At 43.3% G+C, this 111623-nt stretch overlaps 6 protein-coding genes across 13 annotated transcripts; 3 read left to right on the plus strand and 3 right to left on the minus strand.

The window, feature by feature from the left end:
- Window positions 1–5848: 5848 nt before the first annotated feature.
- On the plus strand, window positions 5849–10690 carry s1pr3a (sphingosine-1-phosphate receptor 3a). Its single transcript, XM_049588539.1, has 2 exons — window positions 5849–6148; window positions 6905–10690. The coding sequence occupies exon 2, from the start codon at window positions 7027–7029 to the stop codon at window positions 8218–8220; it is 1194 nt and encodes a 397-aa protein (XP_049444496.1). The 5' UTR covers window positions 5849–6148; window positions 6905–7026; the 3' UTR covers window positions 8221–10690.
- A 12575-nt stretch (window positions 10691–23265) lies between these two features.
- On the minus strand, window positions 23266–50579 carry shdb (Src homology 2 domain containing transforming protein D, b). 2 transcript variants are annotated; one of them, XM_049588707.1, is made up of 8 exons: window positions 50353–50579; window positions 49346–49729; window positions 47323–47473; window positions 43691–43912; window positions 32700–32777; window positions 31729–31903; window positions 28363–28482; window positions 23266–25224 (listed from the first exon to the last, which is right to left on the minus strand). In XM_049588707.1, exons 2-8 carry the CDS (start codon window positions 49676–49678, stop codon window positions 25038–25040), a joined length of 1266 nt encoding a protein of 421 aa, XP_049444664.1. In that variant the 5' UTR covers window positions 49679–49729; window positions 50353–50579; the 3' UTR covers window positions 23266–25037. The 2 variants fall into 2 exon arrangements, with proteins under 2 accessions (XP_049444664.1, XP_049444665.1); XM_049588708.1 differs by lacking the exon at window positions 32700–32777 and having other exon boundaries at window positions 23268–25224.
- Window positions 50580–54659: 4080 nt separating this feature from the next.
- On the plus strand, window positions 54660–73648 carry ankrd24 (ankyrin repeat domain 24). Of its 4 annotated transcripts, XM_049587809.1 has the most exons (22): window positions 54660–54778; window positions 54987–55055; window positions 56917–57047; window positions 57502–57590; window positions 57699–57763; window positions 57881–57938; window positions 58067–58137; window positions 59756–59862; window positions 60476–60648; window positions 62331–62353; window positions 62953–63069; window positions 63167–63286; window positions 63424–63553; window positions 63703–63881; window positions 66123–66286; window positions 66676–67454; window positions 67552–67868; window positions 69409–69642; window positions 70717–70893; window positions 70972–71136; window positions 71229–71294; window positions 73183–73646. In XM_049587809.1, exons 2-22 carry the CDS (start codon window positions 55020–55022, stop codon window positions 73249–73251), a joined length of 3270 nt encoding a protein of 1089 aa, XP_049443766.1. In that variant the 5' UTR covers window positions 54660–54778; window positions 54987–55019; the 3' UTR covers window positions 73252–73646. The 4 variants fall into 4 exon arrangements, with proteins under 4 accessions (XP_049443766.1, XP_049443767.1, XP_049443765.1 ...); XM_049587810.1 differs by lacking the exons at window positions 54660–54778; window positions 54987–55055 and adding an exon at window positions 56572–56631 and having other exon boundaries at window positions 70726–70893; window positions 73183–73648; XM_049587808.1 differs by lacking the exons at window positions 54660–54778; window positions 54987–55055 and adding an exon at window positions 56572–56631 and having other exon boundaries at window positions 73183–73647.
- Window positions 73649–73810: 162 nt separating this feature from the next.
- shc2 (SHC (Src homology 2 domain containing) transforming protein 2) lies at window positions 73811–99792 on the minus strand. Of its 4 annotated transcripts, XM_049587815.1 has the most exons (15): window positions 99775–99792; window positions 99258–99373; window positions 95059–95319; window positions 89442–89512; window positions 86956–87016; window positions 86563–86682; window positions 84763–84816; window positions 84525–84576; window positions 83058–83184; window positions 80465–80645; window positions 79839–79932; window positions 77582–77761; window positions 77174–77487; window positions 76916–77067; window positions 73811–75455 (listed from the first exon to the last, which is right to left on the minus strand). In XM_049587815.1, the coding sequence occupies exons 3-14, from the start codon at window positions 95239–95241 to the stop codon at window positions 76939–76941; spliced, it is 1566 nt and encodes a 521-aa protein (XP_049443772.1). In that variant the 5' UTR covers window positions 95242–95319; window positions 99258–99373; window positions 99775–99792; the 3' UTR covers window positions 73811–75455; window positions 76916–76938. The 4 variants fall into 4 exon arrangements, with proteins under 4 accessions (XP_049443772.1, XP_049443771.1, XP_049443769.1 ...); XM_049587814.1 differs by lacking the exon at window positions 99775–99792 and having other exon boundaries at window positions 99258–99466; XM_049587812.1 differs by lacking the exon at window positions 99775–99792 and having other exon boundaries at window positions 95059–95881; window positions 99258–99466.
- A 5938-nt stretch (window positions 99793–105730) lies between these two features.
- Window positions 105731–108142, plus strand: cks2 (CDC28 protein kinase regulatory subunit 2). Its single transcript, XM_049587689.1, has 3 exons — window positions 105731–105938; window positions 106455–106582; window positions 107598–108142. The coding sequence occupies exons 1-3, from the start codon at window positions 105880–105882 to the stop codon at window positions 107639–107641; spliced, it is 231 nt and encodes a 76-aa protein (XP_049443646.1). The 5' UTR covers window positions 105731–105879; the 3' UTR covers window positions 107642–108142.
- A 58-nt stretch (window positions 108143–108200) lies between these two features.
- Window positions 108201–110727, minus strand: odf3l2b (outer dense fiber of sperm tails 3-like 2b). Its single transcript, XM_049587687.1, has 4 exons — window positions 110184–110727; window positions 109418–109528; window positions 108936–109049; window positions 108201–108693 (listed from the first exon to the last, which is right to left on the minus strand). Exons 1-4 carry the CDS (start codon window positions 110221–110223, stop codon window positions 108206–108208), a joined length of 753 nt encoding a protein of 250 aa, XP_049443644.1. The 5' UTR covers window positions 110224–110727; the 3' UTR covers window positions 108201–108205.
- Between the last annotated feature and the right edge of the window lie 896 nt (window positions 110728–111623).

Raw genomic sequence — 111623 nt, forward strand, 5'->3', positions numbered from 1 at the left:
AAAGCAGACTTCAGCAAAGAGAAAGAAGGAAATACAGTAGCCCTTTCATGATCACAGTTGGTTCTGCGCTGTTTTAGAGACACTTTCCTACCATGCCTTCAGACATGGATGGTCACCTTACCTTAGCATCACCTTTTTATTGAGCTACACTGGGCCTAAACAAGATATACATCCTATGTCTGTAGACAAAGGTCCTGTTCTCTTCTCTAAAATCTTACAATATGCATGTTTTTTGTCCTTTATGTCCTCAAGCAATAACCAACTAGGTACAAATCAAATACAACAGATAAAGTAGATACTGAATGCTCTTTTTTTTTACCTTGGAAACAATAGCTGTCAAAAGGCAACTTCCATGACAACTGGCCTGGGCAACTGCATCTGGCAAGTGAGCCTGTTCTCACTCCAAAGTTGTCGAAATCCAGTGCTTGGGCAGTGGCTTGCGGCGTCAGACACTGATGAAAAAAGGCGTCCTTTAACTCCAGACACCAGTATAGTTTCAGCGTCAGGGGGAAACGCAGCGGGACAAGAACAAATGTTGAGGCAGCAAAAGTCCCAGTAGGGCAGTGCAGGGTGGGATGGGTTGTGGATGGTCCAACAAACACTGACTTTCACCCGGGAGAGTTGTGTTTGCGTCCCGTAAGATCTAAAGCCAAACCCTGTTCTTTTTTACTAAAAACATACCCAACCACATGCGATAGTTGGAGGAGAAAAAAAAATGTCAGTTGGAGTTGTTGTACGGATGCAAGAGACGAAAGAGACTGTATGTAAACGGTAAATTTCCTGTGAAAACGGAAGTGTATTTTGAACGAAGACAATGCATGTAATAGTCACAACTTGACATGGTGTCCCAGTAGGTCAACAAACTGTGTAACTGTAAGTCAAAGAATAAGCAAGAGAGTCGGGGTGCTTGGAGACAGCTGAGGGAAGAGGTGGAATAGAAAGTGGGGTAGAGACTGTCAGCATGCAGGCAGACTGGTACACGCAAACAGGAATCCTTGAGCGAAGGGAACAAACCAACAGTAACTCTGGATGCAAGAACACGAGGACAACACCTCTCAAGGATACCAAAGCTAGAGGTCATAGCATAGCTGGCTGGGACATTTTGGCAACAGGTGGGGGAAAGGCCAGGGTTGATATACTGATATACTGGTGATGGGATGATTGCTGGCAGGTGTGTTGTAGGCAGGGTCCAAGGCTGCGTTCACCCTCGACATAACATAGCAAAACATTTATTCAAATGAAAAGGTAGTGCGTTGAACATCCTGTTGTGTTACGGAAGTGCACTGGCTTTTAGTAAGGTGGGGTTTAATAGGCCTTATTAGCCCTGGAAACATATGTTTACATTGCCAATCGATGTAAGCAAAAACTGTCAGTACAGTAAGTAAAGATCTACTAGACATGTATTTATATATATGTTGCTGCTGACTGGATAATACCTCTGACACACCCACCAAATGAGAGAAACGTACCTCAAAACCCGTTGTACACTGTTTCAGAGAATCATGTCGTTCAACCCTGATAACATAGCAAAACGGTGCACAAAATTTTGAGATTAAATGTTCCCCAATTCCAAGGCAACTCTAAATTGGCTGTAGGTGTGAATGTGAGCGTGAATGGTTGTCTGTCTCTATATGTCACCCTGTGATAGTCTGGCGACCTGTCCAGGGTGTACCCCTGTCAGCTAGGATAGGCTCCAGCCCCCCATTACCCCTAACAGGATAAGCAGTTACAGGAAATGAATGAATATATCATATCATATTATATAGAATTTTAATGTTGGAGCTGGTGGGCTCTGTAACCTTTGTTTTATTAGACAGATGACAATAGAGAGATGACAGGAAATGAAGGGAGATAGAGATCGGGAATGACATGCAACAAATGTCGGTATTAATGGTCTTTTAAATCCCTAGACCACCACTGTATTCCTTTTGTATTATACATGAAATTGATCATAGGATTTGCATGTGAAATGTACTGGTATGTAAAATAGATGTAGTTGATGATGTAAATGTAGCCAAGTACAAATTAGCATATAAAGTACCCAAGTTAAGTACAAGTACCTCAAAATTTCCCTTGAGAGATTATGTACTTAGTTATATGTACATTCCACAGTTGGTTGTAGATAAAGAAAATAAACCTATATCAAAGAATGTAGGGACAAAGGACCCTGTCGTCCACTCTGAATCCTAATCCAAGCCTCAGTTTTCCCCTGTTCTTATTCCTATTCTCTGAACCTTTCTCTCAGTCTTCCTGTTGCTGTTTTTGCTCTGCTCCTGGTCAGTTTTTCTTACCTCCCTCCCACCGTCTGTCTCTCTTTCTTTCTCACTCTTCTCACAGGCTGAATGTGAAACCTCGGTACCCAAAGTCAGTGGCCGTCATGTGGGAAAACAGCAATAAATTGCATAGCATAAACAATGAGGAGTAACAGCCCATACCCCTCTGTTTCCATGCATTGCACCATCCGGCGGTTGGAATAATGACTTTAGGGAATTCGATGGGAACGTGCACTCTGTTTTTTAAACACAATGCAGAGCCAGCTCAGAGAGGGTCAGGGGGCTTTTGGAGCGGGCGGGATTAACAGAGTTGAAGAGGAGGTGTTAGAGGGTCAGTCACAGTCCGTTAGCCTTTCCCATACCAGCCACATCCAGCTGTGGTTTCCGCATTGTGTCATCACCTGTCAGTTGGTTCCTCAAGTTACACAACACCAGGATGTTGCAGCAGGAACCAGCGGCAACCTCTGAGACCGAAGCCAATGCGAAGTGCCCAAAAACTGCAGTTCCTCTAAATGTCCACTTGAGGCTGGCTCCAAAAGAAAATCAATCACTATAGACTCCCATGTTAAAATGCCTTTACAACTTTTACCTCTGCTTCAAATAAGGGTTTCTAAATCCTGTGTACACTACTGTTTCTGCTTATCTAGATCTTTCTACAATAACTGATCATCACACTTTTTGCCTCTGACCTAACGATGCAACCCACTCTTTGTAACTGGACATGCAACCCTGTAAATTGCAGATGGAACTAGGGGTGGGTGATATGGCCCTAAAATAATATCACAATATTTCAGGGTATTTGTGCAATGATGATACACGATTTTACGATATAACAAATATTTTATTATTAATTTAAGAACACTTCTAATATTTAGTAAAAACTAAACAAAAATGATCTCTCATTTCTTTAACAGTAACTCAGAGTGAGATTCAGATTCTGTATACAATATTAGTAGTTCAACAAAACAAAATCTACCACAAATTACACATTTTAGCTCCCAAATACAAAAAGGTGCCCTGGGGTCTATACTGTATATATAAATCAACAGGTGATTTCCTTCTTTTAGTAAAATCCTAAATGACTGAGTTGTTTTTTTCCACCTGGACCTTTATGCTCTGCCATTCCTCCTCTAATCACAATATGAATTTTTCATATCATATTAAAAATGATACTGGTATTATCATGAGCAATATGATATAGCACACCTCTAGATGAAACCACAAGTAATACCCCACAGCTTCATTCAGCACCACATACTCTGTTTTATCAGTGACATATTTCTTTAGAATAACACTAAGAAAGTCCCTAAAGTTGGAGGACAGTGTGACTCTTCTCTTCCCGTCCATTCCAGTTGGCTCCAACAGGAGAGGTCTGACCTATCTCACACTCTGAAGGAGCAAAGGGACTCAGTCATCCTTTATTTCAACATGAAAAACAATGAGTCACCAAATCGCATACATAAAATGGGTTGCAACTTCTTGGCCCGTCAGTGGAGGAGGTGAATTCCCAGAAACAAAGCAAATAAACACGTCAGTCTGTGGCCAACTTTTAGATAACACTGAATCTAGATTTGGCTTTCTGTGCTCTAATAAAATGAAACGAGGGGGACAGTAATAATAATGGTAATAACATTAATCAGGTGACTTTTTTCAAATACCTAGGCATTCATATTGATAGTGACCTGAGCTGGCAGACACAGGTAGCCACTGTCTGTACCAGAATTCATCAGCGCCTCTATTTTCTGCGTAGACTATGGTTGTTTGGTGTCTGCAAAAACATAATGCTAATCTTCTATAGAGCAACAATAGAGTCCATTGTACGGTACGGTATCACCAGCTGGTTTGGGAACCTAAATGTCAAATCAAAAACTCAGATTTTCAACCTGGTCAGAGTAGCGGGTAAGATTATGGGTCACCCCCCTCCATTTAGCACCTTACCAATTTCTGTGTATGGTGTATTAGCACCCTTATGTGTACTAGCACCTTGTTGTGAACCAGCACTTTAATATGTACCAGCACTTTAATATGTACCAGCATTTTAATATGTACCAGCACCTTAACTGAACGTGAAGGCATGGCAAATTGCACAGCTCAGATGAGCAAATATCTTTTGCACATTGGTCCCTATCTGGTTACGTTGTATGTTTTGTGTTGTTTAAAGCAGTAGTACCCTGTCTCCAATCCAAATTTCTCCCAAGGGAGACAAATAAATGGACTTTGACTTGACTTTGACTTTGACTTTGAGTTTGCTGTGAGTCCCTTCAGTACTGTCAACCTTGAAAATATGCAACCAACGCAGAGCAGTAGATGAACAAGGTGTGGCGGTCTATCTATCAGAGGATGATGACACAACTACAGGGTGCACATAAGGCCTCAGGGCTAAACACTGTCACATGTGTTGGTACATGTAGTGAAAGTGTAGCAATTTAATGACACATCAAAAAAAATTAGGTGTGCTTGTCTGAAACAGTCAGCAGATCTCAAACACAAAAAACTCTTTAAACCAAGGCAGTGCTTGTATCAGGGGTACACATGAACACATTCTCACTACAACCTCGGCACATATCATGGACCGTTTGCATTTGCATATGACGTGAAAGGTACCCTGTGTACGTTGGCTGTTGACATTCTGGGACGCATTGTCTTCTCCAAAATACATGCACTACATCAGTACAACAATGCGCATTGCCGTTTTTTTCCTCCAACATCTAACACACATGGTCGAGTTTAGGCAACAAAAGCATGTAAGGTAAGGTTCAGGAAAAAAGAACAGGGTTTGGCTTTGTAATCTTACGGGATGAACACCGCTCTCTCAGTTGAAAGTCCATGTTTGTTTGACCCATCCACCACCCCCACTACCCACCCTACGTGGACTTTTGCCGCCTTAACTTTCGCTCTTGTCCCACCATGTTTCCCACTGACACTACCGAGCACAGTTAAACTAAAACAGCGACCAGTTGTGTATCATGCCGACATTAAAGGACAGCTTTTTTCATCAGTGTCTGGTGCCTCAAGTCACTGCCCAAGCGTCGGATTTCGATGACTTCGGACTGAGACTGGGTTCTACACATCGCCCTCGGTATTCTGATAAGCTAAAAAATATCCCCCTCCAATATATTTATAAAAACATATAAACATAATTTGCTCTGGTACAACAGGCAGCAGCACGGCCATCCAAAAATATCATTTGCAAATGTTATCATATTAAATAACAAGCTTAACAAAGTCACCAGTTGTAGCATTAGAGTGACGTTGTGTGTGTGGTATGTCCAAGTGGTGTTTCCATACCCCAGCAGAAAGCCCCTGGAAGATTTGGCCCCCCTAATGTCACCTCCATGGATACGGCCCTGCTTTGAACCAACTTTAAAAAAAAAAAACAAAAAAAAAAACCACATCAATCAAGCTCACCCTGGCAGCGTGTTTGAAAATGCAAAGCAAAGCAGCTTTAGAAACACAGAGTGACACATCTGTGTAGTAATTTCAGCGTCAGACGGTGGCTGTGACTTCCCTCCTGACTCATAATTAATGGTAAAAGTTAATGGAGAAGTGAGGGAAGAGCCCGCCCCGCAGGCTGGGAGGGGTGAGAGTGGGACGGTCACAGCTGGAGAGCAGTGTGGAGAGGACGGGACACTGATGAAGTTCAGGATACAAAGCAAAGTGGATGTTTGGGAGCAAATACTTCCGTGGTTGGAAATTTTTATACGCGCGAAGACACAATCTGGACTTTTGACTTTATATAGAAATTAATCTCGTTTTGGCAATCGCGTATTTTGCACGACCACACCATTACGGAGGAGAATAAAAAACTTAGACATAACTGCAGATCTCCACACATCGCCTCCGGGATGTTTAGATGATACCAGTGACTCCAAAAGGTAAGTTACTGTAGCTGTGGCTGTGGTGAAGAATATTAGACTTTTTATTTTGGCAGACACTTTATTTTCGCATGTTGTTTCCCAAATGATCACTAAATTCAACTTGGAGCAACTTCTTCAAAACAGGAGAGTTATTAAGAGCAGGAATCCTATTTCAAACATGTATTTAAAACGTTGTCAACAAACTTATTTTGGACAAGTTACACCTTTTAAAGTGCTTATTAATTTGGGATACACACGATTCAGTTTAATTATGATGGGGGAAAAAACTACTTATCCAACTTTAGGATAACATGTTACCTTTTACATCAACGTTTACATTTATGGCTCATAATTTATGAACAGCAGTAACTACCACAGCTGTTTGTTCAGTATCAGCAGGACAATAAATTTAAAAAAAAAAGAGAAGTTCTTCTTTTTCTTGTGTTTTCATTATTTGATGGAGTTCTTTGTGAGTTTTATGGTGTGTTATATATGTGTCATTTGCTATCTTGACCAGTACCCCCATGTGAGAGATTTTAAATCTCAGTAATGCACTTTCCTGCTTAGATTAAGAAATATTAAGCAGGCTTTTTGTGTTTATTTGCTATTTTAAGTGCTATTTTTGATGTTTTTACAGTTGCTTTAATTTCTTAGAGTCCTCATAGAAGTTTTTGTCTTACAGAAATTATTCAAAGTGTTGTTGGATGTGACTTTAAAGTGATTAACATAACTTTTAGAAATGAATTTGACCTCTTAACTTGCATTCATTGGCAGATCCTTCAGGCTCTAAGATGCCAGTAATGACCCTGCCTGGTTAAGGAGCCTCACCTCCCTCTGCTGTGTCCAGTGCTGTGGCGCCCTCTGCTGTGTGACTGAGGAAGGCCAGGAAGAGCAGTATGGGGAACATACTAGAGGAGGGGATGAACGCTGTCATCGTCAACCACTACAACCACTCAGGGAAGTGGGACCGGCCTCGCAGCGGCGGGGCCTGTAAGATGGCTGTGCTGCTCTTCATCTGCGTGCTGATTGTCCTGGAGAACGTGACGGTCCTGCTCGCTCTGTGGAGGAACAAGCGCTTCCACAGCCGCATGTACTTCCTCATAGGAAACCTGGCACTGTCAGACCTACTGGCTGGTGTGGCCTATGTGGTCAACATCTTTACCTCAGGACGCAACACCTTCTTCCTGACTCCAGTGCAGTGGCTGGCCAGAGAAGGGAGCATGTTCGTGGCCCTCAGCGCGTCCACGTTTAGCCTTCTGGCCATTGGGATTGAGAGGCACATGACTATGGTGCGCCTGCGTCCGTGTGAGACAGCAGGCCGGGGGAGACTTCTGGGACTGCTGGCTGCCTGCTGGCTTGTGTCAGTGCTGCTTAGTGCTCTGCCCAGCCTGGGCTGGAACTGCCTGGACAATCTGGCCTCCTGCTCCACAGTGCTGCCGCTCTATGCCAAGAGTTATGTGGCCTTCTGCATCAGTGTGTTCAGCGCCCTGTTGGTGGCCATCATCATCCTCTATATCAGGATCTACCGCCTGGTGACATCTAGCGGCCGCAGGGTGAGCAGCCGGCCTTCAGAGCGCTCACTGGCCCTGCTGCGGACAGTGGTTATTGTTCTTGGAGTGTTTGTCATGTGCTGGACCCCCCTCTTCCTGCTGCTGCTGCTGGATGTTGGCTGTAGCCCAGATAATTGCCCTGTGCTCTACCAGGTGGACTGGTTTATAGCCCTGGCTGTGCTCAACTCTGCCCTCAACCCTCTGATATACACTCTGTCCAGCAGGGAGATGAGGGCAGCTTTCTTCAGGCTGCTGTGCTGCTGTCAGACCAGCATGGAGCACACAGGGACTCCAGTGGTGGGCAACCCACACCTGGGCACAGTCATCCCCACAGGGGAGAATAGCAAGACCAGTGGAGGAGGGGGCAGCGGGGCTTGCAAGACCACGCTGAACAGAGGGAAGGTTCCCACACCTATGAACTCTGAAAACAAGCATGGAGATCCCTCAACCACTCCTCTTCCCCATCCCTCTGGGCCTGCAGACCTGCTCTCAGCTGTGCTAGTGAAGGCGGGGGCGCTGCCGCCCCTCAGCAAGTTCTGAGTGGAAGCACCTTAATGAGGCCTCACAGTCACAAAGACATAGACATAGAACTGACATAATCCTGCTATCAGCCACTTTTTCTTCATGCACTAAGGCCCATGTAGCAGTGAATAGGATGAAGGAATGATATTCAGTTGGAACCACATGAATGCAGATTAGAGTACAATCAGAATCATTTAAAGCCACTATTTACAACAACTCAATATTATTCACAACACTAGAGTGACTGATATGTGTTTGTCTTACACAATAATTTATGTTCAGTGTTTCACATTTCAAAACTATGAAATATAACAGGATTATTTCAGGGACGTGGATTACACCAAGCCCCAAATTAAATCTTTATGTTACAGTCGGTACCTTTGATGAAAATAACCTTTTGTCATATTTGCTGAAACTGTCACAACAAACACACAGTATTATATGAGACAAATAGTCTGAAAAAAATCATGTCCCTTCTCCTCCAATTACATCTCATGGCATTAGCCAGAATCTACCCCAGTGCACTGAAGACAACCAGTCAGAGCTGATGAGTCTAATGCAGCTGTCAGTCATGCCTATCACAGCTCATGTGCAGCCGAACTGTCAAACTAGGCAGCGTTGATCAAATACAAATCAGGATTCTGTTACTGCGTTACCTAGTGCAGTGGTTCCCACCTGGTCCAGCCGCAAGGTCCAGACTTCATCCGCACAGTTTAATACATTCACCGTCATACTGGCCATGTCATCAAGCTAGTTTGCTGTCTCTGTCAAGTGGCTGTCCATTAGTCACTCACTCTACAGCAGGAAACCGCACTTCACAATAAAAGCTCTGTGCCAGAAATTCACTGTACCTCAAAATAAAGTTGTTGTTTTTTTTTACAATCCTGACATGTTTGTGAGTCACTTGCGGCCTATTCAGAATGGGCCTGTGACCCACTTTTGGACCACGACCCACCTGTTGGGCACCACTGTTTTAGTGTACTGTTTATCTGTAAAATGAGAACATCTGTGCCCTGGCTGCCATGTTGGATACAATTACACGGATGAACAAGCACCCTTCAGCAGCCTGACAAAGGTCCTCACTTTACAGCTAAACAGTACACTAAAATGTGTTTCTGAAAATATCTGAGGTGAGAAATAGGCAATGCAGTAACAGAATCTTGATTTGTATTTGATCAGCGCTGCCTAGTTTGACAGTTTGACCACAGTTTACGTGACTGACGTGATTGACAGCTGCTTTATGAACTCCTCAGCTTTGATTGTTGTTTTCATTCACGTGAGGTAAGGAAGTGTGGTGGCAGAGGTGAACAAATAAGGAGTGAAATGATCAAGTTGTCATTTGTGTGATAACAGAGTCAGTCTATTTCAGCTGAAAGGTCAGAGCTCTGACACCTGGCGTGTCCTCTCTTGGTCTGACAAAGAATCACAGATTCACTCACATAATTAAAACTTAAAGTGCACAGCAAAAAGGAGGCAAAGGGAGGCCTCCGGTTACCTGATAACTGTCATGAGAACAGCTACAAAGCAAGCTTCTCATACAGCAATGAAAACTCTCCAAGGACACAGTTCACTTCAGGTACAAGGGAGCCTTATACACAGAAGGAAGCAGAATGCAAATATGATAAAAGGTTATTTTTAGAAAAATTACCAACTGTAGCTTTAATTTATGTCTGTTAAACTAGACTTGGTAATTGTTCAAGCAGCAACAGAGTACAGATAATTTTATTAGTGTTGTGTCTGTCAGTGTGTTTATTTCATTGTGTCACATCAAACTGGGGCACTTTTTTTTGCATGTGCAAGTACTCTTAAAAACACCTGCATTTTCCATCACAACTTGACTTGGTAAACTATTTATTTTCTGTGAAAACATTTGCCATCTTAATACTGTTGGTATACTTGTGTAGTATAGTTTGTGTGCTTTAAAAAACCATCATGGTACTAGGACTTTATTATTGATTTTGTCATGATTTGAGATGCACTGTGAGAGAAAACAAGACCAAGCGTTTGCTGGTCAGACTAGCGGCCTGGTGAGGCTGTGATGCTCATTACACACCAGAAAATATTTGTTCAAATGAATGAAAAATGAGACGTTGCTATTATTAGAGCGTAGAGGTTGTCTTGATAGTGGTGCTGCAGGAAAATCTCCAACGAGTGGGGTTCACTTTCTGTACGGTGGCCAATGTTGGACATTTCAGCTCCACACTACAAAAACTGTCTCATCTTTCATTGGTCTTTAAGCTCTACTCTGTCAGCATCTGTGCACCGCACCGGGAGCTGAATTAGCGTGGCTAATAACTACACTCGTGGACATTTTTGCTTCTCATCAGCACATCTAGAAACCACTCACACGTCAACTAACCACTAGTGAATAGGAGTGTTGGATGTGAATTATTTAATGGTGGTAGACTGTAAATGACATTTCTGCCTAGGGTGGTGTAGTGCCTGATACCATTATATAGCAAATACAATAAAATCCTATTCCCTTTTATGAGTTTTTCACGTGTCATGTTTTGATATTAAATCGATGACTTGCCTGCTGTCAAACCTTCCTTCCAGCTTCCATGCTCGGTCTGTGTTGGTCCTGTGACATTGTCAAGGTACAGGAAAACCTGAGCTATGGGTTTTGTCTGTATCTTTTGCATCATATGAATGGCAGATAGTTGCGCCTGAAAGCTTAAGCCATACATATATTAATGTGCAAATGCTCTGATTTGGCAGTTTATCATTTGCTATTCAGACAGGAGAAGAGAAATGTCATGTGATTTAACCTGCTGCACTCATTTAATATCCTAATGGGAAGCTGATTGAAGCTCTCGTATTCCCATTCATGGGTAGACCTGGGTCAGCCAGTGATGAATAATGCAGGGAAACTCTTGATATGTATTTTAACTAGGAGCCCACAGCTCAACGAGGTCAGGTAGCGATTAGTCATGAAAGGAATACTGCATGAATCTTACTTTGAAGAGCTTCCTGTTGTGAAAGATCTCACGTCATTATATAAATTCTCTGGAAGTGAGGGTACTTTCAGACTGCAGGCAAAAGACTCAGACCGTTTTTTTTTTTCCACAGTACAGTGAACAGCACAAATTACATGGAATATGATCTTTTGAATTCTGATTTGAGCTACATTCATATGCCAGCTGTAAGTCTGATTTATTTTGCAACATGACCTCAGTCTAAACAGTCTTTGGAAGTCATGCAACTTTAACGCCACTCCCCTGAGCTTAGTGTCTTGCCCTGAGTGTCTTGTGGAGCAGCACTGACAGATGTACTTAAAAGTCCCCTGACAGCCTGAAATTTTGTATGAAATCTGTTTCAGTGAAGCCATTTATGTCACTCCTGGCTCTGGCTCTGCATCCACACATACCTCCATACAGACAAATCAGCCATTGCTCCACAAAAAGCCAATAACTAAATATTTGGCTCTCTGCACCTGCTAGAGCATGCTACCCATTTGGGCTGAGTGATAGCAGGCTGGGTTCCAGTCCAACGCGTGGCCCTTCGCTACATGTTGTCCCCTCTGTCTCTCCTGTCTAATAAAAGCTGGTCTGGTGTAGGCAGACCTCTCTCCACAGTGCTGTGTCAGGGCTAGAGAGAGGTCTCAAATCACTGATTATCTTTCTGCTATAGGGGAAAAAACATGCTGGCTTTTTTTTTTTGTTTCTTTAAACCAATCAGTGTTGTCTCTGATGGTGCTAAGCCCTGGATGCAGCAGAGGTGCTTTTACAAAATAGTGTCAGGGGTGAACGTGTTTTGGTGGAACATTTGCGTGTGGGATGGTGAGCTTTTTCATTCAAATGGCCCCGCGAAAGAAAATGCACAGTGCACATTAACAGTCACATGTCACAGTGTGATTCAATTTGTAGTGATTAAAAAGACAAGCATAATTTCATAATGTTTAATGAAGTTGAATAACTAAGTTCAGGAACAAAGATCATGCCTCAGTGTAATCCATTTCCCTCTCCTCTGATCCTGTTCTCACATCCGTCCCCTCAAATCCTATTTTCTTTGTTGTTTTTCTTTTTGCTGTCATGTCTGCCTTTTCTTTTTCAAGAGAATACAGGGATCACTAGGAGGCTCTATCCAATGAGATGACTTCCACACGCTGTCTCAACTTTCCTGGTTCTGTTGCACTCTCCCTCCTTCACCTGACACCAGACTGCCATCAGATTCCACCCTTCACCTGTATGCAACTCTGATTTCTCCCATCATTCCCCCCACCATCCTTCCTTCCCTGACCCTACATCCCCTCATCCCTCCATCCCCTCGACCCTCATCCCACATGCCGTGATCCTCTTCCCTACTTCCCTCCGTCCCTTCGACCCTCGTCCCTTCATCCCACATCCCTCTATCCTCTTCCTTACTTCACTCAACCCTTATCCCTCCATCTCTCAACCCTCATCCCCATCATCCATTATACGTGATAAACTAATTGCAATCTGTAACTCTGTTGGCACGGTCTTTGTTAGTGAAATAATAATATGTGCCCTGGATGTGAAGCCTGGCTATACTATGGCAGGCTAATGGTCACAGTCTACGTCTGGTGAGACAGACTAAATAAAAGCAAACATGCCCCCATACAAAAATCTTTAAAAACATGAAAAAACAATTGTGTCTCTTTCTCCTCATCCTCACTATCATCTGGTGCACAAACAGTTCACACTGGAATTTGATTTTAGCCACATTTGAAAAATGTTGTTAAGAAAGATCGGATATGAGCAATAAGGCTGAGGTTTGTTTCATGTTTTCTTCAGATACTGTTAAATTTATCAGATGTGTTTGAACAAGAAGAGTTTCTAAAAAGGGTTCAGCTGTCAGTGTTACGAACTCCTCATGACCCTGAAGACGAGGTTTGTTTTCTAGATGCTGATATTCGATTCATGCGTTTGTTTTGTTCCAACAAACCTGTCACAGCGAAGGCTACTTTGACCTGATCAGATAGATGAGCTTAAAGCAACACAGTTTGTTGTTCATACCGTATTGCACAGCAAAGAGCAGACAGCAGCTGACAGACTGGCATTTCATACTCACCTGAGCTAAAGGATGTGTCTCTGCTCCGCACCTTCAGATCTGATGAAAAAAGACAGCGAGGGCGCAATACCAGCCGAGCCTTTCCAGCTTAAAGGTCACTTGCTGCTTCCTGTCAGAGATGTTTGAACACCCTCCTTCCTGAATTAGCCGGGGATGATGGTGGCCTTGTGCCATCTGGAACATTAGAAAATGCTAAAATGTTGAGCTGTAGCATCAGTTGTAGCCAGTGAATCACTTTGTGCTTCTGCTTTTTTTCAAGACTCTCACTCTTCCTGTCCAACTTGTTCCCATCTTTTATTTTAACACCACCACATCCTGATTCAAATCCTCACAAGATTTAGTTTGATTTAAACATCTTTGTTGTCAGAAAATTGGTTTGCAACGAGAGAAGGAACTTTCCATTGTCAGTAACGTAGCTAACTAGGTGAAAATAAAAGAGAACTTACTCCACAAAGGGTAGAGGTGTTGTTTCCAGTTCAGCATCGACAGGAGAAGTAGCAGGTCACTGGAAACAATCGCTAATGAATATCAGGTGTGCCAGCTGATTGCTCAGCACATCAGTTAACTATGCCCTACACCTTGGACATATTGTGACAGTCTCCTGACCTGTTTATTCACTCTGTGTTCTGTTTCTTCAATGCAGCAGGTAGGCTACCTGGTGGGTGGAGTGATTGACCTTGTTAAAGCACCACACTTCCAACACCCCACACTACGCGCAGCATTCATGCAAACACACACCTTCACCACTGATTCTACTGATAAACACATCTCATCATTGCTTGAGTTTGTTTTTGTGTTTGTTGCATTCAAAATGATTCTTTCCATGTAAATAAATGATCTATTATTTTGCCTTCACACTGTGTGTCCCGCTTTTTTGTCATGGCTTTAGCGCCAGGTCATAATAACATGTATAAATCAGAAATTCTGTCTTCAGCCAAAAAAACTCTGTACTCATTTTAGTCAAGAACCTCTTATCTTTAACACTCTCTTTAGACGTATAAGACATTATAGTTTCACAGAGACATTGCAGTATTTCCTGCTGGGGTAGTGCCACAAAAGCAGTTGTTCTTTTTTACCAAGACATCTATGCATTTTTAGCATCATCAAAAGAGGATATTTTAAGCCCAAACCTCTCCTAACCCTAACCAACTGTTGTTGTTTTTTTGCCTAACCCTAACCACAAGTTAACCACAGTACAAAGTTTCAATATATCCACTAGATAGTAATGTACAGGAGGGTGTGTGTGCTGGAGCCTATCTCAGCTGACATTGGGCGAGAGGCAGGGTTCACCCTGGACAGGTCACCAGACTATCACAGGGCTGACACATAGAGACAGACAACCATTCACCCTCACATTCACACCTACGGGCAATTTATAGTCACCAGTTAACCTGCATGTTTTTGGACTGTGGGAGGAAGCTGGAGTACCTGGAGAAAACACACTGACACAGGGAGAACATGCAGACTCCGCACAGAGGGGCACCCCCACTCTGGGGTTTAAACCCTTCACCCTGGGTTTGAACCCCCTGGGTTTCTTTCAAACTCTTGCTGTGAGGCATCAATGCTAACCACTGCACCACCTAGCCGCCTAGAAAGAAATGTCAAGTGCCAACATTTGTTATGGTGATTGGGTTTGGCATGGATTGGATTCCCCAGATAAATTACAGAGAAGGTCATGATGAAATTGCACTAGGAAAACCCTCAGTAACACCAACAGTGTTGAACTGTTGGTCTAAAGTATGGATCCAACAACCTTTTACTAGAAAACTGAAGAGCAAATCCTACAAAGATCGAGTGCAAGAAGACCTGAGGTTGCGTATCTAAACTTAGTTGTGTATCACCTCAGATTTCTTAGAGGTAATGGTGATTACACAAGCAAAAAAACAATGTAAAGGCTCAAACAGAAGATAAGATAACTTTAATCGCCATTTGTACACCTGCATGCTGTCTGGGTACATAGGAGTTCTTGTGCCAAAACACTCAGAATCAGTCAGAAATAGACAAGTAATAAATAGTAAAAGATAAAGTGCACACAGCAAGACACATAAAAGCAAGAGAAACCAATGGAATGCGCAAAAGTTAGATTTTAAGAGCCCTGCGATGTCACACACAGGGGAGTGCCATCTTGAATAAGTAGAAGTAATCCCTCAAATCAGTGCGTGGCAGAGTATTTTTCTGCAGAAACTCTGCCCTTTGCCTGTAGTTTTTTTCATTTCTTCCTGTTTTTCTGTGTTCAGGATGTGTATGGCTGTGTACCCTGACAGCACTCAGGTGAGGTTGGGCTTTGTAGAAAAGTAGTGACCAGGTGTCAGACTGTAAACAGCAGGCAGCCAAGAGACACAGCACCAAAAAATGCAAATGTAGTGAGGCGAAATGCCAAATGAGAGTGAATCTAGGGCTGGCCTTTACATTTTACAAACAGTGACAATCCTGCACAGTTTACCTTTAAATACCAAATTAAGTGAACGCAGGAGGATCCAACAGTACTAAGCATCATGTGATGAATTCAGTCAGACTCTACAAGTGGAACAAACTCATGAAAAAGACATTTTCATCTATGGAAAACACAGGACAACTAACCAAGACAAAACTAATAGTTGTTGTAAAATGGTGGAAGATGAGGCTGAAAGACAGAATATTGCACACCTAAACTGTCCCCATCCTCAGACTCCTTACTTTCATCATCCCTCCTTCAGTCTTTCTCAGACATGTTCAGTGAACATAATAAACTCCTCGTTATTTTAATTGTCTTCATGTCCTCAAATTCCAGCAATGACAGATTCCATTTGTCCAAACACCTGAAACAAACCCCATTTAATGGCTGCACGCGCTAACTGGGTCAAACACCTTAATAAATCATGTTAACTAAATAACCGTCACCAGTCTTCTTTGAGGATTTAGGCATGGTGGATTTGTGTCATTCTCTGTGCACAATGCCTATTTGCATATGACTAATGTGAACACGGCAGAGGACAAGAGAATCACACCACCCCCTGTCATCACGATCCTGGCTTTATACTGCTGTGTGGTGAGGAAGTGTGCATGCATGTGTGTGCGTGCACATTTGCATGTGCCAGACAGGCATGTATATGTGTGTGTGTGTGTGTGTGTGTGTGTGTGTGTGTGTGTGTGTGTGTGCATCAGTGTGTTTTCGCGAGGAAAGAACAAAGCCTCCATCTGGTCTGAGCTACTGAATGTGCCAGTATGAAACACTTCTGTCATTCTCAAGTCCCTTTTTGAAGCAGCTCGGAGGTGGAGTGGGGCCAGGCGGAGAGCAGCGAGGGGTCCCATTTGAGGCGCGAAATATGCCCATCTCAAGCAGGGAGCCCCCCCAGCTGAAGCCATTCTCTCCTCCACAGCTGACTTGTACCACTCTCATCAGAGGAGACACACACTGATGTGGTGTGTGATGGTCCTCCTCCTTCTACCTTCACCTCCACAGCTCTCTGACACAGTGTAATTACTTGTGCAACAAAGAGAGTGAGGACCCAGGCAGACTTTGGTGATAAGCTCCCCAGGATCAGAGGGCTTTATCCAGGGAGCAGCTGGGAAGAAGCTGGGGGGAGCGGAGGCAAAGGTCACTTGGTAGAAGGATATCAGAAGGAGCTGGCTGCGATTTGGATTGGTGGGCAGTCCTCCCAGCATCCCCTTAACACCCCACTGCCATTAATTCTCCTGTCTAGTGCTGATCTAGTAGACTCCAGTTGGGTTTCAGAAGGAATACTAAAGCAAAAAAAAAAGGAATAATTTGATCTGACAGTTTCTTTGACTTCATTTTCTTTCTCCTGAAGCAACAACGAAAACATCCTTTCTCTGACATGTTATTATATGGGAGGCCTGAGCCTAATGTCTGCCTTTTATGGCTGCAAAAAACATTAGTTTTCATTTCCAATTATATTCTCAATTATTTTTTCAATTAATTGATTAATTGTTTTGCCACTAAAATGTCAGGTAGTGAATAAAATGTGACGTCTCAATTTCACAAGGTGATGATTTCAAATTACTTTTTTTTTTTGTCAAAGAGAATTGAGAAACATTTCAGAAGCTGGAAGCAGCAATCTCAATTGCAAGTTTTACCGAACTGAGTGATTATTTAATCAGCTAAATGTTCACAACTAATCTGCTTAAAAGCAAAATCATCACAGATCTCTACATTTAGATAAATATAGGATTTTTAAATTTCAGAATAAGTATGTTTTTTCTCGTGAGGACAAGAAAACCATTGTGCAATCAACCATCATGTCTGTGCTGGACTAACTCATGCTGCCTTTTCCACCCTACAATAACCTGATGCATAGAAAATGACAGATGCAGAAGAAAGCATGCATCTACTCATGGACAAGAGGCTCGTGCCTATAGCCCCGTTTCCACCAAGCACTACAGTTCAGTTCAGTTCGGTACGTTTTTTTTTCCGTTTCCACTGTGAAAAGTTGTGGATGGTACCAGTGGAACTGTTCTGTACCGTCCCCATTTTTGGTCCCCCCTCTGTTGGGGTACCTAGCACACAGATCTGGTACTAAAAGGTGGAGCTGTGAACACTGAAGTCTGTTGATTGGTCAATAGAGGACAGTCACTCTGCTCAGGGCTGAGTTGTGGCTGGTTTTGGTTCTTGTGTAACATATATTGGTAAACTGTAATTATAAGATAAATTAGCAGCTGAAGTCTGAGAAAAAACATAACTCAATTCACTGGTCCGACTTCTGGAGACTTTTAAGGTGGACCGTTAACTTGTAATGTTATTCAATGCATGAGTTGAAGACGTGAATCCATCAACACACCTTAAATTTCTCTGTGACAACTTTGACCATTCTATTAGTTTTTATATGACATACACTTTTAGTGTGAGTGGATCTTCAAGCTTTTAACTGGATATGCGAAAGTCTCTCGTTTCTGCTCATGTCTGTGCATGACCTACAACAGCAAATGAGACCATCGGTGTGAAGATAAGCTATTTCTATATAGTGTATATCCATACCTTTAGGAAACTGTGTACGGGTCCGTCCCAGGTCGCTTCCAGCACGAAGCGATTTACAGCACTCAGACGGCACACGTCATCTTACCTAGCTGCTTACATTTGACTAGTAATGAAATGAAACAGTGACTCTTATAAATAGTCACTATTCCTCCTCCTCAACCTGACGTCCGTGGGGAGTTAAAATAGCAGCAATCATCGGGTAAAAGTTCTGTGAAAGCACTGGACTCAGCACTGGACTCAGCCACGTCTCAGTCACACAGAGAAAATCCAATCCTCGGGAAGTCAGGAAATCCTTCAGGATAAACGTTTTGATCTAGCGTTTACCAGCCCAATCCTGGCAGGAGCCGGCGGGTCCACGGCGTTAGCTGTCCGGGGAGCCACACACACAGAGGCCACAGGTTGCGCAGATTCACCCCGCGCCAGCGGGGACGAGGAGAGCAGGGGCCGCGGGGCTGAACACCTCATCCAGGCCGATGACAGGTACCAGCCAGGCGTCGACAGGGTCCAGCGAGTGCTGAGAACTCAAGAGGCGAGGCACCGCTACATACTCAGTCCAAGAAGCCGTGGAAGTGCTTGCCAAACAGGCCTTCAGCCTTACCAGCCGACCGCTGTGTTTACCCCGGCGGCGATGGCGCTTACGCTGGAGAGGTGGAGCTGGGGCGCGGCAGAGGTGAGCTGGGATCCCCGATAGGAGCGGGGGCAAAGTTTTCCCGTCCTGTTGTTTCATTCATCCCCAAAACAAACACATGCGCGAGCCAGGTAAGCGTCTTTACGACAATATGCGCTAGAGCTCATGGGAAATGTAGGCTTCGTTCCGGCAAAACACTAATGTTTTTGTCCACAGGGTCGCCAAAATCAACTCAAAATGAAAGTTCCTTGTAGGGGCTTTAATTTCGACTGGGTTATGTGAGCTGCATATATTTTAAACCTCACTTGGAGAAAAAAAAAACAGCATTGCGGAGCGTCATTCCTATGGGCTACAGCAACACTAAACCCCTGAGCTTGCCGTAGAAGGATTAAATGCATAAACCCGCTATTTTTAAATATCCCATGGAGAGAGACTCTCACTGCAGCCTGTTTTATTTTGTTCTGAAAATGTTGGCGTGCAGCCTCGTTCTGTGGACGATGAACGAGGTGCAGACTCCCATCCGTGTCACCGATAATAAGGAAATACATTGAGTGCTGGACGGAGCAGTGAGTGACAACAACCCCGCCCACATTCAAGAGTAGTGTTTGCAGTGGAAACGCTAGGATCTAGGTACCATGTCTGAAGGGTTACTGTTGGTTCCAAAGGTACCATACTGAAAGTGTTTGGTGGAAACAGGGTTGATGACAGCATGAGATGTAAACATTATTGAAACTGCTCACAACAAGGTCTGTGGATTATCTTGAGTAACCGGGTCATGATTTCTGGAAAGAGACATTGCTGTTGAGTTTTTCAGATGTGTATATATACTTTTGTTGTCACTTTGAGCACCACAAGCAGAGTGCCACCTAAGTCTATTATATTTGAGAGAACAGACATCTCTACGGCTGATTTTTCCAGCATTTGGCAACTCACACTAAAGTAATCTAGATTAAAAGATCGCACTGCAGGTAAGAGGAAAAATAGACATTTTTTATTTTATTTTAGGGTGAACTGTCCCTTTAAATAAAGGACCCATACTGTAGTTATCGATCTCTTCAACCAGCCTCTCAATGCCATCCTATGATAACAGATAGGTGGCAGGAGTGGATAAGCAATCTCTTCCAAATTCCTCCCTTCCATATCCCCCTCTCCCCAAATCCCCCAAAACAGCAGCTGCTTTGTCTCCACTCCCTCTCTGATTGCAGTCTTCTGGCAAGGCCTGACGGCATGCACACACCTGCTCACACTGACCTCCAATCTATCGCCTCCACGCCTGCCCGCCACAACTGCTGGGATTAGTGTGTCTGGGATAGGGGATAAGTGAGAAGGGCGGTGGCGGCCTTTTAGTCTGACATGCGTGTCCCGTCACTCACTTGTGACACTGAGCGTGTGTGCACAGCTGGCTGATTCTGCCTGCCTCTGTGCATGCGAGCGGCCTGGAGGATTGCGTGTTGTGAGAAAGAGCAACTGGAGGTGGAGACAACCATGATAAGACTTTAAGTGTGCATCCCATGTAAGAGCCTCTGGGTACTTGGTTTCAAATCTTACATCATCTTACAACAACAAATAGATAAGCAACAAATCTGTCACATACAAGTCCCCCAACTAACTGCACCTCTTTTAAAGGAAAAATTCAACCTCCACATGATCATTTGTATATCAATTACTCACCCTGTGTTACACTGACTTTATGAGGAAAACTGTATTTTTCTCGCATGCCTGCTGTGAACAAAGAATCCAAAGACTCTTGATGAATTGAAGCCATAGGGGTCCATGTTTAATGACAGCAAAACTATATCAAAACATCTGTTTACAAACTCTCACTCAGCTCACGCAGTATAAACAAATAAGTCTCACTTATCCAGTCCCATGCTCAGTACTTCCCAAACAGACAGACTTTTCAAAAGGAGAACTGGCAACACATTCTCACTCCGACCTCATCACATATGAACGTTTGGTCGTGGACCTTCCACGTCCAGATACAATGTGAAAGGTACCCTGGGTGTGTTGGTTGTTGATGCTCTGGGAAATTTACCATTTGCATACACTCTCGCCGCTCTCCCGGGTGAAAGTCGCTGTTTCTTGGACCCATCCACCACCCATCCCGTCCGCCCTACTGGGACTTTCGTCGCCTTAACTTTTGTTCTTGTCCCGCTGTGTTTCCCACTGCCACTGCCGAGCGCCGTTAAACTTTAATGCCGACTGGCTGTGTATCATGCCGATGTTAAGGGACAGCTTTTTTCTTCGGTGTCTGACGCTGCAAGTCACTGTCCAAGTGTCGGATTTCGACAACTTCCCAGTGAGACCGGATTGGAACTGAACTGAAAGGAAAACTCATCAATGCTCTCTTCAAAGCCAGACTCCATTGACAAAAACAGTAATTTTACCTCACTGAACACGGAAGCTGCTGGTTGGTAGTTTGTGTCATTGCGTGACATTGGGTGCTTTAAAGTGTTAGTTCAGTTCCCCATAAACAGATGTTTTGATGTAGTTTTCTTTTCAAATTCAACATTACACGAAGCAAATAACTGATGTACAAATGGCCATTTTTGGGGTGAAGTATTCCTTTAACGTGGAGTCAAAATGTCTTTTTTAGTTAAGGATTCAAGATTCTCACCTCCCTTTAATGTTTTACATCAGCTGATCTAAAACCTCTGATGGTCCCTTGAGATCAAAAAAGCAGAAGATTTGTTTTCATAGTAACCATTTAATATCAATAAGTGTCCCTTTCTGATCTGAAATGCTTAATTATTTGCTATGTGTAGTTGTAAACATACAGAGAGGTTTTGCTGGTAGTGCGTACAGCTCTTGTTGGGACTGTAATGAATGCAGGAGGGTGAATGTGGTGATGGTGCAGCCAAAGGAAATATTTATATGGATACAATTACATGGACAGTATTTTGACACTTAATTTTTATGGACTGTGAGTGGACATTTGGTTGGAATCTGACAAGGTTACTTACAAGTCATGTTAATACTGTTATTTTGATTCACCTCAGTTTATGTTTTTTATTATCATGGTTTATTTGCATCTATTCTATCTATTAGTATGAGTCCTGTCTGGTGTTGTTTTTTTGTCTTTTGAGGTGGTTTTGAGGTCATTGAAAAAATTGAAATTGAATAAACTTTAAGTCACAAAAAGTGTCTTCTATGGTTTTGCATCTTTCATTTGCTGATTTATTTATTTATTTTTTACTTGCAGCAGTAGGAAAAGAATAGGAGTTACTAACAGAATAATCAATGACTCTATTCTATTCTTTCTATTCAAGTGTTCCAGTAAGCCATGACAGTGACAGTGAGTCAGCACACACAATACCAGGACCCTGACACTGAGGCAGCTCAGTGGACGTCAGCTATCATCCATGTTATTATTTACATCTGTGCTTTTAATACCAAAACATGCCAACAAAACATATCTACTTATTGAACTCTTCTAGGCCATGTATGTGTGTGTGTGTGTGTGTGTGTGTGTGTGTGTGTGCATGTTCTGTGGTTTTCTAACATGTTCTCTGGCTGTGCAGCGATCACAGGTGTTCATTCCTGCAAGCCTGTCTGATGGATTAACAGCTGCCGCCACCGCGTAATCGTTGACACCCCCCAGATCTGACATTACACACATTCTTATTCTGATATGACAGCTGCACACACACACACACACACACACACACACACACACACACATGCACTGCACAATTTACACACACCAAAATCATAAGGCTGCGAGGACAGTGCCATTTGTTCCCACCTACACAAATGTGCTCATGAAAATAGAGCTTTATATTAGGTACCCTTCAGTCTGAGAGAAATACTCTGACAGAAATGCTGAAATAAAGAAAAAAGCAGAGACAAGGTAAGAGCTATACAAAAGCCAGAGAAACGAGAGTGTGATATTTGTTTGATTTTTACATGCTGCACAGCTACTGTCGTTATTATTCATATCCCTCCCCAGGGAGCCTTGTTTGAAAAATGGGACTATAGCAGCCCCCCCCCCCCCCCCCCTCCATGTCACCGTCTCTTTCTCTCTTACACTCACAAACACCCACGCTCACGCACACACTTGTTTGGAGTCTCATCGGGGAAGTACAGCCAGGCAGCGTCTCTCTTTCTCCCCCCCTTCTCCTTCCCCCTTCCCCTCATCTCCCTCCTTCCCCGTTTTTTTTCTTCCTTCACTCTTTCTCCCCAATAGAGAGTGATCCAGCTCGTCTCCTCTCTCCGTCACGCGGGTAATCAGCCTCTGCTATTTCATTTGGCTCAGTAATGAAAGCAATCCCAGTGCTTTTCACTGCGGCGCAGCCCAAATAATGAGGGCTGCCTCACCCCTCCTCAGCCACACCTCACCCCCCCCAAGCCCTCACCCAACTCCCTCCCAACCCTGCTGTCAGTGGATGAGGGAAAGCAAATGTGCGTGCGTCTGAGTGTGTGGAGCACGCAATCTTGCCAAGTCCTTTGTGCCTCTTTTTCCCCGTTTCTGTGTGAGTCTGATGAGTCTGTTGTGTAAAATGCGATCACCTATACTCTCAGTCAGAAAAGCCGTATTTTGGTTTTGAATCAAGAGGATTTTCCCTTCCTCTGATTGTTTTCAGAGGCCTAAAGAAGAGTAAAAAAATACACAGTTCTTCACAAGAAATAAACAAAAGCTAGACACCAGTCTGAAAATAAACATGATTGTGTGTAGCAGAATTTAGTTTTTCATTATTTCCCAACACGATTCATCTCTAAACCCCATGTGGGGGTCCCAGCCTCCGGGTTGGAAACCACTGATCTACATAAAGATCTACATGTAGAATAAACACTCCATAAAACCACTTTGAAGATCAATGAAACGCTTCAACACAGCAGGTAAATTATACATCCTGTCATCTTTTATTGGTGACAGAAAATGGCCACAATAATAATTAATACAACCCAGTCAATTTTGGATTCAGAAGTAATGATTTAAATAATTTTTTTCCATTTGTCATTTCCAATGTGTTCGGTAGAAGTTGGCACTCCTCTAAAATCAGTTGTTCCCACACAACGCTGCAACCAGGCAGCAGATATGGAAACCCATTCCAGATGGCAAGCATCTAACTCTAATACAACTCACCAACCAGCATGTAATGACTTGGCTGGCTGGAAAATCTTCGCTCAAATATGTAGGAAGTGTGAGGACGTGGCCAACAGTTCCACAGTTTGAGAGTTTGCTTGTTTCCTGATTAGTGTCTCTTTGCGTCAGATGTAGCCTACAGCTCGTCAGTGAGGAGACAATGACAGCAGTGACAGGTTGCTTGGCCTTTTTCTTTTTCTTTTTCCAAACCCAGCATTGTCTACCAAATGCAATGTAAGCAACAAACAAGAGATACAGGTCAGCGAGGTCAACACAAGTACCAACAACAACACAGCTTGTCTGTTACTCACAATCAACAATCAACAAGCAACATGGAGATGTGTCAAGCAAATCTTTCAGCAGCATGACAGTGCAGGACAGACTGGGTGAGAATGAGCAGGTGTGTCTTTGTGTAGAAAAGCATCTGGAATATAACTGCTGTTGGTAAAAACCTTAAATCTTTGAAAATAGCTTTCATCTTTTTGAGTGGAAAATAGGAGTTTTCCACAGTTTACAAAAGGGTCTTCCGAACCCGAGGATGAAAAAGGTTTCTCATCTTGTACAATAAAATTTATTGATTCATATAAACATGAAAAATCAGCAACCAGTGAGGTTTTCACCGAACAACAGCAATATTTTTAACCAGTGTCAATGAGGTGTTTATTGTGGAACAGCAGTAATTAAAGCTCCTGTAAACTGGGGCATCAGTACATTCAGGTGATACAGGCTGTCTCCCAGCTACAGCTCGGCTAACGTACTTTACATTTCAGTCAGCTGTGAAAGACATGTAATAAGGAGAAGGAGAATTTCACATGTCCTGAAGTCAGCCCCCTCAGTTCAGCACGGAGATGAGAGAGGGAGAGGAGTTACAGCAAAGGTGGCCTAAAGTTCAGGTATTGCATTTCATGTGAATCGATCCCCTGGATGTTAGAGACACTTGGCACAGGTACAACAGCAGTGGTGGGTGAGGGCATTAGCCCCTGGTGTGTTGAATCATCAAAAGCAGTCCAGTCCAACAAGAAGAGAGCACTGATTCTCCACTGGGAAGATCCCATCAAACATTCAAGTTTTATGTGTCCGGTCACAATGAAAATCCTGCAGGTCCAGGAGGAGCGTCAGAGCGTCTGCACCAGCACGGGGAACAGCAGGGACAGATGCTCGGCGCCTCGGATTGGGAGTTTGTGTGTGGTGTAGAAGTGGATGACTTCTGGGATGGTGTCAAAGGGAGGGCTGTTCTGCCCCAGCACGTACTTGCCGTCTTTGTACTGGGTGAACTTCATGTGCATGAAACCCTGGCAGCTCCTGTGAGAAAAAGAAACAGGATGCATGAATGGACTGAGAGAAGAGGGAGACAAAAGAAGAAAGAGAGTGTGAGAGATTCAATATGAAAGTGAGAAAGGAGTGGGGGGAAAGGAAATGTGGGGCACATAAAACATCGTGCCCACCACACATTTTGTCATATAATGACACAGTGGAAATGACAGCCTGGATTTATGTTCACGTCTTTTTCCTGCACTTTGAGGACATGATTCTAACCAAGATTTAACACCATGTCACAAATTGGGAAGGACGGGACATTATGATGGATGAATGAGTGGCGTAATAGTTCTCGGAGGGAAAGATGAAGCCAGAGGGAGAGAGTGAGAACACTGGACTATGAAAGTGGCTCAGCCGAGGGAACCACACTGGCCTCCTCCCTTTAAGTGCCAGGCAGCCACGACAGGACTTCCCCTTTAAGAGCCAGCCAGTCATGATGTACGTCTAATTATAGAAGCTGAGGGAAAGACAAGGGTTAAGACTTGTCATTGTTCTAGTAAATCAAATTAAATTTTGAAGAGCAGTGAAACCAAGAGAAACACTCACTGGGACTACAAACAGCCAAACAACAGGCAGTTTATGATCGTCCCACTGGCCTCCGGAGCACTGCGAGCCAGATGCTTCATCACGTCAGCGCTCAGAGTTGACAGCGTGCTTTCATCCAGTCCTGTTTGTTTTGGGGACTCTTTGTATCTCACGGTACATTACCAGCACTCTTCCATAAATATTCATGTTGGTTTAAATCTGGCTGTTTCAGCGCTGACTCACTTCGGAGAGCTTCTTCGTTTTGTCTCCGTTAAACAGCCTTCATCATTCCTCCCATTGTCCACGGCACTGTGTAATCTTACAGCAGGTGTGGCTCACTTTTTCCAAGGAGCAGCACGATGACAAAAGCGCACAGTGCCACTTTATTTCATGTAATTTTGCTCACATTGGTTGTTATTACACAGGCTGTCTTTACTGCAGGGTGTAGACATCACAAAGGTGGTGTGAGTATCCAACAACAACCTGATAAAGACTGTTTCTTCCCAGTCTAGACACAGACATGATGGAAAATTATATTTTCTGTCAAACTGCAGACATGAAAGGAAAATTCCAGTTTATGTGGGTCTTATTTTTGTACATTTGCCATTTCTGTCATATTGATGCTGTACCCTCAGAAGTAATTACAGATATCCAACAATCAAACAAACAAGCAGTGGTTTACAACCTTATTATCTAAAGCCAAAGGAATAAAGTGTCCAGCCGTCACCTGGCTGAAAGGCTTTGCCAAGTGTTTGAAGAACAATAACAAGTGCTACAAAAACAACTTCCTCTCTCTCTATTTAATTACACACATAAGCTTTCAGTCATAAACCCTGTCCAGGCACAAGACAAACAGAAGGCGAGAGCACTTAGGTTTACTTTCCAGTAAATGGCCCTGATGCAAAACACCTGACACACGACTACCCTCGAGATTATTGTAGTCCGTTGTGGTCAACAAAAATGGAGGTCGGGGGAAGAATGTGTGACTCGCAGAAAGGGGCTTCCCACATTTAAAACATGCAGACAATTTCATACGCGCCAAAACAATAAGTGAGCACACCAAAGACACTGGTAAAAATCCCTTACTGCACAGGGAAACTGTGTGCGTGTACAGGGAAGATGAAAGTAGGTCAAAGTCTTTAAACTGTGATTGATGTTTATGAGTTTGAGTAATATTTATCTGTTCTCCTGCGTCTCCTTCTCTTACGTCAAGCTAATCAGGAGCTTTGTTTAAACCCGTTTGATCATCAGATGGCTCCTGTTTCTTGCTCTGTCCGACTTCTTTTTAGGGATGTTGCGTCCCTGGAATCCAGCAATTAAGTTAAGTTTATTATTACTGATTACAGTGATGGTCAAAACTAAGAAAATAAAGGCTGTATGAGTTTCCCTTAAGCTAATTTAAGATCTAAGTAGCTTCAACTCTTTTCAGATTGTGTCATCAGCACTTATGACCCACTAGAAATGTGTGAGACTCTGCCCTCTGCCTGCATTTTTTTATTTTCTTCCTACATTCTGTGTTCGGGACATTTATGGGCATGTACCTCCACTGCGCTCAGGTGAGGTTGAGGCTTTGTATAAAGGTAGCAACCAGGTGCTAGACTGTGAGCAGCAGGCATCCAAGAGACACAGTGCCAAAAAAACATGAATATAGCGAGGCAAGACGCCAAATTAGAGTGAATCTGGCGTTGGCTTTCACTTCCATTTTCACTGGTGAGCGTGTTTACAAACTGTAACCGACGATTCTGCATAGGTCTACTTCAATGAAGGACAACTCCACTGTCTAACCAAGTAAAATTTTGGAGTCTGTGAGAGATATAACATGTTCCAAACCTCACATGTGCCAGCTGGGGAACAAGCACCAGAAATGACCTTGTTGCTTGAGCAAATGTGCATGTGAGCGTGTGCGTGTCAGACCCACTTTGGTCATGTAAATGAGTAATGCATTAGCTTGTTTGTATGTCAGCCCAACACAGTGTCACTCTGTGCCTCATCCCCCTCCCTTCCCTCCCTTCTCTCCCTTCCCTCCCTCATTCCCTTCTTGTGTGGCCCACAGAAGGTAATTCATATTCATTAGTGATTACGGGGAGGATGATGTGTGCACTGAAGTGTGCTCTACCTGCCTGATTACCACTTAGAGGGCCCACTGGGGCCACAGAGGATGGCCACAGAGAGGGGCCAAGGATGGGGTGAGGACAGAGGGACGATGGGAGGGCGCTGTGAGTCCGGGGACGATGGATCATGGTAGTAATTACAAGGGAGAGATTTGACCAGATAAGCAGTATTGTGCCCTGCAAATGAGTATCGGGAGAGGGATCAGTGCGGCAGTGATCTTGAGTGGGGGTGACGGTGGAGGGGAGGGAGGGAGACGGAGGAGGGAGAGACAGATGGAGAGGTGTGGAGACTGCGATATGAGATTGGTGGCTCAGGTGGCTTCACACACACTTCACACACTTCACAGTCGCACGGCAGAAGAAATGATAAGTGTGCAATTAAATTGTAACACTGTTTTTTGGGGAACGATACTGAAGGCGCTCAGGTGTTTGCTTCACTCGTTATGGTGGGTCAGTGTGTGTGTGTGTGTGTGTCTCTATGTCTTACCGTAGGGACAGAGAGTAGTCAGAGCGGTTGGTCTGGCTGTTCCTCACCAGGTAGCTACACTCTTTACACAGCGTTAGCAGCGACTCTGCCTCCGACCGCGACAGTGAGCCGTGGTACCACCTGATAGACAGAACACACACACACTCAATAAGACAAAGTAAAAGTGAGTACGTTAAGTGTGATTCACACATATTTTTACACCTTCTGTTGCTGGATGTCGACACTCTGTCATGTTTTTTTATTGATTAGGTCCCACTAATCACGGGCACATTGATGATACGAATGGTAATTATAAGTCGTATGAATGTTTCTAAAGAATAAGATTTAAGATGAATAGAAAAAAAATAATACAACATGTATTTCCAAATAAGAAATGGCTTCTCTGGTCTCTAATTCAACAGCAGTTAATTCTAATTAACAGTTGTAACACCATGGCGGAGTGTGTTCGCGCTGCCACACACTACTGCCTGTCTTTCAATTAGCACGTAGTCTTAACATTATATTTGAGCAACAGCTCTATCAAAGCACAGCATCACCAGCCATGCTAGCATCACTGTGCCGCACTTACACAAAGTGGTGCTTTGAGCTAAATGCTCACGACAGTATGCTAACATACTCACATGCTAACATGCCTATGCTAACAGTGTTGCCAACTCTTTCCAATGAAACTAGTTCCAAAAGACACTACAGGTCGCCAGACAACATCATGTGCTTGTTTGCATATTGGTGATGTCATCACATATTTATTTGGGATAATATAAGTGTTTTACAACTTTGCTGAATGAGAATTCAATAGAAAAATCATCAACAAAACATTTGATTGCAATAAGAGCTTTCTCGCGCCTCCAATCCCGAGACAAAGAGTGTCAACGTAACCATAAAAAACAACTTTTTTTTTTTAAGATATTTTTTGGGCATTTTTAGCCTTTATTTGATAGGACAGACAAGCATGAAAGGGGGAGAGAGAGAGGGAGTGACATGCAGCAAAGGGCCACGAGCTGGATTCGAACCCGGGCCGCTGCGGCAACAGCCTTGTACATGGGGCGCCTGCTCTACCACTAAGACACTGACGCCCTGATAAAAAACAACTTTAATCGAACTCAGTGCGATGAGCAGTGTCTCCTCTCCTGCTGCCAGCCCAACAACCACTGACTGCCTGTTCAGTGTTGCAACGCAGGAAAGAGCAAGAAAGACGTGGCGCTGTTGGCAGAGGAGTCGAGGACTGTGAATACTCTGAGCAGCATGCAATAATGTATATGAATATATTCCTCGCTCTTTCTCTGATGGTCTGAAGAAGTTGCTAAATTTGTTGCTAGCTGCTAGGAGGGCCCAAAAAGTCATTAAATCTAGGGTGAATGTCGCCAAGCGGCAACACCAGATGCTAAGCAGGTAATGTTCGGGGCCTGCCCATTGGTCCGACAATCCATTGGTCTGACATCCCGTTGTTCCGACCATATTTAACCCATTGTTCCGAAGTCCCATTGTTCCGAAATCATCATGATGCCCTGTGGTTAAGGTCTGGTTAGGTTTACGCACAAAAACCACTTGGTTAGGGTTAGGGTTAGGAAAAGATCATGGTGTTGGTTAACATGAAAAAGAAAGTGGCAAACACATAAGCCGTGAGCCTGCTTCGCCTCAAGCCTTTCCCAGGTGACCCAGAGCTGGTTGTGGCGCACCATCAAGGCAGAAATACTCCGGGAGCCGTTCAGCACTGCAGAGAGCTCCCCACACAACCTCGACCCCAGAGTTAATAACAGGAGGTTATGTTGTTTCATTCTCTCCTCTCTATGACACTTGACCAGTAGCCTACTTTTGTTGCGTTGCTGATCCTCTATGATACACAAATACAGTATAGCCTAGTATAATCACATATCGGAACAACGGGCGTTGGACTAATGGGATGTCGGACCAATGGGCTGTCGGACCAATGACATGGCGCCGTAATGTTCACCATCTTAGTTTAGCATGTTAGCATGCTAACAGTTGCCAATTAACACTAAAAACAAAGTACAGCTAAAGTTGAAATATCACTAGTTGCAGGTGTTTACTCATGAACAAATTAAACAAAGTAGTAATTTAGCCAATTTTGATGCCGCTAGTTGAAATGATAACGGATCACCAACGTTATTAAAATTCATAGACAACATGAATATCTGACCCAGATTTTATGACAATCTATTCCTAGAAAATGTCAACCTCATGGTGGTGCTGCAGGGGGAAAGATCACGTCATCACCAAAGACATTAGGATTCATCCTCTGGGAACCATGACTGTCTCTACAAAATTTCATGGTAATCCATCCAGAACGTTAAACGGCCCCACACACAGACCAACACTGCCATCCACAATAATAAGATTTTCTTGGACCTGACTTGGGGAGGTGTGCTGAACGCTACAGGTTGACAGTGATGCTGTTTCTCTGTTTAAAGCAGAGCTGAAGGAAAACACAAAGCTCATAACAGCACTTAAGAGATCATCAGGGAGTAATGGGGCATAATAATCAACCGCCATCCTCAAGTGAATGTGTGCGCATGTGCATGTGTGCTTAAGGGGTGTCATGTGCTTGGATTTCATTAGTAAAACGGCCCTTTATGTGCGCACAAACAGCACATAAATTACACCAATGATGTCTGAAATTACAAGACCAAAGTAAATGTGTGTTTTTAATGTTCCAACTTAATTAGTTCTCATTCTAACCTTTCGCACTTCTGTGAGCTCTGATGATCGCTGCTTAGCCGAAACACATAACCGTTTCGTTTTAATGTGTCCACGCCCTAAATAGACCAAAGCGGCGCAATAAAATGGATTTTTTGGCTTTATTTGTGGGATGTCAACGTAATTCTACCTCAAATATTAAAAAGTGCTTTTACAGCAGTGTATGACAAATCAATGTGCATTACAGCCACAGAGACATTAACAACCCACAGAGATTAATAGTTTATGCTAATTAAATTTACATGCACAAATAATTGCATAATTTAGGTTTGTTTGATGCATTTAATCATTACAATTCAGAATTATGCTACAGAAGAAATGCCTTGTTTAATGCGATATTTCTGTGATATGTAAACATCTTACAATCTGCATTATTTCATGTGTAATTTTTCAGCCACTTTTATTAGTGGATGTAAACCACATAACCACTATTATTACTGCTATTTTTCTTCTGTGACAGAGCAATTAATTTTCCTGTATTATATTCAAGGTAATAAAATTAATGGCAACAAAGACACTCAATCATTAACTATCAAAGTCACGGACGTGTGAGCCTCTTAATCTGATTAAACCTTAACTGACCTATGCTCTGACACAACTGGCATGCATTAATGTTGCTCCTGTGTGTTGAACAGAACACTGCATACATACACCTGCTTCTCCAGAGGCAGAGTTGGGTCTACTCTCTCCCCAACCATGGCGTGGCTTTCCTGGGGCATCCTAAACTTCATCCCCCCTCCTGCCAGCGGGCTGGACCGGGCCCCCGGAGGACGCAACCGCTCTGTGGGCGACGAGGAGCGGTCCCACTCTGCGCCATCAAACTGCACTGTTGGCAAATGGGGACAGAAAAAGTGAGTCAGAGTATTTACACAGCACTATGATCGGAAGGGATTAAACCTCACAGCCAGACTCGGGTAAACATCAGACATCCGGCTATTGCAAAACCACGCATGCTGTAGAGAGACCCTCTCGTGGATGGGTCGAACTAGAGGTCCCGCTTGGGGTCCCGGACTGACAGACTGCAAAACTATCAGCATCATCACAGTTACCATCATCAACGTTTTTATGAGTCACTAAGGGCAGATAGAGACAGGGAGTTGGCGTCTTCCTGCTTGGCTCTGGTGCAAGTCTTTGTCTTCCAATAGACTACACGGCAGATTACTTGATGTTGATTCTATTCTGGAGCAAATTACGTGCACACACTGAAGTGTTATTTACCCCTTCTGTGCCTGATTTTGCCGCAATTCAATCTACAGAACTTGTAATTAAACATTAAATGTACCATAGTCCTAAAATGAACAAGGCAGACATGTTAATTTACAGGGCACTGTTCATGCGTGGTTGATGCAAGAGGGGAATCAGAAGGGAGAGCTTCAACCCCCCCCCCCCCCCCCCAAAAAAAAACAAAAAACAAAACAAAACTGACAACACAACAATTGCAACAGGCAGGAACAAATGCAGGTGGTGCAGATGCAGGCCGCGGGGGGTTTAGGACAGAGGTAGAGCAGATGTAAGACAACAGCTTGGGTCATGAAGGTCAGGGTGAGTGCATATGCGTGTGCTTGGGGTGATAAAGGGAGGTAGGGATGGGGGGAAGGGTTGTGTTCAGGGTGGGAGGTCACCTTGCTCTCTGACGGGGGGCTCCTCCTCCAGCTGACCCACTGGGGCAGGCCAGGGCAACTCCGACAACTCCCTCATTTCTAATGGAGGGGAGGGGAGCGGGGAGGAGGCGAGAGAGAGAGAGAAAAAAAGGGAGCGACAGAGTGAGAAAACAGCAGATGGGCTTGAACAAAGTTAACTCAAGTAAGATATGCGAGAGAAGTGGTGATGATTAAAACGTGAGACTGAAATCAGGTGCAAGATTTTAACACGAGGAGGAGAGAGTGAGCGAGAAGTGAGATGTGGAAGAAAGGGAAGTCCTGTTGAGAGTGGGTGAGGCTGTGCGTGCAGATGACAGAGATGTGGTGTCATGAGATGTAATTAACCATACCTCCTGTCATGAAGAGATGTAATATACGCTACCTCCTGTCTCTTTGCTTCATGCTTGTGGAAAAACATAGTCTTCAGACCCTATATTTACAGTAATTTATCATGTGTGATAAGACCGAGGAAAGCGAAGAAGATGAAACAGAGAGGACAGGTGAAGTCAGAGGCTGCATTATTTATAGTCGTTTGAATGAATCCACTTTAAGCAACTGTCTAGTAGCAGCAGATGTGATGAAAACAAAACGTGACTTTATGTGCACTGCAACCCACAGAGCAGTGTGGCAGATGAACTGAGGAGCATGGGGGCAGAATAATGCTCCATTCACTGTCCTACCTACAGTAGGAGAGCAGAGAGCAGAAGGTGCACAGAACTGAAAATAGCTCATTATCTACCATGGCAGGCAACCGTCTATTTTAACAGTCATTACTGCAGCCTTACACACACACTGACACACACGAATTATGCGATTTGCCCGTTTCACACCGTACATTCTGCTCCTGCTCACAGCGAAAACGGATTACAAAACAAATAAAAGGAAAAGAGGGGTGACGTCTTAATGAGCCGACAAATCCAAAGACCCCCCAGGCCCCGCGACATCAAAGGCCATTTGAATGGGCGTTTGGAGAGAGACCCAGGCTGTACATACATGCCGCTCTCCCTCCCTGGTTAATTATTGAGCAGGCAGACACACTCCGCCACTTTCTCTGGCTCTCCGTGAATTATTGATGCATGGCGCAGTACAATGGCCCCATCTGGAGCGGGCCGCACCTCCGCCGAAGCCAGGATTAAAGTGTGGCCTGGCACCCCTCAATGGGAAACATGCACGCAAACATCCAGGTCTGCACACACACACACACGCAACACACCGAAACACCACCACTGCCACACTCTGCTGCCTGTCCGCTCGCCACCACATCACATTTCACACCTCTAATTCTCAAGCAAAACCGAGACAGACGCATTAGAAAGAGAGAAGGGTGTAAATGAGAAGCGAAAAAAAAGCAAGTCAAGGGTAACAAGAAAGCGAGAGAAAAAGGAGACAGCCAAAACAATTTATTACAGATCAGAAATGTGCACAGCTATCTGATTGAGAGATAAGCTGAGGTAGTGGTGATACACACTCAGAGGGGAAAGTTCCATCAAGATTCCACTCCCTCGGGTTTTGGGAGACTGTTGTCCGTCTTAACAACTCATTTTGTCTGGTGTTCCTCTCGCCAAAAAGTAAAACATCTGTCCTGAGATGATTTTGATTGTTTCCACTGTCAGTTTTGCTTTGGACATGAACACTTTAAACAATGCACCTGTTTCTGGCATCCATTTAATTTATCTTGGTGGACTCATTATAGCTTGAAATGAGGCAGATCAATTAAGTATCTGAGTTAAACTCTGTTTAAAAGCATTCTTCTTGTATCTAATCTCCCTGATTAGACGTAGGGGGGGCAATCAGAGTGGAACTCAACATATTATCACAGTACATTCCCCATATAAGAATGGTATCACGATATGGGAATTCTGCGATACTTGATAAGTTGCAAGACAATCATCTATGTTACATTATGATGTTTGTGGAAGTGAAGACAAAATATACCCCAAAAAGTCAAGTATCGGGAATTGTGAGTCTTAACTTAATGTTGCTTTAGCAAACACATTGTAGGCTGATTCACAGTTTTCTCCAAAATGAGATCAGGATGATGACTTAGCAGGTGGCTATGCATGTTTAATTGGGGTTGCTAAAGTACTTAACTTTTACAAAACAGTTCTTGCATGTTGCACAGTCTTTGTTGATCTTGTTTGGCTCGGTTGTAAGAACTGAAGTGAGCTCAGGCTTTCGACTTGAAAGACGTCCTGAGGCTCACCTCTTCTAACAGCACAAGGCGTCAGGACAACCCTCACGCATTCCAGCCCAACCAAATTATAGCTTGAGAAAAAGAAAACTACATCAACTATTGGACACACTACCACAAAAAAACCCCCAAAAAACTTCAATGCCATTTGGCCCTAAACAGACAGGACATGATGGCAAACTATCTGACCACTGTGACAGATCAGAAACTGAGAAAGACTTTGACTGTGTACAGACTCAGTGATCACAGCCTGGACATAGAGACTGGCAGGCACAGGCAGACCTGGCTGCCTAGAGAAGACAGGCTGTGTCAACTCTGTCCACAGAGACAGGTGGAGACAGAGGAACATTTCCTGCTACAATGTGGCACATATGAAGACATCAGGACAAAGTTCATAACAAATAAATAACAAAAAAAATCTTCTACTTGGAGAAAAATAGTGTCAGCGCCATAAATGCAACAAGATGTCAATGCATGTCACAGTCTAAGAGACAACCAACACAACAACATATAGTTCAGCTCATCACAGATCACGCTCTGCCTTTTTATTTACTCCTTCACCTAATGTTTTTTTTTCTCCTTTAAAATTTATGTCAATGCATTTGAAAAAATACATTGTTGTTAATTGTTTTTTAATTTTTTTTTTTTTTTAAAGATATTTTTTGGGCATTTTTAGCCTTTATTTGATAGGACAGACAAGCGTGAAAGGGGGAGAGAGAGAGAGAGAGGGAGTGACATGCAGCAAAGGGCCACAGGCTGGATTCGAACCCGGGCTGCTGCGGCAACAGCCTTGTACATGGGGTGCCTGCTCTACCACTAAGCCACCGACGCCCCAATTGTTTTTTAATTTTCACTGTCTTAAATTGTAATTGTGCTTTGGCAACACGTAAGAAATGTCATGTAAAGCTTATTGAATTGAACTGAAAGATGACAGTGCCTCTCTGATTTATTTTCTGCCGCTATTCGACTCCACACTGTCTGCTGTTTCCCCCTGTGAGTTTCTTCTTCACCGCAAGTTGGTTCCGTTCACTTTACCCTTATCCATTTGATAACCAACCACGAGGAGTCATGGAGTAGTGAATCTGGTAAGTCATACTGGCACCTGAATCAGTTCAGAGTTAAAGTTATAGTTGGTAATCCTGTTCAGAAACACTTCTTGTTATATTAGGTGAAATGGTCCTTCCACCCTGAGAGTAGTCAATACATAATGTGTTCAGAAAAAGGAATGAAAAAAATCAGACCTCTGTGGCAGCTGCAGGCCCGTAAAAACTCTGACCAATCCCTGCCATTTGGTGCGAATGGAAAGAACCAATCAGATGCCTTCATGTCTCGTCCTGCCCGAGCCCCCCTCCGTCCCTCCCTCCCTCCTCCCTGCGTGCACTCATCACGTGTCACCGTTGCCGGAAATATTCAGCATACTCAGCAGAAATGCCGAGTTAGCAGGAATTTGCTGAACAATGGCAGAGAAAATGCAGCCAAAAGTATCACTTCCAGCGTCACTTGTAATGGCTCGCCCCGCTAAACAGGCTGAGACAAGAAAGTCAGAGGCAGAAAAGGCTGCAATGAAAAAGGCTTTGGATAAAGTGAGGGGACAAACCAGACGTCAACATTGGTGCAGCTTTTGAACGGTGGAGACAACTGAGGGAGCTGAAGGGCCTGAAAAGTGATGCAGAGGTTGCTGTCTTTCTGTTGGACAGGTAATTATCTGTTTGCTTTGGGGGGATTTGTTATTTTACTCGGCTCTCCTCTGCTCTGCTGACTGCAGGATGCGCGTTCAAGCTTGTGTGGGGCCGTGGCTTTGGACGGAGCACTGACGGGAGGGGGAGGAGGGGGTGGAGCTTAGAGGAGGTGCCGCTTTCAAATCTTGCTAGCTCTCCAACATTACCAACTATAGCTTAAATAAAAGCATTTATATTTGGCACAAGTGTATTGATAACCTATCACAAGAGGAAGTCATATGATATACTTCTGTATCAATATTTTGATCCACCCCTTATTAGACAGGTAGAATATAAACCAGTAGGTGACTGAGTCTGAAAGTCCAGGATTGAAACCTTATTGACCTGCTTTTCAAATATCAAGATAATACCATTAAAATATAAAACTGTAAACAACTGAAATCATCAGACACACAGCAGATTTTTGTCTCTCTGTGACTCTCTGTGTGATCTGCATGCGCACACACAAGAACAGAGGCGGCAAATAGCAGCCAGACATCAAACAGACAGAAACACAGGAGAGCAGACACACAGTTGGTATTACTGGAGTGAATCATTCTGCTATCTGTCAGAATATATCAAATCTATATTAATAAATCCATTTTCAGAAATATTTATTATTAAACACAGTCATTTTTCCTTAATTTAGGGTAACTCGTGTAACCCCTCCTGAACCTGAAGGCTCCACCAAGATAACTAGTACTAGTGTATTTTTTTATCTGGGAGTTACACTGAAATATTGGCAGCTCTCTGCACTGCAAAAAGCTAAACACACACCAACCCACACACACACACCTTGCCTGAGCTCCTCACTCTGATAACAAAAGGTTGAATAGCAAGCTAACACACACACAACCACACAGTGTCACCCATTCACTTGCTGGGAACATCTGGCTTCCATTCACTTCTAATGGGAACCTGTGGATCTGTCTTACATACAGGGCTGTTAGTGCTCTGCTTTGTACAAGACAATGAGACACACTAATGGTCCACACACAAAGGCACACTCTCATCGGTGCTCACAGCCCATGTTCATGGTTTGTGCTTAAAAACTACACCGTATTCATTATATATGCTAAAACAAAGGAGTGTGTTTTCATTCACGTCTGTCTTCTATTTCAAGGCAGCTGATGAAACAGGCAACAGTGGTAATTTGTGCCACATGTGCCCGGTGCCTCAACTACCTGCTAACAATTACCCGAAATGATCTGAGGGGGAGGGAGTGACCGAACCTTTCTGTGTTGCACAGAGGAAAAATCGCCCTGAGTGACGGATAACTGACTTTTCAAGCACACCAGCTGTTTTCTGTGTCCTCGTAATAAAGGAGGAGCAGACAAAGACAATAGAACAGCTTCATTAGGTCCATTAATGAAGACATCTGTTTTTCAAACAGCCCTGGCATCCCGTCTACTCTCTGCACACAAAGACCTTCTGCTGGGCAAAATGGCCCCCATAAGGATTGACAATTAACACCTTATGCCAGTGAGGATGAAGAAAACACGAATTCATACAAGTTCCCCTTTCATAACATGGATCCACACCATTTTGATTTCAATTTAAGCACCACACTCTTCTTGACAATCCTGTCTGTGTATCCATTTTCCAGACATTCATTATATCCATTTTCCCATGGCTTCCTGCCGCACCACCTTTCTCTCCATATTGAACATCCCTCATTCTTCATCGCCCCTCTTTCACCTATCTTCCTCTAAGTGGGGCATTATCTCTTTTTCCATATTCCCTTGCTCCTTTCCTCTCTTGCCCTACTCTACTTCCATCACCTCTCCAGCCGTCTCCCATATTGGTTGGTGAGAGAGACTCACAAAGGACATGCCTTTTCATTAATGTCAGTAAAGGTTGCTGCTGAAGGAGAGCGAGAAACAGCCATGGGGAGAGGGAATGTGACAAAGAGAAAAGGGAAGCAAGAGCAAAAGGAAGAGAGAGCGCCCGACAAGGGTCCTTCCACTAAATTCTAAATTCTAAATTGATGAAGAGGCTGGTCAGATGCCCCCAGGGCCTGCTTGGAGCAATAGAGAGCAGCATCACATCAGAAACGTAAATCTCATTTTCTTTTTTTCCTTTTTTCCCTGCTCTTGTTTGTCTGGATTCACAGACACAAATACATCTCCAGTCCTGCACACGCAGAACAGCCCCAGAAACCTCGTCCTGTCCTGTCAGAGCCAGAGCACATGTATCTAGACAACCAGACACCACAGATACAAACGCCCACCATCTGTCAAGGTGTCTTTGCAAGCTTTGCTAAACCAAGCTTTTGCCTCGGTGTGCATTAACACTTTAAAGAGCCCTTCAGCATCCAGCCAACGGTGCTATTTACACAAAGATAGATAAAGTATGACCAAATGCTCTGGACAACTTTCAAAATCTCTTTTTAATGTCTTCAAAATGTATCTCTCACAATAATAATGTGTACAATGTTATGTTCCGCTGTTTTGCTTCTCAATTGCTGATTTCTAAAAAAGACGAGTCTACAGTCACAGTGGCTCTGTGAGGCTACAAAGGCACAGCAGGGCTTTGAGCTTAAGGAAGTATTTCACTGCGGGAAATGTGGTCTTTTCATAATAGGCTATCTGTGCAATAGAAAGATGCTAATACTTTTGAAATTGGTGCTGCATGACCAGAGAAAACAGCAAGGGCTGTGGCTTTTGCTCAAGAGGTAGAAAACCTGCACTGCGCCGCACCAGGCCAATAAACACTCCCACTGGTGGGTGACGCAATGCAAGTTGCCCGTCTGAAAACAATATGGCAGCCAGCTGGTAACAAATTTCTTATATTACAATTAAAAAGTAAACTAAAACATGTTTCTAAAAACATTTTAGGTGAGAAGAAGGCAATACAGTAACAGAACATTGGCTATATGTGATTAGCAATGCCTAGTGTTACAGTTTGATCTAAGTTTTGTCTGAGTTTGAGACGTCTATTCTATCCTCTTCGTGTCCACAGTGGTGATGGGCATACAAAGATAAGGAAGCACAATCTGTATTTCAAGCAACAGCCCAAAATGAGCAGGGAGATCTGAGTGCTGGCAAGATGCACAGTTGACTATATGATGCAAAGCTGGTTGAAAATCTGCAGAGTATCCCTTCCTGACATCAGCATGTAACAACTCACAACGACAATACTAACATATTCAGCAGATTTATGAGACGTTGCCCGTGTTCAGCACATTTGACAATTAGCCATAAATATAAAGTAGAACTGAAGCTGATGGATATGTCATTAGTTTTGCAAACATCTGGTCACAAACTCAAGTATTGGACAGATTAAAAGTTTGAACTAATGACTGAACACGAACACCAGAGTCTCCACAATAAAGCCTGAGGGGAACATGAATGTCTGCTTCTGATTTCACGACCATCAAATAGTTTACAGGACATTTGACTCAAAACCACAAATGCTAACCTCATGGTGGTGCTGCATGAAAAGTCAGGGGATCACTAAAGTCAGTTTGATTCATCGTCTGGGCACTGTGGATGTCTGTCTGGCAATCTATCCAGTAGTTGTTGAGATGTTTCAGTCTGGACCAAAGTAGGGGACTGACCCACCAACCAACACTGCCTCCCTACTGCTGTGCTGCTGACACAGCTTAAAACAATGACTCAAGCTATATGGGCAGTTTCCTAAACAGCCCTTTGTTTGGAATAAAGCAGTTTCAATATATATCAAACAAATTGCCACATAAACGGTAGGACGACAAAATACCCACTTGAAAGTCTTTCTATGCTGCAAACAGTTTATCTGAACTGATAAAAATCCCTTCTCCACCATCCTCTTGCTTTTATGATGCACACATTCATACTCAGGAGCTCCCTTGCAAAGCCCCTGTCTTCTGCTGTTGCCTAATGAGCAGCTGCACTGGAACAAGTGGAGGATAAGTGCTTTTCTCAATGGCACGATAATAGTAATTTCCAGGGGTGGAAATGTTATTCATTCACCTTCCCCATCCAGATCTCCAGCTGATTTGCAGCTCTCTCATCACACATCCTCAGACGACCATCGTCCGCATCAAACGGCTCAAAGCTCCCGTACTGCACCATAAAACTTACAAACATGAAATACCTGAAACACCCATTCGTCTGTTCGTTAGGTGTAGCCATCAGAGAGATAATGAGATTGTGCCTTTCATTAGCTCACTAATTGGGGCTGAATGGTTGCAGGGCCCATCTCTCACTGCTGGACTGTCCATTGACTTCCAGGAATTAATGACTGCAGTAATTTGAGCTGGACGCCGGTGACTGGTGACAGCTTTCTAACGCCGCAATTAAAACCCACCAAACTGAGAGAGGCCTGTCACGTTCGAGCCCTCGGGCACATTCACCCTCACACAGCTGAGCTGAAGTGAATATCCAATGGAAAATAGAGGAAAATGCTTCGGAGGCAAGCTTATTTTTTGATACTATGTGAAAAATAGCTGCAGAATGCAAAATTCAAAATTCATCCAGGCGATTACATTTAAGCATGGATAAGCTGTGGAAATCATAATTAGAGAGATTCTGTTCAGAAGCGCTTGCATGAATGCAATGCACGCAAATCCACATACAATATGCACCAGCGATCCTCCCCACTCCCTCGCCCCACACTCACCCACACGCTAATTTTTGCCAACATGCACACAACCTCTTCTCACCCTTGAATTAGGGGCCTGATAATCAGAGCTGGAAAACCTAGCTGAGAATCCACATGTGTTTGCATGCGCCTGTGTGAAGGTGATGATGAGAGGCTACTGGCAGATTGCGATGCCCCCCCTTTGCCCCCTGTAGCGGGTTATCTGAGTGAGTGTGTCACATCCACAGGGAGGGAGGGCCGTGGGGACAGCCCTGTCACCGCTGCATTGGTGTGTATACGTGAGAGAGTGTGCCTGTGTTAGCGGATGACGGATTGCACCCTGCCACAATGGCCCTGACTCCCCCTCCTCTCCCTCAGTCTCACCTCGCCACAGCCCCCGACCATTAATTCTCTTCGACGCCCCTCCCCTCTGAAGCAGTGGGCCACCACAAACATCCATTGAGCTGCCACCAAACATACCATAACCTTGGACGTCCCTTTCCATTTCTCTCCAGCTAGCTTCCTCCAAAGCCTCTCTATCTATTTTCTCTCTCTCTGTCCATCTCGCTCCCTCTCACACCTCCTCCTCATCTCTTTTCCCCCTCTTTTTCCATCTTTTCCATCTCTCGTTTTTTTCTGCTCCATCCTCGTCCTCCCCGTCTCTTCTCTCCCTCACATGTGGGCCGTGCCTAGCAACGCTGAGTGGGCCTGGGAATATGGATTAAATGTGAGAATGGAAAATACTGTTTGTGTGTTTACACTTCAGTGCTTTGGTCTGCTCAGACAGACAGCACGCCAGCTCGGAGTGCTGACTCCAAATGGAAAAAACAAGGGGTCAGACAACTCGAGCCGCACAAGCGTTTTCCTCCACTGCGCTCTCTAATGGTGCTGTAAGCGCTGCTCTGCAGGAGCGCGTACTGTATGTGGCAGAAAGAGGAAAGGCTGGAGAGGGAGAAAACGACAGATAAAGCAGGAATGAGTGCTAAGTAGGTGAGAGGTGATATCGGCTTTTAAATTAACCGGTGTACACCTCCTTTTTAAATCACCTCCGCTCTCAAATAAGTTACGGTGTCTCTGCTGCTCCTCTAGTTAATGTGATTTGAGCCTGAACACGGTGTGAATGTCTCTGTGTGTGTATGTGTGTGTGTTCAGACAATGGTGTGCTGACCATGACTCTCTTATTAGCACTGGATCGGTCATGCACACGCAGGCATGTAATTAACTGAGAAGAGAGGGAGGGGCACACATAAGACGGGGAGAGGGGAGGAGAGTGGGAATGGAGGGGAGTGCATACGAGGCAAGGTTGATTTATTATCCCATCACCTTGACCTTGATGACTCGAAGATGCAGCTCAATTAAGCCAACTTGGCCTTGCGTGCCTTACAGTGATCCAGTCCTAAATGACCTATCAGTCTAGTTCTGTTTCTCTCCGTCCCTCTGTCTCTCTTACTTCTTCTTCCTCACCTTCTCCCTCCAATTATATCCAATAGATGGAACATAATGGGATGGGCTGTGGCATGCACTGTCAGAGGAACTTAAAAAAAATGTGCCAATTATTTTAGAAATACTGCAGATGTTATGAACGAAAATGAACCTTGCTCTCTGTTCGTTCCTCTGCTAACCTTCTCTTCATGACGTTTACACCATCTCTCTCGTGCATGTACACACAGAAAAAAGACATCTCTGTCAAGTCTAATGATCATCTCAGAGGTTGTTGTGAGCGCGAGAAATCAATAGTCACCAGAATGTGTTTAAATGCGGTAAAAGAAACAGAACGATATGTGTCATTTGAGCTGAGACAGTGAAGGTCACAGCACTCTCCATTTCCTCCAAAGGCTTTGGAGATGTAGTGATGGGGGGGGGGGGGGGGGGCCCAACACAAAAGGTCAGGACAGTTAGATGAGTATTGCACTACGTAGTAATCGCAGCAGGGCTCACTGTGTGCTCCTGGGAGGGCTTTGACCTTTAAAACTGCTCCGTTTGAGCCATTTTCACTAATTCTACTGAACGATTGCCTTAAAAAAAGACATTTGTGAGATACCTTATGGTTTATGCTTGACACCCAGAAGCTCCAGGAGTTGTATAGTTATCCGTAGAGTAGGTAGAATTCATTGTCTCCCTCACAGACACTTAAATACAATGGATGATTGCCAGTATGGAGGCATTAAATGTAGTGTTCAGTTAAAAATGCTTCTCCTGCACAATGCTTAGCCATCCTAAATCACACTACCTCGCTTTTATTCTGGGAAGCTCTGAATATCGATTTAAATATACAGTGAAGCATGATTCAGCAGCTCCATTGTCTAAACCTTGTCTGAAATGTACTCATAAATTAATTTTCTGCATAATTTTGCAGGTGTAGGAACTGTTACTTGAAGGAGAGCGTATCAATTATTTGTTAAACAGCCAACAAAATTTGTAGATGGGCTTTGTCAGATTATGCGTCACCCTTATTCCTGTTTATTTTACTGTCAGAATATTGTTAGAATATTTTTGGTTACCTGCAAAAGCTTTGGAGATATGATCCTTTTTCCATTCCCAGGGTTGGTCATACTCATCAGCCGGTCTCTCATCATCTTGCGGCAGCCTGCTGCTCTCCTTGCCCTCCTCCTGGGGTTCTCCGTACAACAGACCCAGGCGCTGGCCTCGCTCGTCTTCATAAGGGGTGTCATAGAGCTGTACACCCCCCCGCGACCGTCCTCCTCCTGGACCTCGCTGCAGCTCTGTTGATGCATATGCAAAATACCACTGATTCATGCCCCGACACACAGAAGCACTTAAAAAAAGGATTTAAAAAAAATCTTGAATGTTTAAACAGTCAGCAAGAAAAACAGGCAATGCCGAGAAATAATATTTGCCAGTAGCGATGAAGTTCACACGAACACAACAGTGATATTATCCTGTAGTACAAAGAAAAACAAAAAAGCCTGTTGAGCTCTGACATGACTAGAATTAGAGGAGAGAGACAAATGATGTTTGCACAGCTTGCCGTGGGCTCAGAATCTCATATAGGGGGGCTTAACAAGGCCTTGGGCTAGATGCTGAGTTGCAACATGGTAGACAAACCCACCCCGCCTTCTCTCGTCCATCCTGAATCCCAGCAGCGATCTAGCACGGCTCACAACAGCATCCACTGTCCCTCGTTAACATTTTCATCACTTTCTCAGTGGGTTCCACCCAAGAAGTGTTTCTCAGCATTTGCGACTGTTGTGTGGAGCCAAATATGGCCATGAGATAAAAGGCTTTAAGATTATTGACGCAAGCAAGAGGATGAAATCTGATTTCTAAATGCATCAATAGGAGCCTCTAAGCCGCAGCAGCAGCAATCAGCAATGGCGCTTTGATATGTTGACCTCAAAAATGTACCCTTTATAAAAACAGGTGGCACAGGAGAGGAAAAATGGGGGAAAATGAAGGAGTCGGCATCTTTTGTGCACACAGCCAGCAGCAAAGGAGGTGCACTCACGTGAGAAGGGAACGGGACTAAATGGAAGGGTTCCCTGGTGAAAGGCAGAGAAAAACTTTAACCTTCACACGACAAGACACCGCTATTGGGCGGCCTTGTAGTCACCATGGCGACCAAGTGGAGGCCCTGGGGAAAGGCCCCGAGGTTATGAAGAAGAGGGTGGAGGGGAAATGGTGAGAGAGGAGGAGCGAGGCGAGGCAGGAGGAGAAGGAAGAGGAAAAGGAAGCAGCGAGGAAACAAGGGGAGGAGAGCGGGTGATGGGAGAGAAGGACAAGGGAGGGAGGCTGGGGGGAGGAAGGTCTGTCAGTGTTTGATGTTAAGTCATTGAGACAGAAGCACAGCGGGGCTGAATGCTGCTCTACCTGCACTGGGAACCCGTGGTGTCAGCGACAGCCTAGAGATGGAGAAGATGAAGGCGGAGAGATAAAAACAGGCATGGAGGAAATAAAATGAGAAATTCATAGGGAACATGATGGAGGAAAACAGAGGTGGGGGGGTGGGGAGTGGGGGGATAGCGATTTGACAGAAAGGTGACATAAATTGAAGATTGAGAGGACTGGCAATGGGAAGTGTTAAAGCATACAGATGCACTGGAGCTGTAAACCTTTCTTATCCTCATGAACTAAACTATAAGCACTGAAGATGCTTTCTCTCTAAAAGTACAGTCGAAAAAGCACACAGGTGTCTTTTCAGGACAGTCTTTGTGAGAGATAATTGCTATTCAGATTCCACATCTGTCTTTGCCGCTCTGTTGTGTTTTTTAATGAGCAACAGCAGAGTGAGAGACAGACAGACAAAGGCAGGCAGACAGACAGCCCTAGAGTGACAGGCTCAATTCAAAGTCATTGAAAGAGCTGTGACAATGCTTTGTCAAATGCTCTGCCATCACCGTTCAGAATCTAATCTCTCCAGCTGCAGCGAGAAAGGATTTTCTCCAAGGTTTCTCAATTGAGCAGAGGGAGTGATGCTCCATTCACTTCAAGCCTGATATTGCAAACTTCATTTGACCACTAAAAAGGCAGCGAAAGTGACAACGGAGAGAGGACAGGACATAAAATTCACTACAGGACCGATTAGAGAGACAGCCAGACTCCCCTCAGGGCCAGGGAGAGCCCTCGAGATGAGGAGAGATAGAGAGATGGAGGACGAGGAGGGGGGAGGCTTTTACACTAAATGAGTGGGACAGAGCAGGGAGAGTGCGGGGGAAAGGGGCAGACAGAGATGTTATAGGAGGAGAGACAAATGGAAAACGATAGATGTGAGCTCGATGATGTGGGAGAAATCCACGAGGGAGGCGGGAGGCTCTGAAACTGGAGACTGGATGGACATCTCTAAAGGGATATTTCGTGAGGTTGACTCAGTCTGTGATGAACTGAAGACACATTGGAGCGGAGAGGTTCAACACTCTGGCGTAGAACTCCAACAAATGAGGTCATTAAACTGACACTAACATTAATGTTTTCAGACCAAAGGATTGACCAGCGTTAGTCATCAAAGAAATTGCTGATAGATTTTGGCTCAATGATGCCATTGAGTCATGCCACAGTTACATCAGTTACATATTTTATTCATGATTTGGTGCACCTGAAACGCAACCGACGCAAGCTTTTATGTCAGGTAAGAGGTCTAAATTTAAAGGAACAGTGTGTAAGATTTAGGGGGATTTAGTGGCATCTAATGGTGAGGATTGCAGATTGCAACCAGCTGATACTTCTCCCGGTTAGAATTCCTTTAGTGTTCGTTGTTCAGGAGGTTTTTACCAGGAGCTTAATTATCCGCAGAGGTGTCTTCATCTCCAAAACAAATGGATCCTGTGATTTAAACAGGTAAGACCACTGAATAAACTCATTTCACATGAAAAAAAATCAGTGTTTTTCCAAGGGGCTGCTAACTACCGTCACCACAATATGCAAAAACACAAATGGCCCTATCTAGAGTCAGTGTTTGGATTGCCCACCCTGGACTACTGTAGAAATAAGGCAATCTCTGTGGACAAAGACCCACTCCCTATGTACAGTAGGTATTTAAACCGGTAAAAACATTGAACAAAGCAGTTTCACATTACAAATCAGTGTTCCTGCAATGTCATTTGGCTCATCACAGAGAACCTGCTAATGTGTGGTCACCTTTTTTCTGATCAAGTCAATCAGGAGGTTTTTACTGGGAGCCAAATTATCCTCAGAGGTCTCTTCCTCTCCAAAACAAATGGATCAGGGGATTTAAAACGTTAAAAATGTCTTTCAGATTCTATTTGACTCATCACAGAGGGGCTGTGAGCTATGGTGGCTGAGGCAGAAATGCAAATGGCCCGATCTGGAGCCAGTGTTTGGTTTGTTTGTTCTGGGCTGCTGCAGAAACATGGCACTGCAACATGGCAGACTACGTGGACCTGCTCCTTATGTGGATATAAACCGCTCATTCTGAGGTAACGACACACAGTGATCTTATTTTCTGGTGATTATATACTAAATAAAACATACTTTTTATGTTCCATTTCTGCCCAAATATCCCCCTCAAACCTACACACTGGACCTTTAACCCTTTAGGATTTGCACTTACTCTCATATTATGAAGGGAATTCTGTTTCATTACTTACACAGATGTAAAGGCTTTACCATATGTAGAGATAACTATCAGAGAAAACTATAAGACAAAAAGTCCACTGACCTGTTATGACCCTTTGGGCCTCATACGGTTCCATGTAGCCGTTGTTCTCACAGGGAACAGGTCTGAGATCTGGTTCTGTCCTGTGGTCCAAGCGAGCATCGAATGGGTCAGAATAATCTGTGTCACCTGCCAATGGAGCAGATGGAACCACCTAAAGGACAAAATACACAGTGATGAAGAGAAATGGGTTTTGTTACAGAACATTAACTTGACCTCGATGCAGAGCAAAGTAGCAGCATGTTTTTTTTTACTTGATGTTATATAATGAATACAAACTAATTTCTAAACATTTCCATCTTGCAGCACAAGATTCCAATCATAGGCTGTAATGAGTTTGACTTTCAGGCACCGTTTCCTATCAGCATTTTGTGAAAGCTGCACATCAATCACACTTTTGACTGAAACACTTGAATTAAGGCGTCTGGGATATGAATATTTTCTGATAACCAGGAGAATTCAGTGTGTAATGCATGTCTAAACGCCAGAAAGGAAGGAGTGTTGCACAGACAATAGCTCATCAAGACCCGAGATGGAGAGAGCAGCGCAACACTCTTAACAAGCAATCACACCCTCACTGAATGGCACGTTAACTATATGTTTGGTTACAGACAAAAACGCTTTTGGAGTGTCATCAAGACGCTAATTTGCATCTTTAGTGTGCAACATCACAAAACCAAACCAAACCAATGCTGTGCATATGGAGCAGCTATACCATATGTAGTTACCTCTTAAAACCTTTGAAGAAAGGACTGTATGGTATGTTTGTTGCTACATTTAAGCTATATACAGCCAGAAATTGTCCTGTCTGAGGATGATGTATTTTTTGGCAGTGGAAAGAGAACGCAGAGAGTAAAGAAGGTCCTGGTTGGTTGGTCGGGAGCATTTGTTCCTTCAAGCAAGCGCAGGAGGAAAACACCGATCAGCTGGCACAGTGACAGATTCAAAGGCAGCCATATGGTCACAAACACACACATACACAAGCACATACCTGCAAACACATACACATTTTGGCAAAGTGCTCTCTCCCCATCTCCAGGACAAAGGAAGACACTGGGACAAGGCTCACTTCCCAAATTCCTGCTAGACATGCACGCGCCCCCACAAAATTACATTCTAATCCCATGTTGATTCTGTAACAGGTTATCTATCGATGCACAGGAATCTGCAATGTTAATTAGAGTGCGGATGTTTCCCACAGACCCTGGGAAATTAATGAGAGCAGGAGGAGAGTGGGGTAGAGAGGGGGGAGCTATCGACTTCAGTTAAGACTATTACTTCAATCCACTTCAGGACTTTGCGCACTTGTAGCATTTTCCATGAGTGGAGTCATGGATTTAACTGCAGCGTTGAAAACCCCGAAATACTCCCTAACCTACTCAGCATCTGTGAGCTGAATTAATGTGAAGACCATTTTCTTGTTAAACCTTTGCTTCCGCTCCGGTGGCTCTTTCAACATCTGTTTGCCTTTTTTCTGTGTAGTCGCTGTGTATGTTCTCTACAGCACAACATGCACAGTACATCGCCGGGAGAGCACTGCAGTTCTGATGACACAAACAGCACCGGAGTATAAATTATACCTCCCTGTGGCTCTTGGCATATCACCATACGGCGTACTGTATATGGCCCCTAACATGTGCTCATGCGGGGGTCTCTCTCAGCTTGCAAAACTAAACCTCATTTATTATTTATGGAAGGACATAAACTCACGGGACTGTGACCCTCTCAGACTCAATGGTCCGCTCAAGCCATCAATAATTCTTTCCTCCATCTACAGTAGTGAATTTATGTGGTGCATGGGATGTAATGTGATTTATGTAAACAATGCATATCTGAGACACACATTACCAGTCACTCGTTTATGGAGTCTGATCAATAAAGCTGTCATAGTGATGGAAATGGGATGAGAGCGAAGTGGGAGAGTGGTTTTTTATCCTTCATCCTCCGCATAAGAAATTTAATTTGTCATCACCTGCATCTTGCCCTGAGCTCCTACAAACACATGCTGAGAAACTGAGGCTCTTACAGGTTCTTGCTGATCCTCCAAAGAGATGGCACTGAGCAGGATCTTGGTGCGCCCCAGCTCCTGGGAGTCCACTTTGATCAGCCTGTGTTTGGGAGATTTCAGGTCCACAGTGGATGACTTCATGGGAGACCCATACACAGGTGTGGCGGGGTCAGAAGTCTGAGGCTCGCCCCTGGATCTGTTTTCAGAGTCCTCATAGGGATCCTCAAAGTCCAGGTCCCTCTGGAGCCGGTAGGCTTTGAGGATCTCACTCTCTGTGTAGTCTGGTGTGGGAGGCTGCGGGGGCACCTTCCTGCTGCCAAAGCTCAGGTAGTCTTTCAGCCACTTGGCCATCGCAGCTCTGCGTCCAAGCGTGCTGGCGTGTGGTGGAGTGAGAGCAGGAGGCTGCAGGGAGCAGACAGGGACATGGGGGTTATTTCTGATGAGATTGTGAGAGCTGAATGGATTTGTGCTGTGGACAGCTGCAATATTAAAAACAATAAGATCCCAAAACAATTCTAATCCACAGGTCCTGATCCTCTCATAATATTTGTGCTGGACAACTTTCTCGTGATCATGGACCCACAATCAGTATACGTTTACATGCACTTGTGACACTAAACTACACCAACAGCTGGGCTTTACGCACCCCTTTTGTTTTACGCAGGGAGCAATAACGTCTGGCATCTGGACTTTGCCCAAAGGCTGCAATTACATTTCACACCCCTGCAATAAAGTCCGACGTTAACATGCTGATAAAAGAAGGGAGGACAAAGGCTGAATATCAAAGCAATGTGGAATTAAATAAATCAAAATGGTTTTAAATTTTAACATATTTCTTTTGTAATTTAACCATCATTTAAATACAACGTTTTTAGTTTTGGCACATATTTGGAAAGCTGTAAACTGAAGGTGAATATGTCATAAAAGTAGAAATAATAATCTCTTAAACTTCCACTTAAATCAGTCACCAAAACAGTGGATTTAAATCCCAGCGAGCGATGCGCAACGAAGGCGCACTCACTTACCAACCCTCTTCAGTCCTTCAGCCACTTGGGACGCTTAATTCCGCGTTTCTTCATGTCGATCACAACAAAACGGCACAAAGAAGTGACAAAACCTTCCGCTGCTGCCGCTTTTTATTCCACAAAAGGGACAAGAGAAAAGCAAAACTGCGGTTTTCTGGAACAAAAACAAGCGCACTCAGTCTGAGTTCCTCTGACGACTGACGGCAAATGTGCGAGTGAAGAGAGAGCGACTGGAGCTGCGAGAGAAACTCAACCGAGCGATTAAAGGGGAGGCGCTTCATTCCCAAAGGAATATCCTCCTATTCCCTTTCGCAGTCAGCCGACCGTTCATTCATTGAAATATCTGCACATCAGACCGTCTGCAACAAGAGATACATCCGCTTTCAAAAACACTGCTTTGGGGGAAACAACTAAAAAGCAGAAACTGGGGAGGGAAAAAAGAGCTCGCATGGATGTGATCCAAACATGTGCATTATTTATTCGCATTACATCACTGGAGACTTTCCTGTTTTAGCTTCACTAAAGGTTTCTCAGATGATTTAATGCATTTTTCCCATAAAACAACTAGGCTACAAAAAGGCAGAAGGGTGAACAAAACTGTTACCTGCTTCCTCATAAAATGGTTTGGTGGAGTAAAGTAATCCCATCATCCTGTGGGCAACATGAGCAGAATTGTAGTGAAGTAAGTTCAGACGTAAGTGTGGACACAAACATATCATAAAACCAAGATGACACAAGCGCTGAAGCCTGTCCCCTCTGATTGAAAAATCAGGCATTGTGTTGAGTGTGTTCACTCCCTTTGTTTCATCTTCTCTGAGTGTGTTCCATTCTCTCACAGATGTCCCATTATCCCAAGTCCAAGCTGGTAAATTGGATTGTGTGCTACAGTGGGTAAGGCCATCTAAGTCTGTTAAAAGACCGTAAATGCCTCTTTCTTTACGACACTCATGAGCTCACTTTCTCCCAGGGGCGGGGAAACTGGATGAGGTCACTGAGCTAGAATCTAACCCCCACCGCTATCACCACAACCATCAACAGGATCCCATCAAGACCTTCACATCTTCCTCCTCCTGCCTATAGTCCGCCTCCCCTAGTGTTCACCAAGCACCGGCTTCAGACCTAAAGGAGGGGTCGTGAGGATCAAAAACAAGTCCTGAATCTGAGAGGAAACTGAAATCACTCAGGGTGTGTGCTTGCAAACATCTTGCAGGTCCCTGTAGTCCAGTTTAAATCGTTTAGCGGTGAAGCTATAAACTTGAACATGGATCGATTTCCTGGCATCATCCACACAAAGGCCTGTTAAATGAGTTTCTGTGGAAAGTTCTTCAGGGTAGGAAACCTCTGGACTCCTCTACCTAGTTAATGTCTCCCTCTTGCTGCAATAAAAATGTGGTTTCTAAACAATAACAGAACAAAATTGTGCGAATAACCCTTTTGTGCAAGAACAAGCCTCTTCAGTTGTGAGAACCAGTCATTAACATGTGGGAACAAGATCAATATGTTGTGCTACAGGTCTTATCTCTTCAAGGAATGTTCATTTGATAAGTTGATACAGATCTTGTTGGCACAACACACAATCTTGATACAAGATCTCGTAAGATAATAACTCCTTCCCACAGGTTAATATCTTTCAGGGAAATCTCCTCAGATCTTAAAACTCATTAGTGCCCGCAACTCCATTCATTCATCTACTTTTTATCCACTTATCCTGGCCGGGTCACAGGGGCAGCAGGTCAAGCATAGTATCCCAGACATCTCTCTCCCTAGTAACGCTTTCCAGCTCCTCATGGGGGACCCCAAGACATTCCCAGGCCAGCTGAGATGTGTAATCCCTCCAGCATGTTCTGGGTCTGCCCCAGGGCCTCCTACCAGTAGGACGTGCCTGGAACACCTCTAACAGGAGGCGCCCAGGAGGCATCCTGATCAGATGCCCAAACCACCTCAGCTGACCCCTTTCAACAAGAAGGAGCAGAAGTTCTACCCTGAGCTCCCTCCGGATGTCCGAGCTCCTTAGCCTATCTCTAAGGCTGAGCCCAGACATCCTACAGAGGAAACTCATTTTGGCCGCTTGTATCCATGATCTCATTCTTTTGGGCACTACCCAGAGCTCATGACCATAGGTGAGGGTTAGGACGTAGCTGGACCAGGAAATCTAAAGCTTTGATCTCCGGCTCAGCTCCCTCTTCACCACAATGGTCCGGCGCAGTGCCCGCATCACTGGGTTTTTAATTTCCTTTTGTGCAAGTGTTCTCTGACTTGCTTAAGGACACACTTTGACGAAATGCTCAAAATCGGTCGAACCATTTGGTTAAAAAAAGGGGGGGTTTCTGATCATACTCTATTTGGTCTTTGGGCACATGGGACTACTGTTTTCTATAATTATTTCATTATATTTTGGGAAAAGACTTAATAAAGTAGGATAAGAAAATGGCTCTCTCTCAGAAACTAGAAGAGGCACAACCAAGTATTTGGTATGTCATAAAAAGTAAAAGTAAAAAGCACATACAATGCAGTGTGAAAACAAAGCATATAAGACATTTAATAAACACAGTGCTAGCTTTTTTCCTAATTTTTCAAACATCTGTACGTTGACTATTGATAAAAGTGTAATTTACCTTAAACATTTCAAAGTTGTCCTGTTAGATACTTGCCAAAAATACATCTATACCACATTTCAATACTTTAAATCAATCAGACCAAAACGTTGTGGAATATTTCCTTGTTATACTAAATATAGTCTTTGGGCACATGTGGGATAGTAAAGAAATGTCATCTTTTGGTTCCTCAGGGACTCAGTGGTTTTCCCATATCTTTCTGTTCGCCCCATCTTCATCTCCCCTGCCCTTTCCATGCCTTTCTTCCCTACCTTAGCATTTTTATCTCCTGAATGCACCAATAATCTTCCTTCTCTCCCACCTCCCCTCAGCTATACATTCCCCTTTTTCATCTGACAAACCGCTTAGTCCTAACACCTCCTCTAACCCCCCTACAACCCAGCAACATATTGAGCATACATTTAATTTTTGTTTCCATCCCAGCTGTGGTGAGAGCCAGAACAGTGCGGAAGAAAAGATTGAAACTGAGCAAGAGATGGAAAATCAGAGACAGACGAGCTGTCAGACTCAGCAAGAGGAAGACACATGGAGAGCACAGGGGGAGAGGAGAGCAGAAATGGAAAATCAGGATGTCTTGCAGTGAGAGATAATCACAAACAGGCAGACAGACAGGTATAAAGTCATTGTGGAGTTTTTTTTTTTTTTTTACACAAAATAAACACTGTTGCACAGGAGCCAAAGATTAAAATGAATCAAACAGAAACAACAAGGCGTTGTGGAGTATTTCAGTGAATTAATAAGACTCCCTCATTATAAAGGGCTAAATATGGATGTGACATTTTCTCCAAACTGTTGCTCTTTCCCAGCTGAGCAGCATCATTCATGAATGTGAGAGGTAAACAAACATTTTGTAGGGGTACATCCGTGCCTGTTCTTTCATGTACAACCTGACACACATCAACAAATGCTCCGGTGATGCGTTTTGGGTTGATTTTGGTGCTGGAAAACTGAGCTTGTAACGCTGCTGTATAATTAATTGATTTCCATAGTTTCCTCTGCCTTGCATTTACTGCCCTCATTTGGTGGCTTGTGTGTATTGCATGTATCCTTCAGCAATAACCAGTAGAGAAAGGCTCATATAATTTTAAAGTTTGTGTTAATAAAAGAAATAGCTAGGCTAATTAGCTACTATTCGGTTACGACTAAGAAGTGGGCAATTTATGAACATTTAGTAAGAAACAAAGGGGTTTATGCTACCACCTCAGTAAATCATCAATTTAATAAAGTATAAAAGCTCAGTGGCACCCAAAATACTTGAGTTACATTTAAGTTAGAGAAGCAGTTAAATAATTTTTAATGCGTCACTTACCTTTCTCGTTCAGAAAAGTACAAAAGTATGAACTTCCGGGTTCAGCTGCCCCTGCGCTGCCATTGGTTACATCCACCTTAACGTGTCAGTGATTGGCTAAAAAGGTCCCAAATACTGAACTTTCCCACACACCCCCTCCATGTTGAATTGAGAGCTCGAGGTAGCGATATAATGACATAATGGCAACTTATATATGACGGAGTGCTATTTTACAGTTTACAGCCGCCCGTTAAACACAAAATTACAGCTGGGCTCCCCAACGCGAGGCTTTAAAAACGCTCCACGTTGCGCTGTGCTGTGCTGCACGCGACAGACGGACTGTATGATCCATTGTCGCCAATCAAACGTTGATCCGGTGTTTTGCGCATTGCTGATTGGTTGATTTACGATGGGGGCGGGTGCATTCCTGCTGTCCGCCAGGCAGCAGTGACTCCAGTGTTTTGCTGTGAGCCGCTGATGGGACAGAGGAGGCACTCACCTGGAGCTGGACTGTCCTCCACAGGTAGGCTGTGTCTGCAGGTCACTTTATACATGTGTGTTAACTGCATTAGGGCTCATGTTATCTTATGTATTCCTATTTGGTGCACCCACATGTTGCCATGATGCTGGACCCACTATTGATGCTTGAATCATGGGTAAACAAAGTAAGACACACTGAATAAGTTGCAATTAACAGTGACACTCAAGTTTATTTGTCTTGTTCCTTGCAGTGTTCCAGTTGACACAGAGGTGATCAAACCACTATGAAGAGTCTGAGGGCAAAGTTTAAAAAGACAGAGGTAAGAGCCATCTGTTGTGGGGCATGTGGAGCCCTAAAGTTGGGTGTGTTTAAAAGTAGTACACCTGTTTGCTACTCCTGCAGGCTATTCAGAGATATAAGCCATTCAAGCTGTGTTTTAACCTGATATTACAGTGTTCACCTGCTCTTCATTAGTTGTAGTCATTTATATATATCCCAGGTTGTGTGTGTGTATGGGGAAGGGGGGGCATTGGGATTCAGTGTCACCGGGCAGCAGCAGGAGAGCAGAGCTGTCTCCAGACTGCTGCTATAACCAGAGATCTCAGGTAGCCTTGAATTATTCACACGTGCACACACACACACACACACACACACATACACACACACACACGCTCAAAGAATACCCACTTCCCTGCTGTCACCCCTATGCTCCTCTGAAGGGCTTTGTCATGTGGGATTTCACCTTGCTCCTTAATGTACTGTATTTTTAAGATACTGCTTTGTTGTCTCCTCCATGTAGACATATTGGGGTCAAAGACCTTGCACCCTTGGAGCACAGAGATGCTGGTCGAAGCAGATATACTAGCAAACCCTTGCTCCACGATTTAGTCTGAGCATTATGGTTCTGATTATGCTTTCAACACCCTCACAGCCTCTTACTGTCTGTACTCTACCTCCCTGTCATGAGTAGTTTCACTTAATAGGCACTCAGTAAAGGTGTGTTGTATATTGTTATTATAGTCCAACTGTCAGATAGATAGATTGCTCATGCATGTATACACACATATCCCACACACGTAAACCTTTCCGTATCCTAAGAGACTTGATTCCAGCTTCTTTCTGTGCCTGTTTATGTCCCCTCCGCCTCGCAAATGACCAATCTAAACCCGCAGAAGAGAGCCAGCTTGTTTCTCCCCTTTTTGCTGAGTCTTCACATCACCCAGGCCCCGCTCTGTAACTGCAGAGAAACAGATCTACAGCATGACGCTGCCAGGGGGGTACCGTGCAGGACCTGACAAAAAAACTAATGGAGAGAAGGATGAAGCCTGCTACAGAGACGAAGGCTGCAGAGAAATTATTAGGTTAGAGAAAGGAGGACAGTGAGGAAAAGGAAAGGAGGTGGTAGTCAGCACAGTGTGACAGACTGGCTATGTCACTGCTAGCGGCTGAGGCAGGATGATGATGGGATAGCGCTTTGGATGCGGACAGGGAGCACTGCACAGGGAGACGTTGTTGTGAGGACAGCAGTGATACTGTATGTGTGTGTGTGTCAGAGTTTTTGTGTGATGAGCTATTCAATTTCACGGGAGTTGTGAGCATAGCATAAATTCTCTGGTATGTAAATCTGTGCCACGATGCTGCTGTGACCTCTAAAGGCTATGTGAAGAAAGTTATGGGTGGCAGAGTTCTCTACGGTGTCTTATGTAACTGTGTGTTTGTCATGTAGCCAGGCGGCAGTGTGTATTGTCAGGCAGGACGCACAGCGGTAGCTTGGTACTCTGCAGCTGTATTTAGTTTTGTGTGTGTGATGCCCTGCTAGCAGTATGGATCCTCAGCAGCCTGTGTTTAGCCTGATGAAACGGCTCTGTCCTTGTTTCAGCCTGCTGCCGCTGCCAGTAGGTATTTTCTCTCTCTATCTACTAATCACAGGAACAGGGAAGGAAATATCAGTCTTTTAAGTACCAATTATGCCTTAAAAGTAGGGCATTGTAACTTTGTAAACTGATATCTCATGCCGTAAATGATCTCAGGCACAATATGGAAGTCATTTTAATTGCACTATATTTATTTTGGCTGCCCGGTCATGTATTGTTTTGTGTGCTATGAGATATGCACTGTGGTATCAGTTTCCTTTGGGGCAGTTCAGGGTGGTGACCTGTTCTCTGGCTTGGCCCCCTCAGAGTCAGGACTGGAGTAAGGGTGATGAGAGGCTTCTGCAGGCTGTGGAGCAAAATGAGCCTGACAAAGTCTCCGCTCTCATCGCCAAAAAAGGCCTCTGTCCCACCAAGCTGGATGCCGAGGGCAAGTCAGCGTAAGTTGGTTACCTAATTTTTACCTTTGTTTGTTTCATTTATCAGAAGTAGCTGCATTTATATTCCTTTCAAGCCTGCTCATTAGTGTTGTAGTTACTTTAATAACCACTGCTGTTGCTCCTGGAAACATGAAACACATAATTTCTTGTGAGTAATTTCCCCTGGAAATACCCGCCACTGGGTGTTTAGTGTGGGCACTGAAAGGATTGTGTTAATTCCACTTAATACCACTACAAATTCTGCTTATTAATCCAATTCTTCATCCTTTTTGTTCTTGATCCTGTTTTGGTAAATGGTAACCTTTTGTCGCCTACTTTCTCTTGAGCTAAAACTAAAGTGATGAGCAGCCGCAGCTGAACAAATCTCAGCGATCAGACATTTTAAATGGAAATAGATTCTCATTTCTCATATCTAAACACCGGTGACATATATTGTCCTTCATCCTCCTGGCAGGTTCCACCTCTGTGCATCCCGAGGCCGGCTAGACTGTCTGGAGGTCATCATCTCTCACGGAGCAGAACTCAACGTCACTGATGGCGCTGGTAGGGTGTTTTATTATCAAATAAAAGTTTTTTATCTCGCAAGCCAAGGCTGTTGAATCACACATGCCATAGATTGTTTATAAATGGCTGTTTTATAACTGATTGCAGGTTTCAGCGCCCTTCACCTCGCAGCAAAAAACGGCCAATCAGAGTGTTTAAAGAGACTTTTGCAGGTAAAACACAGAATGATAAGCTGACCAATGAATATCATAACATATAAATGAATAATGCAAACATGAATTTTAAGACTGTGGTTTGTCATTAGCTGTTATTTCTTTTTTACCTGACAGGAAAGATTAGCAGTTGACTGCACAGACAGCATTGGTAGGACACCACTTCATCATGCAGGTAACAGTTGCAGAGCTAAAATATGCCTCTTCACCTGTTACAGACCCCATCCAACATATTTAAAGTGCTAACAGTAAGCAGGTGTGTAAAAAAAAATAAAGGTCCATAATTCTGATTATTTCCTGCAGCGGTCAGTGGCTGTTTGTCCTGCTCTGAGACCCTGTGGGATTTCAAAGCCAATCTGGATGTCCAGGATGGGGTAAGTTCAAGAGTTTATGTAAATTATATTAAGTTTTATTTAGTCTTGTGCTTAGCTAGTACTTTAAAGGGACAATTGTCCCCAAATTTAAAAAACATATTCCTCTAACCTGTAGTGCTATTTATCAATCTAGATTGTTTTGGTGTGAGTTGCCGAGAGTTGGAGGTATCGACCATAGAGATGTCTGCCTTCTTTTTAATATAATGGAACTACAAGGCACTCAGCTTGTGGTGTGAAGTGCTAGGAAAAAAACTCGGAAAACTCAACACCTGTGTCTCTTTTCAGAAACCATGATCCCATTACTCATTATGATCTTAAGACCTTTTTGTGAGCAGTTTCATAGAGGAACTATTTTCATTCTAATGAGCGTTTGTAGACGTCCTCCACACTATCCTCCCAGGAGGCAGTGAGCTCAATAATGTAGAGGAGGCACAGTGAGGGGGACCAAAGGTCTGGTCTGAAGTTAGTAAAGTCGATCTCAGATGGGAAGCATAGACACTGATTCAGATCTGCCAGCAACCTCCAGTCTCAAGTCCAGTATCACTTGGCTGGTGTCTGATTTTACTGTACAGGCCTTGGATTGCTTTGCACCTTTGCATACAAACCCTCTTGTAATTTCGGCATGGAATGATGGAGGAGGTAGGGCATTGATGGATGTCTGTCTGGTCTCCCAGGAGCTGCTAGACAGTTTAGTACCAGATTGTGCCGCAAGGTGTAACGACCTTGGGTCAGGCTTGTCTTGCAGCTAGCCAGAGTATGTGTCAGGTTTGCTGGGGCAGATGGGGCATGTAGGGTCTTCGCCGTACCATTGGCTAAGGTTCCTCGGAGATGGCAGGACATCATAGGTGGCTCGTATTGTAAAGCTAGTTTGAGATGCTTCCCTGTTCCACAACTCCTTCCAAGAGAACCTTCTCTTCTCAACTCCCTTCCATGTCATCCACTCATCAGACGGCATTTGTGCACCTCATTGCCTGCTCTTGTTGACACACCACGTTGACCATAAGACCTCGGCATTGAGATGGGGTTGCCTTGTGCCAGCATGGTCTGCTTCCTCCAAGGCCAAGGCCTCCTCTTGCTTGTTGCACATGTCCAACAATGTCCCGGTGTTTAAGGGCTGACTTTGCCTGTTGCATAGTTGCAGATGGGGTCCACTTCCTTCCAGTAGCGAGTGTAGGAGTTGTCTAGGCTACACATTGGTCACGGGATTCCGTCAGTGTCATTTCCAATCTGACTTTGGAGCATTCGTACTCCATTACGAGACTGGACATGGCGAGCTCTAGCAGGCCTTTTCCATACATCCCTGTGTTGGTAAGGTGTAAACATTAATGGCGTCCTCCTCTACTGAGCTGTAATGTTAGCTAGCGAGTTCTGAAAAGAGACATTGCTGAAGACTTCTTCAAATGTATTTTTTTGGCTCTTGTAGCACCACAAGCTGAGTGCCATCTAGTTTTATTACATTGTAGAGAAGGTAGACATCTCTACGGCCGATATCTCCAATACTCGTTAGCTCATCCCAAAACAGTGTAGATTGATATACAGCAATACAGGTAAGTTTTGCAGTAAACTGTCCCTTTTAACAACAGTAGTGTTTGAATAATCATGTGTATCTCTCTGTCAGGACGGTGCCACCCCTCTGATCTTAGCGGCTCAGATGAGCAGAGTGGAGCTGTGTGTCTTTCTGTTGGGTCGAGGTGCCAATGCAAACATACAAGACAACCAGGGAAGGTACGGGCTGTTGATGATACACAGGGCAGTCAGGGTTTAATGAGGCAAGAGAGAGTTGAGTTGAGAGTTTTGTATTTGATGCCCAAGCTTTAACAGATGGAGTGGCAGAGACCGTCAGACAGTAGGAGGTCGACTTGGGCATGAAAAACTACTTAGCTAAACCAGAAAAAAACTGCAGGATTATTCTCACAGCAGTGGGGTTGTCTTGGTCAGGATACAGGAGGGATTTCCACTGAAAGTCTCCAGCATGAGTCTGATTTGGAAGGATGCAGGTCAAGACCACCAGCAGTGACCGACAGCTTACAGTTTGTCTGTGGGTAACTCCCTGGAGAGAATGATTAGAAACATTTTGTCAGGCTGCATCATCACATTAAATGGAAAAATTTCAGGGCCTTATCCTGCAGTTCAACCTGAGTCACGATCTGATCGCTGTCTTTGGAATCCTTGAAAAAATTAAAATAGAGTTGTGTAGGTTTAAGCATCCTGCATTTTCTAATGATTGACATGTTGATGATCCGTCAGTCTGAAATAGCCAATGAGTCTGAATGAAGTTGTTGTATGTGACTTCACTGCATTGTTAGTTTGTACTGTGATGTTTTCTTTGGACTCGCAGATCTGCATTGATGCTGGCGTGTGAGAGTGATAGTGTTGAGACCGTAGAAGCTCTACTGAGAGGTGGGGCCAACACACAGCTGGTTGACGCCCTTGGTCATAAAGCCAGTGACTACAGTGTAACCACGGGCAACCAACGCATCATGCAAGTATTGCAGGATGGAGTTCCTCCAGGTACAGTATGAGGCCCGAAGCATTTTTAGATTTTGGATTTCATGATATTATAAGTGTTGTCTTTTCCAGGTTTTAAAGGCCTCATTACAGTAAAGTGATTTTCAGAACTTATCAGACTGTTCTAGCTGTTCAAATATTTGCCTTTACCCAGTTCAGCTTTGTTTATACTAACACAAGACACCATGACTTAGGCCTCCTTAGATGGCGCGCAAGCTATGAGCATAAACAGTGGCATTTATGCTCACTCTGGATAGCAAGAAGTCAGTGATCATCACCAGAAGAATTTTACTGGAAAAGTAGGCTGCCTGGCAACAGCAGTAAGAACCGACGTGAGCCAAACATTGCAGTTGTCTACTATAATTATTACTGACGCTTACCTCCAAGTTGAAATTCTTTTATATCACTTTGTTTCCCCCAGGGCCACCACTCTATCCACAAGACTGTTACACAATATTTTGGACCAAATACCTTGATATTAGGACAATGTGTTCTCATGTTCTCCCACACCCTGCAGCAAAAAGCTTTTTCTTTCCCCACTGTGGTGGACTGTTTCCTCCAAAGATTTTAAGGCCATTTGACTGTCCCTGTGGTCTCTTAATGCAGAGTCATAGAGATGTGTGTACAGATGAATCTGCTCGGCCTGACCTCCCTTATGAACTGAAAAGTGCAGTGCACAGTGTGCACTGCACACAGTGGGTGCCCAGTTACAATAATTCAGAGGGGCAAGACCAAGCGTAGCGACAACTTTCAGAGCCTCTGCACTTGATGCAAAAGGCTTGATTATGTATTTTTCTGGCACGCAGCTTGCGCTCAGGACACTACTACAGATATACCTAGCTTTAGTTGTTATCTCCACATCACTTATGATTAAATATTGTGTGAAAGCACCAATAGTCAACCCTACAATATTGCTATTTGCCACAATATCAGGTATTCGGTCCAAAATATTGTGATATTTGATTATCTCTGTATTGCCCAGCCCTACCTGAAGTCTTTTGTCACTCAGAGAGATAGAGGCGATTAAACGTCTCACTTGGCTCTTTAGTCAGTTCACTTAGTTATCATATTATCATAAATCAAGCCTAGTTAGTGCTGTTAAATCAAGTAGAATAAAGACAGCAGTTTTTCTCATATATAAAGTGGCAGCATCATATGAAACACGTGGCAGCAACATGTAACAGATCATCAGACACAGTGTACGGCTTCTGTCTTTGGCTGAGCTGCTCTGGATCCTGGCTGTGTCTCTGCTCCCCCAGGAAACGACTGTAATAGGAGGAAGTGGATCAGGAGGACAGCTGGGTGTGATTTTAGAGTGGGTTTTTTTGTTAAAAAAAAGAGAGACGAAAGGCTTGTTCCACTTTTATCTCTCAACAAAGACATTGCAATGCTGATATATGGAAAACAGATGTGCGGACAGTTTGAAAAGGAGATGAAGGAGAGAATTTGGTGTGCATATGATGCCTGAATACATTAATTTTTATTCTATAATTGGGGATTCTGGTGGATTTACTGCAGGATACATGGTTCGTGCTAATATAAACTGCATGTTAGAAATGTGACAGGAAGTATGACTGTATATACTTGTGTACGTGCACATATGAGCCCCTAGCTCTTTGCTGAACCTCATTGCTTCAGAGGTTTAAGTGTCTCGCTGTGTGTCTCTTTCCCCTCTGCATGCGTAGCTCCTGAGGGCGCAGGCGAGGAGGTAATGTTGCATAGCTGAGTGTTGGATCACTCCCTCCATCAAATGAGATCATGGCCCACTTTGGTTGATCATATTGTGCATGTTTTCCAATATGAGGTCATTGTTTTCGTGTGCCGCTTTTTCTTTTCGTTGGCTTTGGTCCCCCTTTGTTGCTGACCCTTTGTCTTATCTCAGTTTCCTCTGATTGCCCATTTTATGTTGAGCTTGACCACTCCCTGTCTGTGATCCCCCTCCCACCCCCACGCAGCCCCCCCAAATCCCCTCAGGTGCTTCATCAATGCAAGGGGGCACTACCCCCCGCAAACGGAAAGCTCCTCCACCGCCACGCTCTCCTTTGCAGGTACCGTGAGAAACATCTCAATGGGTGGAAAACTCTTCATACAGAGGCCTTAGGGTGTTGTTTATACCATCAGTTCACGTCTATCACTACTATATGAGAGCAAACAAGATACAAGAATGTCCATAAATATTTAAATATCACTATAATCCCTTAGGTAGAATCCCAGTAGGACAACATTGCTTCTCGAAAGATTAACTAAAGGATAATTAGGTCTTTGATGACTAACAGAGATTCATTTTACTGTTTTCTCATCACAAAGATCCCGGGTTTGCCACCCTCTCCACAGCCCCGTACTCAGCCTCCACCTGCCCAGTCCCCTGAGCCCCCGTCTGCTTCTCCCTCTCCCCAGCCTCCAGAAACACAGCAACCAGCCCAGGTTAGCTCCGTAAATCTTGAGTTGCTGTTTGTTCTTCACATTACATGAAATTCAGACCTCACTGGGGTCTCATATTTCTTGTGCTTGTCCATGTAAGGCAGAAGACGAGGAGGTGTTTGAGGAGATTCGCCGGCTGCGTCTGGAAAGAGGCCGTCTGCTCCAGAAGATCAAAGCCTTGGAGCAGCAGCAACAGAGCGCCATCTCTGCCTTGGAGGAGGTACTGCACTGCAACCTGCAAACCTACCTATCATTGGAGCTCTGTGTGTGTGTGTGTGTGTGTGTGTGTGTGTGTGTGTAAATAATGTATTTATGAGGACTGAAAGTTGCTTGTTTGTATTTGTGTGTGCACTGTAGTTGACCCAGCTGAAGCAGCGTCTACAGGAGGCAGAAGCAGAAAGAGACAAGCTACTTGAGGAACTGAAGGGAGGCCATGGTATGGGGGCCAGTGACTCTGAAGACATGGATGAAATGTTGGACTTCCCAGGTATGTGTGTACATTTGCTTCCCAAGCCCTGGCAGAGGGCATTCATGTACTTCCCTGGTATCCCACACGGGCATTCCCATGTGTGTCCATGCCATTATGAAGTACACAGGTTGATATTTTGTGTGTTTTCTCTCTTACTTTCCCTCTAGAGAAGCTGCTCTCCAAGCGCTCCAGAGCGTCCCCTGCTCAGGACGAGGCCATTTCTCAAGGAGACACAGACTCAGCCAACGCCTCTCCTTCCCCTGCAGACCCAGGAACTGTTGCTGAGCTGCGCAAACAAATAGAGGAACTTACCTCACAAAACTCTGAACTAACTCTCAAAGTGCAGGTAAGGTCAGGGAGAGTACAACTACACAAATACACACTGAACACAGGAACGCACTTACACCTAATCAATCACCTCATTCAACTGGCATGTCCCACATAAAAGCACACAAACATTAACTTCCTTTTCTTTCTCTCGCTGTCACACTCACAAAGTCCCAGGCCTCTTAAAAGAGGATAAATTGATAGTGAAGTGATTATTAAGTGGCACACGCACACACAAAAGATGAAGATGTTGGTTCAGGAGTGGCTGAATGTCCCTGACTCAAACATTAGTCATGACCACTTAAACTTTACGATGCTGCACTCTGGTACACTAATGCGGTGAGACAGTTGTGTTTTAACAGGTATAAACAGAAGAGAACAGCATCAGATGCAGACATGGGGGCCATTTTATAGACTTCACTATCTGGGTCAGACTGGTGGAAGTACTGTAGTTTGAAGTATTGTGTTCTGGTGTGGTTCATTCACCATTGTGTGAATAGCAGCGATCTAGGCTGAGAAAAAAGCCAGACTGGAAAGTTGGAAACCTAAGGTCTGATATGAGCACCAAAGATAGAACCAAAACCTCCTGCTGTGATTTAAATGGTGGAGGACAGGCTAAGATTCCATAACTCATACTGACTCAAGTTAATTAAAGGGCAGCTCCACCAATTTCACACATAAAGTCAGCTCACTGGTCATCGAGAGTAATTTTTAGCCTGTGAAAATAGAGTACAGTGTCCTCTGTGGCTCTGGAGGAGCTTTGAGTGTGAGCAAATTACACAGGGTGATGTCACCTGTGTTGTGTCAGCATAGGCTTCAATTATAAATGAATTATACATTTACAACAGAAACCAGTTTTTTTTTTTTCCAGGAAGGAAGGATCTAATGAAATGTTGCACAAGTTCCATTGTGCAAGGTGTAGTATTGAGGGTTTTTTAAGGTTTAATAGGATTAAGAGTTAAGATGTTTGGGCTTGTGCTGCGTTGATTTTGAGCTTTTATTTTCTAATCCACACTAAGGACACTCTATGGTAATATCTGTGCAACCAATGATCGAATGCGTCAAAATTTTCTTCAGCTCAACAGAGAGAAGATAAGAGAAGTCTTTGGGCCACAGAGTCAGCTCTCACTTTGAATTCCTCTCAGTCATGTAAGAAACCTTGGTGTTATCTTGGACTCAGATTTAAATTTCCACATTTCCATCTGTCTACAACCATTTAAAAAAAACATTGCTAGGAATAATGTCAAAACATGACCTTGAAAGGCTCACCCACGCCTTTATTTCCAGGAGATTAGATTACTGCAATGGTCTGTTCGTAGGCCAAAACAAGCTGTTTGGCATCTTCAGCTTATTCGGACAAAAACTAGGCAATATGACCACATTACTCCAGGTCTAAAATCCTTACACTGGTTTTCAAAATCTTGCCCAAATATGTCTCTGACATGCTCATGACATATGAACCTTCGAGGACCCTTGGGACACCTGGGGCCGGCCTATTGACCGTCCCTGTAATGACTGCAACCTTATTTTTAAACAAATTTTAAGTCATTTTAGATAATCATTTTTAATTGTAAATCATTTAGTAATTAATTTGACCTTTTATATCTTTTTCTCTTTACTCTTTTCTGTATCCTTTATCATGTTTTATATTTTATTGCTCTGTAAAGCACTTTGAGTTGCCCTTGTGTATGAAATGTGCTTTACAAGTGTAACCGGTGGACTCTAGTGATGTCTGCCTTGTGTAGATAAAAAGAGGCCCAGTCCACGATCTCCATTTATTCCTGACAACAGGTAGCAAAAACAACTTCATACACAACCACACAAACTCCAGCCCCTACACAAATCAAATGACACAAGATTCAGTAGCATAAAATGAATTTATTAATATAGGTTAACAGCGCTAAAACACGGAAACCATCACAAGAGCAACATGCCTTACCTCTCCCATGGAGCACAACAGGAAAAGGAGAGAGGCAAGGTGGGAGACACCCCTTTATAGGTGGGGTACCCCCAAAGGTGAACTAAGGGGTACAAAAACCGAGTATCAAACATATTGTATACTGAGGCCTAAGCATGTCAGGTAATAACAAGTGAACCAAATTTTGTGGAATTGTGATACTCAACATTACAAATGTACATTCGACTTGTCACACATATTACTGCTGTATATTTGACCCTGTTACACAAATAAAGCTGCCTTGCCTCGCCTTACAGGGCATGACTCAACACTCAACTATATTTTCCTCTATGTTGTGTACAGATGCTGGAGATGTTTGAGAAGGACGACACAGACATGCAGACGTCCAGCTCAGACTTTGTCCCCATAGCTCAGTATGAGACCCTGAGGAAGGAGTTTGAAGCCCTCCAGGAGCGCCTCTCTCAGGCCCAGGCTTCGGACGAGGCCTCCAGCGTGGCAGAGGAGCGGTAAGATCGATTAACTGATACAAACACAGGAGGCCATCACAGATCACATTCACTTGAACTCTGCTGTATTAGATTATTCTGAGATGTGCACACCGTAGCTAATGTCAGTTCTAAAGTCTCAGCAGTATCTGCTCGGGGCGGCTATCAGGGCTGTTTTTAAAAGTGCTGAGCATTTACAGTTTTATTCAGCACGCTGGAGGCTATGCAGGCTTAGGGGCATTCATTTGGTGCTGTCTTGACCTCTATTACATGATTAATTCTTGGTTTTACAGGTTGCAGTTGTGCACTTCAATAATACAGTGTTAATGTGTTCTATTTTGTACGATGAACTATGTTTTAGTCTTTGATTTAGTGCATGAGAGACTGATAATCTTTGTCTTGTTCTGCAGTGGTGATGAGAAGTCTCAGGAAGGAGTTGCGGATGCAGAGAGTATGGAGACCCTGAAGGAGAAGCTGCGAGGTCTAAAGGAGCAGTTGGCCTCCTCCCAGTCTGAGCTGGAGGAGCTGAAGGAACAGATGCGCCTTGGGGTGCTCTCTGTGGAGTGTGGCGAAGAGGAGTCTGCAGTAGCAGGTGCTGGGGCTGCAGAGGGGGGTCCGAGCCAAGAGGCACAGCAGCTGAGAGCGAGGGTGACAGAGCTAGAGGAGGAGCTAGCTAAGAGACAGGGCGAGGCAGGCGGTCAGAGCAGCCAGGACAGTGACACAATCAAACAGCTGACAGAGGAAGTCGAAGAACTCCGTGCTGCTCAGGCCCAGAGAGACTCTGCAAAGAAAGAAGGGGAGAAAGACGGCGAAGGAGAAGAGACGGAAACAGTGAAGGGCCTCCGGGACAAAGTTGCTGAGTTGGAGGCAGCCCTGGCAGAGAGCAGGACATTGGGGAAAGAGGGAGGAGCAGCAGGAGATGGAGATCAGGTCCGACGTCTCCAGGAGCGTCTGGGAGAGCTGGAGGGGGAGCTGAGGAAGTGCGTGCCCCGCTCGGAGTTGGAGGAGGTGCAGGTGACTCTGGGGCTCCAGTGTGAGCAGCTGGCGAGGGAGAGAGCGGACGTGGCTAGAAGGCTTAATGATGCCCTCCTTGACCTAGAGAGACTCAGGCCTCCTCCACGCGGAGATGAGGAAGAGGATGAAGACGAGGAGGAGCACTCAGAGAGCTCAGAGCCCTCAGTCATATCAGGTGTGCAGTGTAGTTTTTTCCACTTTAAGCAAAGTAAAAGTGAAAATTGTTGACTTTTCTTAGCATTTTGTGAATGATCATGTCTCTGTCCAATCAGAGCACTCCAGACGCACCATGGCGGCAGTGAGAGAAGAACTGGAGGTGGCGAGACAGGAAGCAGCCCAGGCTCTGGACTGTCTGTGTGCCGAGCGGGAGGGCCGGGCACAGGACGCCCTGCAGCTGAAAGACGCAGTGCCGCTCTCGAAACATAAGGAGGCGCTGTCTGCGGTGTCAGAGCAGCTAGCTCAGACGCTGCAGGAGCTCCAGGAGGAAAAGACTCTACGTGGTCAGGCCGAGGAGCAGGCTGCCAGACTAGAAGCCAAACTGCAGGCCATGCAGGATGCCATACCCAAAGAGGAGCATGACAAGATCAAGGTCAGCAGGAATAGCAAATCCTGTGTGGCACTGATGTAGAGTAGACGAAGGGCAGGGCTTTTTTTAGAAGATGAAATTTCTCTTGTCTCATTGCCATGTCTCCTTGTACTAAATGCTCTTGCTTTGTGCTTTTTATCATAACAATGCAGGTAGTAGAGTGACTGACATTTTTGGTGGCTCTAGAGCTGTTGCTCAAACTGCCGCTTGTCTGCTGCTTGTGTCTTTGCGTTTTTGTATGCCCACCACCATGGACACAAAGAGTATGGAAGCAGATTGAGAAAGAGAGCCCCCAAACGGAGACCTAACTCTGATCACACAGTAAAACCAGGCAGCACTGATCAAATATTAAGATTCTGTTACAGAATTGCATATTTTTCACCTAAAATGTCTTCAGAAACATATTTTAGTGCACTGTTTTGCTGTAATATGAGAATTTGTGAACAGGAAGCAGGCGCAATAATGTTTCTTGTATTTCAAAAATGGAGGCTGAATAAACTGAGATCAAATAGTAAAACTAGTCTATCCCAGCTGACATTGGGCGAGAGGCAGGGTACACCCTGGACAGGTCACCAGACTGTCACAGGGCTGACACATAGAGTAGGCAACCATTCACACTCACGTTCACACCTACAGACAATTTAGAGTCACCAGTTAACCTGCATGTCTTCGGGTTGTGGGAGGAAGCTGGAGTACCCAGAGAAAACCCATGCTGACATGGGGAGAACATGCAAACTCTGTGTTTCTAATGTCCCACTGGTTTGAACCAGGAACTTGCCAATGCTAATAACTGCACCACTGTTCAGCCTAAAACTTGTCAGTGCTGATCAGATATAAACCAAGATTCTGTTACTGTGTTATCAATTTCTCGCGTAAATGTTTTCAGAAACAGATTTTAGCCGACTGTTAAAATGTAATTTAAAATCATTTGCTTACCATCCACCCGCCATATTGTTTCTGGTGTCAAAATGGACAAGCTTGCATTTCATCAACCACCAGCAGGAGCATTCATTGGTCCGGTGTGGCGCAGTGCATTCTGGTAGCTGTAGGTTTTTTACCTCTTAAGCAAAAGCAAATGCCACAGCCCCTTATTCTTGTTCTCTCTGGTCACGTATCACCAAATTTAAAAGTATTTGCTTTCTTCTACTGCTTAGACAGTCCAGTTTTATGAGGACCATCTTTCCAGCAGTAAAATACTTGTTTAACATGATAATCCAGAGGAGGCAGAAATGGCTGCCACTTAGCTGAGATATAATTTTCACAAAATTAGTTGTTTCCTGTTAAGAAGAGGCTTTTTGAATGGTCTGTCTGGTTATGATTGACAAGAAAAGTGCAACCGTAATTGTTGATCATTATTTAGTAAGAAAATTATAATCCAAACAGGGTTAAGAGCATCTGATTGCAGATCATCACAGTTTTCAGCTTTGTTGCAGTGAATATTTCTGATATTCCAATGGGTTGTTACGTGAGCTACTTAACTTATTGAAGTGTGTGTCTGGCCAGACTGTACATTATAATTAATCCTTATGCTTCCTGGCCCTAGGCGGAGCTCCAGCGCTCCCTGCAGGCCAGTGAGAGCAGTGCAGCAGCAGCTCAGGAGGCTCTGAGTGAGAAGGAGATGGAGCTGAGAGAGCTTAAGTCCCAGAAGGCTGCAGAGCAGGGTCTGATCTCCAAGGAGGACCACGAGGCCCTGCGGCTCTCTCTGCAGGCCGAGATCAACGCCGCCGCAGCCCGTTTTAATGATCTCACTCGCAAACATGAGAAGACCTGCACCGAGGTATGTGTGTGTTATTATGTCTGCCTTCTCCAATCTCCTCTAATGCCATCGAAAGCCACATTAGATGTTATTGTGTTTGCCACAAAGTGAGCCGTGTTCCATGAAGGCCTTTTTCCTGCCTCTACATTATTCATATGTGTATTACTTTCTCTATTCAGCAGCTCCCTCTTTGAATCCTCTGTATATGTGTTTACCGATGCACTGAAGTCGTGTTGTTTGTGCACTATGGGCCACTAATGACACTCCAGAAGTCATTTCCATTTAGATATAAAAACTCTCACTTTGTAAACTTGGTAATTGCGTCTCCGACTCCTCAAAACAGAGGTTAATGAGGGGCCACGTCTCACACAGAGAAGGATATTAAAATGGCTTCTTTTGTGCTTCATAAATTGAGCCCTGCTAAAAGTAGAAGGCATTTAATTAAAAAAACATGGGCTGTTTGGAACCCAAATCCAACATTAGGATTTAGTGTTGGTCAGTGCTCACACACACACTAATATGTAAATTGATGCTGGTAATGGAGGCAGTATTGTTACAAAATCACACTTCCCTGAGAGAAAAACACAGTTAAACATGGCAACAAAAGCAAAATTGCACAGATTTACTGAAGCCTGGTTTACTGTATTTATTTGCACTCTAGTGTGGGTGTACGGAGATCAAAGAGAGAGCTGTTACCATGGGAAACTGGAAATTCCCGTGAGCAAAAACAGTGGTTTTGGGAATAATGATTTTGAAGAAGAAATATTTAAGATTTATTTTAGAAATCTTAATTTTAGAGGAGGTTACATTCAGCCACTAAATCAGGAAATAAGACAAGGTGTAGCGTAGCAAGTTACGATGGAAATATTATGACAATCATGCAGCAAAATAGTGGCGAAGCTTTTCTACGAGGCAACACAGGGAGACACATGAAATGTAAGTCCATGTCCTAGATATTAATTGGCAGAAACTTTAGATATCAAGCTTCTGGATCAGCTTCTGTTATAGGCAGGGAGCTTCTCAGTTTGCGACGTGACCAAACATAGACAGCTTTACTGAAGTGACAGCGTGCCACTGGTGGTTTTACTGGTCTAGGTGTTCCAGGTGCAAAGGGAGGCTCTCTTTAACAAGAGCGAGCGTCAGGCCGCAGAGTCCCAGCTGGCCACTGTGCAGCAGCAGCTAGCCGAGTTACAGGCGCAATCCAGCCACATCCAGGAGCTCCACAAGGGCATCCAGGAATCCCAGGGCCTGGTCAAGGAGAAGGATCGCAAGGTGAGAGTTCGGATGGCAGGCTCAAACAACTAGCAGCAACTATGAGGCAACCAAACTGAAGTCTCTGTCTCTGTGCAGATAACAGAGCTGTCCAAGGAGGTGTTTCGGCTAAAGGAGGCCCTTGGAGCTCTGTCGCCTCCTCTGGGCATCACCTCCTCATCCTCCTCATCTACACATCATGGTAACCCTGGGCAGCAAATGGCACTGCAGAACAGGATCTCCATCCTCACACAGCAGCTCCAGGTGAGGAGAACATTATCACTAGGGATGAGGGGGGAAAAATCTCTTATGAAAATGACAAAACACAACCTTAAATCTTCACAACTGTTTTACAGGATTGGGAGAGAAAGCACAAACAAGTGGTTACGGTGTACCGGTCACATTTACTGGCAGCTGTACAGGTGAGTTGAATGCACATATTTGAGCCAAAGTACAAATGAACACTGAAACCTCTGCTGTAAGATTTAAGAATATAATTTTAAGGGTTTACAAGTGTGTATGTGTGGGCCCTGTCTCAGCAAGGATCGTTGAAATTGCCTATGTCTGACTGGCTGGACTGTGAATGGCACTGACTGCTGGATTTGAGTTTGTCCCCCTCTGTGGTGCAGACAATTAAGAGCGTGAACGATCCGTCCACCATCTCTGCTTACCAGACAAAAGTGGATGAAATTTCAGAAGCGGTGCAGGGACAAGGGGCTTGACTCGTTCTCCCGTTCAATCCGTTTGATCATATTCCACAACTAAGGTGTTCACATTAGCTTTTTCTTTTTGTCATGTTGGTTGTAATGAGGGATTGCTCAGGTGTCGCTGACCTTTAAGAGAACTTTTGGCCTCTTAATGTTACCTTACATACCTTAAATGACCACTGGTATAACAGTTATTCACCTTGTATTACGTTAATTTGGAAAAGAAAACATTATTTTCAGACGAGGACCCAAATGCAGACCAACAGACAGTCTGAGTTTCTAAAAAAAAAGTGAGCTTTAATGTAGCCAATTGAAAACATCTAGTACAGGCAGGCAACTTAAAGTCCAAACAAAAGCAGAACCAAAACCAAACTGAAAGTCAACCTGGAAAAACACAATTAACAGGGATGAGCACAGGAATAACACAGGGATGACTGCAGGAACGACCACAGAATGCACCCAAGAGGAAGACAGACAAACTGACAAAGGAAAACACACAGGTATATGTACACAGAAAACTAATCAAAGACAAGACACAGCTGGAGTAGGAAGACATGGACAAAAGGAGGGAAATGGAGATTGGCCAACAACAAGGGTGGAGCAGACTAATACAGGACAGGCGTGAAGGGAAGACTCTGGGAACAGGGAGGGACTAACGAGACCCGTGTGACAGAAAACAGGTGATAAAAACACATGAAGACAGGAAGCAAAACCAGATACGACACATGAGGAGAGAATCTACAAAATAAGACAGGAAACAGATTAAACATGAATGAATAACATGGAACAAGGAACACAAACAGAAAACCCCAAAACAAAGTCCATAGGATAACAGAATATAAACAAATGCAGCATGTCTCAGGTGAACTATGAATCCAAAAACTGTTGTTTTAAAGGGTTAGTTCAAATTCATCTAAGTCACACAAATAATAACACAAACTAGAAATGGAGGCAGCAGTAGACCTGCAGCTCCTGTGTTCAGCGAGGTGAAGTTACCATTCAGTCAGGAACACTTTAGTCAAAGAAAACTTTCCATTTGCAGTATTATATTTGGCGGTATGGCTCTGTTCTGGGGCCTCTGCCTTTCTTAAGCCTATACAGAAAACCTCTTCCCCATGCCTGTGTGATATTGTTTTGCTGTTGGTAAACATGGACCCCTATGACTTGTACATGGGCACATACCTTATCTCTTGGCTTTCACAACTTAGAAGAGGCATTTAGCATTTCAGTTAGTCTGCAGTAGATCTGTGCAGTCTGATCATATGAACTGTTCAATCAGCTGAAGCATCTACCATCTAGTCAGCCTGACTGGTGGCTTGGTTGCTGCTTGCCATACTGGGATGGCTTCTCTTTTCCATGGTGGTGTTATTCCCCCCCTTTGTCCCCTTTTGATGGAGTCAGAGGCAGGGGTTGTTTATGGACTACTTTACGGCCGACACTTTGGGTCTGTGTATGGCCAAACCTACAAATCTCAGACTGCTGCTCTGCAAGGATGAGTGGATAAACTGATATGGCGGCTCTGCATGTGCTCATAAAACTAGGAACCAATGTGGAATACAATGTAGAAATGTCATTTTCCTCACACTGGTGTGTCGCCCGACAGGGTCGAATGGATGATGAGGTGCAGAGTCTGCTGCTCCAAATCCTGAGGATGTCACAGCAGGGACACTGAACCTTGTAACATCTGCAAGTCTCTCTCCACCTCCAGTCCCTTTACAGGTCAGCATGAAGCAGCTATAGCTCAGCCACCTGTGGGACCAGAAAGCCAAATACAACCAATCTGTGTTCAGACATAGCTGCATGTGTACAATACAGTAATTTAAACAACAGCCGCAAAGCTTGACTGATAAGAAAACAGTGAAAAATAGAACTGTAGAGTGCCTTCATGGCTGGATGAGTTAAATGACAGCAGCCTTTATGTCAGGGGTGAATACAGAGTGGTTATGTAGAAGATAGAATCAGGTGCATTGGTTGTGTGATAAGCCTATTGATTTTATACAGTATTGTTATAATAAAAAAGAAAAAGAAATCACTCTGCTGTTGTTCCTCTTCTTTGTAACTCACGGATATTGTAGACTGAACAAACAATAGGTTTCCAAAGCAACAGCTTCCACACTGTCCCTCTGAAATCCTAATTTGGCTGCGGCGTGCGCGCACGGAAAACTGGACAGCTGGGCTGAACTGCAGAGCCGCTACGATAGCTGGCAGACACGAAGACATCACAAATGACAAACCACCATTTGAATTGTACCCTCGTTTCAATTAGTTTTATTGACAAAAAGCCATTAAAGTTAATCAAAGGAGAACAGATCTGAGAAATTCCTGAGAAAGCAAAAGGGGAGATCGGAAATAATCACATTTGGACCTCACCGAAAGCCTCGTAGCTCGCCTCGTCTCGTCTCTCTGTGCATTCATGAGGCTGCAGCCAAGAACAGTGGAGGGCCTGATTAAAGATATGTCACTAATAACACAGAGAGAAATGAAAACGCACACGACCTACCTCTAGTAAGATTTAAAAGTATCAATGGGGCCGAGGAGCAGAAACAAATGAGCAAGTCTCTGACATGTAAAGACACAAACATAAGTGATGTATCTCCCTGAGCCGGGACAAATAAATGATTTAACTTCAAGTCCAAATAATCCCCTTTCTTTTATATCAATCACTGCAGAGGAGCGCCGTCTGTGGCTTCTACGAAATTCACTGAGGGGATCATTATGAGGGTCACACGTAGAGACGATAACAGTCATGACACAGTTGGACAGTATTAAACATTTACCCCAAAACAAGAGCAGCTTACATGACTGTTCACAAGTATAAGAGCTTAATCATCCTGAAGTTTGTTCAGTCATTCATTGGCATGGCAAGAGGGGGCATAAATGCACATTATATACACTCTGACACAAATGCCTGTCTCTGTAGTCATTAAGGCACTGAAGTTGGAGATGTGGAAATATAGGCATGGATATACTGAGTTTGTATGCAGAGTTTTTAACCCATGATGTCTGACCAGTAATGTTCACAGGCTTGTACAACACAACAAATTATGAGCAGCCCTTACAAACACAATGCAAATTATACTCATGGTAAATGTGACGAAACTTCTAAGGCAATGTCCACTTCACTGTCTATATGAAGATAGTATGAATGCAAAAGTGGGATTTGGTGCCTTGATTATCATGGAGAAACAACAACAAAAATGCAGAAGAATGTGTGGCTATTTCATAAACCCAGCACTGACGCATGCTCAGTGTGTTTCCATTGTGCCATCTCAGAGTCAGGTACTGCAGACCCGTGAACACGTACATTCCGATGAAACAGACATTTCTTCAATTGTCTCTTAAAGTCACAGTGTTTTCATTTCTTGCACCGATACAGAAATGAACTACTGATCAACCTGACCTCTTTTGTTTTGTGAATAGTGTCCGTACCACGTGACAGTTTTCGTTCTGGTGATGTCCGTTATTTGTTCGGTGGATGACCTGGTCGGGAACTGGAAGCACTTCACTGTTACAGGCATTGTGGGACTTCTCTGTGCATCAGATCCTTATTTGATCCCCCGACGTCATGTCCTCTCCAAATAGTCGTCATTTTAATTTTTGTCATCTGAAATTAGTCAGACGGTGGATTTGTGTTGGTTCGTTAGCTTAATAGCTGCATGCTGAGGAGTTCATGACAGGTGAGGGATAGTTTGGTTGATCCTGGTCGGCAAAAGGCAGAGAAAGTACGAGGAGATGTCAGATGCCTCACTCTCCTTATTGTTCATGGAAAGATGAAGTCAGTGATGTCCTTTGTTCCAGATAAAAATCCATCCAGGATAAATGATTTCCATGTTTGTTTTTCTCCTGTGGTGTCTGCATGGGGATGCAAGAATCCAGCTATGAAATATAGCAGACAAAGAAGGAGGAGAATTTTAGGCACAGATTAAATATCAGTACAGTAGTTTTCAATTTAGTCACTAGGCATTGTTTTAGATTGGAGTTAAATTTTACTTCACACATAAAGGGGGTGACCAAAACAGCTTTTTATCACTTAAGAACACCGCCAAGTATGCCTGTTTTTAATAACCTGTAAAGATCCTGAAAAACATTAAAAAATTAAAATGCTTTTTTTTAAATTACTTTTTATCAGGGAGATAAAGATATACATATATACTGTAAAATACAGAGGTGGATTTTGATCGCTTCACTATATTAGTGTGGCGATAGCAGGGCTCAATCTTATAATTAATATTTCTTTCTGGAGTCTCATTGAGTACATTATCTGTTCCATCTGGTAAATTTCCCGTACCTTCTCAGTCCACATACTATATGATGGGTGTCAGGTTTTAACCACTTCACGGTGATGCCTTTAAGTGCTGCTGTTGTCAATATTATATTTATGCTTTTATTTCAGATAGATACATTTTTGTTATCATCTTTTTACTGGCCTTCCAAAACTTATTCAGAACTGTGCTGCTACAGCAGATTTTTTACCAAAACAAGTCACTCCATTGGCTCCCAGTGTCTTTAAGAATAGATTTTAGGGTTCTTTTTATTTATTTGTATCGCTCTTAATGGCTCGAGACCGGCCTGCATTGCAGAAACTGTGTTGTTATACCCCTCAACAAACTCTTAGATCTTCCACTGCTGTGTTTTTAAATACACACAGTTATACGCACAACAAAACAGGCAGCGCAGCTTTGTTTAACTATGCTCCAAAATTATGGAATACCCCACCCTCAGGGCAGGCTCTGTGAGCACTTTTAAACATCTGAAAACCTGTTTATTTTATTTAGCTTTTAATTAATGTCTTTTTTTTTTTTTACTAATTATCTTATAATTATTATTACTGGTCTCAGCTTTTTACTTTCACTTACGTATTTTATTATTTATTGTATCTTTTTATTGTCTAATTTTACTGACTATTTGACCTTTGTTTTAATGTGTTGCATCTTTATTTTAAGCATTTATTTTGAGCTACTTCTCTTGTATGAAAAGCGCTCCATGATTAAGTTCATTATCATTATTATTATTTTATTTCATTTTTTTATTAATTTTATTTTTTTTTAAATGGCTTATAGATACAGTAGTCAGATGCTTGACATAGGATAATCTGTCCATTTACTGAATGCTAAAATGTAATTATCACATACAGTAGTGGAGTTCCAATTGATCACCCAATGTAAACAACAACCAGCTATATTTTCATCAAAAATACACATTTTTTTTAATGGGACCTATACCGATGTAAGAAGGTTTATTATTCACTGTCTCTTTGATATCTTCATTTTCCATCATTAAATCATTTAAGACATCTAGTACATACTATATACTAATACTAATATACTGCAGCTTACCGTCCCATGCAGGGCCAGATGGCTCACTGTTTCCTCCTGACCACCTGTTTGAGGTGGAGCTCGCTCTCTGCTGCCACAATAGGCAGCTCGTTCTTAAGGTGGTATGCGATAAGGTGGCTTATGCTCTCAAATAACATGTCTTTGGTTCGTACCTGTTCAGAGGACAGCGAAACATGAAATTGTGTTTACTGCTTACAGCACAAACCTTCTAACTGGTATGCATTGTATGTAGCTGTTTTCCCTTGCTGCCAGACTCACCACTCCCTCTGGGTCCACCAGCAGTAGGTGTTTGGGCAGGCCACAGTGCATGCCGGTCAGCACATACTGTCCCGGGTTGGTGGTGCTCTCCCGAACCAGGAAATCTCCATCTCGGACCAGGAGCTTTTCTGCATCTCGTCTGCTCATGCGGCTGTGGTACCACGGCTCTCTGCGGAGCTGATCCTCGTTTGGGGCCACGGGGGCTCGACGGCGTGGAGGGCTGGGCCACTGGTCCTCCAGGACCCGTACACCTCCTCCTCCAGCTGCAGCCCCTCCACAGGCCTCGTGGAGCTTCAGGGCATCCTCAAAGGGCCCTGCAGGGAAAATGTGGTCACTCTACAGTGTTTGTCATATAAAAAAAGTGAGTGTATTTTCACTACATGTGTCAGAATGTGTCACAGGACTTACTCATGTCAAAGAGGTCCTTTTTGGGACTGTCAGGTGGCCTGGGCCCTCTGTGTCCATTGGGCCCCTGTGCAAATGAATCCAGGTTTTCCAGACTCTGGGTGTTAACGTACTGATGCTCCTCATAATCTCTGCTGCCTGGTGGCTGGCCGTCGGCACACAGGTAACCGTCTGATGTTAGACCTGAGAGAGACAAGAGCCATCAGCTCATTTCTGACTTCTGGAAATGCGTGTGTTTGTGTGTCACATATCTGTATGTGAAACCTTTTTTTTTGGTTTCTTATTTTTTTGGCTCCCTCTAGTGGCTAAAATCAAAAATTACTAATGTCATGATTATAGACCAAGTGTATGGAGCCACCAGTCAGACGGCAGCTTCTGGAGTCACTAGTGACTATTAAAAGTGAAAAACAAAACTTTAAAAATAAGGGAGGATTTTTTTCCCCCAATTAATAACATAAAATAGGGAAACAGATCTTTGCATTAACACGTCTGATGTTATGTGGTTTGAGGCGCTGGTAGAAAAAAAAAAAAATCTTGTTCGTCTTATTGAAAATTTCAACTCCTACGACACTGCAGTAAAGCAATACTTGCCAAGATAGACCTGAGTATGGCTGACACTTGTGACAGATACTCCGAGTCTACTTGCAGTGTAACTCTAACTAGTGTGTTTTGGTCACTATCGAGTCTGAGGAGCACTGGGAGTCTTATTTCAGAATTATTTCTGAAAAATATTAGAACAAGTGATAGAGCCTCCCCTCTGATTCAATAAATCTTTGGTAAACCTGAAGCTGGCAAAAATATATCCATAAAGCAAATGTAATCTCATTTACCTCTTTAAGAAACCAGTGCCCCCATCCCCTTTATAATGGCTGCATGATACAATGTCTTTTTCGGAGTTGGAAAAACAATCTATTTTTCCATTAGGGGTTCGACAGACAAATCTTAATGTAATCAGCAGCCGCTGATCAATTATGTAAAAAGCCTGACCTCCAATTTTCCAGGATGACTACCTGCATGAGACGATTAATACACATAGCAGTTGAATCCTCCATTACGCTCCGTCAGAACACTAAAAATCTCCAAACAGCTTTTTATGCCCTGCAATGACCCATACATATACACCTTCCTCTCTCTACAGTTTAACACTAATGTACCTTCACTTTATTTTGCAACAATGTTATCTCAAGATCACAAGTTAATTATTTCGACTGTGGCTCAGAAGTTGAGTGGGTCGTCCACCACCTGGAAAATTGGCAGTTTGATCGTTTGATCAAAATATCCTTGGGCAATTGCTCTAGATGGCTGTTCCATCGGTGTGTGAGTGCGTGTGAGTGGTTACTGAGTAACAGGTGGCACCATGTATGGTAGCCTCAGCCACCAGTGTGTGAATGTGTGAATGTGACGTGGTGTAAAAAAGGGCTTTAAGTGGTCGGAAGACTAGAAAGGTGCCATACAAGTGCAGTCCATTTACCATTATCTTGAGATAATAAAAGTGGTTTTCTCACAATAATGGGCTGATTTACATTGATTCTCGAGAAAACAAAAGGCAGATTTCTCGACATAAATTTTGAGACTTTTGTTTTTTCAAAATCACTTAGTGGGAAATGTCATTTTCTTGTGATTATCTCGAGAACTTAAATCAGAAACAAACAAACTCTGTTATCTCAAGATGATGAAATAATTAACCTGTGATCTCAAGATAACTGATTAAAAAAAAGGTCATGGACAGCTGCTCTTGGCCTCTGTAACTTTAACATTTAGTTATGTACTTTTAACTGCACAAACCTGAAGGTAAGATAAAATATACAAACAAATCTTGATTGCATTTTAGTAGATAAAGTGGTGGTAAATTAAACTTGATTATCTGAAGTCTATCTTCGTCGTCGCTGCATTGCCATGTCACTTTTAATTAACTTTTACAATTGTTATTTCAAGATTAACCACTGTTATAATCTAAATGGAATTCAGGGAATCTTGAGTACGCTCTAAGCTTTCCTCCGATCAAAGATGACAAACTTGAACCATGAGTCTTTTATCTGGAAGGTCATCCTGATTGAAGATACCAAGAGTCCTTCAGTAATTCTATCAGGATGATCCTGAGAATGGTCCAAAAAACTGAGCGTGTGTTAGAAGGTTAGTAAGTTTCATTCAGGGCAGTGATGACCAGACATTCAGAATAATACCTCACAAAAATGACAAAAACTTTCATCACACTGTTTTCCCAGGTGTTATATGTGCTTCCTGCCACAGGGTGTCTCACCTGAGCTGCTGGTCGTCTCAGTGTCCCAGTGCAGCTCATAACACAGCTGACCAGGGGGATAAGATGCTTGCTCCCTCCTCGCTGGTGAGCCCATCTGCAAACACACACCACAGGAGCACATCCTAAATACATTTGTATCTCTGTACCTGAATGGACAGCTCACTCTTCTCCTGTCCCCCTGGTTAATGTAGTTTTGAAGCACTCTATTTGAAACATTAGCTACGGCATGTCACCATATTTTTGAAGCAGATGCAGCGAGGGAGAGCAGTGATTTCTCTCACGCGGCAGGCAACAGAGGAGGCAAAGCTTTTTAGGTAATCACATCTATCTTTGTCAATTATGCTGCAGGCACATCAGGAAGACAGTTATGGGGAATATTTTCATGCTCCTGATGTATAATTTCATTCAAACAAAACAGAGAAGGAGCAAGAAAACACATCAGTCACCAGTTTATGAGGGAACTATCAAACACTTCACCCCACTGCCTGGCAAAGGTTAGTCATGCACTACTTGATGTTAACCAGATGGAGCTTTGATTACACCCATGATGACATTAGATGTCAAGATTGCATCCAGAACCTGACATGACTTAATGATGTTTCCAAAAATCATGCCTGGAGATTCACCTGTGCTGCTCCTTTGCTCTGTGGTTGTGTGTGGATGTGACCCAGCAGGGCTCCACTGGGCCTGAGGCGGGAGTCCACCACTCCCCCAACAGGAGGCTCCTTCCCTGGGATGCTGTTGTAGTAATCATGCTCAGAGAAGTCCTCGTCCTCCCCCCACATCGGCTCCTCCATCCGTATAGACCTGAAGAAGATACATTTGATTAATACCATAAAAAACTTCAATTAAACGCCCATTCCCCTTAACTAGCCCGGTGTGGCTACACATTTTGACTAACAGTCTATAGGGGTCCTAAGATTAAAAGAATCAAAAGGGTTTTTCATAAAAATTAATCCAAGTTGCGAGTATTGTTTTAACAGGATAAAGTGGTGTTGTGTCAGTATGCCGTAATCCTTGAGTGCCTTAACTCACTCTCTCTGATATGCTGTCTGACGGAGCTAGATCAAATGAATGATTCATAATTGATATATCATCTGAAACAATTTGATTGTATTTCCTGATCTTTGCCGAGCAACAGTTTTGTGTGAAAAGAATTAAAGGCCTGTCCCAAACATAGGCCTGTTGATTTCAGTGATTTAAGCAAATAAAAGCCCGGGCTATTAATTGAGGTTTTATGATGTTACTACAAAAGCAATATCACAACTTCTCTAATCCAAACAAACAATAACTCTGTTGATAATTATTTTACTTTTTATGGTGTACCCACTAAAATCATGTCCTGCAACAAAAAAAACACCTTAAAATTATAATTTATCAACACACTAATTCCTTTTCTGAGGTGAAACATTATTTTTAAAGAATTTATATCTATGAAAAAAGTATGATTTATAAAATATTTTAATCTACTTTCATTTTTGTAACTTCTAAACTTTCCCTGTGCCAGAAAACAGACTTGTCCCAGCCAAGAATTCCCAACTTAAAACAACAAAAGCCTTCAGAATCTAAAATTAACTGTATGTATTGATACTATTGGTGTGAAAATGTGCTGCTATGATGTATATAAAGATGCGGTCCAGTTTTTTGTCAACTCTTGTCATATTTTTACAAAAACGTCATTAAGGAATCCTGTTCCACTTTCTGGTTTCCATAAAGGCGGGAGCACTGCTCAAATACTGTTAAGCTTTATATATTCATTCAATAATTAATAATGGTGGCATTATAAAATGGCAGTACAGTGGTGCAGTGGCATTGTCGCCTCACAGCAAGAGGGTTCCCGGTTCAAATCCAGTATGGGGGGTTTGAACCCCAGGGTGGGGGAGCCCCTCCATGCAGAGTTTGCATGTTCTCCCATGTCAGCGTGGGTTTCTCTGGGTACTCCAGCTTCCTCCCACAGTCCAAAGACATGCAGGTTAATTGGTGACTCTAAATTGTCCGTAGGTGTGAATGTGAGTGTGAATGGTTGTCTGTCTCTATGTGTCAGCCCTGTGATAGTCTGGCGACCTGTCCAGGGTGTACCCTGCCTCTCGGCCAATATCAGCTGGGATGTCAACATTAAATAATATTGCTTTCAGGTGTGTCTCAACCATATCATGTCAGCTCTGTAGCCCTTCTAAATCCAAACTAAATAAGAATTATGGTTTAAAAATTAGTATTTTGATTAGTATCAAAGTGAACTTTTGGCAACTTTGAAAAATAAAATGGCTACTCACTACGAATGCTGTGAAATTTATAAATATATAATTTTTTTTCAACTTCATATGACGTCAACTCCGGCAGATTTTACCTCTGACACCTATTATGTAAGCTGTTGAAGAGAGAATAAATCACTGGAAGGTTGGCCCATTAAAAGGTTTAATACTCACAACTTTGATATTTTAAATTGAGGAGTAAAACCCCCCAAAAATAAGGTTTTGTCCCTGTTTCAAGACTGGGTGAGCAAAGTTATTAGTAATGATAACGATAAGGAAACCTGGGTTCTCAAATGGATTCAGTCCGATCAAATGACATCTCCACATCCGAAAGTGATCTATAAAAATCTGCTAGATATTTATATAGATCACCAGAGCTGCTGGCAGCAGGAAGACATTCATTTGAAACCAGAATAGAAAAGACTAACAGTCTGGAGTTCCTCCTGTGTCTGCAGCGGCATCACTGCAACACCTGAGGTTTGGCCGAAGAGGTGAGAAGATCCGTGAGGATCAATATTATAAGATGGGATGTTGAGGTAATACAAGAACAAACTATCATGTCTCCTTGTAATAAGTAACAAAGAAATCTGAGCGTGGTACAGTAGATCAGGTTTTTGTGGTGGAAAATGCGACTAAGCTCTTTTGTGCAGGACGACTGGACAGTATTTATGTCAAAGTTAGATGATTGAGTGTGACAACCAACACCTGCACTTCCTCTGGGAATCAATCCTCCTAAAATAACACTGGATTTTCACTGACATTTGCTGCAAGTGTCGACATGTTTAAAGTTTAAATGCATATTAAAGTTATTTCTTATCAGTATGTTGCCGATATTTTTAGAAATATGCTGCAAATCAGTGATTTACTGTCATGTCATGACTCCACGGATTTGGAGGACAGTGACAAAAACTCTTTAAAGACTCTTCACTTTTCATAGAAGTCATAAGTGCAGCTGGGCGGCTGTTACCTGTCCATAGACGTCATGGTTTTGGGAGGACTGTGCAGGTACTGTTTGAACTGCAGCTCGAAGGCTTGGCCGATGGTGCTGATGACACTCTGGGCTAAACCGTCTGAGCACTCCAGGATGTGACATGCTGCAGGAGACAAAAAAAGAAAGGAAATCTTTTTTCCAGCTGTCACACACTTTTAGGAGTAAGATCCTGGCTCAGTGTTAATACCACTATTGTAAAGGTTTAGTGCAGGGGTGGGCAACTTGTGGCTCCGAAGCCACATGTGGCTCTTTAGCCCCTCTCCAGTGGCTCCCTGTGGCTTTGACAGAAGAATTATATGGAAATGACTAATGTTTTTTTGTCATTTGTCAGTGTTGTAGGCCTTTAGAAATCCTTACATTCTCAAACTGTAAAAATGTGAAACCCATTTACCGAATAAAGCAGCTAAAATTTGTGTAATACATGTACTGCCTGGCACCTCTTCCTCAAAATTTTGCCAAACCACGATAGCAGCAGCTAGTCCTGAGTCTTCCTGACTGGTTAGCTGTGAATGCCAAATCCAAAAAAGTAAATATCATAGAATAAAATAATATAGAGAATTTAGTAGTGCGTGGACAGATTTGTTTCACTGCCAGCTGTGCAAAGTTAAAGTACCAAATAATCATCAGTAGTGCCCGGCACAGTCGCCACCTTGTGGTAAAACATATTGATGAATGCTCGTTTAGACTATTAGTACAGGCTAATTTAGACTTAATAGGCTATCTTATCTTTATTATAAGGCTCCAATATGTTTTACGGCTAAACACAGATTTATTTTTATTATTTTTGGTCAAAAATGGCTCTTTTGATAGTACAGGTTGCCGACCCCTGGTCTAGTGTGTAGGATGTAGTGGCATCTAGCGGTGAGGTTGCAAAACAGAAGATTTTCCCATTTGCCAAACGTGAGGTAGAACTCAAGAGTCCTACATGAAAATGCGAAAATGCAAAAACATGAACTAGCCTATCTGGAGTTAGCGTTTGATTTGTCCATTCTCAGCTGCTGTAGAAACAACAAGGCAAACTCCTTGGACACAGTGGACCTTGAGGTGTTTCTTTACAAAACTCTGTGTATATGGTGACTTATTTTTTTTTTAATCTTTTTAATCTTTTTTATGGGTGTGACATCTCTGGAAATGACCAAAAATACACAAAAGTGGCACAGTAAATTTAAAATGGACGACTTCCTGTTGGGTTTAGAGCATGGGTTGAAGAGACTTTTTTGTATGTCTTCGGACATTACGTGTGGCTTCTAAATTTGTAAAAATGTAGATGAAAGTAGCATCAGGGGCTGTTTTGTCAAAATTTTGTAGGGGGTGCTAATGAGCCATTTTTTGGTACCTGAGCATGAGACCCGTAAAATATAAAATTGAAGAAGAAGAAGAAGGAGTAGGAGTAGTGGGCTCCTTCAGGCAGTGAGTCTGAAGGAGAAGCTTTTCAGGACATACCTCTCTGATTCACTGGGTCTTTGGCCACATATGCAACATAATCAGGCGTGTCCTGCAACAGAGAGGAGGATAAATTCAATTAGACCACATAAATTAGACATATATAACGAAATTAAAGCCCTCATTGATTCCCCGGGTCATGAGATTGGAGAGCAGTAAAAAGGAATCCAGTCTGCCAAAATGTACATTCCAACAACAACAACATAAACGTGAGCTGAGAGAGAAACGCTGCACTCACTGTGTCTCCCCCAGAGGCAAAGGAGATGGACTGCATGGGATGGTGTGCTATCACCTGAAAGAGACAAGCGGAGAAAAACAGAGGCGGAGGTTTGCCAATATTCTACTTTCACATGACATCACTGATTAATGTGGATAGAGACAACACAAATGGACAGGAAGACAGGAGACGCCAAAACACAGGAAGTTTAGTACACAGTGATTTGTATTTTCTACAGAAAATGCCTCTGAACATCATTTATTGGAGCACTGAAATTCTTCCCTAAGGAAGGGAATCAAAACCAAGCGAGGTGGATAAAAGGATCAAACCAAATCCAAGTAAAGCAGATTTTAGTTTCTATGCTACCCACCTGAGGTACAAGCTCCCTGTATTCCTGAGGTTTGCTAAAAGCTCCTTTAAATCAGGGCTTAAAACATTAGTATTCACTGTTGCTTTGAAGTGTATAGTTGCGTTTTTGTACATCTGTATATGTTCTGCTATCATACATTGGTGTTTGAGGATGTTGTGAATAGTACAGCACTCATATGACAGATCATTGTGATGTGGTAGTCAGGCCTCTGCTCCTCAGAGTTGATCTCATCTAATTAGTGGCACCAGCTGACTGACTCATCACACCTGGTAGGAATCTGTCTGTGTCTATTATGTGTTCTGTGAATCACTCATGTCAGTAGCACTGATGATAGTCAAAGACTGAAATGTTTGCTGCTGTTTTTCCCCCACTTTTTTATTATATTTTGCACTTTGAGCACCCTTCCTTTTGTCCACAGATGTTCTAAATAAATTGGCATTTTTTTTGCATTGATTTCAAATGGGTCCGTTTCAGCAGCTCTATGGTTAAATTTCAGAAATCTTATTGTTATTTTTGACCAGGACATGCATTTTGATCATCATGTCAAATTACTGACCCGTGCGTGTTTTATTAAGCTAAAAAATACTGCAGGTCTGTGGTGTCTAGCCCTGAGCTAGAGATGATTACCCATGCTTTTATGTCCTCCTACCTGGACTACTGTGATTCTCTTTTAACTGGTCCAAACAAATCTTCTTTGAATCGTCTTCAAATAATCCAGAACACTGCTGCTAGGCGTTAACCAGGCCCAACAGGTTAACCCACATCACTGCCATTTTAGTTTCTTTACACTGGCTTCCAATCAAGTTCAGGATTCACTTTAAGATACTTGTTCTTATATATAGAGCCCTCCATGGTCAGGCCTGTGAAATAGTGGCCCCAACACTTTGGAACTCTCTTCCATTCGGTTTACGGTCTGCTGTCTCTTTAGCAATTTTTAAAAAACAACTGAAGAACCATCTCTTCAAAATGGCCGTTGTCCCACCCTAAATTGTCCAGTGCTTGTTCCCTGGTATGTTTCTGTTTTGGGCCTCAGTAGCCTGTATTTGCTCTGTGTTTTACTTTCCTTTTATTGCCTTGTTTTATTTGTTATATTGCCTTTGTTTTTATTGATTGCATGTTTCATTGTTTGAATTTTGTGAAGTACTTTGTGAATTTATTTTCTGTGAAAGGTGCATTTTTACTTAATAATTATCTATATTAAACCCAGATTTATTCATTTATTTTAGATGTCAATTAGCAATTCATTAACAACACAACAATTTATTAGATGGGGAAACTTTGGGACTGATGATTAAAGAAGAAATTACAATAATTATAATAATTTATTGGGGATCAGGAAGGAACCTTCTATGTATCAGCGGTAGACAGTTACATTTAATAAAAGGCTGTTTGGACAAATGTATCAGTCCAATCTTTGTGCAGATGAACTTATGGTAGTTATAATATTATACCTGTCTTGTGGTAGGGATGAGCAGACCGAGGCCATCTATGGAAATATTGACTGCAATACTCATGCCTGCAAATCGTAGGTTACTCTTCCCCATTACAGATTGGAGAGCTTTGTTCTGGACCTGCATGAGGAAAAAAAGAATACAGTAGAAATTACAATCAGATATTTAAAACTGTACTCACATTCATGACACAGAAATTTCATTCTGTATGTACTGTGTTTGGTTATGAGACAAAATATCTGCAGCAACAGATGAGTATGTTTATCAGGATAATTCAGACATCATGCAAACCAAAGTGACTTTCATAGGTAACTTCAAATTATTAAGTTCGATAGCAGGGACAAAATAATGTAGTGCTGAACATGCACAATAGGATCAAAGATTACTGTTAACCTTCTTCCTCCAAGCGCCCTTTCCACCTGGCACTGCATCACACAGCCTGTTGATGGCTTCCCTAATTAGGAGAATAAGGAAAGGTCAAAGGTCAGACTCTAGCGGGACATATTTGCCACTGATCTAATAAGAAGGACACCAAATATGAAAATCATGTGGATTCCTGTCACCTGTTCACACAAATCTTAACAATCCACTGACAACAATGTGAGGAGTGTAACTGAGATTTAAAGTTTTAAATGATGAGTCACAGTGATGGAAAAACCTGAGGTTAAACATGAACAGAAGCTTTGTGTTCCCTCCCCCCGGCTGAGGTCAAAGGTCACAGACCCATCACAGTTCAAAGGTTAAGAAAGGTTTTCTAGCTACTGCTCACAAGCACTGAACTAGTTCTAACCACTGATGTTCGATGATGATTGTTTATCAAGCTGGTGCTTAACTCCCTGTCAAATTAGGGAAGGAGAAACACTGTAATTTACCAAAACAAAGTGTCTGGGGTCTCCTAGCGCTTCTTCAGGGCATCGTAACTCACATTTATTTTTCCACAGTGCAATTCTCTCTGCAGAACTTTGCAGTAAAGCTGCTATAACTCCTGGGAATGGCCGCCTAATGGGCGTTTAAAGCCTCTGTCCCCTGTGTGTCTGATGGCGGGAGTGAGGCATAATGTGGATTTGAGGCTGGAGCTCGCGTGCTCGCGCTGCCAGGGGACAGCGGGGACAGCGGGGACAGCAGTCAAGAACCCAGCTGCCCCTATCAAGTGGCTCGTAAATATTTAAAAAGCAGCGTCCCGGGCCCCATCTCGAGTAAAGGTCTTCTCAGGGATTTTTGAAAAACACAACAATGTTCAAATGACTCATGCTGATGAGAGGGCAGAGGGAGGAGGAGGAGGAGGAGGAGGAGGAGGAGGAAAGAGATGGGCTGTTGTTGTTTTTGTCTGCAGCTTCTGTATCTTCGCTGCATTAAAATGCTGGGCTTCATTATCCCTGGTGTTGCTGTGTAACACCTAACACAGAGGGTACTGTTGGGAGAGTGCAACTTCTTCAAATCCAGGAGCTGAAGTGCATTTTTGAAATTCTGACAAGCATTGAATGTTTTGTTGTGGTTTTCCAGGACTAGATGAACCCGTGTCCAAGTCAGCAAGCTGAAAAAACCCCAGCTCTGGACACAACTTTAAAAAGCTGCTTTTGATTTGCACAGCAACAATAAACATGTAGTAAAATACCCTGTGAAGTACGTTTGTTAATTGATTAGAAGACAATCAATCATTGATTTCTGGCCTTGTGGGACAGATGGCCCGTCGCTTTGCTCCCAAAGGAATCAGAGGCCTCGTGCCGTTAGCAAATTTGGAAATCAGTTATAAAGCTGCCATTGATAAACTGCCTTGCACATGTTTCTGAATGGAAACGGCTGCAGTGGATTCAACAAAGGGTGAGCACACTGATCTATCCAATTGTCAACAGCCACAAGGATGCAAAAACAAAACATCATCATCATCATCATCATCATCATCATCAACGCACTAAAACAATAATGACCAAACTGATGTCATGCAGTCAGTCATACTGCAACAACTGGTGAAGTCATATGCTCAGTATGGTTTCTCCCTTTGCTAATGTTTTGTTTTGTTTTTGAACTCTCTCCTCCCTCCTCCTCCTCCTCCCTCCTCCTCCTCCTCCTCAAGAAGTTACAACCGCAGACATTATCCAGCAGGGTGCGTTCATGGGGACCACTGCAGCTTTCCACAGTCATTAGCAAAACATCATCAATAATAGATCTCCCTCTCTATCACTCCATCTACTGCAGCCTCCACCCCCTGCACTTAAGCCTTGGATGCACGGTGGGCTCCGATTACTGCCGATCGATTGTGGAGGAGAGAGAGCAGGGTGATAGACGGGGGAGGGAGGGAATGGGGGGAGTGCACTTCTCCCACGAGGCCGTGCATTGCAAAGAAGCCTGCTTTTATAACAATAACATCACATGTAGGGCATAACAACACGACACAGACACACTGAGACCCGGAGGTATGGCTTTAAACGTACACATAATGTACCGCTGCTGAGCACATATACTGGAGCTTTGTCTGTCTCTTAACTGGGATGCATGACTGTTTACTGCTGCCATTGTGCAGAATCTTGTGACTTAAGTTTTTATTTACGTTTTTCTATGTTTAATTTCCACTGAAACTGGTTGAGCAGGGCTGCTGTCAATGAAAAAACAATGCAGCTTCTCCACCTCTGCATCTGTTATCTGTTTTAAATCAAAAGCTACAGGTTTAAGCCTTCTTATTAAAAATCATCCATCAAGTCATGCTGACATAATAAGAAAATGAAATCCTACCCACACTTACTCTACTAACAGCCAAGAACTGACACACACCGCTGGCAGCACATTTGATATCATAGTGGCTGATACTTGAGTTAATCCTATACATCTTGGATCAAATTCTCCTGACTCATCACTACCAATAGAGATGGTTACCAGCGTACCTCGTCACCTGAGTCCGCGTGTTGAAGTCCAGGGAGCGCATTGACTTCAATACTTCAATGCAGCCCATGTACTGCAACAAAACAAAGCAAACAGAAGAGTTAAAACAAGTTTAGAAATGTGGCTGTGGACAGATTTTGGTCAAGATTAGATGCTGCTTTTTAAGAGAATAGAAAGAGTAATAACAGATGTGATGGGTGGGATGTGGGATCGCTTTGAAAATAAATGCTACACCTAAAACTCATTATGGAAAACTGTTGAAGTCAGAACTTGCACAATACGTCAACTCAAGTCAAGCAGAACTTTATTTGTCCCCAGAGAGGCACTGAAAACAGCAATAACACGAGATCAAAAAACACACACAAGGCAATTAAACAACATACAATAAAAAGTACATATGTAAAAAATAAAGCATGGTTGCGTGATTAAACTGATATTACCCTTTTTCTATTCATTCTTTTGTTTTCTATGAGCTTTTCTATTTAGTGGAGAAATGACTGAGGGTATGGAGAAAGAAGGACTGCATAAATAAGCCTCTAAATGTTTTAAATATATGGCAAGTGCTGCACAATTAATCTAAATATGATCGAAACCACTTTATGGCCAATATCCAAAACACAGGAGCTGCAATTTTTTGATAAAGATAAAATGTGTACAACATAGCAGCATCATAAATAAAGCATTGTAGTGTGACAGAGATGCCCCAGCCTACAAATCAAATTCATATCATCATTGTTTTTATATTTTTTTCAGTGAAAATAAATTACCATTCCCACTAAAATCAAAATCTGCAGCCCTAGTTGTGGCACCACAAATCATCTGAAAAAAGTCATTTCCAGAGTATACACTATGAATCCCTCTATTAGTAAGCAGAACTATTTCCACCAATGCATCATAATCTGACTCAAATGCACATATAGGCCATTAAAGTGTACTCTGGTGAGTAACAGCCAGCTGAGCAGCTTCCTAATGGCTGTCAGGTTGGGGTGCTAATAGCACCTTGACTAGATTAGCAGCACTAAGAGCTCCAGATCACGGACAAACTGCAGCTTCTTCTGCCTCTGGGGGAATGCTGAGGGTGTGAGTGTGTTTGTGTATACAATCAATGTATGTGAGGATGTCCTGTACTTATTTGCATATCTGTGAGGGTTACATGTCAGTTTGCTTGCCATCATCAGTACATATCTGTACAGTAGCATCCATATAATGAACGCATGTCCAGGAGCAACTGATTTCTGACTATGGCACATTCACAGCCTATAAACTAATAAAGATATCACCAAAAAATATCACTGTTATTCTTACCACTGTTTGTGAAAAGAAGCATTAGTGACCCCTTCTGTGTTTTATCTGTTTCAAGACTTCACATGCAAGAATTCCTCTTAAAGGGTTACTTGCATTTCATTTTTCTGGACCTTGTTTTCATGTGTTTTTGTGTCTAAGTGAGAAAGGAGAACAACAATTTTTGAAAGTGGTCCAGTACTTAGGAGACGGCTGCAACTGACAGTGGCAAAATAGTCTGCAGCGTAATCTACTGGGGCATTTGTGCACCTTTGATGTACGTCCACTGAAAATGTTTGTTCTTGCTAGGAATGAGCAAGTACACCATTATCTGTATCTGTGTCTGTATCTGTTTAACCAACTAAATTATCTGTATCTGTGTCTGTATCTGTTCAACCAACAAAATTATCTGTATCTGTTCAACCTACTAAATTATCTGTATATGTGTCTGTATCTGTTCAACTGACTAAAATATCTGTATCTGTTTAACCAACTATGTTATCTGTATCTGTGTCTGTATCTGTTCAGCTGACTAAATTATCTGTATCTGTTTAACCAACTAAATGATCTGTATCTGTGTCTGTATCTGTTTAACCAACTATGTTATCCGTATCTGTGTCTGTATCTGTTGAACCAACTACATTATCTGTATCTGTACTTGGAATGGGTGTAGTTTATGCCACAAGTGGGTGGAGTTTTAATCGAAAGTGGGTTGGGCCTGATCAGAAGTTATTATTTTAAGCCTGAAATGTATATGGACTGCTCAGAAGTTGCAATATTTAATACTTATGAGTCAAGTATTTAAAGAGCAGCCTCAGGATTGAGCTTCAGATAATGTTTTAGCACAAGAGTAATAGATTAAACACAGCTACCCACATAATTCTGACATATTTTACTGTTATGATCCTCATAAAAGTAATGAGTAAAAGTACATTATCTGTAACAGATACTCGTTTAATCTGAGTATTCGGCTCAACCATACCTTTTGCCTCTTATGCTCAGATTCTTCTTCTTGGTGTCTGACAATTTGGGGATAATCTTTTTGTTTAACAAGAAACATCCCTTAAATTGCCATCACCAAACTCACCAGACTCCAATAAAATAATTGGTCATTTTGGCATTTATAAAGCCACTACCTTTTCCCATCTTATTAGGTGAAGTATGGTTTTATTCTAGCCAACCAGAGTTAGTGATTGTTGAAACAGTGGAAAAACAAATCTAGATGTTTTTTGTCGGTTTTATTTTGTCTCTGTCAATTCTGAATGTAGTGGGGGGGTTTTTACGATGATACAATGACTGTTTATTTAAACAGAGTCTGGTGGGTTTGTCTGTCTCTGTAGGGATCATTTCCATAATGTTGTCAGACACTTATAATAACAATCTGAGCCTGTCAATGGCAAAAACAAGCAGCTTTAGTGGATGTATTCTGATGGTGCCCATACATGTTACACTGCAGCCTGTTGAGTGGCTGCTGGCTGCAGCGGTCTTGCTCAGTACCAGACCAATTTCAAAAATTGTTGTCCCAATTTGTCACTTAGACACAAAAGCATGGGAAACTAGAGTTTCCATTATAGTTTCCATTTACATCTCATACTTCATGATCTAAACTCTGTAAGACTACTTGGGTGCTACATATTTTACATTCTGGCCAGCAGCACTTTGGCTCAGTTAATGCCATATTTATTTAGTGCAGTGTCCAGGATTGTTAGTGACTGCAACAGACAGCGGACAGACCACACGACAGCCACACAAACAAACACAGAGAGGAAGACAGAGAGAGAGAGGGAGAGGGAGAGAGAGAGAGAGAGAGAGAGAGAGAGAGAGAGACCCTTGAGCCTGAGTGCTTAATGAGCTTTCTAACCAGATTTGGAGACAAGGGGAAGTCTTCCATCAGGAAAATTGTCTCTCTTTTTTCTTCCCCTCTCCCTGCCAATGCCTCCATTGTCACACACTCATCTGCTGATGAAACACATCCCCTCTTCTATCACCCTATCTGCACTCCCTTCCTTTTGGCCAAGTCTCCAACGCACTATTCCTGCAGGGACACTGAAGAAGTGTTCCAAGAAGTGTTCCTCGGACATTTAATAACACTGGCATACCCGTTCCAAACTTTGTGGCATCATCTTTGACATAAATCAAGGCTGTTTCATAGTTTATTAATGTAAACAATGTTCTAATACCCCAGTTCATTACGCAATAGCTACTCATTTTACCACTAAGGCAAAGCAAGATCGAGAGGCATCTTATGTTGTGTAACAATGGATGGACAGATACTGCAGACAGCTGGATGTTACCAAACAGTATCTGGACAGTGTAGATGGTGATTGATTAGGGTTTTATTTTAGTTTAGTGCACACAGTCCTGTCTTGTTTGTAATTCATGTTGCCAAAGTCAAATTTTTATGTTGCGGACAATAAAGTTCCTTCTAATTTCATACTTTTGCACACTGCTCACAGCAGCTTTTAGAGCATCCAACCACAGAATGTACTCGTTGCACCATGGAAAGTCCAATCTGGAATCTGCATCAATAGCCACGAAACATCATATTAAAGATATTTATAATATGACTGTTAACTACCGTGCGCCAGATTGTGAGGGAGCAACATGAAATGATAGCAGTCTGGTTTTTATATAGCTCTCTAAATGATAGCTGCTTTTGGCAGCTGCAGTGCTTTGTTTGATGCTTGCTGCTGCAGCGTCCTGGCTGTCAAAGATGGCAGATGCAGGCCAGGCACAGAGCCTGACATGGACATAGACAAAGTGTTAGGGAGGAAAGCAATACTAAGAATCATATTTGTATCTTTCCCGGCAGAGGAGTGACTGTGTGTGTGTGTGTGTGTGTGTGTGTGTGTGTGTGTGTGTGTGAGCGAGAGGGAGAAAGAGGCACTGAAACAGAAATAGAGGGAGAGAGAGCTGTGCGCTATGGTAGCTATGCCGATTAAAAATGGCACAGTGCAGCAGAAATCTACTGTCACTTTGACACTAATACATGCAGCAAGTGCTCCTCCCTGCATAGATTTACCACAGAATTGCACAGTATCGTGCTGCTTTAGCTGCCGTGAAATGCATCTTAAACATAAGCTTACACGGGTCATCTGGAATTATTGCTTCAGATGGCAATGATAAGCTGCTAAAGGCTTGGTCTGATAATTAGCTGAGATATCAATCACACATTAGAGCAGCACTTGTTATGAATCTAGGAAAGTGGTGCATGGTGATGAGAGCTCGTGCAAACTCAACACTGGACCCCTCCCATAGTGATCCAACTGTCCACATCCACATCACATGATGCAAATGACTGTGATTAAACATAATTGAATATAGGAATGAATGGTGCCTGTATAATGCCATTAGAAAGCGTGCTTGAGCCCCAGACTGGGCTAATCAAGAGCCATGTCATTAGTTTGAGGAGAGGGGGGAAGAGCAGTGCAAGAGGAGCGGAGGTGAACAGGCGTGGGGGATCGCTGAGGGGGAGATCATTGACATTGACGTCAAGCAGTCTGCTTGGGATGGTAACCCTTTGTAAACACAAAATACACACTGATAAAGATATCTCCTCATATCTCTACCTTCTTATTTACAATCATTCTCATATCATATTCTCTGGTGGGACATCCATTTCTTAAGGTATTCCCCTTTTTTAAGAGTTTGTCTTTTTAAAAACATCACCCAAGCATGCTCTAATGATGCTATCGACAATAAAGATTGGTACTCTCTATGCTCGGGGATTGTAAATCACATTTTATGGATACAATCTTATGGTCTCCTCGCACACATGAATGTAAACAATCCCGAAACCACACACAAAGAACACCACTCCCACAGGCTCACAGTTCTGAGCTCACACTCAGACATACAGTAGGTTACATGCACTATAAATACAGATGGTTATTGTTTTGAGTAGCAGTACATGATGCATACAACCTTCGGTAAACACTGTGGTAAAATACTGATCCTTACTATAGTCTGTGCACATAATTTAAAGGTTTATCTTTCTCCACCCTGACGCCTGTGTGCTATCCTGACGCAGTCTCTCTTCCAGCCACACCAAGCTATCTATCTGGATTATGTATTCCCCAGCCCTCGCCACATGAGCTGCATAACAAACTGCCTGGCACTGTGGTGTCCTTTTGTTCCCACCCAGATAGAGAAACATTTAAATGGGGTTGTTAATATTTTGTGGTTCACTGATTCCTGTGAGCAGTTAATTAATATGTGGGCAGCAAAGAAAGAAAAGTTCACTTTCAAAACAAACCCTGAATTAAATGGATGTTGCAGAGGTGTAACTTTACAATGGTTAAACAGTATGCATTAAAAGAAAGGTGCCAACTGACTCACCCTGACAATATAAGAGGCCCCTGGTCCTGCAATCTTCTTGTCAGGGTGCAGCCAGCCTTGAGAGGGTTTGTGGATGAAGCTTCCCTTCTGGGTGAAGTCCTCTCCCCCCAGCCACATGCCCTCCACCCTTGTCCTGCGGTTCATTCCTGACCTGGAGCTGCTGGAACCCCCAGGGCTTGCCATGGCCTCTGTGGCCCCAAATATGTGGCCCCCTGGACTGGTCGAGTTTGCCGCTGCAACTGCTCTCTGCCCTCGGATGGCCTGCAAGGAACAGGGGGTGACACACACAGGGTCACAGGAGTTAAGCACCGCTGCGAGACTGGCCACAGGGCCACTGGCTGAGGTCGCAACACTGTGCCTGTGTGAGGATGTGGTTTGTGAGGCAGAGGCCTGGGAAGGAGCTGCTGCTGCTGCCTTCCCTGAGTCCTTGCTAGAGTTGGAGCTGGAGCTGGAGTTGGACGGGCTCCGGCTGAGCAGGGAGTTGGAGAACTTCCATTGGGGCATCTTGGGGATGAGCATGCAGAAGGTTGTGGTGGCATCCTGTTCCCCATCCAGGCAAGGGGAGTCGGCCAGGGCTGCAGCCCCAGCGGAGGAGGACGATCTGGCACCGTGATCCAGAGGAGGCAGAGGAGGCAGGGGAGGCAGAGGAAGGCTCGTGGCGGAGGACGAGACCACCGGCGTGGCCACAACTTTGCCACTCATTGCTAAGCTCTGCATCAGGTCGTCGGAGGAGGTCACAGATTCGTTGCGGAAGCGGCCATACTTTGGCTTAAGGAGCATGCCCGGAGGAGCCGCCTGGAGCAGGAGCTGAGAGGGGGGATAACTGCCAGAGGATGAGGGGGGAGGGAAGGGGAAAGGGGGGAAGGGGAGGGGGGGAGAGGTGTAATGGAAGAAGGGGAGAAAACTAGAGAGAGAATCTTCCAGGTGGAGTCCTATATCCTTGTCAACTGAACGTTGTCTGGTCCTCTCCCGCTCACGCACACACACTGTCCCGCTCTCATGCCACTGTCTGAGCTGGCCTGCTTCCTTTCACTGCCTTAGGCAAGCTCGCTCGTATGCTCCCAGTCTCTCTCTCCCTCTCTCTGGATGATGTCATTGGGTCTATTAGCCCTGCCCTGCCCAGCTGCTCTCAGACTGTATTAGCTAAAACACATCTGCCTGAACCACAGGCAACCTCACACACACACACACACACACACACACACACACTCATTCACGCTGTAGAGAGCACCTTTTTTCTTGTTTGTTTTGATTCTGGAAATTAATAACCTGTGGCAGTGTGCATTATCTTTGGGCAGGGTTAGCAGCAATATTTCAAACCTCTCAAAATGAACAATGCTGCCAATGCAGAGAAAAGTAACACTGTGAAGTGAAAGGAATTCAAAGCAAAGTCTATCTCTCTAGATCAGGGGTGTCAACGTCATTTTAATACATGGGCCAAGTACAGACCAATTTGATTGAAGGTGGGCCGGACCAGTAAAACCATTGCATATTATCTTTTAAAAAACAAACACCTCCAATTTCTTCCCATTTTTTGTTCAAATAAGTACATTTTAAAAATGCTAATCCACTTACAAAACAGATGACAAACAGCCTGTGATGTCTTCCAGTGGGCTGGATTAGACCCTTTGGTGGGTTGGTTCTGGCCCCCGGGCTGCATGTTTGACACCCCAGCTCTAGATGCTAAATAATAAATTCAAAAAGACAAAGGAACAGAGTTGTTCCGATACAGAATCGAGAATCGGAAATGCCTCCAAAACTACTTAAAATGCTGGATCACTCATCGGCGAGTTTGCGAGTCAATGCACGATCAACTACCACGTAATTTATCAATAAACTTTAAAGCAGTTTCAGACCCAGATAGAGTGGTGCAGGAAACCAAGTTCCATCATCTAAAAGTCAATGGGGTTTTTTTAGGGTTTGGTTAGATGCCTCAAATATAGTCTGTGATTAAAAGAAGCTTTAGAGCCTTTCAAGTTTTGTCCTACGACATCAAATACGTCAGTAAATACCCATTTATCAACTTTATAGCCTTTGCTTTAAAAGGCCTCTAAATGAGACCACAAAGCATTATTACGCTGAGCACAGTCACACTCATGTCATACAACAGTGGTGTAATTTGTTTATAGCCTAACGTTAGCTTTTTACCTCTGGCAATTGCATCTAAGCTTCAGAAACCATAAAAATTAGGTTCATTTGTGACAATTACTTCGATGAACAAAACATGTTAGTATCAGAACCATTTGTTTGATAAAGATCTTATATTCTGCAATTATCCAAAATCCCACGGGAAAATCCCACAGGCGATGTTAACGTTCGTATCAGCCAACAAAACAACGTCATCCCTGCACCACTGTATAAAACTGCAGCTTTCCTGGAGCAATTCTTCTTTGCCGACCTAGAACAGTAGTCTACGCAGCAAGTAGGATTGTGCAGCCACTGGTAAACACTGTTTTAAAAGCACAGAAGAATTGATCCCTGGTAAATAACGTCATGTTAGCCATGAACAGAATGTCAGCAACTTGAGTCCCACCAGTAAAAAGGTAATGTGTAAAGCGGCTATAGTTTTGAGGGGTGGCACTAGAGTGGCTGATTGCAACACCAGCAATCTTCTACAGGATTTAAAGATGCTTAACATGAAAGATCACAACAAGTTAAACAAATCAAAGGAGAAAAAACAGGACGAACTGCGGCAGCGAACATGGAAACTGCGAAAAATTCCTCTAAGACAGCCCAAAGACATGCCATTTAAGACATGGGATTTCGCTGCTTTTGGATTGGTACTCTGAATGGTTGATACGCATGTTTAGATATCAGAATTGGTAGGGTTTAGGAAGAGGAACAAAAAGGTATCATAACATCTCTACATAGGAATGTCCATCCATCCATCCATCCATCCATCCGTTTTCATCCGCTTATCCGAGGCCGGGTCGCGGGGGCAGCAGGCTGAGCAAAGCACCCCAGACATCCCTCTCCCCGGCAATGCTTTCCAGCTCCTCCTGGAGGACCCCAAGGTGTTCTCAGGCCAGATGAGATATGTAATCCCTCCAGCGTGTTCTGGGTCTGTTCCAGGGCCTCCTACCAGTGGGACATGCCCGAGGCACCTCCAGCGGCCCGAAACATAGGAATGTCTACTTGCTCTTTTTATGTTGCTGAGGTGAGTGTTTCTACTGTCATTGTATTTTGAATTGTTTTCATAAATGATTGTATTTTGTATTTTTCATCTGCTGCTGCATTTCATATTTCATCCGTCAGTATATTTTGCTAATTTGTAATAAGCATATCAATCTCAATAAAGGAGTGTTATTAATGAAAAGAAAGCTCTAAATGCACCACGTTCTGTAGCAACACCCAGTGACCGGGCTGTGTTGAAATACAAAAGAAAAATATCAACTAAAAAATTGATTGGGAATGTGAGTAAACACTACCGGCACGAGTCTCGTCCAATTAGGTAAAGTGTATTTTGCGTGAGTCGATGTGTGTGTGGGGGGGTTGAAAGTTTAATTCCATTTGTCCTAGCATTATACAAAAACAAAGGAAGCAATGCAGCCACACTCACAAGGGACTACATGTCTGAAAACATCCACCCTATCCCATCTGTCTGAATTCTCTTTCTTACTCCCCTCCCATCCGCCTCCCCAGAGAGCCATCAGCCTTCTCAGCACGATCCTTTTAGCTTTCACTTGCACCCTGCCTCATGCCTTATCCTCGCTCACAGTCAAATCATTTACGCCATTTTCTGAACTCGCCATTTCAATCACCATTGTATGATTGTATAAAGTAGCAGTTGGGGTTTTCAGGGTGACACGAAGTGGGTCACATTTGTTTTTCTTTGTGTGATCATCATGCACACAGGTGGGAGCAACATCTGCACTGGTTGTGAAATCCCAATATAGTCAGGGTCATCTGTTACGCAAAAACAGGGGCAATTTACTGACTAAAGAACGCCACTTACACACAAGGAAAGGCTCGTTATGTTCCTGTCAATTACTTAAATTCAATTAAGCAAGTCATTAAGATTTGTTGAGTCCTGTAATCATGTCGTCTGTCCAATGAAATCTGACTGACGGGCAACACCATAAACAATGTTGGAAACAAACTACATTCATAGCATTCAGGGTCACAATACATGACCCTGAATGCTATTGATAGAACATTTGCAAACTTAAAGTTATTTAGAAAGGCATCAGCAGGCTTACCTATGTGTCAAGCACTGAGGAGAAACAGGATGAAGAGATCCAGCCTGACGAACTTCCAATTACTTCTTTTAGAGGAAAGCAAAGTGAATGCTTCGAATAGCACGAACGAGCTGCAGCTATGGTTGAATAAGAGAACAATTTCATTTCACTCATCAGGAGACCTCATTACCAGAAACCCCTTCACACAAACAAACCACCATCAGAAGCACTGTGACACCACCAACACCCCACCTGCCTCCATACAGCCAGTCACCTCATGTTTGTTTGTACAGAGTATAAAAAGTTACTGATAAACCAGGTGGAATCAATGCATGTTGACAGATGCACATGTAACTGACCTTCCTCAGAGCGCTCTGTACCTTTTTCTGTCAAAAAAAAAAAACCTAATAACTGCTCTGGCAACATACTGTAGACTAAACTAAAACAGATATAGAGGCATTGCCAGATTGAATCAAATTATTTTAAACAAATAGATGGCACAAGGTTTCATTGCTATAAATAGCAATATATTACTTACTTGCATCTGATGTTACACTTCAGTTTCAACCACTCAACTATACTGTGATATTCTGTGCGCGAAGAGTTAACACATTTACCTCCTGACTTTGGTAGTTTGCATATACAAGTGGAACAAACCACGCTTTGAATACACCACCACTCATTAGCAGCCATTACCTTGACAACAGTGATTACAACTAGGAACAACCACATAGGTTACTTGCAACAACAGAATCCCCCAAACTACTTTGTTTGGTTAAAATGTGAAGAGAGAGTTCATTTTTCGTGTACTTACAAATCATTGACTGAGAAGTGAGATATTTATGTAAGGCCTCCAGAGAAAATATAACAGGTGACTGATGCGTTGAAATATAAAGAATATTAATACACATTTTATTTAAACTATTTTTTTATTGCATCTACCTGTTATGTGTGGGACTACAGATGGAAATTAACATTTAAGCATGTTTTCATTTCTTGTAAATGATTAAAGTCACTGCACACTGCCCTCTTATAAATCAACTAAACTAAACTAAACTAAACTAAATAAAAACTAAGAAGTCAGTGTAAATATGTCACATAGAAATAAGAGAGTGACTTGCTTCTAAAGCCATCAAGTTTAAGAAAATATTAAGCAACAAGATGAATTCACCTTCAGTCCAAAAAATATATTATTTTACTAAGACCTGCTCCAAGACGTAATTATGATTATTATATATCACAATCTTTGCTGGGGCGGCACGGTGGTGTAGTGGTTGACACTATCGCCTCACAACAAGAATCCACCCCTCTGTGTGGAGTTTGCATGTTCTCCAGGGTTTTCTCCAGGTACTCCAGCTTCCTCCCACAGTCCAAAGACATGCAGGTTAATTGGTGACTCTAAATTGCCCGTAGGTGTGAATGTGAGTGTGAATGGTTGTCTGTCTCTATGTGTCAGCCCTGTGATAGTCTGGTGACCTGTCCAGGGTGTACCCCGCCTCTTGCTCAATGTCAGCTGGTATAGGCTCCAGCCCCCTAGTGACTGTGCAAACTCCGCACAGAAGGGCTCCCACGCCCGGGATCGAACCGGCAACCCTCTTGCTGTGAGGCGAGAGTGCTAACCACCACACCACCGTGCCGCCCTACATGGTGATTTTGATAAAGGGAAACATCTTCCTTCGTTTGTGCCCTTCGTTTACATGCAAACGGAGATTTCTCCTCTGAAAACGAGTCTTTCTAAAAACTCCAGCCAGAGTGGAGATTTTGGAAAACTCCGGTTGCGCGTTTGCATGTAAACTGAGATGAGGCAGCCGACGTCACAGTATGCGCCGTAACTTGTGCCTGTGTCAAAAGTGCGACCTATGTTGCTATGGTGACAATGGATACATGGAAGACTTGAGCTTCTCGTTACACTGCCACCTACAGGTTTGGCATGCTCTTGTGTATATATACACGGGTAAGTGTAAACGAAGATCTTTTTGAAAACAGAGACGGTGAAATGTCCGTTTATGAAAATAGCCGGCAACGTGTAAACGGCCTCTTTGCTGTTACAATCCTGGTCTCTTCAGAGCCAATGGTAAATCAGCATGATGTTTATGTAGTACGTATAATTATCATATGCACCATGTTACTCCATGAGTGCAATCACTTAGAGTTAAAATCAACAATTCTACAGGCAACATAAAGACAACAAAGTATTAGTTGGAAAAATATCCTGAACTATTACAATTTCTTAAAGTAAATGGTACATTTATAAAGGTTAAACCAGGTGTGGTTGTAATAACAGGAGGGTTGTAACAGCACCACTCTCACCAGAAAGTCATGACCTTTAAATCATGTAGAACATTTATAGACCACTTTCTTCCTGGCCTTGTATGTGTACAGCTAAAACACTAATGTTTAGGCACGACAGTAGATTTTTGGATCAAGTCTTTATTTTGATTAGTACTGATACTGTTGACATAAAAATTATGTAACTCGTATTAAATAAGAGTAACAGTTAGTCTCTTGCGTAAAATGTGAGGCCTTTCATTTTTGCTTATGTCAAAGCATCATGTTGCTGCCGTTAACTAAACAATGGCCCCTTTCACTCTGCCTCTTCAAGGCAGAAATATCATGCTGTTATGCCACCTCTCCATTCTGCATGAAAAGGTACAATAATGACCGTGGGCCCCTTTTGATTCTATGATGACGGGATGTTGTCTAAAATCACACGCTGGAGTGGAATGATACAACCGTTGTTTGGCTCTGTATAAAAATGTTGAGGGTGTATAAAGAAGGGACTTGGTAGCCCTATAGCGTGATCTCTATGTAGAAAAGGGCTAACGTCTGTATAAACGGGACAGCCGACAGGACAGGATCACAGGCGGCATGTGCGTGACGTTTTGAAGACGTGTTATGTGTGTGACCCACTGCAGGAGATTTAAAAAGTGGCTGTTAGCAGTTAGTAGCTAACTCAATGAAGTAAAATAGCAACTGAAAATGTCAGCACATTGGGAAATTGATGAGGTCCAGGAGCTCCTTACGCTCTGAGCAGGGGACAAGATTGGCCGCCATATAACAGATACAGCAAATGAAATATTAGTTTGTTATGTTATGCCATTGATATTGTTTAAAAAGTGCTGCTGACGCGTACGTTATATGTCTCATGTATGTTATGTATCTATGTATAGTACAGGCCAAAAGTTTGGACACACCTTCTCATTCAATGCGTTTTCTTTATTTTCATGACTATTTACATTGTAGATTCTCACTGAAGGCATCAAAACTATGAATGAACACATGTGGAGTTATGTACTTAACAAAAAAAGGTGAAATAACTGAAAACATGTTTTATATTCTAGTTTCTTCAAAATAGCCACCCTTTGCTCTGATTACTGCTTTGCACACTCTTGGCATTCTCTCCATGAGCTTCAAGAGGTAGTCACCTGAAATGGTTTTCCAACAGTCTTGAAGGAGTTCCCAGAGGTGTTTAGCACTTGTTGGCCCCTTTGCCTTCACTCTGCGGTCCAGCTCACCCCAAACCATCTCGATTGGGTTCAGGTCCGGTGACTGTGGAGGCCAGGTCATCTGCCGCAGCACTCCATCACTCTCCTTCTTGGTCAAATAGCCCTTACACAGCCTGGAGGTGTGTTTGGGGTCATTGTCCTGTTGAAAAATAAATGATTGTCCAACTAAACGCAAACTGGATGGGATGGCATGTCGCTGCAGGATGCTGTGGTAGCCATGCTGGTTCAGTGTGCCTTCAATTTTGAATAAATCCCCAACAGTGTCACCAGCAAAACACCCCCACACCATCACACCTCCTCCTCCATGCTTCACAGTGGGAACCAGGCATGTGGAATCCATCCGTTCACCTTTTCTGCGTCTCACAAAGACACAGCGGTTGGAACCAAAGATCTCAAATTTGGACTCATCAGACCAAAGCACAGATTTCCACTGGTCTAATGTCCATTCCTTGTGTTTCTTGGCCCAAACAAATCTCTTCTGCTTGTTGCCTCTCCTTAGCAGTGGTTTCCTAGCAGCTATTTGACCTTCCTAGTTCCGTTGTTCTAGAGATGGGTCTGCTGCTAGAACTCTGTGTGGCATTCATCTGGTCTCTGATCTGAGCTGCTGTTAACTTGCGATTTCTGAGGCTGGTGACTCAGATGAACTTATCCTCAGAAGCAGAGGTGACTCTTGGTCTTCCTTTCCTGGGTCGGTCCTCATGTGTGCCAGTTTCGTTGTAGCTCTTGATGGTTTTTGCGACTCCACTTGGGGACACATTTAAAGTTTTTGCAATTTTCCGGACTGACTGACCTTCATTTCTTAAAGTAATGATGGCCACTCGTTTTTCTTTAGTTAGCTGATTGGTTCTTGCCATAATATGAATTTTAACAGTTGTCCAATAGGGCTGTCGGCTGTGTATTAACCTGACTTCAGCACAGCACAACTGATGGTCCCAACCCCATTGATAAAGCAAGAAATTCCACTAATTAACCCTGATAAGGCACACCTGTGAAGTGGAAACCATTTCAGGTGACTACCTCTTGAAGCTCATGGAGAGAATGCCAAGAGTGTGCAAAGCAGTAATCAGAGCAAAGGGTGGCTATTTTGAAGAAACTAGAATATAAAACATGTTTTCAGTTATTTCACCTTTTTTTGTTAAGTACATAACTCCACATGTGTTCATTCATAGTTTTGATGCCTTCAGTGAGAATCTACAATGTAAATAGTCATGAAAATAAAGAAAACGCATTGAATGAGAAGGTGTGTCCAAACTTTTGGCCTGTACTGTATGTCATATATAGAAGCCTGCAACTCCCCGCAGTCAGTTAAAGCTGAAGAGGATTCTTGAAGAAGAGGTGAAACATCTTCAAGAAACAATATGTTATATGTCACACTAGAGACAATTGACCTTTCGCAAAGCCCTGCCCCTTTGTGACGGTCCAACAAGATGTCGGAGTAAGCATGGAGCCCACACTGTAACTAACTGAACTCCCTGAAGAAATATTATCATATTTTTGGAAAAATGAAACAGTGATTCCAGAGAGAAGCAGACAGAGGGTCTACAGTCTGTGTTTGAAGGATATATCCAGGATGTCAAACTGACTCAGCAGCAACAACAGGTTAAAAAGACAAAGATAGTTAGAAGCTAAAGCCGAACTATAGGCTACAGATCACAGTGTAAAAGTGAACCACCACATCACTGCTGATCAACACACAAGACAATGAATATAAAGGGAAACTTCACTGATATTGAACCAGCTGTGTGGCATCACAGTGTGTGCAGATGAACTGCCCCCATGTCGCTGCCAGCACCCAGACCTCTGCAGCAGGGCGGGCATGGATCTTCGGGGATGTCCAACAACATTCATCTACGCACAATGCGATGACACACAGCTGGTTGAATATCAGCAAAGTTTCCCTGCTTCTCTTCACTGGATCCTGTACAGCAGGGTCGGTCTTTGTTTCACTGTTATACTCATTACAAAGCAAAAGCAGCATGTGTATACATTCAGTAGGCTATATCTTCAGTAGCTAGCTAGCTAACCCTACGCTTTTCAGGGTTTGATTTTGGTTTTGGAACAGGGAAGAAACGTATATCTTTTTCCAACCTCTCCAGGTAACGAGTATCATTAATACACGACGTGCCCCAGGCACAACATTTAGCTCCAAATCCACAAAACCAGCCTGAAAATGAAGGAAATCTGAAACGATTGCATTAGAGTCAATGGAGCACAGCTGTGTTGTTGTCAGACCCTGGTCTGAGCCGGCCTGATACTACATTACGATTGGCCAGTCTGCGTCCAGGGCGTTCACATCATTTCCCATCATCAATGGTCCTGCCAGGCTATTTTTTGTACCACCCCCTCCCCTCTCATTACTAACGAACAGTCCCTAATTCTGTTTCAGATGTGTATGCCCACTGTCTGCAATACTTAGGGTCCTTTTAACATGTTCTGTGGTTATACATTGTCTGTCTTTTAGCAAAAACATGCCTACTACAGGTTTGTCGATGTTGGCACATTTTCAGTATTAGGAGTTGAATTCAACACCACCTTTTGCACCCCACCTCTGTGAGCATGTAGCCTACGCCTCCACCTACTGTCTGTCGACAATGTTGTCGAGCTCCAGCACCCCGGTAAAGAGGGCAGGCAGAGTAGCAACGTAGCAGAGGTTATGAAAAAGAGAAGAGCTCCTATTGAGGCCGTTTCCACTTTCAGAAAAGTCCTGGCAAAGATTAAGGAACATTTTCAAATGCATCGCATATCTTCCCTTCAAACGCCTAAGGCTTATTTAAACTTGAATATAGCACAACACCGACACTGACGGTAACAGCTAAAGTGTATATTATGGTAATAATTAATGTGGAAATACACCAACTGTTGCAAACCGTGCTTCCATGTTGAAGAGTTGTGTTTTCACGGCCGAGTGGTTCATCTTCTCCAACATAGACGATCTAATTGGAAGAGACGTCCACGTGCTGCTGCCTGGACCAATCAGAAGCATGCGGGGAACCGTTGGGGTTTGAATCATCCCCCGAAAACAGCGGCAGATGACAGCAGCAGCTCGTTTCGCTCACAAACACTGCTTGTAACTTAGTGAGCTAACTTCACAACAACACCCGTAAACAGCTTTCAGGACTAAAACTTTGACAGCTATCATGTCGAAAAAACAGATTTACTATTCTGACAAGTACACCGATGAGGAGTTCGAGTACAGGTACGATGAACTATTCGGTATTTGCTAACATCAACAAGCTAACGTTTTCAAAAGTCCGTTAACTGTTCTGTGTTGAACGTTAGTCAAATTATGTTAAGCTTGACTCGGTTAGCTAATTTTAGACGGCTCATAATGTCGATAGCGTATGCTGGCATTTGCATTTGTAGCGAGTGATTCTGTAAAAGATAGTACAGCGTGTGTAACTTAGCTTAGCGTTACGTTAAACTTGGTAATTAGCTAACAAAACTGCAACAAAACAACCTCAGTCAACGGAACAGCTAATGCTAGCTAACTGTTACTGTACGTTAATGGTGTCGACAATGTTAAAATCACTTTGGTTTGAACTGGGGGCGTAACGTCGCTGCCGTGTTAAAACAAACAAACAAAATACACTAACGTTATTATTAGTTAGGCCGAGCGTTAACGTTAGCTAGCTAACTAAACTTTGCTAAAATCGCTAAACTGAAATTGTCTTGTAGTGGGTCATTATTGACTGTTTTAATTATCTTCCCATAGGCATGTGGTGCTTCCAAAGCAGCTGTCCAAACTGGTGCCCTCCTCCCACCTGATGACAGAAGACGAGTGGAGGGGTCTTGGGGTGCAGCAGAGCCAGGGCTGGATTCACTACATGATCCACAAACCAGGTGAGAACTTAATAGACAACACTCATGTAACAGTGAAAGAGCTATTGATCATTTTCATATCTGTTTCTGTCCATACTGGTTTTACAGAGATCCTTTGTTACTGGGTGTCTGTCTACAAGAGATGAGGGACAAAATCTACAATTCTCCATCTGTGCAAAAAATGCATCATAATGCTTAAGCAAAGCTAATGTATAGTTTTACGGTCTCAGCAGTCTGAATTGGTCTAATCAAATGGGTATTTCCAACGTTACAGTATTTTTAGAACAAAAGTCTCCTTTGTGTTTCTATCACTTCTGCAGCTCAGCGAGGATACGCTGCAGGGAAATGCAACTGCAGCTGGAAAATACCTCATTGTTTTGTCTATCTCAAACAGCTGAAGCCTCGTTTTAGCTTTAGCCCAGCTGTAGAGTGCATTTTTGCCCAGGAGGACTGTGTATTTCAATCTCTTACATAGTAGTCAGCGACAAAAGGATCTATTGATGGCCAGTATGAAGAGCGAAATTATTATGGTGACCAGTAATTCCTGTTTTTGAAGTGTACGTCTGTATTTTTGTACTAAGGTAGTCATGGAAAATATCTGAGCTTATCCATTACAACAGAGATACTTAATTTGCTTTGCCCAGGGGCCACATGTGCAAAATGCCAGGAGTCCAGGGGCCGGTTAATAACAAACTTTAGTAATTCATATATTAATAATTAGACCAGACCTCTGACAGGAGCACCTTACATTAAAAGGACAAAAACAATCCCAGTGTAAATTAATTTAGATTTTATTGTAAATTAGAAAATGGTCAGCGGGCCACCTGGCAGCCCTATTGTGGGCAAAATATGGCCCATGGGCTGCAAGTTGAGTATAACTGCTTTAACAGCTCCTAGCATGTACCATTAGCAGTGAAAGTTATATGCACATGGATCACAACCTTGTGCAAATTAGTACACTGTATGGTGTAACCACTGTACTGTATGGTACAGTAGATGAAGCTGACGGATACTTCTTCTCTGCTTTACTCTCTAGAGCCACACATACTGCTTTTCAGAAGACCTCTCCCAAAGGATTAAATGGAAACCACCTGTAAATCATCTTCTATCATCTTTGCTGATGAGAACCATACATCTCTCCTACATACATCTCTTCATATGCTCTAATGTGTTGTTAGAAAACCCTTAGTTGCATCTTTTCTTTTGTCCTTTCAAACTCCCTCAATTTTTAGAGGCAATGGGAGGCAAACACTTTGTTTTCACTGTGAAGGATAACCTTATAAACAATATGAAGGCGGAGCTTGCCTGTCGATTGTACATTTTAATACATTTTTTTAAAAGTCTTTTGATGCCATTTTGTTATGATTGATTTACTTGCTGAGTATCGGACAGGCATAGGGTTTTATTTTTCTTCAGCTCACTGTTCTCCCCAAAAACTTTCTGTGTTTTTCCTGTTCTTAAACTTATGTTTGTGTTGTGTATATAATATTATTTCTAGATATTATAAATGTCAACAGTGAGTCATGGATGATTCAACACGTTCTTTGTTGTTGAAAGAACAAGATTAAATGTACTTCTTCACGTTTGCTCATATGTTGTTTTTTTCTACCAGATTACAGAATAAGTGTGAGAGTGCGATGGTGTTCAGTCAGAAACATTGACAACAAGTGGGGTAACAAATTCAGAGTGTCTGACACCCAGGGAGTAGGCTGGTGCCCGAGCCTTGTGAACTGTTACTTTCTCTGGATTGTAAGTTCCAGGACCGGGTTTCTCTGTGGCATCTCTGGGTAAGCTGTGGCGTCCCAGCATGGAATACGCCGGCTGTCTGGGTAGATAAACACTCGGGTCCGTACTGTTGTACCTGCAAGGCCCTGGCGTCTTGGCTAAATCCACAGAAGGTCCCCCTGTGCTGAAACTACCTGACATTGTGTAGCTTGCGCTGGCTTGCTTGTTCGGGACTTGAGGGCCCATTAGCGGAGGGAGACAGTACTTGTTAGGAGCAGGTACTGCGTCCACGCTTCGGTAGTGTGTACGGGCGCCCATTGTGTAGGACGGGGGTCTGCGCTGGAGGTTGCATGGTGGGGTCTTCTCAGGGCTGTATGCACCGGGTCCAGGTGTCTGGAAGAGCTCCTCTAGTGAACAGAAAACAGTTGAATAATACAAACCATCAACTCAACACCATATGGTAGTGTTTAATGAGTGGGGTTCAGATTTTCAGTTACAACAGCTGACACTGGATCTCTGGAAGTAGTGTCGAAAACAAATGTTCTTGTACAAGCGTTCACCCTTTCACAAAATGAGTCATAACGACATAACCTGAACAAAATGTGCACTCAAAATAACCGTCATTTTCTTATTCAGAAGAGGAACTTACTCTGTGCTTTCACTCTGCCCAACATTGAGTATGCAGGTGTGCCATCCCTTCCAAAGCGAGTGACCTTTGCATCGATGTGATACTGCGGCCCTGGACTTGAGTCTACACAATACACTGCAGGAAAAGTAAACATTTATGATCAATTTAATATAATGTCTCTTCTGTCAGTATAGTTTAATCATGCAGTGGTCCTTAAACTGGCTTGATGAACATAAAGTGAGGCATTGTTTCCCCCTACTGGCTTTAATTTGGCATTACACCACTGAGGACGTGTACCACTCTGACTTAGCTCCTGATTGAGGAGATTATATCACTCTGACAAGATGAACACAATACTGTTGTTTATAAAAATGTAATGTTTGTGTATTCTTGATAAGACTCGTGGTTCTGACAACAAAGGTCTGACAGAGATAGCGTCAAAGTTTCCTCCGCCGCTGTGCAGCTGAAGGATAATCTAAAGGTTGAGGAGATAAAGAGCTCACTGGTGTCACTCATCCTGCCATGGAAAGAATAGGCAGGGCTCGTTGGCTTGGTGAAGTCGTGGCCCATGAATCCGATGGTGGGAGGAAGCCCATAGCGCCCTGGCCCTGGCCCTAGAGACGTGGGGAAATGTCACAAAGAAGAATGACCCACACATACTGATATAGCAAAATATGCAGTAATATTATTAATAATAATAATCTTTATTTGTATGGCACTTTTCAAAACACAGTTACAAAGTGCTTTATGGGACAAATGAAATAAAATCAGTGTGTGTATAAAGGAGTAGTAAGCAAGGTTAGTATGTTTCAGCACCAGTCAATGACTCATTAGAATGCAATGTCCACATATTTGCAAAAAATTATAGAATTTTGCATAACTGTGACCACTTATCACCATCTGATAAACTCCAGTGTGAGAGGCAAGAATGATCTGCATTAGATCTGCGTCGTCGCACCTTCTAACAGCCAATTAGCCTCCAGCTTGCATCTGATTGTCCTCTATCATGTGCATTGGGTCAAAAAAAAAAAAGCGAGCAGGATACAGCACACATGAAGACAGAGGTGTTACATCAGCGTACAAATGTTCAGTGGCATGTGCACAAGCAGAGCAAGTGAAAGCATTTTTCACAGAGAGGAGCGAGTCCTGGCAGGTCTGCACTCTGAGAAACCCTCCGCTCTGCTCAAGTCAATGTTCCCCCCTTTGAAATTTACCAGCTGAAACATAGGTAATGATGTATGGGTTTACATAATGTATTGACAAACTTACCCTTTTCTCTTCCTGCTATTACAGGGTATTTCTTCTCCATTTGACTCTTTGTAGAATTGAATCCTTCAGGAATCCTTCAATGGTAGCAGTACTACTGAGACATTCATACAGCATGTCAGTCATAGCAAAAAGAAGCTGGCTGGCAGGTTGTCCCTCCCTTTAGCCAAAACTGAGGTCAGCTGCATACTTGAAAATTCATTTGTTAGAGGAGCACCTCACTCCATGTCCATCTTGATGGTTTTTCTACAGTTATCATATTAATGTTCCTCCAGGATCCATCCTCAGCCGTGCCCTGCCTCACAGTGAAACCCAGAGCCCCGTATGATCCAGAATCAATCCCTAATTTCCTCTGAAACCACCAGGAAACCCGAGCCGTATAATACACATCAAAGTGTCAACAGCAGAGCTGACTGCACTGGATAGGGTTTTATCTACCTGCCTGTTTGTCCCCTTTGTCCACCTGTTGGTGGCTCAGATGGATGAATAGCCCTTCCTCCACAGAGGTGGATGTATAGGTGCACTCAGCTGCTACTGAGGAACAATGTCATCACTCCGACTCACTCTCATGTAATGCTAGCTCCCCCTGCAAACCATGAAACCAAGATCCCCCTCTCCCTCCTTTCTCTTTTCACTCTTTCTGCTCATCGCGGTGTGGAGACGCAATATCACTCTTCAGCCATGCATGCAGTTGCCACGGAGACTGCTGTGGGTAGTGTGCTGCGGCCAGGTCCCCTGCATCGCTGGCTGACTGTCACTACAGGAACAAAGTTTTCCGTTTAGACTGGAGGGGTAAATACTAACGTAAATGCTCAGAGATCAGAGGGAGGGTTGAATTTGTGAAGTTCCACAACTTCTGTCTCAAATTTTACCTTTAACTATGAATTACTGACAGCACCAGTTCTCCATACACACCTTCTTATATTGATGAAAGAATGCAGAAACCACACATACATAAAACACTGATGCAGGGTCAGATGCAGCACACCTGGAGCAGTTACAGAGAGAGTACTGTCATTTGGGAGGCTGCATTAAATTGCCAACACACGCTCTAATTTCTCATCTTTAACATAAGGTCAAACCGATTACCCAGATGCAGTTACAGTTTAGCCCTCTTTGATCTCCTCTAATCCCAGCGATGATTTGTAGTTGGGATTTGAAGGCCTCAGTTAAAGGCCTAAGCTGCAGTTGCCAGAGGCCACAGTAACTGAGCGTCTCGACAACTGACGTGTGCAGAAAACAAACATTAAACTTTAACAGGCTCTAACTCTTTCCCGGCTGCTGCTTCGGTAACCCGTATCTGCTGTGAGCAGTTACACAAACACATAAAGTGCCGCGCACATCCAAACCAGGAGATGTAGAGAGTGTGTACAAAGTGATACACACATGTACATGCTTTCTGTCTCCAACACAGAAGCCTGCCAGGGGTCACAGAGTCAGTTA

Source organism: Epinephelus fuscoguttatus, linkage group LG10 (assembly GCF_011397635.1).
Source record: "Epinephelus fuscoguttatus linkage group LG10, E.fuscoguttatus.final_Chr_v1".
In the NCBI taxonomy this organism is placed as follows: Eukaryota; Metazoa; Chordata; class Actinopteri; order Perciformes; family Serranidae; genus Epinephelus; species Epinephelus fuscoguttatus.

Coding starts and splice junctions, on each gene's coding strand:
- s1pr3a (XM_049588539.1), top strand. CDS start 7,027: ATGGGGAACATACTAGAGGAGGGGATGAACGCTGTCATCGTCAACCAC.
- cks2 (XM_049587689.1), top strand. CDS start 105,880: ATGTCGAAAAAACAGATTTACTATTCTGACAAGTACACCGATGAGGAG. Junction 105,939..106,454: donor GATGAGGAGTTCGAGTACAG/GTACGATGAACT, acceptor ATCTTCCCATAG/GCATGTGGTGCTTCCAAAGC. Junction 106,583..107,597: donor CTACATGATCCACAAACCAG/GTGAGAACTTAA, acceptor TTTACTCTCTAG/AGCCACACATACTGCTTTTC.
- odf3l2b (XM_049587687.1), bottom strand. CDS start 110,223: ATGGAGAAGAAATACCCTGTAATAGCAGGAAGAGAAAAGG. Junction 109,050..109,417: donor TGGCAGGATGAGTGACACCA/GTGAGCTCTTTA, acceptor CTTTTCCTGCAG/TGTATTGTGTAGACTCAAGT. Junction 108,694..108,935: donor GGGCAGAGTGAAAGCACAGA/GTAAGTTCCTCT, acceptor TCTGTTCACTAG/AGGAGCTCTTCCAGACACCT.
- shdb (XM_049588707.1), bottom strand. CDS start 49,678: ATGGCCAAGTGGCTGAAAGACTACCTGAGCTTTGGCAGCAGGAAGGTG. Junction 43,913..47,322: donor GGCCCAAAGGGTCATAACAG/GTCAGTGGACTT, acceptor ATGCATCAACAG/AGCTGCAGCGAGGTCCAGGA. Junction 25,225..28,362: donor GACTACTCTCTGTCCCTACG/GTAAGACATAGA, acceptor TTTTTCTCACAG/GAGCTGCCAGGGTTTCATGC.
- shc2 (XM_049587812.1), bottom strand. CDS start 95,838: ATGCTCCTTAAGCCAAAGTATGGCCGCTTCCGCAACGAATCTGTGACC. Junction 77,762..79,838: donor TGAGACGACCAGCAGCTCAG/GTGAGACACCCT, acceptor TGTCTCTCTCAG/GTCTAACATCAGACGGTTAC. Junction 77,488..77,581: donor AAAGGACCTCTTTGACATGA/GTAAGTCCTGTG, acceptor TTTTCCCTGCAG/GGCCCTTTGAGGATGCCCTG.
- ankrd24 (XM_049587808.1), top strand. CDS start 56,590: ATGAAACGGCTCTGTCCTTGTTTCAGCCTGCTGCCGCTGCCA. Junction 59,863..60,475: donor ATACAAGACAACCAGGGAAG/GTACGGGCTGTT, acceptor TTGGACTCGCAG/ATCTGCATTGATGCTGGCGT. Junction 69,643..70,716: donor ATGAGAAGACCTGCACCGAG/GTATGTGTGTGT, acceptor TTACTGGTCTAG/GTGTTCCAGGTGCAAAGGGA.